General features: G+C 46.8%; 2 protein-coding genes across 6 annotated transcripts in view; one reads left to right on the forward strand and one right to left on the reverse strand.

Moving 5' to 3' along the window:
* LOC139064476 (uncharacterized) overlaps positions 1-2053 on the reverse strand; it is a 2652-nt gene extending 599 nt beyond the window's left edge. Inside the window, exon 1 of the mRNA XM_070547794.1 lies at positions 762-2053. Coding sequence (XP_070403895.1) covers positions 762-2050 — 1289 coding nt within the window. The 5' untranslated portion in view covers positions 2051-2053. The remainder of the gene's footprint in view (positions 1-761) is intronic.
* A 17709-nt stretch (positions 2054-19762) lies between these two features.
* On the forward strand, positions 19763-69545 carry LOC139064478 (E3 SUMO-protein ligase ZBED1-like). 5 transcript variants are annotated; one of them, XM_070547797.1, is made up of 4 exons: positions 19763-20112; positions 23320-23409; positions 28951-29026; positions 63075-69545. In XM_070547797.1, exon 4 carries the CDS (start codon positions 65176-65178, stop codon positions 66307-66309), a length of 1134 nt encoding a protein of 377 aa, XP_070403898.1. In that variant the 5' UTR covers positions 19763-20112; positions 23320-23409; positions 28951-29026; positions 63075-65175; the 3' UTR covers positions 66310-69545. The 5 variants fall into 5 exon arrangements, with proteins under 5 accessions (XP_070403898.1, XP_070403902.1, XP_070403901.1 ...); XM_070547801.1 differs by having other exon boundaries at positions 63075-65662; XM_070547800.1 differs by having other exon boundaries at positions 23320-29026; positions 63075-65662.
* Positions 69546-144179: the final 74634 nt, after the last annotated feature.

Here is a 144179-nt window from a genome sequence, read left to right on the forward strand (position 1 = left end):
GAGCTCTTGCTGCGAATCGGGCTGATGTTTTTTGACACTGAGGGCAACTCCTGCAAAAACTGGCAACATCTCTGTACAATCCCGGCCAGTAGAAATACTGTTGGATACGGGCTAAGGTCTTATTTTTCCCTAGGTGGCCAGCCCAAGGAATTGAATGGCCCAAAGATAAAACAGTTTCTCTGGCTGCTCTAGGTACCACAAGCTGTTTCAGTTCTCCATGTTGTCTATAAAGGATGCCATTTTGCAAACAGAATTCCTTTGCAGTCCCACCTTCTTCAGCTCCCTTAATAAGGTCAGCCAAGCCTGCATCCTGATGCTGCAGCTCAAGAATGTTGTCAGGAATTTCAAATCTTAGCTGTACCTCAGGTTCAGGTAACAGAGTGGACACTGTTGTGTTTTTAAATTTGTCCCGTTTGCGCTGCCTACGAGACTTTTGTTCTCTAGTTGGGCCAGCTTCAATCTCAGCCCCAAAAAATGGTAAAGCTCTTAAACTGCGATCATCTTCCCTTGGAGCTTTCAACTGAGACCGTGTTATTGCCACATTGCACATTTTAGGATCGTTAATCAAGTCAGTGAGAACTGGTAAATCATTCCCCAAGACAACAGGAAATGGTAATCTGTCCATGACACCCACATTTAATAGGTACACATGTCCTTGCACTTTCATATAGACGTCCGCTGTTGGATATTGTTTTTCATCACCATGCACACAGCAGATTGGTATTGTTTCAGAAGTGCAGATGTGAGCTGGTGAGACGTACCTGCGATGAACCAGTGACTGGGTGCTTCCTGTGTCAATCAGAGCCTTAACTTTCTGTCCATCTATCTCCACTGTGGTCTCCACCAACAGCTGGTTCATTGGGTTTGGGGCATGGTTCCCTCTGGGCACAAAATACATCTGGGAGAGTTTAGCTGGATTTTGTGGACACACCGGTTTTGTGTGGCCTTCTTTCCCACACAAATAACAGACAGGTTTCCGCCCCAGATTTTTTGTTTGACTGGGAAAATATTTCTCCCTTCCACATGGCTTACCAACATTCTCTGTCGGACTGGTGTTACCTGGCGCAGGGGTATAATCCTTTTTCATAGCCTTATAAGCCCATGATTGGTTCCTTCGACGGGCTGCCACAAACGCATCTGCCAAAGAAACTGCCTCTGCTGCGTCCCTTGGATTACGCTCCTTGATCCAAACTTGGAGTTCTGGCGATAGCATTCGGAAATACTGTTCAAGGATTATTGTTTCATTAATTTCATCAATGGTCTTACCTCTGGGTCTGACCCATCTCCCATAGAGCTCCTTTAGTCTCACAAAGAGTTCTCTGGGGGACTCATTTGGTTCAACTTGAAGAGAACGGAACCTCAGACGATAAGTCTCACTGCTTATTTCATATTTCTGCAAAATAGCAGCTTTAACATGATCATAGTCCATTGATGCATCCACATCCATATGTACATAAGCACTTCTGGCTTTACCCGTCAATAGTGGAATCAAATGGAATGCCCAGTCAGATCTCGGCCATCTACATGCACATGCTATTCTTTCAAAAGTTATAAGAAAATGCTCAATGTCATCCTCTTCACTTAGCTTTTGCAATCTTGGTTCTTTATCGGAAGGATGAACAGAAACTGAGTCACCTGATTTTGAACAGCGTGGTGCAGGCTCCGGTTCCACCTCATCCCAATCAGCATACTCATGAGGCCTCTCATGGTCTGCAGGCCCCAAACCTGCAGAGAAGCGGGCGTGGTCTTGCTCTCCAGGTAGCAAGCCAGCAGAGGTCTGGGCCTGAAACTCTTGCTGAAACAGACTGAACTGGTGTTGAAGATCTTTAAATCTTTGATCCTGGCGTACAATCACCTTCTCCCACTGTACCTCATGGGCTTCCTGTCGTCCAATGTGAGCTTGAAGGATGCCAGCCAGGTCTGATATTTTTGGCTCTCTGCCATGAACTTCCTCTTCAGCAGAAGCTCCACAGCCCTCACTCCCATCCTCTGTCTGTGCTTCTCTCTCTAAAGGGGCTGACTTGATTTTACCAGATTTGGTTCCCTTCATTGTAGATTCGTCAGGATAAAAGAAGAGAAAAAAAAATTGGGAGAATCTATTTACCAATGTCCTTTAACTGGAAGATCCCACCTCTGCCACCAACTGTCAGGGACCGAGCAGTAAAACTCCTCCATAGCTCTGGTTTCAGAGGGAGAGAGAGAGAAAAGGTGCCCACGGGGAGGACTGGTACCTGGTTGTAGCCTGATCTCCATGTCATATGGGCGGTGAGGCAGCAGTGTGGTGGCGCGTCGCTTATCGAAGACTGCAGCCAGGTCTCAATAGGGTAGTGGCGGATTGGGCGGTAGAGGACCAAGACCACCAGCCGGGCGGTCTGCCATGGACGGAGGAGGAGAGAGGTGGGCCTGGCACTGGGTCCCCCAGCCTAAAAGGCGGTTCTGGGACCAGGGAATCTGGGGGTCGTGGAGACGGAGCCAGGGGAACCCCAAGATTAGAGGAGAGGAGGGAGCAGAGATGATGAGAAAGTGGAGGGTTTCCCAGTGGCCTTGGAGGACCATCTGGAGAGACTGGGTTCGGTCTTGGACAGGATAGGGCTGGGGAGGTCTGCCGTCCACCGAGGTCACCGGAACAACTCATTCCAGGGGAGTCAGGGGGATCCGTAGGCGTTTAGCCAGATCCACATCCATGAAGTTGTCGGCGGCCCCCGAGTCCACCAGAGCATGTACCTGATGTGAGGTCTCATCGTGTAGGAGGGTGACAGGAAGGAGGAGTCAGTGGGAAGAGGTAGAGGCAGAGGGTGACCCGGGCTGAGCTACCCCGATACTCAGTGGGTTCCTCCGTTTCCCGGCCGTAATGGGCAGTCCAGGCGCCGGTGGTCGGGAGAGCCACAATAGGCACAGAGACCCTCGCACCACCGTCGCTGTCTCTCCTCCGGGGGAAGGTGGCCTAGCTGCATAGACTCCTCAGTAGAAGTGGGTCTGGAAGCTGGAGTTGGTGAACGAGGAAGAGGTCCGTGCACTCTGAGTGGGCGAGTGGATGATCTGGCTCGAACCAGAACCTGCTGGTCGATGCACAAAGCCAGGTCGGCAACCTCATCCAGGGTCTGGGGTAGTTCTCTTCCCACCATCTCGTCTCGGATGTAGGGCGCCAACCCCTCCAAAAAAACAGCTCGAAGGGCAGAGTCATCCCACTGTAGTTTGGCCGCGATGGTGCAAAACTCTGACGCATAGGCGCACACAGAGCGTTCACGTTGGCGGAGCTTTAAGAGACGTGCTTCAGCCCCCACTTCGCTACTGGGTGGAACGAAGGTCTTCCTGAGGGCGGCCACAAAAGCAGCATAGTCATTGCAGGTAGGGGATTTAGAATTATAAAGAGCAGCGGCCCACTCCTGAGCGCGTCCAGAAAGCAGGGAGGTGAGGTGCGCAACCCGAGAGCGGGCAGTGGGGAAGCGTCCCGGTTGGCACTCGAATTGCATATCGAGGGAGGTGAGCAGACCATCTGGGCTCCCAACCTCTCCATTCCACCTCTCCGGTAGGCTGAACTGCGGCTCCTCCTTAGGTGGAGCGAGGGCTTGCTGCCGGAGAGCATTGAGGGATGTAGTCAACTGAAGGGTGAGGTCGGTCAGGGAGTTCACCTTGGTGTTGAGCCGATCGACCAAGGCGTGGAGCTGAACTATCTCCTTCTTCATTTGCTCAAACTCCGCTGGGTTAACGGACTCAGTCATCCTGTCAGACTGGTCGGCTGGATACGGGAGTTGAGCTTGTAGAGAGCGTTGTCTCACAGACGCGGAAGTGATAGCGTTGGTGAAACGCCGGCTCTCGGTTTAATCTAGGAATCCCCGAGCGTTCGAGCGTCAATGAAGTGACACGGAACCACACACACACTTACAACCACAATCCCTACGCACACGCACATCAAAAGTGAATGATTCTACATTTTATATATCCATAAGGGTTGTAACTCTAATACACAGTGTTAATTGTACAATTGTTTGTGTCCTGAGCAGTTTATAAATTTAATTTTGAAAAATATCATCTTTAGAACCTCACAACTTCATCACAGACACAAGTGTGTGGACCCCCTGCAATCTTGTGGAGAACCCATTAGGGTGCCAGGTACCCAGGGTTGGGAAACACTGCTATATATGGTTTAATGGAAATAGAAGCCGTTTACTGTTTGCCCCTCTACTCATTTATTTGGTAGTACCTATGTAAAAAAAGATCCATTCCATCGGTATGTGACATGAGAAGATCTAAACACGTGTACTGATAATACCAATGATGTAAATTTTAACTGATCATTTGTAGTAAAGATTAACAGTTATGGCATGAAATTGATCACAAATATTGTAATGAAGTGCTCTGTAACAAAGGATATGTGGATGCATTTCTTTGTCCTTGTTAGATTCAACGTGGAAGTTGTTCAACATGGTTTCACACGCTCTGCCTTGGAATGACTGCCTTCCAGATGCCAAGCAAAAAGACACCTTGGTGTTGTGACATGTGCAAACAGCAGCATGTAAACAACATGTAGGTGTTTGGTTGGAAGTGTGAACATGGAGTTGTACTGGACAAGACAGCACAGCTTCAAATTTATGAGCCGAGGACTTGATTGTCCTTTGTTTACATAAGAATGATGATGCACATTAAGGAAAGCAGCGCAAACGTTTCTTTCATATGCAAAGTACTTGTATTTTGGAATGGATAATTTATTATTTACAATTAGTGTCATTGTTCTCTATGTCACTTTTTTACTCATATCTGTCAAGTACTTGTATGTGTGTGAGGGAGGCCTATATGCGGGTCTTTGTTTTGTAAGTCTTAACACTGAGGTGTACTCTACACCACAGCATGACTGAAATGTTGTGAGACTATTACTTTACTCTGTCTACATCATCTGTTTACATAAGCGTGATGATGGATACACTGACTGTCCCACAAACTAGGTACAGGTCTAGAGGTGATCGGGCTTTCTCGGTCTTGGCTCCTTCTCTCTGGAATGAGCTTCCACTTGATATTAAACTGTCACCGTTGCTGCATGTTTTTAAGAGTCGTTCGAAAACTCATTTTTATCGTTTAGCTTTTATGTGACTTGTATGCTTTTATGCTCCCTGTTTACATTTTGTATGGTGCTTTTATGTCTGTATGTTGTTTTTATCTCTTTTTTATTCTATCTGTGTTTTTACTGTATTTTATGTTCAGCGCCTTGGGCTCCTGCAAAGGCAGTGGAAGGTGCTGTACAAATAAAGATTGATTGATGATGCACATTATGGAAAACAGTTTTCACTTTTGATTCATAAGCAACGTATTACTATTTTGGGAGAGTTGAGTTTGTATTTTAAATCTTTTTCATTGCTCAGTCAACTATTTGTGTGTGTGTGTGTGTGTGTGTGTGTGTGTGTGTGTGTGTGTGTGTGTGTGTGTGTGTGTGTGTGTGTGTGTGTGTGTGTGTGTGTGTGTGTGTGTGTGTGTGTGTGTGTGTGTGTGTGTGTGTGTGTGTGTGTAGTACATTTTAGTGTATGGTGCCTTTTCAGTTGACATATTTGATTTGTGATTTGTTTTTGGAGAAGCAGAGATGAGCAGGTGCATTGTTTTGATCAAATTATTTAACCTCGTAAAAACGTTCATATGCAAATGACCAAGTGTTAATGATCCAAAAATAAAAACTTTGACTGTTACATTTTGAAAGTATTGATAAAGAGTACTAGGAAATTGGTTATCAGCAGGGGCCATTTGTGTGTCACTACAGTTTACAGTAAAATAAATGAAAAATCAGAGATGTATTTTTTTCACAAACGTGCTTGTTGGAGTATGTAGAGCCGGTTACTGTTGACCAGCAGGCATGATTTTGTGACAACAACTTTTACAGTGTAGGAGCTACAAACATTTCAATGATTTAAAAATTCAACAAAAATCAGACAAGTATGTTTTCTAAAAAGTAAATGCTGTAAATGCACAGTTAGAGATTATTTTTTAAATATTCTGCAGAAAAAATACTGAGGTCCAGACCTCAATGTCCTCATTGGTAGATATGGCCATGGTGGTGTCTAGTAGTGGGTAAATGTTTTGTTTTTACTCACGCAGCTCTACACAGATTTCCATGGGATCAGAAATCAAAACCTGCAACACTCCTTTTCTTGACTGGACCTGTAGGGTACAGGGTCCTAACAGCCCGTACCCTCTGGGGGGTACTTCAGGAGTATGGGGTACCAGGCCCTCTGATACGGGCTGTTAGGACCCTGTACGACTGGTGTCAGAGCTCGGTCCGCATTGCCGGCAGTTAGTCGAGCTCATTTCTGGTGAGAGTTGGCTGCCCTGATGCAACTGGGTTTGTACTAGGGATGTGACAAAATATCGTTTGGCGAAAACTCGCGATACAAAATGTGACGAAATGCATCGAGGTAAAAAAATATGGACCACGAAATTAGGCTAGGCGGCACTGCTGCATGATTTGTGTAGTAGTAGGGCAGGCCTACAGTCTATGGTGACAGGCTGATAGCACCATCTCTGCTGATAAAGCAGGGTAAAACTAAACAAAATAAAATAAATAAAAAAAAAACATCCGGGGAACGGCGCAGTGCGTCGTGACGTTAAGTCACAGCGCATGTTGTAACAACAACACTGCAGGCTACAGCGAGCGAACAAATATTAGCATTAGCACCAAGTTGGTGCCACCAACTGCCTTGCCCCGAAAAACCACAACAATGGAGTCAAATGAGGTCAAAATTGAGGATGCTCCTCCTGGATACAGGTCATCTGTCTGGCAGTATTTTGGCTTTCCGGTTAAAAAAGACAATAACGGCAACAGAGTGACGGAAAAGACCAAGACTGTGTGTAAGCTATGCTATGCTGTCATTCCGTACACCACCTCCAACACAACAAACATGAACCACCACCTTCAACGTTACCATAAAAATGTGAAGACGGCCTTGGCGAAAACAAGCCTACCGAAAGGACAGCTGACCATGAAACAAGCACTGACACCAACTCTACCTCCGTCAAGTCCACGTGCAAAGCAGATAACCCGGCTCATTGGTGAGTTCATAGCGGACTACATGGCTCCATTTAACATAGAAGCGAACAGAAAATTCATCCAAATGTTCAAGGTGCTGGAGCCCAAGTTTAAGATGCCATGCCGGGGACATTTTTCAGAGAAGGTAATCCCGGGAATTTACAATGAAACGAAACAAAGCGTGAAAGAGTGTCTAAAAAATGCCGACCGCGTCGCTCTGACCACCGACAGCTGGACCTCGCGTGCAACACAGAGTTATGTCACCATTACGGCACAAGTCATCATTGAAAAATGGGAGAGTAAAAGCTTTGTGTTGCAAACTCGTGAGCTAAGTGAAAGTCATACTGGTGTTAACATAGCTCAAGTGTTGAGAAATTCACTGAGTGAGTGGGAGCTAACAAGGCCACACACAACCATTGCTTGTGTCACAGACAACGCGAGCAACATGGACATTGCTGTGAGAGAGAGCGGTCTCCACCCTCACATCAAGTGCTTGGCGCATGTTGTGAATCTGGCCAGTAAGAGAGGCTTGGCTGTATCCCGCGTTGCGCGCCTTCTTGGTCGTGTGCGAAGAATAACTACATTTTTTCACAAGAGCACCACGGCCACCGCAGTCCTGACCAACAAGCAAACCCAGTTGGAACTGCCTCGGCATAAACTCATCACCGATGTCCAGACCAGGTGGAACAGCACGTAGGAAATGCTGGCGCGCTACCTGGAGCAGCAAGCAGCTGTCTCAGCAGCGTTGAGCTGCCCAGAAATCCGAAGGAATGCGAGAGAAATCGACACTCTGGATCACACTGATATATCAGATGTAGAAGACATAGTGAAACTGCTGAAGCCACTGAAGACAGCAGCAACTGTTGTCTGTGATGAAAAAGAGCCCACTGTTTCACTGATAATGCCACTGAAGTACATGATCGAGCAAAGCATGTCACCAAACGAAAATGACACACAGACCATCGCCAACATGAAATCTTACTCGACATCTCGGACCGATGCACCGGGGACTGTAATGATGTGCTGCAGGAGTGCACAGCGCTTGACCCACGATTCAGAAGCCTGTCCCATCTGAATGATGAACAACGTGAGTGCATCTATGCCCGAATATGTGAAAAAGCTTCAGCACTTCATGAGCAGCGCAACCAGGTAGGCTAACTTTTATTGGGGAAAAAGAGGTTTCCTGCTGCATGTGTGTAACTGTATGTATGTGCAGGCCAGAGTCTGAAAACTTATTTCTCATGTTTTTTTATTAGTCCATCAGAGAGAGAGTGAATGAGAGTGAAGGACAGAAATGTTTAACTAGTTTTTCTATTTTATTTATTTTCAGACCAGTTACACTGATGAAAGAACCACTAGGGCCAGTGCTTCAACATCAGAGGCAGCAGCAGAGCAGGCCAGGGTCATGGTTGAGGCAGCACAGGGAGCAGAGCAGAGCCAGGAAGAGCCAGTAGAAGGAGAAAGGCAGATGCAGGATGCAACACAGCCTCCCCCACCAAAGAAGACAGCGTTGGAAGATCTCCTTGGGAGCTCCTACACTACTGTTGAGACAGTGCAGACCAGCAGAGGGATTGAAATGGAGATACTCTCCTACAGGAGTGGGATTCCCATCCCACTCAACAGAAGTCCACTTGAGTGGTGGAAAGTTAATGCTTATGCTTACCCCATATTTGCCTCCCTTGCCAAAGCCTACCTTTGCATTCCTGCTACATCAGTGCCCAGTGAGCGTCTTTTCCACAGCAGGAGACATTGTGTCTGCTCAGAGATCACTGATTACACCAGAACATGTTGATATGTTAGTTTTTTTGAAGAAGAACCAGTCCTGAGATAAGATAACCAAGGCCTACAGCAGCACTAAGGGTGTTCCTGTTTGTGTTTGGCCTGTTAGGCCTTGTGTTTCCCTGTGTGCAACTGGAAAATAAATAAACAAGTTGTTATTATACAGTAATATTTTTTTCCTTTTTTTTCTTATCTGATATCGTATCGTGACGTATCGTTTCGTGCCTCAGACATATCGAGGTGCATCGTATCGTGAGTTTAGGTAGATCGTCCCATTCCTAGTTTGTACTGTATTGTATAATAAATAATTTTATATTTGACGTGTTTGATTAGAAACTATAAATGTTTACTAAATATATTTGTATATGTCATAACCTGCCTTCATTTTATTTCTTAAGAGTAAAATCCCTCTACTGTGGATTTAGTTCTGTGTTATAATCCAACCCCTCCTCTTTAATCCGGGCTTGGGACCGGCAGAAGTGACCCAAAAGGGAAACTCTGGCAGAGTTAGTTGGAATTTTTTTTTTTTTTTTTTTTTTTGGTGCTGGACGAGAAGCTCGTCCATTTGCCCTTTTCTGTCTGCTGTTATCTTTTTAACGCGTAACACATTCAGGTGTTACACCTCTGAGCCAGAATCTTCTCCAGAACAGAGTGAATGCTGCCCAGAAACAAGCTGTTTCCTCTCTTACTGAAATGCACTCTGTCTGGGAGAAAAAGGGTGTTGTTGAAGAACCTGAGCTCAGGATGCTCGATGACCAGGCCCCCAAAGCTCCTAACGGCCTTCCTCAGTAAAGAATTAACCTGTTTTCTGTTGCTGTTAATTCTTCCTGGTCGCCCGTATCGCCACGACTGCCGTTCGTTGATGGCGGAAAAGGCTATTCTCATTTCCGGAAAGTCCTTATGGAGGTGGGACAAATCCTTTTGGATCTGAGAAGCCAGTTCCACCGGGGAAACGAGACCCAGATCGTTTCCTCCGGCGTGGACGACCAGAATATCTGGAGGACCGTGTGTGGGAGCCTCGGAGTAAAACCTGGGAAGGACACCGCCCCAGTGCATGCCTCCTTTGCCAAACCATTGGACCTTAGCTCTGAGTCCAAAGTTTGTCCCAAACTGCCGCTGAGCCGCCTCTTCACCCCGTCTGATGTAACTGGATCCAATAATCCAGATTACTGGAGTTCGAGGCTGCTCAGACTTGATGGTAGATGCAGTTTTTGGGGGTTCGGAGACACTTTTGGGTCCTGAATCCGTCCCTTTCCTACGACCTTTGAGGCGGATCATAGTGGGACGTTTCTGCTGAGGTGTGCCTTCTGACAGCCGCAGCCTTTTAGCAGCGCTGGGGAAGTCAGAGTTCTCGTGATCTACGTCACTCAAACGCTTTCTTTTCCCCAACAGCTGAATGCGAGGAGTATCCTGGAGTTGGACAGAGGACGTCTGTCTTTTCTCCACTAAGGAAATTCCTCGGTACCTTGCCAGCGTTTTATATCTTTGGTCTTGTCGATTAGCCTGTAAAACAGAGGAGTTTTTGCTGGAGATGGATGTTAAACCTCCACTGGTGTCCACAGACACGGCTGTCTTGAAAAGGACACTTGGTTCCTCAAAGGGCTGAATCTGACGAGACTTGTCAGGTTTTGATGCAGACAGACACAGGTTTTGTGTTTCTGCGAAGCTAGTTCCTCTGTAGCTAGCCAGAAGTTCATATCTGCGTCGTTTGTGAAGCGACTGTAGCTCAGAGGACCTTAGCCCTGACTGGAAAGCTGGTTGGCTGTTTGACAGAACAAAGACCATTTTGCACTCTAGGATTTCCGAGCAGTGAATAATTTAGCTATAAATATTCACCAAATGCACCAGATTTCTCTGAAGGAAGCTGTTAAAAGATGTTGTTTACACAAAACCAACAAGTTTTCTGAGAGCAACAATCCGTCCAACCACCTTCTTCAAAGCAAGTCTGATACTGACTGACCACTGACTGCAGACCTTTATGTATATGTCCATGCTGCCAGCGTCAGTCATAAAGGCTTTGTGACGTCATCACGCCACCTGCGCTTCCGTGCGTGCAGACCATTACAATTGTACTGCTGCGCATGCGTGAACGCTGTGGCCGTCTTGTGTGTCGGGTTTCTGTCTCCAGAGGGTCCGGTCCGGTCCAGTTGGGACAGAAAGAACGTTTAGCTGCTTCTGCAGGTTCTAATGAAACACTTTTAAACACTAAAGACTAGAAATGTCAGTCCTACCTGTAAATACGAGCTCAATGAAGCACGTAAAAGTAAATACGTGAACTTTGCGCACATGCAGCAAAAACAGTAGAGGGAGAACAGCAGTTAACGTAGCACACGGCAGGTCTCCATGGCAACAAGGGCTTGCTTCCACGTTACGTAAAAGGGGTGGACAATGGTTTCTGGCGCTGAATCCAGGAAGTAGAGAAAACAAGACTGACCAAACAGAAAAACTGTGATTAGAAAATATCAGGAACATGAAATCAGGCAGATGAAGTCAGTTGTCTTAACCACGGTGTTTCAGGTAAATGTAAACCGTCTGTTGGACCAATGTCGCCCTCCTGTGCCTGTTTGCTGGTACTGCACCTAAAATATTGACATTATTCTAATGGTTCTGAAAGAAAATGAAACAACTGTAATAAAACCAGAAAATACACCCATGCACCTAACATCTTCATCACGCTGTTGTAAAAACCATCTCTGACATTTCCTCTCCCTGGCTCGCACTGGTCAGCGAGGCGCTGTCTGCATTTTCACTGCTCATTAATGGCGCCCAGTCAGACGCAAGCACGTGCAGCATGGAACAAGACATGTGTGTTAAAATGTATTTGTACAGGATTTAAAAAGCTGACATTGCTTCACAATAAATCTTAAGGCGCCATATATTAAATTGAGGACATAAAAGCAAAAATAAAATAGATAAAACAAAAAGTCATACAGCCAAAATCTAGTTAAAACCATGATACATAAATCAGCTGCTGTTAAAAACAACATAGAGATGATTTTATTACCGGATGTAGTATGTTTGTGTCCCTGCTGCATAGTTCTGGATACCCAGTTTTGTTATTGGTTGTTTTTAGTGGTTGAAGGTTACTATAATAGCTTACTGCCTTTGTGTGTTTACCTCTAATCTTATTAATTTTCCTTTTTCTTTTCTGTAAGTGTTTGTGCTGCTCTAGCAAATGGATTTCCCCACTGACATTACTGTTCTATTCTATTCATCCACCTGGGACCAGTGCTCTAAAACATCTCCTGTTGTGTGAAAAACGGGTGTGGGAGTTTCTACACCAGCCCACGACTAGAAGATCTTAGACTGTCCCCGTGTCCCCGTGATGGACTGACTGATGGAGTTCTGTAGCAGCTCCCTGAGACCACACTGAGAAATAAGCATGGGAGAGAGATAGTGGGTGGGTGGGGCTTATTTTGATTGAATTTATTATTTATTCATTTTATTTATTTATTTACTTACTTTTTAATCTTCTGAGTCTTCTGAGTGACGTCAGCGTGACGCGTAACTTCATGTTTTGCTGCACATCTCGACATGTCATGGCAACATAATTGGGGTGGCTCGCTCTTGGTCTCTCAGTCTAAGTTGAATTACTGAAAAAGGTGGACTTTTACACAATATTTACATTTTTCCAGTTTCACTTGCATGTCCTCCATCAGATTTCTAGATGACCTGGTGTGACTTTTCCAAAGTGATGATTTGTGCTGGTTATTGTTATAAAATTTAACCTCACGGTTATTGTGACCAAAATTATCACGGTTTTCGGTATTATCGCGGTATTTTTTTAAACGTGTTACATTTTCAGACAACTAAATAATACCTGTATACCAGGAATTTATTGTCCTCAGTTTGTGTCTAAGTTTTGCCTAAAGTTTGTCATTTTGTAATTATGTTGTTTATTCCTTTACATTTTCCCCCTTTAGACTTTAAAATACCAATATTTGCCCATAACTTCTTAATGTTTGTCTGTTTGATGTCATCATTTTAAAAATATTAGATCAGATGATACTCAGGCCCTGTCCACACGTAGCCGGGGATCTGCCAAAACGTAGATATTTTTCTACGTTTTGGCCTGTCATCCACACGAAAACGGATCTTTTTAAAAACTCCGGCCAAAGTGAAGATCTGCGTTTTCTCCGTTTTGGGTGTCTGCGTGTGGACAGACAAAACCGGAGTTTTAAGGTCCGCAACGTCACTTTCCATGACAAAAAAATGCTGACATCACGTGTGCGACCTGTGTTTACACTAGCCGACAGCATGGATGCCCTCAGAGCTGCGCTCGCTTTCTCAATCGTCCAAGCGCTTTTTGCTTGTTTGTTTTTGCAAGCGGAATTACTGCTGCTTGCGGAAGACCACAGACGAAGGACGAGGTTAAGAACGGGGGAAGTACTGCCGCCTACAGGTCTGGCATGTCCTTAACAACGTATTTATCCGGGTACGTGTGGACAGAGTTTTTTTAAAACGAGGTGGTGTGGACGCAAGTTTTTGGAGGGGCGGATATTCGTTTTAAAAAGACCCGGCTACGTGTGGACTAGGCCTCAGTACGCCTTCTAATCAGATACCTTTTTACCCTTACTGTCATGAGCTGGGGTGAGTACTCTCTTCCTCTTAACCATCTGTGAGTCTCTTGCCAGGAGAGGGAGTGGCCCAGCTGTTCCTGATCAGCGGGGTGTTTTCCTATTTAAGGTGGATGGAGGACACAATTCGACGCCGGAAGATTGCCTCAGCGTGGTAGTAGCCAGCCACTCGAGTTATCTCTAGTATTTCTTGGATTAATGTTATTCGTAGTGTTTAGCTCTAGTATTTTTGGATGTTGACCTTTCTTGCTTCGCCTGGAACTGATTTGGATTTTTACCCTTCGTCAGGATTTCTGTCGGGCTCTTTAGATACTTACCTCTACTCCAGGATTTGGATTTTCAGCACGCGGACCATATCACCAACCTCCATAACCCACCTCTCATCTCAACCCAGTGCCCCATCCACCAGGACGCCCCGCTTCTCTCCACCTATGCTCCCTCTCCTGCGCTTCCCCCCGGCTCTCTACCTCTCCCTCCTCCAGCCAACATCTACACGCCCCACAGGATGTTCTGCTGAACACCTCTGCCTAGACCCCTGCACGGACCTAAAATCTGAGCCCCAGCCCGACCCGGCCCGAAAAGGTTTTCAGGATTCTCTGGCCCGACCCGAGCCTGACTTTTTTTAACCAACTAAATGAAAACAAAGTGCGTCAATCCTGACCAATGTGTTAAAAGACGAGCAGGATCCGATCAATTTGTTTTTCCCTCGTTTACCGTCACGGAGATAACGGCGCACTGGCTCTGGTGGTAATCAAGTTAAATTTGATCTCTTTCCAACAATTTTCACAAGCAAACAAAACAGTCTAAAGCAGGGCTTGTGTCGACCGGATAGTTACCGTGTTTGGCCGTTTATTTTGACAGAGAAAGAATAGAAAGAATTATCCCGACGCATGCAGACAAACTGACATTTTATTCGTTACACACATCGCAGATGTAGCTAAATCACCCAAGAAAAGATTCCCATCTGAACATCTGAGCTGCTCAGCGCATATGTGCACAGCGAGCTGAAGTTGTGGAGAGGGGCTTGGAGCGCATCGCAGAACCAGAGCGCATGCGGGAAGGTTCCTCCCACTGAAGCGAGTGTTTTCCAAACCCTGTCTCTCAGAGAGACTTGTCCCTTAGAAAATGTTCCCTGATTATGAAACTTTGGCTGAATAGTGCTTGTTCCTGTCTCCAATGTGCGACACATCCAGGAGGAGAATCCCAGAATCTCTTCAGCCCAGGAAGCGCCTATGATTACGCACAAGGGTGACCCGTCAACCCGGTCTCACAGTAAGACCGGGTTGGACCTGTTCAGGTTTACGCAGACAATCTTTACATAGAATTGACTTACAGATATAAAATTAATTCAGTAAAATATAAAACATTTTATTTAAATATCCATTCATTATTTTACAAGCACAGAGAGCCGCATCAGAAGGATGGGAGAGCCGCGGGTTGTGACATGTTTTCTCCAGGACCAGAGAGGACGCAAACTCAATACATCTCTTTTATTGTGAGGTAATAGGAGCGATTTGTGGCAGCGGCAGCACGAGTGGCACTTGCAGTGGCAGCTCTGACTCTTCCGGGTGGTGCCACGGCTTTTAGTGGCACATGCCACTGCTGCCATGGCCGCTGCCACTGCTGCCACAGCTGCCACGGCCCATGCCACTGCTGCCAAGACACTTCCAGGTGGTGCCACGACTTTTAGTGGCACCTGCCACTGCTGCCACGGTACCTGCGGCTGCCACAGGCTGTAGTGACCTCAGTAATTGCAGCACTTATTGCATCATCGGCCTCATCATGCCAACGTTTTTATTTTTTACTTTATTAACAAAATCAAAACAAACAAGGCTGTCACCGAAAATATTTATCATGCCAACGTTTTTATTTTTTACTTTATTAACAAAATCAAAACAAACAAGGCTGTCACCGAAAATATTTGAAATATTTCAAGCGGTTTACAAATGCATTTCCCAGTCACTCCAGGCATATACAGTGTAATGCAATCAGAAGCGTTAATGCATTTATTTTTTCCATCATTTTTATTGCTCCCCCAGACAAATCTGTGACAGCTCTAGTGGAAGATCCACAGACACTTCCGGGTTGAGGACCGGCGGGTCACCGGCCTCCGGTACGGAGTCAGGAAGCAGGGGATTACCAGAGGCAGATGAAGAGCGCCAGAGCAGTTCTCAATTTCTGAAATAATTTATGACAACTGCTACCAATGTGGATTGTGGAATAAAAAGAGATAAACTGTTAGTTTTCTCAATATTGTCATTGCAATCGCAGCAGATAACGCCATCTGCCGGCTTAAAATGGTTATTGCAGTACATTTTAAACAACTTTTTTGTAACTATTTCAATCTTCGTTTTCACATACATTCAGTTTAAAATGTAACCTACATTCAACGTACTGAAGAATAAAGCAAATACAAATGACCTCAGATGAGGAACATGAAAATTACATTTAGAACTTGCAACAATTACCACATGACACTACACCATAAAATAAATTATGATGCAAAATAATAATAAAATAAAAATAAAATATCATCAACAAACAAAAAATGTTCAGAGGTTGATATTTCAGCATTATATTTCAAACATGTTTGATTCATTGGACTGTAATTTAAAGAACAAGAAACTCAGACATTGTTTCGTACAACTCAGTTATAGATTGGTTATTTTCTGATACTACTTTTAGAGATGTTGTAAATTGTTTTATTTCATTTTTAAAATGGTTAATGTTAGGCTTGCTGTTTTTCCATTTAGTTTTATGTATATGGTATTTTCCCATGATGAAAATAATATTCACCATTTTGGATATCTTTTTTGGCAGAGCATCCATGTAGATCAACACTTTAGATTTGTTAAGCCATACATGTTTCTCTCAATATTTAATAATCGATAAACATCCTCCCAAAAACCAGTTGTTACTGAACACGAGAAGAAAAGGTGCTCAATAGTTTCACATTCTGTCATACAAAAGACACACCGGTTCACTTCAAAATTAAATCTTTTTCTTAATGTTTCGGCAGCTGGATTGATATTATGTATTATTTTGAATTGAATTTCTTTCAACTTGGGTGCAATTGGCCATTTAAGATAGCTGCATGGCTGTAGTTTCCTTTCCTGTGATTTTTATTTTCTTTGATTTGTCAATATCATAGAATAACTATTTTTAACATACTTCCAAGTACTTTGTTTTTACATTTTTGTTCACCTTATTTAAATTTGCCAATTTTCAACTCAGGAAGTTTAATCACCACATTTGAATTAAGCAAGGTATTTTTAATCATGAATTTAAGGGAAGTGGAATAGCTCTACTGATTTGATTAAACTCTCTAACAGAGCATTTAAAATTAAATTTTTCGACAAAACATTCAAATTGTAACAAATTGCCATTTTTATCCATCAAATCTGTCACATATAAAATCTGTTTGTCATACCATTCTTCTTTGAATTTAGTCTTCCTATTAATTACAATGGCTCTATTATTCCACAAGGTGGAGCTATGCGGTGTAAAGTTGTGGCTGAATATCATTTTCCAGTAGAGCAGAATTTGTTTATGGAAGTCAGATAGTTTGATTGGTAATTTATATATTTCAAAGTCACATTTTAACAGGAATTCTAATCCTCCAACCTTTTGGAAAATATATTTTGGTTTGTGGAACCATATAGAATACCATATAGAATGTGTCTGTGAAGGTTCTCAGTCATCCAGGTCATTGTAGTCTAAGGAGCTTTGAAAGAAAAGCGTCTGGACTTAAAGCACCGTCCCTGTTACTCTCTAAATATGTACAGTAAATACAAATACAAATTTATACAATATTACTAAAAGAAGAATTACTAAACAGAGATTTATTCTACAGGATAAGGTGTAAATTGGCCATGGTAAAATTTATAAATAATGTGTTATTGACAAGAACGTACATTGGAAGTTATACAGAACTAAAGAATTTAATGACTTTCTCTCCAACCTCCCAATTAATTGTATAATTTTATTGTTCATTTATTATATTTATTACTTCCTGTTCCAGACTGAAACAATCATCCAGCGTTTGGAAAGAGTCCTGTCACTTTCAGGAACTACATCTGTGGATCCTCATTTCATAACAGATGTTATTCTGCCCGAGGTATGTTTATATGACACTTATAAATATAAAAAAACACAACTTACTAGTATTTGTAATGTTTTGTAACACAAGCAGGAAGAAGTTGGATGCTAAAATTACATTTTCACCAACAGAAAATAGTGCCTTCACAATAATAATGTGGTCAAAGATCTGCATAATGTAGATTCTAACTTTTTCCAAATTAATTTGATGTAAAATTGTTTTATAGGCTCTGATTCAGTGGGTGCAGACTACAAATGTCATCTGCCGTTTTCAAGCAGAAGACTTGCTTATGAAGACCAAGCCATTCATTGACAATGAAGGGTATAGTAACATTTGGGTGCTGACTCCTGTTAGGAGCATGTATAATAAGCTGAAATTTTGAAACGCCATGATTTCTCTGACCTCACAGAAAAGCAGAACTGGCCATTAATGATGACACTCCAAAGGTAAAGCACACATAACAAGCATAGTATATAGTACATATGTATATATTTACAGTGAGGGCGGAGGGTGTTTGATGTCCCGGGAATTTTGCAACTTCTACTTCGAAATCAAAGAGGGGTTTTCAGCATACATGCATAAACATTGCATGTATATATATAAATGTGTGTGTGTGTGTGTGTGTGTGTGTGTGTGTGTGTGTGTGTGTGTGTCTGTCATTTTCACAGGAAAGCAGTATTTTGGCAGACACGCTGGCAGCAGCCGAGTGGGTAAAGGGAACACTGTTCGAGGGAATGGTTAAAGTGCCATCCGTTCTGTCCATGGATGAGGAAGAACAGCAGGAAGTCCTTGAGGCAGTTCAAAGCTGGAACGAGGACCATGATTATGACTCTCCAGCAGAACATTTGACTTTTGCTTTTGAAAATAAAAATGACTATGACAAGTTCTGTTCCTTTATCATAGATGAGAAGAACCTCAAAGTTTTCTCCAGATTTGAGGTACAAGACTAAACAGCATAGGTCTTGGTTTTAATAAAGTTTTATTGTGTTCTAAGTCTTCTGGAGTCCCTTCACATTACAGAGAGTGATAAATCTATATAGAAAATACAAAACTTTATTGTTGTAAAATCACAATATCTATTAACAATAAACTACATTCCCAAATCTGTTGTAGTGACAAACAGCCTTTTCACTTCCAAGTTGTTTAAAATGTACTGCAATAACCATTTTAAGCCGGCAGATGGCGTTATCTGCTGCGATTGCAATGACAATATTGAGAAAACTAACAGTTTATCTCTTTTTATTCCACAATCCACATTGGTAGCAGTTGTCATAAATTATTTCAGAAATTGAGAACTGCTCTGGCGCTCTTCATCTGCCTCTGGTGTTCCCCTGCTTCCTGACTCCGCACCGGAGGCCAATGACCTGCCGGTCTTCAACCCGGAAGTGTCTGTGGATCTTCCACTAGAGCTGTCACGGATTCGTCTGTGGGAGCAATAAAAATGATGGAAAAAATAAATGCATTAACGCTTCTGATTGCATTACACTGTATATGCATGGAGTGACTGGGAAATGCATTTGTAAACCGCTTGAAATATTTCAAATATTTTTGGTGACAGCCTTGTTTGTTTTGATTTTGTTAATAAAGTAAAAAATAAAAACGTTGGCATGATGAGGCCGATGATGCAATAAGTGCTGCAATTACTGAAGTCACTACAGCCTGTGGCAGCTGCAGGTACCGTGGCAGCAGTGGCAGGTGCCACTAAAAGTCGTGGCACCACCACTTCCGGGTGGTGCCACGACTTTTAGAGGCAGGGGGCGTGGCTAGTGCCACTAAAAGCCGTGGCACCACCCGGAAGTGTCTTGGCAGCAGTGGCATGGGCCGTGGCAGCTGTGGCAGCAGTGACAGCGGCCATGGCAGCAGTGGCAGGTGCCACTAAAAGCCGTGGCACCACCCGGAAGAGTCAGAGCTGCCAACGCAAGTGCCACTCGCGCTGCCGCTGCCACAAATTGCGCTCGGTCCAGCTGCGTAATTTCTCCGAGTTTTGCAGTTGCGGGCGGGAGTAGATATGCACACTACGGGTGCGGGCGGGAGTAGATATGCACACTACGGGTGCGGGCGGGAGTAGATATGCACACTACGGGTGCGGGCGGGAGTAGATATGCACACTACGGGTGCGGGCGGGAGTAGATATGCACACTACGGGTGCGGGCGGGAGTAGATATGCACACTACGGGTGCGGGCGGGAGTAGATATGCACACCACGGGTGCGGGCGGGAGTAGATATGCACACCACGGGTGCGGGCGGGAGCAGATATGCACACCACGGGTGCGGGCGGGAGTAGATATGCACACCACGGGTGCGGGCGGGAGCAGATATGCACACTACGGGTGCGGGCGGGAGTTTAACGCAGGGGCGGCGTTAGGCCTGGCTACTTGGGCTGAAGCCCCGGATGCTTGATGGAAAGCCCCGGATCTAAATCGCGGAAGTAACATGCAGTACCAAAGTCCAACAGAGAGGGAGCAGCTGGCAGTAGTTTGTATACAGCCTGCCTGAGCCTCCACCACTGAAGAAGAAGCCCTTCAGCAGCCGGCTTCTTCTGCTCTCTCTGCCTGAAACGCATGAGTGAAGATGGACATAAGGACGTTTTTTAGACCAAAAGTACGGCGACAGAACCCCAGCTTTGATGAGACTGGTGTTGACTCAGGTTTGTGAGTCTTATTTGAAAATATTTGTTGTGCTGCTGGTTTGCCTAAAGCTAGCTTACTATCAGGTAAATTTGTTGGAGAAAGAAAGGGAATATTTACTATCATCTCACACTAAACACTAACAGGAACAATACTCTGACCTGAAAATGCTTAATATGTAGCTTCAGATTAAAAATTATGTGGTACAAGACAAATATGATGTTGACCAGTGCGTGTCACGTGTGTGTGTGTGTGTGTGTGTGTGTGTGTGAGCGTGTGTGTGTGCGTGTGTTAAGCCCCGGATGTTCTTCAGTCCTTAATCCGCCCCTGGTTTAACGCTGCAGTTGCAGGTGTTAATGGTCAGAAATTCAGCAGGAGCGGGATGAAGAAAACAGTCCCGCGCAGGGCTCTACTATGTTGCGTTTGTGTTTCGTTTTTTTAATGAATTCGATTAAAAATAAAGGCGCCCGGCCCGACGGCCCTCGGGCCGGGCCGACACGAGGGCCTAGGGCTTCAGTGCAGGGCTCTACCTCTGCCTACATTGGACTTCTGAATCAGAACCTATGCTCACCTGTGTTCTCCCTCCTCCAGACGCTGAGCTGTCGTAGCAGTTCCAATCACAGACTTATCTGTGCATCCTAAGTTCCTCCTTTATAAATAAATCATTTTACCATCCGTTTTTGGTCTATGTTGCATTCTGCATGTCTTGGGTTAGGTACCTTCCTCCAAACATGACACTTACTTGAGTAATAAACCCTATATCAGGAAAATATTGTCCTCGGTTTGTGTCCTTCCAGTGAGCTTTGCAGATGTGGGAAAATGTCATCAGGCAGTAATCATTGTTAAATTCATAATTATTCTCGGAGAGAGACCAACTCTTATCTGCCCCTGGGAGCCCCGTAATGCATAGCGTCATTTCAACATGGGGGTGTCTGCGACACGGTTTATATGCAGGTAGCGGCGCTGCGGCTGCTTTATATAGCGACTCGTTGCTTTCTCCCTCAACCCAAATCCTCGGATCACGCATTTTAGCTAAAACGCTAACGTTAGCTTGCCTTGCGTTGACTGTAGAGTTGTGGGTGATGGTCACGCAGATGTGTCATGAGATTTGAAGCGTTGCTGCCTTTCACAGACACTTTTTCTGCACGTGCTGCAAACAGGATAGCCGTCTTCTATCAACTGTCCCTCGGCATTCTTCAAATATCAAAAAAAAATGCCCGTACTTCCCACTTTGTCTTCTTTGAGGGATAATAAATGTCCTGAGCGCTGCTGTCTCCTCCTTTGGTCATTATTTCAGCTTTAGCCTCAAGAAAGTTTTGGTCGTAAACAAAGCGCACATGTGCCGCCGGCAACTTCAGCAGATGATACGGTGGCTGGTAAGGGTCACCGCGCCTACACCGCAGCCACGGTAACCCACCAAGATAATATATATATTTTAAAACAAGACGGTTATTATTTTTGTCAACTTTTGTACCGGGGTTTACCGCTACACCGGTTACCGTGACAACCCTAATCAGAACCCAAATCTACATTTCATCAAGACTGATCTTTTGCTTTCTGATAATTTGCTGCTCATGTTCACACACACACACACACACACACACACACACACACACACACACACACACACACACACACACCTGCAGTATCTATCACTTACAGTTCAAGCACTTTGTTTAAATTTCAAACACTTGAAACCTTGAAAACATGAAGAATAAAGATATTCATCAACATGAATTGGAATATATTGCTGTAAACAGTAGCAGTTTTAGACCTGGACAATGGGGGCGGCAAAATGGGTATTAGGTATTGAAAAATCCTTTTTATTTTCGGTAGTGCTGTGTGACTTTTGGAGAACATATGTTACAGCGGCGACGGCTACTTGGTTTTTTGCTCTTGCCTTCTTTATGCCTTGGGGTATAAATGCATCACATATTGTAATAAGTTGGTCAAGTAAATCACGCATAAGGAAGTGTGATCGCCCAGGGCACCAAACGAGCTAGGACTGCCCCTGGTTGTAGATCTTAGCTCATGTATTGTTTTCTTTTGACATTTATATACTTTTAACATCTTAATACTTATAATTATTTTACAGTGTCTGTTTCGTACCTTGCTTCTAACCTTTTTTTCCGTTGGTTTGGCATGGACCTTGTTCATTTCGTTCAGAATTGCCATCAGCACCATGAGCGTTTTTAGCCTATGTTGGGGAGTGCTGAAGCACCCCTAAATCATCTCCCAGCACCCCTAAAATGTGAGAATTTAAACGGTTTATTTTTACTAAATGTTTTAATCACACTTGTAAAATGTAAAAAGCATACAGTGCTTGGTTGAAACGTCTTATTTCAGTAGCAAAAATGCAGCAAAGCTCTCCCTCCTCAAAAGTAGTTTGATCCTGTTCACCTTTGCCAGAGTCCAGCTCCGAGCCTCCGTAGGCCAGCAGCCTCCATAGCTGAGTGGCTGCTGTAGTAAAGGGAGACCAGAATTACCCGCAAATTGAAACACTGTCCCACGTTGCTGAAGGGTTTCCGTTTCATGTTTAAATCTTAAATTAAACTGTTTGTGAAGAGAAAGCAGTGGCTGTTAATCCAGCAAGGACGCGGGATTTTATGCAGGAGCGCGCTCCGCGCATGAACCACACCAACAAAAGGAAAGACAGAGCGTGTGGAGGAAGGACTGTCATGACCCTGCCATGCCCTGACCTGCATACACCATAATTCATCTCATCAGCCTTCATTCATCACACCTGGTCCCCTCATCAAGTGCTGTAAGCAGACTCCAGGGGCAGCATGTTGATATGTGACATTACCAGGGGGGCTGCCAGAGATTTTGGGCCCCATGAAAAAATATCAAGTTGGGCCTCCTGGGGGCTTGTCCATAGCTGGAGCTGGGGTTCCAACCTCCCAGATTAGAAGGGAGAAAAAAACATAATATATATACTTCATATTAGTGTTTCAGTTTTGCTTAATTATGTAGGTCTACATGCATTCTTACTTATTTACATATCATTTTCACCAGCTGTCTCTCATTAAACAGTGAATTTCCTTCAACAGAATTAGCAATATCACTGCTGGAAAAAGCAGGAAATGCTGAAAGGTGTTAATCTCCTTTTCCCTATTACTCCCTTAAAATGTGTTTATTCTAAAATGTTATTTGATGATCAAATTCAAATTTGGATATCTAATTAAATGTCCATGTTGTGTCAAAGCTTTACATAACTACATTTTCAGCTGTCTTCTATCACGACGTGCTGGTGAGTGGAGCGGATGTAAGGATCCAAACGCTGGGAAGCAATCAGGCAGAAAGACAACCTGGGACAGGTAAAGTCTTTTAATGATAAACACGCGCAGGACATGGGAACAACGAGCCAACCAGAGACACAGAACTGGAGGGGTTTAAATACAAGCGGGGTGGGAGCTTGGGTGATTGGAAAACGAGAGGCAGGTGGGAGCAATTAACAGAGACGCAGGTTGAACACAATGGGGAGACAGGACAGGATGTGACATCTTTCCTCTTGAAATCAAGTATTTCTGTATGACTGACAAAAATTAAGGATTCACTGCTCACAAGGTGACTTCTTTATTAAGTCTCCATGCCTTCATCACAGACACAAAATGAATAAGCACACAGTTCAAGCCGAAGTCAGTTAGGGTTACATAAAATTTTAAAGTTGGATAACTTTGCATGAATTTGTTTATAAGTCTCTAGAAACCCCATTTTTCTCAACAACAAAAAAACAGCTAAAAATATATTCAGCCTGATTGTACACAGCAAGATTTATTATTTACAGTGATATAATTAATAATGCTCCTGAGAGACATACTTAGTGACGGACTAAATAACAATGCTTCAACCTGCCAGTGTTGCCAACTGTTTTTGACTGAAAGTAGCTGAAGTTCCCCCCAAAAGTCACTAGATGTCGCCAGATGATGTCACGTGCTAATTTACATATTGATGACATCATCACGCCACATTAGCGTTCGTTTTCCCCATAGCATCTAATATATATATATAGGACTAAAAGGGAGGAAAATAAAAACTATGTTATATGTTAAAGTTATTAATTAGTATGATTAAAATGGGCCCAAATTGCTTTGAAATGTACAATAAATTCCAAAACTACCAATAAAGGGGCATTAAGACAGATATGGTGTGGTGATCCAAACAGTTCTGTTGTAGGATATAACTCAGACCTCCTGCTCTCCTCATTCTCACAGACATTTTCCTAAAAAGCTGTTTTTTACACCTCATAGGTTCTCAACTTCTCTGTTGTGCATTCTCTCCATCGTGATAATAACGGTGCACCGAGCAAAAGGGAGCGGGTGTCTCATAGTATAACCATCCCTGTGTCACTGAAGGAAATTCAGATGAGCCACAGAGCTGCGTGTTTAAATGGGACGGTAGTTGAAACTCCCGATGACTTCATTTGCCAAATGCAGGAAAAGCCAAAGTGTCTGACGGCTGCAGAACCAGAGATGGCCCCCGCGCCGTCTCTAGTAGAAGCGTGAGCCTGCAGTAATATGAAAGCAGCAGACGTAAATCGGCGGTCTCCAGCTCTGCAGCTGTGCTCTGTCTTCAGCGAATCAGACCGGCCGAAAACGGTTTATGATTGGTCAGTCCTCGTGCACATGTGCAGAGTATCGTTCTCTTTCCTTACTCCCGGAAGAACGGTTCAGAGTGCAAATGGTTTCTTTGTTGCTAATCTGTGGGGAATATCTACATGAAAGTTCTACAGAAAGTAGCAACGGGTCCTGAGAAATGTCGCTAACTTTGTCGCTAGGCGCTTTTTGGAAAAAAAGTCGTTGAGGGGGGTCAAAAAGTTGTTAGGAACAGTGACAAAGTCGCTGAGTTGGCAACACTGCAACCTGCCCAGCATCCAAAACAATCTATACATTTTTACTGATTTTTATATATAATTATCATTATGTGGAAAAACAATGTGTTTATCACCAAAAATAGCCTTTTTATATTCCTTTGTAATATAACTGATAGAGAAGAGAGCCTTAAGTGATTCCCAGAGAACCCCTTAAATGAGGCTGCTAGCTAACATGCAACATTGCTCACCTTCTTGAGGTTCATTGGGTTGTGAGGGGACACCTGCTGACATATCATCAGCTGCTGATTCTGGTAGGGACTAGGACAACAACCCATTTACCATAATTAGATGAAACACAGTTCTATTTCATCTAGTCTTAGCCCTTAAGCTAGCTGCTATTGGAAGGATGATCTCAGTATCAGCCAATCATAAAGAGCTTAAATGTATGCCCACCAATGGTGGGCACCCCTTGTGGGTATATAAGTGGAGCAACTCCACTGTTCGCCTCCGTTATCTCTTCAAGCCAAGCTTAAGAGCTTTCTTTAAAGAGCAAATTATCTAGAAACAACATTCAACTCACCAGTCATGTCCAGCAACGCAAGGACCTGCCCGGCCTGCCAGACGGGCTCCATCTCCAGTGGCGACCTGCACATCAAATGTGAGGTCTGTCTCGGGGCTCATCACGTTGGCCTGGCCTTGACCCCCCAGGCCTCGTGCCCATTTTGTGCTGCTCTGCCCGTGGCTGAAAAGATCGCTGCCCTTCTCGAGGGCCGTCATGTCGAAGTTCACACAGACAACCAGGTGGCGGCAGCCTACATAAATCGCCATGGGGGAGTTCAATCGGTAGCCACAGATTTACTGTGTTGGGCACATGTCCACCTGCTGTCCATCAAAGCCACCTACATTCCTGGGTTCCTGAATGTGGCAGCAGACATCCTGTCGAGAGGGGGACCCCGCGACTCCGACTGGCGTCTGCATCCCGCACTGATATCACAGATCTGGATCAAGTTCGGGGAACCCTCTGTGGATCTGTTCGCAGCTCGCGAAAACGCTCAGTGTCGCCTGTGGTTTTCCCTGAGTCCCCGGGACCACCCCCCGCTTGGAGCGGACACCTTCTCACGCCAGCCCTGGCCTCAGACGCTCCTGTATGCGTTTCCGCCGGTCCCACTGATTCCCCGTCTCCTGGACCGAGTTCGGTCTGAACAGCTCTCGGTAATTCTGGTAGCTCCCAGACGCTTGTCCGCGTCATGGTTTCCGGACCTGCAAGCGCTAGTGTCCGACTCCCCGTGGAGGCTCCCGTGGAGGGCGGACGCCCTTCTCCAGGCGGATGGGATAATCAAACATCCTCCAGAAATAGGCCAATGGCTGTGGGTCTGGCCGCTGAGCGGTCACGCTTAGAGGCTTCTGGGCTGCCGCATGATGTGGTCGCCACGATTCGGAGTGCGCAGGCGCCTTCTACCGTCGCATCCTATGCTGCTAAATGGGCAGCTTTCCAAAAATGGTGCACAGAGCGGAATGTTAAAGCGCTCTCCTGCCAGCTGGCGGATGTCCTATCATTTCTGCAGATACTGGTGGACAGGGGCCTCGCATTCAGCACTATTAAAACATATGCTGCAGCTATCTCATCCTGTCACCAAGGTTTTGGAGATAGATCTGTTTTCAATCATCCCCTGACAAAACGTTTTCTAAAAGAAGAAGAAGAAGAAAATATAATTTCTATAGCGCCCCTCAAGATAAAAATTATGAGGCGTTTCACAAAAACAAAGAATATAAAAATTGTAAAAATAGAAAAAAGCATTTTGAAAATGTTTAAAAATATATTTAAAATGAGCAATAAGCAATTGCGATTTAAAAGAAAAAATGTTAAGGAAGAGAGAGAGTGAATAGGAAAGAGGGAAATCAGTGGATCCTGAGGAAGGTGGAATAGGTGGGGAGAGTCGAATAAAGAGAGAGTGGTGAAGAAGGTCATACAAAAGCCAGCTTGAACAAGTGAGTCTTCAGCTGCTTTTTGAAGGAGACCACTGAGTCCACTGATCTCAGGCTCAGGGGGAGAGAGGTCCAGAGTCTGGGAGCCACAGCAGCAAATGATCTGTCACCTTTGGTCTTTAGCCTGGTGCGCTGCACAACCAGTAGGCTTTGATCACTGGACCTCAGGGACCTGCTGGGGGTGTAGGGACTAAGAAGATCACCAATGTAAGATGGTGCTTGTCCATGTAAGGCCCTATAGACCAGAACCAGGATCTTGAAATGAACCCTGAAGTTCACTGGCAGCCAGTGAAGCTGGAGGAGAAGCGGGGTGATGTGGGTGTGTTAGGAGGACTTGGTCAGAAGCCGAGCACAGGCGTTCTGAACCACCTGTAGACGGTTCAGGGAGGTTCTGCTCAGACACGTGAAAAGAGAGTTACAGTAGTCTAAGCGTGAGGAGATGAAGGTGCAGAGAACAGTCTCAAGTTCAGAGCGAGACAGAATGGGACTCAGCTTAGCAATGTTCCTGAGATGGAAGAAGGAAGAGCCAACAAGAGAACTGACATGAGAATCCAGGGTGAGAGCTGGGTCAAAGGTCACGCCAGGATTCCTGACGGAAGGTTTGGTGTGAGAAGCAAGCTAACCAAGAGAGTCTCTAAAAGGTGTCAGAAGGTACAGACTTGTGTCCCGCCCGCTATTTCCAATGTGGGACCTAACGGTGGTTCTGCGCGGCTTATCTGAAGCCTCATTTGAACCCTTGGACCAGGCCTCACTCAAGTTTCTGTCACTCAAAACTGCCTTGCTGCTGGCGCTGGCATCAGTCAAGAGAGTGAACGACCTAACTGCCCTCTCAGTGGCTCCCGCATGCCTCAGGATCCGGGAAGATGGCGGGTCTGCTGTTTTCTGCCCCAACCCAGCCTTTGTGCCCAAAAACATTAATACTTCCTTCAAATCCAGGTCAATTTCATTGGCTGGACTTTTTCCTCCTCCCCATAATTCTGATGAGGAGGCGGCTTCCCATCTTCTCTGCCCGGTGCACGCGCTCACACGATATGTGTCACGCACTTCAGGGATTTGCCGCTCACAAAGCCTGTTTGTGCACTACAGAGACTCTTCCCTTGGACAAGCGCTGTCAACCCAGCATCTTTCACACTGGCTGTGTGACGCCATTTCACTCGCTTACACATCATCAGGGCGGGATCCTCCTGAGACACTCCGGGCTCACTCAGCCAGAGGGATTTCCTCTTCTATGGCGCTCCACAGTGGTGTGTCGATCGATGGAAGACATTTTTCAGGCTGCTTCATGGGCTTCCCCATGTCCCTTTACTCGTTATTATTTATGAGATGTCTTCAGGTTCCATCAATCGTTCAGTGCTTGGACCTCAGGCAGGCTGAGTGAAAGCATTATGGCACCACATCAGCCCTACTTGAATGAATTTCATCCTCTTGTGGATGATGATTTTAGTGGGGGCCCCACTCTTATCTCTGGCTGCCTCATCCTTTTAAGCCCTCGGCTGAGGCTGAGCGGCCCTCTCTAAAATGAGACATGTTGGGTGTGTCCATTTGGTTGACCTAACCAGTGTGGCGTAAACCCATCCAGCTGCGCATTATTCCAATAGCAGTTAGCTTAAGGGCTAAGACTATACGACATAGAACGTTGGTTACGTATTGTAACCCCAGATTCTATGAGTCTAATCGCAGCCCTTAAGCAAATGGCCCCACTGGTTCTGTTAGGACCAAGAGCCATTGGAGGCAAACAGTGGAGTCGCTCTACTTATATACCCACAAGGGGTGCCCACCATTGGTGGGCGTACATTTAAGCTCTTCATGATTGGCTGATGCTGAGATCATCCTTCCAATAGCAGCTAGCTTAAGGGTTGCGACTAGACTCATAAAATCTGGGGTTACAATACGTAACCAACATTCCTCTCACTATGGAAATCAAAGCCAACAAACAGGTTGAATTTAACCACTCACTAACTAAACCCACTTTTCTTTGAGAAAAACTGTGTGACATACTGACGCCCTCTCTTCTGCCTGTCCTCTTTCTCCTTTCTTTCTTTCCTTTTCCGTGACTCAGACATATTTTTACTGCAGCCTCTGCTGTCTGACTGCTGCGTGAAGCTGGCCTCGCCTGCTACGCGACCCTCGGCCAGGTGAACTGTACCATTTTATGCCGTTGGGGGGGGGGGGGGGGGTCAAATTAATTAGTCAAAATAAAGTAGGGACCTCTGAACAAATTTACATTTCATAAAGACTAAAAGATTGTTTGTTTAATGTCTTAAATGAGCAAAAATACTGCAAAGTAAAGTACTTGTGATTTTTAAATTGTATTTATTTTTTATTCAACTTTGAAACTTTTTTTGGCCCCTGATGTCAGACTGGTCGGCTGGATACGGGAGTTGAGCTTGTGGAGAGCATTGTCTCACAGACGCGGAAGTGATAGCGTCCGTGAAATGCCGGCTCTCGGTTTCATCTAAGAATCTCAGAGCGTTCGAGCGTCAATGAAGTGATGCGGAAATGCTGGGTTTTCCCGAAGTAAGTAAGAACACTTACTGTGAGCTGAGAGTTCGTACGATGGATCGGTTGCTTGGAAACTCTGATCATAGATCCGAAGAAACGATGACTGTGGTGAGCTGGGGAGGCGACTTCCGTATATAGTCACAGTTCGTGACGTAGGTGCGACGTGGAGGGAATCCCCGCGAGGGGCATGCTGGGAGTTGTGGTCCATGGTGGAGGCCGGCTAGCTGGGAGAGGCTGGTTTGGGGACTTGGGTTCTGACAGGACCCCCCCCACCCCCCACCCACCCCGTCGAGGGACTGCTCCTGAAGTCCCAGGGTGGCCCCGGCGGTTCTAGAAGTCAGAGATCAGGTCAGGGTCCAGGATGGAGTGGGCCGGTTCCCAGGAGCGTTCCTCTGGGCCGTAGTCCGCCCAGTCCACGAGGTACTGACATCCCTGACCCCTGCGACGGGCGTCCAGGATGCATCGGATGGTGTAGATGGGCTCACCGTCGAGGAAGCGGGCAGGCGGAGGCGCCGGAGCCAGAAGCAGGGAGGATTCCACATGGGGCTTGAGTCGGGAGATGTGGAAGGTGGGATGAATGCGGAGAGTCGCCGGTAACCGCAGCCGGTACGAGACTGGGTTGATGACCTTCTGTATTGTGTAAGGCCTGAGGAACCAGGGAGCAAGCTTTTTGGACCCTGCACGGAAGCGGAGGTCCGCAGTGGACACCCAGACCTTATCCCCAGGGACATAAGAGGGACAAGGACAAGACGGCGGAGATGTTGGCGAGCGTAATGGCCATTGGCTCGGGTGATGGAAGCTCGTGCTTTGATCCAGGCATTCTTGCAGCACCTCACTAGGGATTGTGCGGCAGGTACAGCAACTTTGGGCTGCTGGTGGGCGAAGACCGGGGGTTGGTAGCCATAGCAGACCTCGAAAGGGGACAAATGAGTCGTTGAAGAGGTGTGAAGGTTGTGGGACAGCTCTGCCCAGAGGAGGTATTTAGGCCATTGCGAGGGTTGGGCCGAGACAAAGCACCGGAGGTACCGACCCAGCTGTTGGTTAGCCCGCTCCGTCTGACCATTGGTCTGCGGGTGATAGCCTGAGGATAGGCTGACTGATGCTCCCATTAGGTGGCAAAAGGCTTTCCAGAATTGGGCCGTAAACTGGGGACCCCGGCCGGAGACCACATCAACAGGGAAGCCGTGCAGGCGCACCACGTTCTCCAGGAATATTTCCGCCGTGCGTCGGGCCAAAGGGAAACCCGGAAGGGCGATGAAGTGGACCGCCTTAGAAAACCAGTCAGTGACTGTGAGGACCGTGTTGAGGTTGTTGACCGGGGGGAGTCCTGTCACGAAATCCAGACCCACGTGGGACCACGGACGGCAGGGCACTGGAAGAGGTCTGAGGACACCAACAGGGGCCTGGCTGGGTGCTTTGGAGCAGGCGCAGATGTCACAGGCGGTAGTGTATTCCTTAACATCTCTTGCCATGCAAGGCCACCAGAGTGCTCGCTGGAGGAACCTCAGAGTTCGAGAGAACCCCGCGTGGCCAGACAGGCGTGAGGAGTGGGTCCAGGAGAGCGCCTCACTGCGACATGATGTAGGCGCATAGAGACGAACCGCGGGGGTCTCTGGAGGTGCGGGGTCGTTCCGGAGGGCGTTCTGGATAGCCTCCTCCAACGGCCACCTTAGGTGGGCCAGGAAACGGTGCTCTGGGAGAATTGGTGCAGGCTCGGACGTGGGCGTGGAGTGTGTGAACTGGCGGGAGAGGGCATCAGCCTTCTGGTTCTTAGTTCCAGGGCGGTAGGAAAGATGGAACCCATAGGGCTTGAAGAAGAGGGCCCAGCGGACCTGGCGAGGATTGAGCTGCTTGGCGGATCGGATGTGAGTCAGGTTCTGGTGGTCCGTCCGGATAGTGAAAGGCTGGATGGTGCCTAGAAGCCACTGTCTCCACTCCTCCAGCGCCCATTTTATGGCCAGCAGTTCCCGATCACCCATGCCATACTTCTGCTGGGTGGCGGAAAACTTCCTAGAGAAGTAGGCGCAGGGATGGAGTCTGTCGTCGGGCCCACCTTGGGACAGGGTGGCACCGGCACCGAAGTCCGAGGCATCGACTTCGACCACGAAGGGCTCCGTAGTCTCTGGATGGTGGAGGATAGGGGCCGACGTGAACTGGGTGACCAGGTGGCGGAAGGCCCGAATGGCGTCTGGTGTCAGACGGAATGGTTGGCTGGGAGGGCTTGGTCAGGTGAGGAAGGTGAGCGGTGCCACAATGGTGCTGAAGTTCTTAATAAAACGGCGATAAAAATTGCAGAAGCCCAGAAAACTCTGTAGCTGTTTTAGGCTCATAGGAAGGGGCCAGTCAGCGACCGCCTGGACCTTGTGAGGGTCCATGGTTATGCCCTGATCCGAGATTGTGAAGCCCAGGAATGAGATGGTCCGCTGGTGGAAAGAGCATTTCTCGGGCTTGCAGTATAGGTTGTTGCTCAGGAGCCGGGTCAGGACGGCACGAACATGGTGAAGGTGTTCGGCCTCGGACTTGGAGTAAATCGAGATGTCATCCAGGTAGGCAAACACCCACCGCCCCAGCATGTCGCGGAGGACATCGTTAATGAGGCGTTGGAATACGGCGGGGCTATTGCACAACCCGAAGGGCATGACCTGGTACTCCCAATGACTGATGAGGTTGATGAATGTGGTCTTCCACTCATCCCCAGCTTTGATGCGGACCAGATTGTAGGCGCTCTGGAGGTCCAATTTTGTGAACATCCGCGCCTAGGAGATGGAGTCCAGAGCAGTCGTGAGGAGTGGCAGGGCATGGCGGTCCCTGATAGTGATTTTGTTTAGACCCCGGTAGTCTATACAGGGACGAAGGTCACCTTCCTTTTTCTTCACAAAGAAGAAGCCTGCAGCACCCGGGGAAGATGAGTGAAACCCTGCTGGAGGGCCTGGTTGATATACTCCTCCATAGCTCTGGTTTCGGAGGGAGAGAGAGAGAAAAGGCACCCACGGGGAGGACTGGTACCTTGTTGTAGCCTGATCTCCATGTCATATGGGCAGTGAGGCGGCAGCAGGGCCGGATTTAGGAGGTTGTGGGCCCATGGGCTTCAGTCAATTTAGGTGGCCCCCTTTTTCAAAATTGTTGCATAGACGCACGCCCGCGCGCACACACACGCGCACACACACACACACACACACACACATATAATTTTACTATATTATTTTAAGGACTACAAATTGAAACCTTTTTTTTAGATCACACATCTTTAATAAACCAATTCACACACAATACAATAATCCTTGAATGAATAGATTTGCATTTTATGGAAAGAAAACGTTATTTCAACGTTGGCTTCTAAAAGCTGTGTGAATCAATAACCTAACATTAGGTCATCATTTACACACTGAACATTTTAATACAATTCAAATTCTGCTTTTGCTGTCAAATTACTTAAACAAAAATAAACAAAAGGCAAAAGCGCACTCATCTGCCACTAAGACAGAAGACTGTGCTCAAAGCAAAAGATGGATCAGGCAACCAAGCTCTTTCACTCATTTGTCAAAGTTTTTAAAACCCATCAGCATTTTGAGAACATGCTTACTTTTCTGGATTTTTTGGCAGCAAAGTCCTTGACAAGATCACTGAAGTCCAGCCTTCTCACTATATCACTCTCAATGGACATGAGAGCCAAACTGTTCAGTCTTTCTTGTCCCATTGTTGATCTTAGTCTGTTCTTCACTATTTTAAGCTTAGAGAATGATCTCTCACCACTTGCATTTGTGACAGGGAATGTCAGGTAAAGCCTAAATGCAATATCCACATTCGGAAAGATGCTCTGTAGGTTTTTTTCTCTGATTAACTGTAAAAGTAATGGAGCAGAAGTGAAGCTTCTACTCTGAATAAAATCTTTGAACTGGACAATCTCCTCTACAAAGTCCATCTCCAGATCGGCTGAATATTTTCTTTGGAGATTAGAGGCTTTGTTTCGTAGTTCTTGGGCAGTGACATTAGAAAGGTTGTTCAGGAAGCCAAAAGTGTTGTTGAGGTTATCATATGCAGCATACCTGCGATCAGAGGTGGAAAGCAACGGATTACATTTACTCACTATAATGTAATTGAGTAGCTTTTTTGTATATTTATACTTTTTAAGCAGTTTTTAAAAGCTGTAGTTTTACTTTTACTTTTACTCGAGTATGTTTTTGAAAAAGAATTGTAATTCGCTACATTTTAAATCATATCCGTTACTGATTAAAAGTACATTATAGGCTTAATTCAGTAAAAATATTACGTGTAGCAGCGTCGGAACAGAAAGAGACACCTGCATGAGCGCCGCGTCTGAACCGTGGGGGGTGGGGGGGTGTACACTTCTGCTCCAAAACATCAGATCAGTCCCTGTGATCCACTCGCTGTTTACCTCCTCTCTCCCTCCTCTCCTGTGGGTTGGAATCCGCACCTTCGCGCACCGGTGTGACGTCATCACAATTCCACTCGGTTCGGTAGCCGGACTCGGTTCCGTGTTTGAAACGTGTTTCCCTACCGCTCCGCACGGCAGTGGCAAAATAATGTTTAGCGCTCAGAACAAGCGGATTCTCAGCGCTTAGCTCATAAAACAGAAGACCTGCAGGCCTCTGTGAGTTAAAACATCCTGATACTGTTCAGGTGTAAACATTGTGCTCCATCCCTGTGTTTGAACTCAGAAGTTGCTCCTTGATGCCACACATATGTGATGATTTAGCTTGTTTCTTTATTTTACTCCAGAATAAGAGATTAAATTATTACAAAAGAAGAAGAAGAAGAAAATATCATTTCTATAGCGCCTCTCAAGATAAAAATCACGAGGCGCTTCACAAAAGCAAAAAATGTCAAATTATAAAAAAAAACATTTGGAAAATGTTTAAAAATATATTTAAAATGAGCAAAAAATAGGCAATTGTGATTAAATAAATGTTAGAAAGAGAGAGAGTGAACAGTAAAGAGGGAAATCAGTGGATCCTGAGGAAGGTGGGATAGGTGGGGAGAGCAGAATAAAGAGAGAGAGGTGAAGAAGGTCATACAAAAGCCAGCTTGAACAAGTGAGTCTTCAGCTGCTTTTTAAAGGAGACCACTGAGTCCACTGATCTCAGGCTCAGGGGGAGAGAGTTCCAGAGTCTGGGGGCCACAGCAGCAGATGATCTGTCACCTTTGACCTTTAGCCTGGTGCTGCACAACCAGTAGGCTTTGATTACTGGACCTCAGGGTCCTGCTGGGGGCGTAGGGACTAAGAAGATCACCAATGTAAGATGGTGCTTGTCCATGTAAGGCCCTATAGACCAGAACCAGGATCTTGAAATGAACCCTGAAGTTGACAAAAAAGCAGTTCAGTGTAGTTAAATTAGTCATGGTGTGTGTGTGTGTGTGTGTGTGTGTGTGTGTGTGTGTGTGTGTGTGTGTGTGTGTGTGTGTGTGTGTGTGTGTGTGTGTGTGTGTGTGTGTGTGTGTGTGTGTGTGTGTGCGTGCGCGCACACATGAGCGTGTTGTGAACTGGTGTTGTGGTTTTGCACTGATGTAGCCATCTTTATGCTGACCAGGGGCGGCGTTAGGCCTGGCTACTTGGGCTGAAGCCCCGGATCTAAATCGCAGAAGTAACATGCAGTACCAAAGTCCAACAGAGAGGGAGCAGCTGGCAGTAGTTTGTATACAGCCTGCCTGAGCCTCCACCACTGAAGAAGAAGCCCTTCAGCAGCCGGCTTCTTCTGCAGTCTCTGCCTGAAACGCATGAGTGAAGATGGACATAAGGACGTTTTTTAGACCAAAAGTACGGCGACAGAACCCCAGCTTTGATGAGACTGGTGCTGACTCAGGTTTGTGAGTCTTATTTGAAAATATTTGTTGTGCTGCTGGTTTGCCTAAAGCTAGCTTACTATCAGGTAAATTTGTTGGAGAAAGAAAGGGAATATTTACTATCATCTCACACTAAACACTAACAGGAACAATACTCTGACCTGAAAATGCTTAATATGTAGCTTCAGATTAAAAATTATGTGGTACAAGACAAATATGATGTTGACCAGTGCGTGTCACGTTTGTGTGCGCGCGCGCGCGTGTGTCTTAAGCCCCGGATCTTCTTCAGTCCTAAATCCGCCCCTGATGCTGACAAAAATGTAACTAAGTAACTTTTACTTTGAGTACATTTTATTTACAATACTTTTTACTTTTACTTGAGTAAAGATTTAGGCAAGTACTTTTACTTGTCCTTGAGTAAAAAATTATCAAAGTATTGGTACTCGTAATTAAGTAGGAAATTTTAGTACTCTTTCCACCTCTGCCTGCGATCCATTTCAGCAAGTAGTCTATCAACAACCACCAAAAAAACACTTGTGGAGAATTTGTGTCTCGCTGACTGCTCCACCTCTGAAGTGGTGGCACTTTCTCCTTTTGTATTTGTGTTACACCACTCCAGGACAACTTGGTGTAGAAAAACCGAGTTTTATTGGGGACCTCAGAACCATGGCATCATCATACAGAACCAAGCATGTTAGAGACCTCTTTTTCTTCTTTTTTCCCCATTCCTTTCTGCACTGTAACTGCCCTCTACTGGTGAAAATGTGTAACAGCTTAACCAGAAACAAACGTAGCTGACTTACTTTTCAACTCTCAACAGGTTTATGCAATGTTTCAGACATTTTATCTGTACACTTTACCAAGTGCTACATTCCTCCCCTGCTAAATAAATGTTGTCTCAACATTGACAAAACATGACAATACTGAACAAGAATAAACAAATGTACTATTGTTTTTTTAGTGACAATATCAAGATGGTATGGATTAGGGTAGGGTTTAGCAGTGGTTTAAGATCACTTTCACACTGAACTATTGAACCACAAGTGACTGAATCACATGTTACTCATTTACCAGATAAGCATAGGCTTATAACAATGCTGAGTTTTTTCCTAAATGGTCCATGTAGAAATATTTCCCTCTTAGACACATTACTATCACTTCATCACACACTCCGGAGTCTAGCAACTTAGATAGCAATCATCATTGTACAATTAACCTTGTCATCTATCAGTCCCATTTATCCTGCTACCATCCCAAAAGCATCAGATACTTGTGTCACCATACTGGTAAAACCTTGAAAGTACTCATACATTTGTGCAAAAAAAAATTATATAAGTTTAAATTTGGGAATGTACTTCACAGTTCAACAGTAACTGACTGGCACATAGGCTGGATTGTAAAACCCATGTAGAGCTGTCCAAGGTACTCCAAACTGTTCACACAATGGAGAGGCGGGTACACTGGCATACAATGGGTTAACACTATGACCAATTACTCCCTGAACTGGTTGCCCAAACGCATCATAGGTCAGTATTTTCTGGGGGCATCTCTCTCTTTGAGACCTTCTCAGCTGTGGTTCCGACTGTTCTGAGTTCATCTCACTGGGCTGATCTGGAGAAGCAGCAGTTTTTGCTGATGCCAAGATGTCTTGTTCGGTGTTATCCTGCCCATTCCCCATGCCTGGTTGGAACTCTTCAGCATCCACTCTGAGCTCCAAATTCATTTGCTGAGAGTCCTGGGCAATTTCCGCAGCAGGGGCTGACACCATCAAATCCTCTTGAGGCTGGCAGCGGTGGTGCCTCGCTCCCTGAGACCAATACAGTTCCTCCTCATCTGAACTCTCTGTATAGTCCAATGCATCTGGGAGATCTCTTGGTTTTTGTGTCTGCGTAGTGCGGCGTGGTTCAGCCCTTGTTGTTTTTGGGAGAGGTAATGCGTTACAGGGCATTAGCATGTTGCGGTGGAGAATACGACCACGTCCTGTACCACGCTCCGGCTTAACCTCATAAACAGGGCTATTTCCCCCCTCTGAGAGATCACTAAGTGAACCTGATCCTCCCAATAAGAGTGCAGCTTCCCAGGCCCTCCCCTCTCTGACATGTTCCTGACGAGTACCCTGTCCCCAGGTGAGAGTACCGCACTTTGTCTCTTTTGGTCATAATGTGATTTTCCTCTTGCCAGGTTCTTTTTAATGTTTCTAGATGCAATGTCATATGCTTCTTTCATCTGCTGTTTCCATTTGTGAGCATAATCTTCATGTGATTTGCACTGGTTAGTCTCACTCAGTCCAACAATTACATCTATAGGGAGACGTGGATGTCTACTGAAGAGTAAATAAAAGGGCGAGTATCCTGTTGAGTCACTGGTTGTACAATTATAGGCACGCACAACTTTGTTTACATAGTCACTCCAGTGTTCCTTCTTTTCCTCATCTAGGGTCCGCAGCATCGACAGCAAGGTACGATTAAACCTTTCAACTGAGTTCCCCTGTGGATGGTAGGGTGTAGTCTTCGAATTGGCCATTCCTGTGTACGTCTGCAGCTGTTTGAATAAATGGTTTTCAAATTCCCTGCCTTGATCATGGTGTAATTTACCAGGAAAACCAAATTTCAAGGAAAAGTCATTAAAAATGTTATCTGCTGCTGTTTTGCCAGACTTGTTGCGTGTAGGGTACGCTTGAGCAAACTTAGTGAAGTTGTCCTGTAACACTAAAATATACTCATACCCTCCCCTGCTTTTTTCGAGATGAACATAGTCTATTGAAACCATTTCAAAGGGTGCAGTAGCAGGCACGTGACTCATGGGGGCCCTCAACTGAACTGTAGGCTTTTTCTGTGTGTTACATTTACACACCAGTGTGATGAAAAACTCAATATCTTTGTACATATTCGGCCAGTAAAATCTACTTCTTGCCAAATTCATCACACGCTCCACCCCCAGGTGACCCATTTCACAGTGAAGGTATTTATAGACTAGTTCTTTGTATGATTCTGGAATCACAATCTGAGTGTAAGTCACAGTTTTTCTTATCAACAACCCGTCATTAGAAATCAAAAGCTTTTTCCACTCATGGAGCAGCTGTTTTACTTTGGGATCTTTGGTCACTAATGTTTTGTCAAAGTTTGTGCCCCTACCCTTTAAGTTTAGAACATAAGCTATGGTAGAGTCCTGCTTTAGAGCTTGTAGTAGCTCCTGCTTTGTGATCCTCACATCTGGCTGGGTTTCTGTAAGTATTTGATTTACTTCTGGACTGCACGTTACAGCTGATATCCAATCCAGCTGCTGGTCTTCCTGTGTTTCAATAGCATTTAGTAATGCACTTAACACTTCGGGTGAGCACAGCTCAGTGCATTCTGGCATGTAAGAGTCCATATTAGAAGGTGTTCTGGACAAAAAGTCTGCATCAGTGTTACTTTACCCGGGGCGGTATTTCAGTGTTATGTTCAAATCTGCCAACTCGGAAACCCATCTGTGTCCTGTCGCATTAAGTCTAGCTGTGCCTAAAACATAGGTTAAAGGGTTGTTGTCACTATAAACTGTCACTGAGGGAGCATAGAACAAATAGTCTCTAAAGCGCTCAGTAATGGCCCACTTTAGTGCTAAAAACTCAAGTTTCCCTGAGTGCAACCTGTAGTTTTTCTCAGCCTGTGTTAGTGTTCTCGATCCATATCCGATTACTCTTAACTTACTGTCCTGCCTCTGGTACAAAACTGCCCCAAGTCCTTCCTCCGATGCATCTATGTGCAGGATGAAAGGGTCCTCAAACCTGGGATAAGCCATGACAGGTGGGTTAGTCAGAACATCTACCAGATAGTCTAGTGCTTTTTGGTGACTGTCACTCCATATGATTTTTTTGGTGGGCGCAGCATGTCCCGCCTTAGCTGACTGCGTTGGTGTTTGGTTGATGTCCTCTGAGAGTAAATCGTACAAGCACTTTGCATGTCTTGAAAAATCTTGCACATAACTTCGATAACACCCCAAAAATCCCAAAAGCTTTCTCAGCTCTTTGATGTTTTTTGGAGGGTTGTTTTTTAAAGCTTGTACTGCTTGCACCTCTTTTTCATCCATTTTGTGTCCATCTGCTGAAATGATTTTGCCCACATAGCGGACTTCATTTTTGAACAAGTCACATTCATCAGGTCTTAGTTTTATCCCCCAAGCCTGCTGGCGTTTGAGAACTGTTCTCAAATCTTCAATATGCTGTTCAAATGTTTGACTGTACACCAAAACATCATCTAAATATGGAGTACATATTTTGTCCCTCAAGCCTTCTAGACTTTCCTCCATACTACGCTGGAATGCTGAAGGTGCATTGGTAAGCCCAAATGGAATTCTATTCCATTCATACAGCCCCCAAGGTGTTGTAAAGGCTGTGTATTTTTTTGAATCCTCGTTGATTTCACCTTGATGGTACGCTTTACCTTGGTCGAGCACACTGAACCACATATTGCTGCCAAGTCCATCAATTATCTCCTGTATTTGCGGTATAGGGTGCCTGTCTGGAATGGTCTATTTATTGAGACCCCTATAATCGATACACAGCCTCAGGCTTCCATCCCGTTTCCTCACACACACACACTACTGGTGAAGCGTAAGATGAGGTTGATTTGCGAATAAAGTCTTTCTTGAACAAGTCCTGAATGTGATTTTTGACTTCATCATAGAGAGCACGAGGGACCGCGTTGTAGGATTTGGCCACAGGAAACTGGTCAGTCAGTTTAATATCCATTTTCAAATTTTTTATGTGGCCAATTTCCTCTTTGTGTTTAGCAAATGCCCCTGACTCCTCCTTCAACATTTCCATGACAGCTGCCTGCTGCTCTGTGTTAAGGTGGCTCAGACTGACAGGTGGGTTCCAAGGCTCTTCAGGTAAGCTAGGTGAGTTGTCTTTTTCTCCAACTGAACCTAGCTGAGCTTTTTTAGGTTCATGGGAAAGGTGTGTGTTACTCTCTCTGTTACCTATAAGGGTTTTAGCTGGCAAAACAATGTCATGTTTGGTAACATTAGTAAAATAGATCTTAGCTTTTCGGGTCTTGCCTGATACAAGCAGCAGCTGGCTGTTAAATTTCAGGCCTTCATCTAATGACAGGTTTCCATCAGGCTCAAAAAGCATTTCACGTTGTACTTTTGAGCCTGTTTTAACGGAACAACTAATGCCATGCATCTGTCCACTGGGTACGACAATAGCTGTCCGTCCTGATCTAATCGGGTAGGTAACTGTCTCACTACTTGAGGTGTGGATAAGGTTCAAAAGTGCTCCCGCTTTGCCTGATCCCACTCTTAGTGAATTTCAGAGTAAAGACACACTTTCACTGGACTGAGTAGTGTCCCTTTTTATCAGTTCCTCAGTAGCATTAAAACCTATTATTGGTTTCTGCATCACATCACGAATTATTAGAATTGGAACCAGAACTTCATCCTGAGCAGAAGTTTTCCCTTTTGGGTCACAAAGGCTAAGGCTAACTTCTACCCAACCCTGGAAAGGAACTTCTGATCCATTCACAGCTCTCAGGTCTAAAAGCTCATTCCCACTTAGAAGATCACTGATTGGGTGGACTTCTAAATCAGGTAAGTTATCTGACTTCCAGCGTGCACTCATGATTGAAACTTGGGCCCCCGTGTCCCACAGGGCCTGTGTTTTACAGTTGTTCATTTTACACCATACTAGACACTTTTTACCCACTAGCTGCGCTACTTTTCTTTTTTTGGTACTCAGATTAAACATGTTTTGTGGTTGGTTCCTAATTTTGGGATTTCTTGAGCTTGTTGGTGATACATGAAGTAACCTTTGGGCTTTGGGAATGTTGTCACATTGGGACATTGGTGCTGAAGCTGTGGCTTGTCCCGCAGTCACAGCCCCTTCCAGTTTCCCTGCTTCTGGGCTCCCCTTACTTTACATCCTTTTGCCCAGTGAGAGTTACTGCCACACTTAAAGCAATGGTCACAGTCCCTGTTTTCTTGTTGACATGCAGCGCACCGCCTTTTTGGTCTCTGGGCTGACTTTCTGTATGTCTTAGTTTGCCCATCAGAGTCACTCGACCTATCCTGTTGAACCGTTTGTACAAGTGAAGCTACCTGTCCTGTAAGTTCCCTGATTGCTAAATTACTTAGCTGGCTTTGTGTCGGGTTGGCTTGTACACGGATCAGAATGGGCAACATTCTGCTCAACTACATTTAGTCCTGTTCTAAATGATGACCTGTGGGCTTTTGCCTTCAAAGCCCTTTCGCTTTCATTGTACTGTGCTGTTTGCATTTTCATTAACAAGAGTTCATCACTGCTGTTTTCATCCTGTAAATACAATCTCATTTCTGCTCTGACATTATCATTTAGTAGTCCCGTTCTAATAGACTGAAAACATTGACTCTGAACAAGTTCTTTGTTGTACCTTAGGCTGGACTGGGCACGCTCAGATGCAAAAAGGATAAGTCCAGGACTCTAATCAGGAACTCAAGTGGTGTTTCATTCGCCCCCTGGGTAGCCTTGGTTAACTGCTGATACAGTACTGTGGCATCCGTTTCTGCATAATGGGCTTTTAGAACTTGTCTCAAACTGGTCAGTGTGAGGTTTTCCTTCCCCTCTGTTGAGGGTCTGACCTCATGAGGAAATTACTATGCAGTGATTTTCTCCAAAATGACTGTGCTTAAATTGCTCTGAAAAGCAAATAATCACATCAGCGCCAAGAAACTTCATTTCCCATGATGCTTTGCACACGGAAGCATTGTGATGACGTCACCGCCTAATACCAGAAACACGTTCTGCGCATGTGCGGGAGGCCGTGGAGCTTTTCCCGCGAACTAAGACCATAAATCTTCAGCAGAGACAAAGAAACCTCGTTCTTTTGCCCAGGATACCTGGCGGTAAGGACACGCTTGTCGAACGCTCCGACAACTTGAGCACGCGGAAGCTCTAAGTGCCCAAGATTGAGCCACGCAACCGCTGGAAACCACTCCAACTCCATCGGGACCTGACTGGGAACGAGCGGAGCTCCATCCAGCTCTCAGAGACGCTGAGACGTGGAGGTAAACAACGGAGAAAGCATCAAACCGACGGATGACGCCAAACTGCGGAGAAACACGGAGAACCGTCAAATCAAAACAGTGAGGGACGCTTCACTGTTCTGGTGATCAGAAAACTCATTTCTCTCTCTCCTTTTCTTCTCCCGTTTCCTCTATAGTCCAGAATAAGCAATAAAACCGCGCTATTGCTTAAAAAGTAGCTTCGTGTCTTCCTCTTTCGCTCCCAAAACACGTCCGCCGGGTCATTTTGAATAAATAAACTGCTTATTGATCATTGTTTGGTATCTTTAAATGTTTTCGGCCATGGCCAGGCTGATAAACTAAAAGATATTAACTTGTGATTAATCTTTTGTGTTGTTTCATGATCCTTTGAAATGTTTTGAGTGATTTAAGGTTAAGTTACTACTGATTCTAAGTGCTTTGGAAGTTAAAGTGCATGTTGCCACCCACACTTTAGCCAGACAAAGGGGTCAGCCATCTTGCATACAGACTCCATTTTAGAAACACACACATACATACACACAAAACACCTTGAACATTATTTTGAATATACATCCTTTTATTATATCACATGGTTATTATTCATTTATGCCACTGTTTATTCATTTGACAAATTGTTAATTAAACGTTATAAAATTCAGATTTTCGTCTCCAGTAGATTTGTTGTGTCGAAGAGAAGTCTCTGCTCCGAGGATTCTACGAACTTCAAGAAAGACTGATAAGAGTTTTGGATTCAATTTTCCCCGGTTAAAGGGGAATGGTGCCCCGTATATTTAAGAATATCTTAATTAATTAATAAATCAGTAAATATTCCCATATTTACAGAATTTATTGAAGAATCCAAAAGTAAGTTAAAGCTTACGAATTGTTCGCTCCTAATAACCCCAACATTAATTGGTGCAGCCCGTGTGAGGCTTGGATACACAGAGATTTTCTATCCGGCACAAACAAACAAATAAATCTTAGCTTGAATTAAAATAATCAGTTGTTCAGCCTTGAACCAGCAACAGAGTGGTGCTGATTTCGCTGAGCAGGAAGCTGCATCGAACTCTCACCAGTAACTCAGTGCTTCTTTAAAGGTGCAACGTGTAAATTAATTCTGGTTGTCCTTTTACGTTAAAACTCAGTTTTTCCTTAAAGGTGCAACGTGTAATTAATTCTGGCTAACCTTTTAGGTTAAAATTCAGTTTTTCCTTAAAGGTGCAACGTGTAATTAATTCTGGCTAACCTTTTAGGTTAAAATTCAGTTACTCATTAAAGGTGCAGCGTGTAAGTAATTCTGACTAACCCTTTTAGGCTAAAATTAACTGCTAATTTAGCGACTTTAACTCACAGTGGCTATTATAACTAACTGAAACCTTCACTCAAAGACTGATAACACCCTGTTTGCTAATATTCTGAAGGAATAACTAGCATATTTAACACTGCAAGTGTTGTAAGACGTTGCTACGGCAGCGCACCAGCTTTTGCTAAAATACTGAAAGGAATAGTATTTTAGGCGTTAGTCACGGCATTCCGTGCAATCTTAAAACGCTAAAACCTGTGCGCACAAAGGTTAATTTAGTGTTTTTCTGCTACAAAGCTAGTAGTTTGCTGCCAAAAGGTGCAGTTTTGAGCTATCTGCAGAAGCTCTACTAGGCTATTTTTGGTTCGGTTGTTAAAATGGAGGGACAGAGTAGTGAACTGACCAACTCCCAGCAACCAGGTGGCGCTGCGGCCCACGACTATGAACCTGGCCTACTTTCTGGACAAATATTGTCCAAACTGGTCGCGGTTGCTCGAGAACCCGACTACCCTTCTAGGGATCTCACTGATGAACAGCGTAGCGACGAGCTAGAAGCTGTAATTGATCAAATAGAAAACCCGGATGGTACAAAACCAATCCAGGTTCACTTAGCTAAGTTAGCCTTGATCCTCTATCAGAGAGAACTCCAACATGATCGAGAGATCATGAAGCTCCAGAGCATGCTAGCTGAAAGGCAGCAAAATGGAAGGCAGAAGGATGACGAGGAGGAAGACCGCACCGATTCTGGGGAAGATGGGGAGGAGACCCCGTCCCCCTCTGCTGATGACAACAGACAGTGGGAAGGGGGGAAACACCATGACTCTCTGGACGGACGCACGCCGCAGGGGAGAGATGAAGCTCATCTGTCCCAACCTTCGGCCCCGTTCCCTACACACACTCTAGGGCATTCAGGACCACCTAGGGGCCGAAGGCAGTTCGCCCTCGAACCCCAGGTTGGACCACCACCCTCATCTTCACGGCCTTCTCAATCAGTGAGAAGTCGACCAGCTGAGCGGCACCTCTACTTAGACCGCTCCCCCAGTCCACGAAGGGTGCAAGGTGCCGATTGGGGTTATGCACCCCAACCTGCACCTCAACCATCCACCCATCCTAGCTACTCCGGTTTTCGGCATGCCGATAACCAGCTGCAGGACAAAGCATCCTACGCCAGTCCGTACCCGGACAGAGCGTATTACGCAGAAGCCCCAGTTGAAAGACGCAGGCTGCACTACGCAGACGTGCTCCGGGAGGAGGACCTCCCAAGACACCCACGTGACGTGCCAGCAGCCCGCCACAGCATGCCGAACCCCGATTTGGGCCCCAGGAGTCAACATTGGGAGCCCAGAGCACACCAGCGATATCCAGCTCCCTCTGAGACAGACCGTGGGTCAGAGTCAGAGGATGACGTGCCGTACCGTGAGTCAGGGCTCCGTGTACGTCAAATTGAATTGCTAGCTAAAGACATAGAACGCTTTGATCCTAACACCAATGAATCCAATGTCGACGATTATCTCAGGGAGATAGAACGTTGTCTGCTTGATCTTCCAGCACCCTCTTCAAGGGAAAAGCTCAAGCTAATTTGGAAAACCACATCTAGAACGGTGCACGGTTTCATGGAAACTCTACCACCTGACATTCGAGATCGGTACTCCTCGCTCTGCCGAGCGTTGAGGGATGAATACGCCACGTATGCAGACTCCGCGTCAGCTACAATGTGGACCTTCTCCATCAAACACGGGAGAAACGAACCCCCCAGAGAGTATTATCGCCGACTCAAAAGTGCTTATTTCCAAGGTCGAAATGGCCCTGGGCTCGAGGAAGACCCTGCCTTCAGATCCCTGTTCATTCACAACCTGCACGAGTGTGTTCGATCCGAAGTCTCAATGTATTGTCGGATGAAAAAACTGACAACTCAGGAGATTAGGAGATACGCTCAACAGGCTTGGGAAGCCGGCGGAAAGCCCCAAAAGCCTGACGCACATCACCGCGTCATGCACCTAGCTCCCGACGCCGAGCCGCGTTTGGAGCTCGAAGGCACAGAAGCTCCACCCACTAAGCCAAAATCTGCTAAACCTAGACCTGTTAAACCGCGAAAGCAGTCCCAATCTCCTCAACAGGGGAAGGGGGGTGCTGATTGGCCGCCTAGGTCTGGACAATCAGACAGGAAGTGGCCCAACCAAAACCAACGGCAGGCAGGTCGGAACAGTGGAAGGTTTAAGGAGCGCCGCCAACAGGTAAGTCCTGAACGCAAGTCCGCAGGTGAGTACTTGACCAAAGCCAACCTCCAGGAGATGTTTCAGCAGTTCCTAGCTAAACAGAAGGAACAGCTGAGATCTGCAGAAGAAACCCCTGCACCAAAGTCTTCTTCTAAGAAGCCAGACCCAGAGCCAACGTCCGCATGACTAGGCGTGGCTCAACCCCCCAGCGTGGCCAGGACCTACCTAATCAGCTGGGGGAACAGTACTGGTAGATCACAGGAATCTCCTGAAATCTACCCCCCAGAGAAACCTGATACTAAATTTCTGAAGTTCCTTGGTGACTTAACAAACCATGATCATGCTCGCCGTTTGTACTGTAGCACCAACGTAGGTGGATGCATACAGGTTGATGCTCTGCTGGATACCGGCTCAGAAATCACCCTGATGTGCTCCACACTGTTCCATCGCGTGTCCGACACCATGCGGTCGCTCAGGAAACCAGTCCAGGTAGAACCCTGTGACCTGAAAATCACCAGCTACACCCAGACCCGGGAGTGTATCACTCACCGGGCGTGGCTGGACATCACCTTCCAAGACATGACTCTGGTTCACCCGTTTTATGTCTGCCAGCTAGACACTGAACCACTTCTCACTGGTCAGGACCTGCTTGAACGTCTAGCTCCCCTCATCGACTGCCAGAAGGGTCAACTGTGGGCCCAGGTGGACACACCTAAGCCCTGGAACCCAGATAGCAGCCGACCATCCTCCATTCTTGAAGTCAGCCTAAGTGAGCCGCAAAACCCTTGTTCCAAGGTCATGCCCCTCCCTACGGCTCCCACAGACGATGTCCGCCTGCAAAGGCAGGAAACCGCTCCTGGAACTTCTCTCCGCACACATTCATCGTTTCTCTGCTCGCTGAAGAACGTCAGCCTGCAGCCATATGCACCACACATAGTTGGTGGTCTTACCATCAACTGCACCCACATCTCAGAGGCTCGCCTTGCTCTTTGGTCGGAAAAGTCAGCCATCAGCCAGCAGACGTTTGAACACCTGCGTCAGAAGGACCCCCTTCTGGTCAGTGTGACACGTAGCCATCGGCTCTTGTCACCTACTTGGCCGCAGAGGCTCCTGAAAGCGCCAGAGGTCTGCTCTCTGACTATCCAGCTTGGAGCAAGACAGCTCACACATACATTCAGCATCATACCACAGCTTGATCCACCTGCACTCATTGGAGCAGATCTGCTGGTTCGACTCGGTGCCCAGCTGGACACTTGCAATCAAGTCCTTTGGGCCCGGGCCACACCATCCTCTGAGCCTTGCTCAGGAGGCCGTGAACACTTGCTGTCCGGTCAGACCATTCCACAGGCCTGCCGTGCAGTGGTTGAGGCCAGCACGGTTCTGCCCCCACTGGTCAAAGGAGTGCCTGTTCGTCTGACTCTGATGAAGCATAAGAAGCTGCCAGGCACACAGGCCTTCTTCCAGCCATCACCACACTTCTTGGAGCTCAACTTAGCCGTCTGTGGCACGCCACTCTTGGAGCTGAACAATCGTTCTGCCTACTTGTTGGTCGAAAATCCGACCCGGAGTCCTATCCACGTGCCGGCAGGAAAGCCCTTGGGCATGCTGATAGATAGCTCATTCCATGACTTCGAACTTTCCGTCCCCGTGATCGGACAACTTCCGTTGTTCTTGAACGACAGACAGGTTGGTGCAGACACATTCAGTACTTTCCCCTCACAAATGATTACCATCAAGCGGCATGAAGCCCTTCCTGAGGAACCCATTTGCAGTGCAACCTTAGATACTGACGGCGGTCAGTGTCTAACGGTTTTTGCAATAAATACTCAACCCTCTGAGTCACCGGTTGAAAGCCCAGAACACCAGAGACCCTCCTCCTCTGAACCTTATGACGGCTTCGAGGCCGAAGTCAGCCAGCAGCTTGACAAAGCGGATGCGCTGGAGTCAGAGGAGCAGAGAGCAGAGCTTAGAAGCCTGTTCTATGAGTTTCAGTCCGTCTTATCCAGGGACTCCCTGGACTGTGGACTCACAAACCTGCATACGGTTCGCATTCCAACGAACCCGAATGCCCCTCCTACTTTTGTACGTCAGTACAAGATTCCCCTCGCTGCTTATGAGTCGATCCAGGAGATCCTCGATCAGCTGAAGGAGAAAAACATCATCAGAGAGTGTAACTCCACTTACAACTCTCCCATCTGGCCGGTTCTGAAACCGACTGGGAAATGGCGTCTCACCATAGACTATCGTGCACTGAACAAACAAGTACCTCTCTCCAGGTGGCCTATGATCCATTTAGATCAGGAGCTAGCCAGAGTCAGAGATGCTCGTTTCTTCTCTACGGTTGACGTAGCCAACGGCTTCTGGACCATGAAGGTTGAGCCGGCGGACCAGTATAAACTGGCTTTCTCCTTTGGAAATCGCCAATATACTTGGAACCGCTGCCCCTTTGGCTACTCTAACTCACCTGCAGAGTTCAACATCTTCCTCCACAAAGCCATGTCAGATGCTGCTTCCAGAGGGAACCTCATATATGTCGATGACATCTTGATGAGGAGTCGAACCTTCGAGGAGCACCTGGCCGAACTCCGTCACGTGCTTCAAAAGCTCGCTGACGCCGGAGCTAAATTGGCGATTCTCAAAGGACAGTGGTGTAGAACCAAAGTGGAGTATGTTGGACTGCTGGTTGGCCCTGTTGGAGTCGAGCCCCAAGCGGGACGCATTAGAGCCATTCAGGACATCAAAGCCCCAGCTAATCTGACTGAACTCAGGAGCTTCCTCGGAGTCTGCAACTACTCCAGGCAGTTCATTGAGGAGTACGCTGAAATAGCAAGGCCCCTCACTGAGCTGCTTCGGAACGACACACCTTTCGTGTGGGACAGACCCCAGGAACTCTCCTTCCAGTTCCTAAAACAGAAGTTGGCGTCCGCACCCTGTCTGGCTTACCCAGACAAGGATAAAGAGTTCTACATAGAGGCGACTTTCTCCTCTCACTGCCTGAGCGCTGCTTTGAAGCAGAAACACGACCAGGACATGAGAGTTGTGGCATACGCCAGCAAGCCTCTGAGCAAGGTGGAACTCCAGTTCTCAGACTGTGAGAGAGCCCTCCTCTCTACAGTCTGGGCTGTCGAACACTTTCGTAGTTACATCGGTGGACAGAAAGTGATCATTGAAACATGTCATCAGCCTGTCACCTTCCTAAACAGCCAGTGTATGCGCGAAGGAAGAGTGTCAAACAGCCGCATTGCGACGTGGATGATGGTGCTCCAAGGATACAACATTGAGGTCAAGTATGGTCAGAACACCAAGCTAGCGCTAGGACAAGGGCTAGCAGGCTGCCAGCACTGTGACTCTGACTCCGTCATGGGCCCCCTGGACACACCTGCCGCAGTCTACCCAACCGCATCCTATCATCGCTACTTTGATGAGAATGTTTGCCAAGGGCTTCCGAAAGTTTACACTGACGGATGCGCCTACCTTCACGAAGGCCAGCTCCGTGCTGGGGTTGGAGTCGTTTGGGTGGACTGTGACACTAAGCAACCAAATCACTACCGGTTGGGCCAAAAGTCTAGTCAGTACGCCGAAATTGCTGCAGTGTTGATAACCCTCCAGCAGGCGGCAGCCTTGGACATCACTCAAATCGTCCTTTGCTCAGATTCAAACTACGCTAGACACAGCTTCATTTCTCACTTCCCCATGTGGAAGGAGAACCACATGAAAAACGCCAGGAACAGAGACGTGAAACACTCGGAGTTATTACTAGCGTGTGATCTGCTCACCACCGAGAAAGGCATAATGGTCTACTGGAAAAAGGTCAAAGATCACTCCAGGACCCTAGGTCCAGAGAAAGATGGTAATGATGAAGCTGACCGCCTTGCTAAGCTCGGTGCTGACCAGGGAACCTGCTGGGAATTCAAAGACGAGTGGCTTCCACCCAAGGCCGTTCACAAGGTCTGCGCGATTACTCGTCGCCATGCTAAACAGGCGGACGAACCTCGGACCGTTGAGGTACCCGTGTGTCTAGGCAGACAACCACATGACGCGGACCTAGTCACCATGCAGGAACAAGATCCTGACCTGAAGCTCATCCGCAAGCTTCTCCAAAAGGGCCCGATGCCTGAACAACCATCACTACCTATGGGCGCAAGCAGAGATTTGGTAAACCTGCATCGTCAACTCGCGCATCTGAAACTACAAAACGATTTGTTAGTTTACATGCGTGACGACCACAGCCCGCCGCGCTGGGTTGTTCCACTCGACCACAGAGGAGTGATGCTTGCCTACGCCCACGACACTCCGGTTGGAGGTCACCGCGGAGCAAAAGCTACCCTCGCGTCACTGACAGAAGTAGCATATTGGCCATCGATGTCCAAGGATGTACACAGCTATGTCCAAGGCTGCCTCATCTGTGCCCAGTTTCAACCCTCCCAGCCGCTTGCTAGAGCACCACTGCAACGCAGGGGAATAACCTTCCCTTGGTCCCACCTGCAGATCGACTGGGTTGGACCGGTTCCCAAATCGGCAAGAGGAAACAAATATATGCTAACTGTAACTTGCAGTTTCACGAAGTGGGTGGAGTGCCTTCCAGCGCCAAACGATACAGCCGTCACAACCGCTGTACTGCTGATTAACCACGTTTTCAGTCGATGGGGACTTCCACTCTGCATTGACTCTAACCGAGGAACTCATTTCACATCCAGTGTAATGACGTCCCTGTTTGAACTTCTGGGAGTGGAAGTGAGATTCCACCTCCCCTATCACCCACAGTCATCCGGACAGGTCGAACGGATGAACCGCACGGTCGTCTCCATGCTCAAAAAGTACGTCTGCTCCACTGGGAAGGACTGGGACGTCAAGCTCCCTCTGGTCCTGATGGCCATACGGTCCACTCCACAGCGATCCACGGGGGTTACGCCCTTTGAGATGATGACCGGCAGACTGATGACTCTACCACTGCACCTCCTGTATCACCCAGAGGATGTCAGTGTTGCCACTGCCTATACCGCTCATCAGTATGTGGCAGACTTGAAAACACACCTCAGAGCTACGTTCGCGCACGCTCAGAAGAAACTGGAGACCAACGTAGAAGGCGCTAAAGCCTACTACGACCAAAAGACAACCAGCCGCGAATACGAGGTGGGTGACAAAGTATTCTACTTTCGGTTCGCCCAACCGGCACGCAAAGCTAAGAAGTTCCTGCCCTGCTGGTCAGGACCATTTGAGATCGTGGCAAAACTCTCTCCAGTTGCATACAGGTTACGCATCACCAAAGCGAGACAGGAGCCTGTCTACAAATGGGTGCATGCAAACCAAATCAAACCCTACGTCAAACCATCCCCGCGGGTACAGAGACCAGACTCCCCGCAGGAGGTAGACGTAGTCTCTACATAGTTCTATGCATGGAAATGGAAAGGGGGGGAAGTGCACGTTTAACCCACTAACATGTACTAACCAACAAAGAACCAGGCCCCCCCCCACCACCCCCCCCCACCCCCACCCCCACCCCCCCCCCCCCGCCGTCACTTTCACTAACCAAGAGAAACTCCTCCTAGAACGCTAACAGGAAGTACTTACTAAAACCTTACAGGGTACTCTGGTACCTACACTAGGCTCTGATTAATGAATCTCTACGTGCAATCAAGACTTTGTCTGAAACCATACCTCAGGATATTGTGTACACACGAGTGGTGACAGATTTGATGTAGGACCTGCTCAGGGAAGTAAGTTCCACGCTGGACAGCTTGGTTGAAAGTCGTATTTCCCCGTACTTGGTACCACTGGACCTGCTCAAAGTTAGCTTGACAGCTGCTACCCCTCTACTGTGCACCTTTCACAAATCCACCTAGCGTACAGCCTAAGTAGTGCAATGCCCATTCACGTTGATGCAGAAAATTAGAACTCGGTTTCCTGTTACATGTTCCCATAATTGTGACACCTCACATCTATAGGTTTAAGTCGATGCTGAACTTTGGTATTTGAAAGGACGGTAGGCATTTCCACTTTGAACTAGAAACCTGGCACTCCATCACCTCAACCTCGAACAGCATGATTCGGAGATTGAGATCATGGACGCTTTCCAGGGTTATAACTTTGCCTTCGATTTAGAAATTGACCAACAATTACTGATTGAAGGAACCAAATTTGTTAAGTTCACACAAACCCCGCGTGAACTTACTTTGACGCCCAAGACGCTACATTGACACAGATTATACCACCTTAATCTGCACATTGGTCGCCCTGGGGATGGGATGGCTCATCACGGCCGTGATTGCTTATTCCGCCTACAGGCGTGTTAAGAAACTCCAAGATAAGATGCACTTGCTCACCTACGGTGTGCCTCGTAACTGCGTTCGGGGAGACTCCAAGCGCGAATGTACCACACCTGTCTAAAGGGGGTGAGCAACATTTTCTTTGTTATTCTGTAACCCTAACAGTAGTTCTCATTTTAGTCTACCTCACATATTTATCTGAGTGTTGCAGTATGTCACATTCTTTATAAGCTACACACTGAATGTATGACCTAAGAATGTATTGTATGAGACCTCAAGGTTGCTATGAATTTTCTTGGATGTTATATGTTTTTTTTTTGGGTTTTCTGTATTTTTGTTTCGTACTTGGTCACATATTAACTAGTGGTTATGTGCCGGCCCAGCTCAGTCTGTCAATGACTCTGTCTGACGCACCAGCACATTGTAGTACCTCTTAGTTTTATGGTCCTTGTTTTAGCCCAAAGACTGTCCTGATCCACCCTTTGGACCAAAAAGGGGGGAATCTTGGAACCACATAGGTCAATGCGCGTTTGCGAACTATGGACCTCGTACATCACCGCGTGCTCCATAAACTGAACTGTATGGCCGGCGGTGAGATGCCTTTGTGTCCCCTCGTGGAGTTAACCGCCCACCGACCTTCCTCCTTCTACACTACTACCTCTCGCATGGACGACATCATCATTGCGTACCACCTGCGTGAGTGGCTTCTTCTCGTTATGCGCGTTGGGGACTATCCCATTTCCTATCCTCTTTTGTTTTGTGCCTGACCAGGATCCAAGACAAAGACAAAGACCAAAGGCGCCAGGATCCAAGACAAAGAACAAAGACAAAGGCGTCCAAGGAGACCAACGTCCTAAGGGACAAACCCACCTGTGCTTCCGACAATCAAGTCGACCTACGTTCATGAGGAACAAACCCATCTGTGCTTCCGACGATCGAGCTTTGGGCGCGATCCCCGAAACCAAAAGGGGGAATGTTGAGGGTCTGACCTCATGAGGAAATTACTATGCAGTGATTTTCTCCAAAATGACTGTGCTTAAATTGCTATGAAAAGCAAATAATCACATCAGCGCCAAGAAACTTCATTTCCCATGATGCTTTGCACACGGAAGCATTGTGATGACGTCACCGCCTAATACCAGAAACACGTTCTGCGCATGTGCGGGAGGCCGTGGAGCTTTTCCCGCGAACTAAGACCATAAATCTTCAGCAGAGACAAAGAAACCTCGTTCTTTTGCCCAGGATACCTGGCGGTAAGGACACGCTTGTCGAACGCTCCGACAACTTGAGCACGCGGAAGCTCTAAGTGCCCAAGATTGAGCCACGCAACCGCTGGAAACCACTCCAACTCCATCGGGACCTGACTGGGAACGAGCGGAGCTCCATCCAGCTCTCAGAGACGCTGTAAGTTGTCAAACTCAGCACAAAAGAAACTTCGTTCTCTTTGTGTCCAGCCCGTGGAGAAACACTCGTGGAGGTAAACAACGGAGAAAGCATCAAACCGACGGATGACGCCAAACTGCGGAGAAACACGGAGAACCGTCAAATCAAAACAGTGAGGGACGCTTCACTGTTCTGGTGATCAGAAAACTCATTTCTCTCTCTCCTTTTCTTCTCCCGTTTCCTCTATAGTCCAGAATAAGCAATAAAACCGCGCTATTGCTTAAAAAGTAGCTTCGTGTCTTCCTCTTTCGCTCCCAAAACACGTCCGCCGGGTCATTTTGAATAAATAAACTGCTTATTGATCATTGTTTGGTATCTTTAAATGTTTTCGGCCATGGCCAGGCTGATAAACTAAAAGATATTAACTTGTGATTAATCTTTTGTGTTGTTTCATGATCCTTTGAAATGTTTTGAGTGATTTAAGGTTAAGTTACTACTGATTCTAAGTGCTTTGGAAGTTAAAGTGCATGTTGCCACCCACACTTTAGCCAGACAAAGGGGTCAGCCATCTTGCATACAGACTCCATTTTAGAAACACACACACATACATACACACAAAACACCTTGAACATTATTTTGAATATACATCCTTTTATTATATCACATGGTTATTATTCATTTATGCCACTGTTTATTCATTTGACAAATTGTTAATTAAACGTTATAAAATTCCGATTTTCGTCTCCAGTAGCTTTGTTGTGTCGAAGAGAAGTCTCTGCTCCAAGGATTCTACGAACTTCAAGAAAGACTGATAAGAGTTTTGGATTCAATTTTCCCCGGTTAAAGGGGAATGGTGCCCCGTATATCTAAGAATATCTTAATTAATTAATAAATCAGTAAATATTCCCATATTTACAGAATTTATTGAAGAATCCAAAAGTAAGTTAAAGCTTACGAACTGTTCGCTCCTAATAACCCCAACACCTCCAAGTAGCTCCTTAGCTTTAACCCAGGACTGATGGCACGCACTACAGCCTCCACGATCTCAGCTTCAGAGTAGCCCTTCTTCAATCCGCTTTCCATCTGGTGCTCCAAGCTGCTGAAGCTCAGTGTGTCTTTAGCTGCTGACTCACCCACATGGCCACTTATCCTGAAGCATTTTCTGAATCCCACTGATGAAACGTTGCAGCCGCTGTTGCCCATGGAGTCTCTCCTTCGGCGCTGCATTTCGCTGTCTCGCGAGGTCATCATGGCCGCCTGGTGCTCCGCTGATGTCCCTTGAGCTGGCTGATGCTCCAGCGTTGTCATCAGAACCTGGCCGCCGCTCCAACAGCGCCCCCTCTGCTGCGAGTCGCCCCTTGTACACAGCCTCCGCCGTCCTTCCCGCTCCGTCTGAACATAGGCATCAATTTAACCGGGGACGCCGGGGACATGTCCCCGGCAAAATTTGTGATTGGCAGCTGTGTCCCCCCCACTTTCAAAAAAGCCTGCTGATGAGGATTTTTGTTTTACCAGCTCAGATCTTATACCAGGGGTCTGCAACCTGTTCCCATCAAAGAGCCATTATTACCCATTTCCCACGGTAATTCTGTACGAACCTTAATAAGCAGTGACTTAAGTGAAGCAGGCAGGTCGCGCTAGAAAATTTCGTTTAAAAAGACGTCATAAATGTGTTCCCCCGTCATATTTATTTCTAAAATATGAAGTAAAAACTCACAATTTAATTTTCATTCATTTGTCATTAATATGTAGTCTACACCCGTGCGTTAAGTGGACCATCTTCCAGTAAAAGCAAAGCTTCCAGCCCACCTCTCCAAATGCATAAAATGTGCATCAGCCACTAGTTAGGCGCGCCGCGCGCACCATCAGCTACGTCAGCCCAGACAAGAGCAGAGCAAATAGATAAAGAATAGAGGAGAATTGTGTCTGGATGTGGATGGAGATTACATTTTACATCAGCCTGATCATCATTTAAATACGTAAACCATCACCTGGCTTCTAGTCCACGCTGTCAGCATTATTTAACTGGTGTGTGTGTGTGTGTGTGTGTGTGTGTGTGTGTGTGTGTGTGTGTGTGTGTGTGTGTGTGTGTGTGTGTGTGTGTGTGTGTGTGTTCCACTTCAAACACTGGTCTAAGCAACCAGACCAGTGTGTCCAGTAACATATTAATGTTACAATTAAACAGTTTCACTTCATGTAGGCTAGGAACGTTTCACCTGCCGTGGCCCGACCGCTCCTGCTCCACATAAACTTTGTGCGTGATCAAACGTCTCTACGCGTCATGCGTCTCCATATTAGAGACGGGAACAAGCGCTGTTCAGCCAAAGTTTCATAATTTCATAAAAAGAACATTTTTCCAAGTGACACATCCCTCAGAGAGACCGGGTTTCCAGACTGTTTCAGTGGGAGGAAATCTTATCGCATGCGCCAGTTCTGTGCTGCGCTGCGAACCCCAGATCTTCAGCTCACTGTCCACCGTGGGCGCTCCGAGCCGCGCTGAACACAGTGTCTAGTATAAAGCTCTGATGTTCTGATGGGAATATTTTACCTCCGCGATGTGCGTTAACGATTAAAATGTCAGCTCATCCATGCGCATCAGTGTGCGTCTGGGTAATTCTTTCAAACCAGCCAACATCCTTGAGTTCATCTGTCAAAATAAACAGTCAAATGGAAATATATGTAACCTGCCGTTTAACTGTTTTGCATTCCTGTGAAGATTGTTGCAAAGAGAAACAATTAAACTTGATTAACCCCAGAGCCACCCAGAGCCATGCGGGAAGATTCCTCCCACTGAAGCGAGTGTTTTCCAAACCCTGTCTCTCAGAGAGACTTGTCGGTTAGAAAATGTTCCCTGATGATGAAACTTTGGCTGAATAGTGCTTGTTCCTGTCTCCAATGTGGCGACACATCCAGGAGCCGTCTGAGGAGAATCCCAGAATCTCACATTGTCTTCAGCTCAGGAAGCGCCTATGATTACGCACAAGCGTGACCCGTCAACCCGGTCTCACAGTAAGACCGGGTTGGACCTGTTCAGGTTTACGCAGACAGTCTTTACATTTAGAATTGGCATACAGATGTAAAATTAATGCAGTAAAATATAAAGCATTTTATTTAAATATCCATTCATTATTTTACAAGCACAGAGAGCCGCATCAGATGGATGGAAGAGCCGCATGCGGCTCCAGAGCCGCCGACCCCTGTGCTAGCCTACTTTATTGTCCCCAGCAATTTTTAAACCCCACTCAAGTGTATGGTTATTGTCCCCAGCAATTCTGAAAACAAACTGACGCCCTTGCGTCTGAAGATAACGACTGGGCCACCGCTCCCGCGCTGATAGCCGCTGACCGCGCCTCCACCAGCGAAACCAGCTCATCATTTAGCTCCAGAAGCACCGACATGCCTTCATCCTCCTGCTGCAATAAATCTTCTCGTTCACAGAATTGGATAATAAGCTTAACGAGAGCTCTGCGGGTTTTACTCTTAATTTCTTCATCTTTTTTTTCTGTAATATCACACAGTTCACATACTCTGAGCAGCTCTTCCACGGATAGTCCACATAACTTCTGCCCTACCTCCAACAAAAAATCTTCACGGTCCTCAGACATGCTTGAACGACAAATAAGACGAAAAAAATACTCTTACAGAGTATCCGACCGGAGAAGCACACCTTGCGTTGTGCTAGCTAGACTGTTGCTCTTCGTTAGCATTAGCCTCCTTTTTCTGGCACGCTCCGTCACCGTGTCTCTCTGCAGTCTTCCAATCCACTATATGAGGTAGTCCCTAAACGTGATCTCGGTGGGACCTCCAAAATGTTACACCACTCCAGGACAACTTGGTGTAGAAAAACCGAGTTTTATTGGGGACCTCAGAACCATGTCATCATCATACAGATCCAAGCATGTTAGAGACCTCTTTTTCTTCTTTTTTTCCCATTCCTTTCTGCACTGTAACTGCCCTCTACTGGTGAAAATGTGTAACAGCTTAACCAGAAACAAATGTAGCTGACTTACTTTTCAACTCTCAACAGGTTTATGCAATGTTTCAGACATTTTATCTGTACACTTTACCAAGTGCTACATTCGCTTTCTTTTGTCTCTGAGTGCTTCCTTTGTAAACATGTGAAACTGATGGAGACAACTCCTTTGCTTGCGACTCAAACCTGTCAAACTGATCTCTCAAACCTCCAATGTAGTCCCTCAAGGATCTTACCAAATCCACAGCTTTGCACAAGTCTAGCTCCACAGCCTGCAACGCTACACTTGTCTTTTCAAAGCGCTGGAGGATGAAATGCCACACAGGACACATGAAGGCAGTTTCAAGTTTGTCCAGTTTTTTATCAAGTGACCTGGCTTCATTTCTAGTTGCTGCATTGTGGTAAGTGTCATGTACAATATTCTTTAAAGATTTCTGAATGTTTGCATAGTTTATACATATTGCTTGTGTGGCATCTGCATGCGCAGCCCAACTTGTGTTAGAAAGTGACTTCAATGTTTCAATGCGCTTATTAGCATTGGGCTTGAGTCCAGCTGTCACTATGTTCCACCGTGCTGTTGACTTGGAGCAGAAGTTAAAAAGGTTTTGCACAAACTGGAAAAAATCAGCTGTCTCAAAACAACAGTTAACACTGTTGACCCCAACCAAATTCAGGGTGTGTGCTGCACATGGAACCCATTCAACAAGGGCATTGACTTCTTTTATACGTGCCTGCAGTCCTTTATATACTCCTGACATGTTGGCAGCATTATCATAACACTGCCCCCTACAGTTTGCAATGTAAATGTTCATTTCTCCCAAAACCTTGAGTACAAGCTCACGTAAAGCTTCCCCAGTATGGCTCTCTATGGGAAGAAATTTAAGAAAGCGTTCCTGGGAGTGCCCTTCAGGTGACACATATCTCAGAATAAATGTTAACTGATCAAGGTGGGAAACATCTGGTGTGGAGTCAACAGAGATCGAATAGTATTTGGCCATGTTTACTTCACCGACTATTTCAGACAGAACACGATCACCCATCAGTTGAATAAACTCTTCACATATTTTAGAAGACAGATATGAAGGTGTCCCTGCGCCTGCATTTCCATATTTCTCTATGTGAGACTTCAAAAAGGGATCAAACTCGCTGATTAACTCCAGAAGGCCCAGGTAATTACCATTATCAGTCCTGCCAAAAACATGACTAGATCCTCTAAGAGCAAGTCCTCTCTCTGCCAAAAACTTCACAACAGACACAAGTCTTCTCAAAACTTCAGTCCAATATGCACTCTCAGATTCAAATTGTTTTTCCAGCTCTGTATCTATCCTTCCAGCAGCTGACCCATATGTTAGCATAGCTTTTCTGTGATGTTCACTGTTTTCATGCTCTTTCATCCGGTTTGTGGCATGTTTCCAGTCACTGAAACCAGTTTCAAAGCACTATTTGCTTTTAGCATCACTGAAAATGCAGCATGCAAAACAAAACACAGCTCCGGTAGATGGAGAGAAAAGCAGCCACTGTCTTTGGACATACTCACCATTGGCGAGTCTGCGTTTAAAGTGCGATCTGGAGAAGAACCGCTTCTGCTGTTTGTACACTCGTTCGGACGCTTTAAAATTTACGTCCATGTGTTGGCAGCTCTGCGGTCCTCGCTCAGCCCAGTAGGCACGCACAGATGCATCACATTTTCCCCAGCAAGCTGGATTAGTACTGTAACAAGGTTCATCCAAAGTTTCAATCCGTGGCCCAGACGCACTTTCGGTCGCCAATTTTCCACAATCACTCTCCGATGGGAAAAGATAATCCATGGAGGACGTGGTGGTCTCCGATGCCTCCAGGTCGAGCGTCTCTGCTGCCGGAACATCAGCCGCGGATTCAGCCGCCAACTTTCCACAATCACTCACTGACAGGAAAAGATCATTTGTGTTGTTGGTGGTCTCAGCAGGTGCTGTCGGGTCCGGCATCTTTTTTTTCCTCTGCCGCTGCAGATTCAACCGCCAAGCTTCCATATTCTCTCTCTGGCAGGAAAAGATAATCCATGGTGGACGTGGTCTCAGTAGGTCCCCCCGGGTTCGTCGTCTTAGCCTTCTCTGCAGCCCCGGATTCTGCCGCCAATCTTCCACAATCATTCTCCAGCGGGAAAAGATAATCCATGGTGGACATGGTCTCAGCAGGTTCCCCCAAGTCTGGCGTCTTTGTTTCCTCTGCAACTGCTAGAACATCAGCTGGCCGAACTGAAATGCTGCTAGCAAAGCTAATGTTTACAGAACGCAAGGAAGATCCTGCAGCTCCATCTTCGCTCAGTGGTTTAAAAAAACCTGTTAGCTTGGGTATTTTCTTAAGCACCTCTTTGTCGCGTTCCCCCTTTTCCTTCTTCTTCTTTCTTTTTAGCGCTCCACTATTGTATTTTCTGGGTTTGTCCGCCATTACGAAGCACTCACTGTTCAAGCCGCCGCACACTGGGGTGTGTCAGGCTGCAAACGCCCACCGTGAAGTAAAGAGTGAAAAAACTTGGACCAATTATAAGCAGTCATGACTCATGATAGATGTTTGCCAAAACAAATCCCAGTGCTTCTCAGCTAAATGGTACTATCTTGTTAGAGAATTACATACAAAAATAAAAATGCATTTTGGACCGAGGGCGGGGCCTCCAGCACGCAGGGGCCCAGGGCTGTAGCCCAGGTGAGCCCATGCGAAGGTCCGGGGGTGGGCGGCAGTGTGGTGGTGCGTCGCTTATTGAAGACTGCAGCCAGGTCTCGATAGGGTAGTGGCGGATTGGGCGGTAGAGGACCAAGACCACCAGCTGGGGGGCCTGCCATGGACGGAGGAGGAGAGAGGTGGACCTGGCACTGGGTCCCCCAGCCTAAAAGGCGGTTCTGGGACAAGGACATCTGGGGGTCGTGGAGACGGAGCCAGGGGAACCCCAAGATTAGAGGAGAGGAGGGAGCGGAGATGATGAGAAAGTGGAGGGTTTCCCAAAGGCCTTGGAGGACCATCTGGAGTGACTGGGTTCGGTCTTGGACAGGATAGGGCTGGAGAGGTCTGCCGTCCACCGAGGTCACCGGAACAACTCATTCCAGGTGAGTCAGGGGGATCCGTAGGCGTTTAGCCAGATCCACATCCATGAAGTTGTCGGCGGCCCTCTAGTCCACCAGAGCATGTACCTGATGTGAGGTCTCGTCGTGTAGGAGGGTGACAGGAAGGAGGAGTCGGTAGGAAGAGGTAGAGGCAGAGGGTGAACCCGGGATGAGCTACCCCGATACTCAGTGGGTTCCTCCGTTTCCCGGCCGTAATGGGCAGTCCAGGTGCCGGTGGTGGGGAGAGCCACAATAGGCACAGAGACCCTCGCGCCACCGTCGCTCTCTCCTCCGGGGGAAGGTGGCCAAGCTGCCTAGGCTCCTCAGTAGAAATGGGTCTGGAAGCTGGAGTTGGTGAACGAGGAAGAGGTCCGTGCGTTCTGAGTGGGCGAGTGGATGACCTGGGTCGAACCAGAACCCGTTGGTCAATGCACAACGCCAGGTCGGCAACCTCATCCAGGGTCTCGGGCAGTTCTCTTCCCGCCATCTCGTTTCGGATGTAGGGCGCCAACCCCTCCAAAAAAACAGCTCGAAAGGCAGAGTCATCCCACTGTAGTTTGGCCGCGATGGTGCAAAACTCTGACGCATAGGCGCACACAGTGCATTCACGTTGGCGGAGCTTTAAGAGACGTGCTTCAGCCCCCACTTCACTACTGGGTGGAACGAAGGTCTTCCTGAGGGTGGCCACAAAAGCAGCATAGTCATTGCAGGTAGGGGATTTAGAATTATAAAGAGCAGCGGCCCACTCCTGAGCGAGTCCAGAAAGCAGGGAGGTGAGGTGCGCAACCCGAGAGCGGGCAGTGGGGAAGCGTCCCGGTTGGCACTCGAATTGCATATCGAGGGAGGCGAGCAGACCATCTGGGCTCCCAACCTCTCCATTCCACCTCTCCGGTAGGCTGAACTGCGGCTCCTCCTTAGGTGGAGCGAGGGCTTGCTGCCGGAGAGCATTGAGGGATGTTGTCAACTGAAGGGTGAGGTCGGTCAGGGAGTTCACCTTGGTGTTGAGCCGATCGACCAAGGCGTGGAGCTGAACTATCTCCTTCTTCATTTGCTCAAACTCCGCTGGGTTAACGGACTCAGTCATCCTGTCAGACTGGTCGGCTGGATACGGGAGTTGAGCTTGTGGAGAGCGTTGTCTCACAGACGCGGAAGCGATAGCGTCGGTGAAACGCCGGCTCTCTGTTTAATCTAGGAATCCCCGAGCGTTCGAGCGTCAATGAAGTGACACCGAAATGTTGGGTTTTCCCGAAGTAAGTAAGAACACTTACTGTGAGCTGAGAGTTCGTACGATGGATCGGTTGCTTGGAAACTCTGATCATAGATCCGAAGAAACGATGACTGAGTGGTGAGCTGGGGAGGCGACTTCCGTATATAGTCGCGGTTCGTGACGTAGGTGCGACGTGGAGGGAATCCCCGCGAGGGGCATGCTGGGAGTTGTGGTCCATGGTGGAGGCCGGCTAGCTGGGAGAGGCTGGTTTGGGGACTTGGGTTCTGACACCTGACAGCTGTGGGCCCTTAGAATCTTCCTAATCTTTCACTGCTTTACGGCGCCCCTGGACGTTACTATTGTCTAACATCATTTTTTTGAAAAATAACCGTGTGACCAACACAGAAGGAAGACACTGAGAGAAAAGCTGTGTTGTGACCACAGGTAAACATCTGTTGAATGTCAGCAAAAACAAGCCCTGAAGTACTATGAATCCATGATAACAGACATGCACGTTACTCAAACTTTGTTGTGGCCTTATATGATGCTTGGAAGTGTTCTTTTTGTTTTTAAGGGATAGTGAAAATGATGTTGAAAAAATCAAAAAGTTAATTATTGTGCATTTAATGGAGGTGTAAGAAACCCTAGTCCTGGAGAGCTGCTACCCAGCATGTTTAGAGGCTACACAGCACTAACACACCTGATGATAATCAGCAGGTGATTAACATGCCTCTGTAGAGCCTCATGAGCTGCTGAAAATGGAATCAAATGTGTTGAATTAAGGAAACCTCTAAAATGAGCTAGATAGTGGCTCTCCAGGACCAGGGTTCCCTACCCCTGCTTTTATGTGTGAGTGACTGGATGAATGACCAGCGGTTCACAACTTTTTCCCACAAGCACCCTCTTGTTTGTGTCCAACATGAGCCAAGCACCTTACAACCACAATCCCTACGCACCCACGCACATCAAAAGTGAATGATTCTACATTTTATAAATCCATAAGGGTTGTAACTCTAATACACAGTGTTAATTGTACAATTGTTTGTGTCCTGAGCAGTTTATAAATTTAATTTTTAAAAATATCATCTTTAGAACCTCACAACTTCATCACAGACACAAGTGTGTGGACCCCCTGCAATCTTGTGGAGAACCCATTAGGGTGCCAGGTACCCAGGGTTGGGAAACACTGCTATATATGGTTTAATGAAAATAGAAGCCGTTTACTGTTTGCCCCTCTACTCATTTATTTGGTAGTACCTATGTAAAAAAAGATCCATTCCATCGGTATGTGACATGAGAAGATCTAAACACGTGTACTGATAATACCAATGATGTAGATTTTAACTGATCATTTGTAGTAAAGATTAACAGTTATGGCATGAAATTGATCACAAATATTGTAATGAAGTGCTCTGTAACAAAGGTTATGTGGATGCATTTCTTTGTCCTTGTTAGATTCAACGTGGAAGTTGTTCAACATGGTTTCACACGCTCTGCCTTGGAATGACTGCCTTCCAGATGCCAAGCAAAAAGACACCTTGGTGTTGTGACATGTGCAAACAGCAGCATGTAAACAACATGTAGGTGTTTGGTTGGAAGTGTGAACATGGAGTTGTACTGGACAAGACAGCACAGCTTCAAATTTATGAGCCGAGGACTTGATTGTCCTTTGTTTACATAAGAATGATGATGCACATTAAGGAAAGCAGCGCAAACGTTTCTTTCATATGCAAAGTACTTGTATTTTGGAATGGATAATTTATTATTTACAATTAGTGTCATTGTTCTCTATGTCACTTTTTTACTCATATCTGTCAAGTACTTGTATGTGTGTGAGGGAGGCCTATATGCGGGTCTTTGTTTTGTAAGTCTTAACACTGAGGTGTACTCTACACCACAGCATGACTGAAATGTTGTGAGACTATTACTTTACTCTGTCTACATCATCTGTTTACATAAGCATGATGATGGATACACTGACTGTCCCACAAACTAGGTACAGGTCTAGAGGTGACCGGGCTTTCTCGGTCTTGGCTCCTTCTCTCTGGAATGAGCTTCCACTTGATATTAAACTGTCACCGTCGCTGCATGTTTTTAAGAGTCGTTCGAAAACTCATTTTTATCGTTTAGCTTTTATGTGACTTGTATGCTTTTATGCTCCCTGTTTACATTTTGTATGGTGCTTTTATGTCTGTATGTTGTTTTTATCTCTTTTTTATTCTATCTGTGTTTTTACTGTATTTTATGTTCAGCGCCTTGGGCTCCTGCAAAGGCAGTGGAAGGTGCTGTACAAATAAAGATTGATTGATGATGCACATTATGGAAAACAGTTTTCACTTTTGATTCATAAGCAACGTATTACTATTTTGGGAGAGTTGAGTTTGTATTTTAAATCTTTTTCATTGTTCAGTCAACTATTTGTGTGTGTGTGTGTGTGTGTGTGTGTGTGTGTGTGTGTGTGTGTGTAGTACATTTTAGTGTATGGTGCCTTTTCAGTTGACATATTTGATTTGTGATTTGTTTTTGGAGAAGCAGAGATGAGCAGGTGCATTGTTTTGATCAAATTATTTAACCTCGTAAAAACGTTCATATGCAAATGACCAAGTGTTAATGATCCAAAAATAAAAACTTTGACTGTTAAATTTTGAAAGTATTGATAAAGAGTACTAGGAAATTGGTTATCAGCAGGGGCCATTTGTGTGTCACTACAGTTTACAGTAAAATAAATGAAAAATCAGAGATGTATTTTTTTCACAAACGTGCTTGTTGGAGTATGTAGAGCCGGTTACTGTTGACCAGCAGGCATGATTTTGTGACAACAACTTTTACAGTGTAGGAGCTACAAACATTTCAATGATTTAAAAATTCAACAAAAATCAGACAAGTATGTTTTCTAAAAAGTAAATGCTGTAAATGCACAGTTAGAGATTATTTTTTAAATATTCTGCAGAAAAAATACCGAGGTCCAGACCTCAAGGTCCTCAATGGTAGATACGGCCATGGTGGTGTCTAGTAGTGGGTAAATGTTTTGTTTTTACTCACGCAGCTCTACACAGATTTCCATGGGATCAGAAATCAAAACCTGCAACACTCCTTTTCTTGACTGGACCTGTAGGGTACAGGGTAGGGTACAGGGTCCTAACAGCCCGTACCCTCTGGGGGGTACTTCAGGATTATGGGGTACCAGGCCCTCTGATACGGGCTGTTAGGACCCTGTACGACTGGTGTCAGAGCTCGGTCCGCATTGCCGGCAGTTAGTCGAGCTCATTTCTGGTGAGAGTTGGCTGCCCTGATGCCACTGGGTTTGTACTAGGGATGTGACAAAATATCGTTTGGCCAAAACTCGCAATACAAAATGTGACGAAATGCATCGAGGTAAAAAAATATGGACCACGAAATTAGGCTAGTCGGCACTGCTGCATGATTTGTGTAGTAGTAGGGCAGGCCCACAGTCTATGGTGGCAGGCTGATAGCACCATCTCTGCTGATAAAGCAGGGTAAAACTAAACAAAATAAAATAAATTAAAAAAACATCCGGGGAACGGTGCAGTGCGTCATGACGTTAAGTCACAGCGCATGTTGTAACAACAACACTGCAGGCTACAGCGAGCAAACAAATATTAGCATTAGCACCAAGTTGGTGCCACCAACTGCCTTGCCCCGAAAGAGCAGAACAATGGAGTCAAATGAGGTCAAAATTGAGGATGCTCCTCCTGGATACAGGTCATCTGTCTGGCAGTATTTTGGCTTTCCGGTTAAAAAAGACAATAACGGCAACAGAGTAACGGAAAAGACCAAGACTGTGTGTAAGCTATGCTATGCTGTCATTCCGTACACCACCTCCAACACAACAAACATGAACCACCACCTTCAACGTTACCATAAAAATGTGAAGACGGCCTTGGCGAAAACAAGCCTACCGAAAGGACAGCTGACCATGAAACAAGCACTGACACCAACTCTACCTCCATCAAGTCCACGTGCAAAACAGATAACCCGGCTCATTGGTGAGTTCATAGCGGACTACATGGCTCCATTTAACATAGTAGCGAACAGAAAATTCATCCAAATGTTCAAGGTGCTGGAGCCCAAGTTTAAGATGCCATGCCGGGGACATTTTTCAGAGAAGGTAATCCCGGGAATTTACAATGAAACGAAACAAAGCGTGAAAGAGTGTCTAAAACATGCCGACCGCGTCGCTCTGACCACCGACAGCTGGACCTCGCGTGCAACACAGAGTTATGTCACCATTACGGCACAAGTCATCATCGAAAAATGGGAGAGTAAAAGCTTTGTGTTGCAAACTCGTGAGCTAAGTGAAAGTCATACTGGTGTTAACATAGCTCAAGTGTTGAGAAATTCACTGAGTGAGTGGGAGCTAACAAGGCCACACACAACCATTGCTTGTGTCACAGACAACGCGAGCAACATGGACATTGCTGTGAGAGAGAGCGGTCTCCACCCTCACATCAAGTGCTTGGCGCATGTTGTGAATCTGGCCAGTAAGAGAGGCTTGGCTGTATCCCGCGTTGCGCGCCTTCTTGGTCGTGTGCGAAGAATAACTACATTTTTTCACAAGAGCACCACGGCCACCGCAGTCCTGTGTCATGTTCTGCGGGTGGAGGTGGCAGACCATATGTGGTGGTGGGTTCCGGAGGCAGATGAGCAGGCAGACGGATGTAAAAAATAAAAAGATGTTTATTGTAGGACAGGAGCACAGGACGAACGAACATGGACAACGACAATGAACCGACAAAGACAACAACCAGGAGGGAGGTATAAATACACAAGGGAATCAGGAACACATGGGCAGAGTAATCAGGGGCAGGAGAGAACAATTAGGCTAATCAGGGCAGGAGAGACACATTCAGGGAGGCTGGGGCAGATCATGACAGTACCGCCCCCCTCAAGGGGCGGATACCAGACGCCCACAAGCCACAAAACACAGGAGACACGAACGAAGACCAGACCAGGGCACACATGACAAGGGAACACAGAAGACGAGACCAGGGAACAAGGAACACCATCCAGGCTGCGGAGCAGAGGCCTCTTGGTTCAGGCGGCACTCCGTCTTACGACCACTCAGACATGTCCAAGAACTCAGTCCAGGGAAACTCGGACTCGTAGACTTGGGCACAGGGGACTCGTAGACTTGGGCACAGGGGACACGTAGACTTGACTAGACTGGACACGTAGACTTGACTAGACTGGACACGTAGACTTGACTAGACTGGACACGTAGACTTGACTAGACTGGACACGATGGCTTGACTAGACTGGACACGATGACTTGACTAGACTGGACACGATGACTTGACTAGACTGGACACGATGACTTGACTAGACTGGACACGATGACTTGACTAGACTGGACACGATGACTTGACTAGACTGGACACGATGACTTGACTTGACACGATGACTTGACTGGAACACTTGACTCCAGGAACACAGGACACCAGGAACACAGAGACGAACTGCAGCAGCAGGCATGGGACCCAGCAGGAACTGCAGCAGCAGGCATAGGCCCCAGCAGGAACTGCTGCGTGGAGAACCTGCAGGCGTGGACCAGGAAGTGGTTGAGTAGCGGGAGCGACGCGTGGAAGCCCAGCTCGGCGGCAGGTACTCGACATCCCAATCAGAGCAGGTGCACATCCGATCTGCTGGGTCCATCAGCGGAGGCTCGGGTGAAGGGAAGCCGGAGAAGAGCGGGGAGACCAGCCCTACCACACCGGAGAATAATGGCGTGCGTAGGCGGTGTAGCTCCCTTGAGGCTCCAGGATCCGCGGCTTCAGGAGACGAATGGGACGGGGCTAAAACAGCTGGAGGAGAACGACCCTGGCCACCCCGAAGATAAATAGGATGCGCCAGGATCTCCCAGAGGAACTTCGACCACCCCGAGAACAGGTAGGATGCGCCGAACACAAACTCCAGGCCAGAAATCTCCCACAACTGAAAGGGACAAAAAGAAAAAATAATCCTCCAGGAACAGGTGTGTTAGCTCACCACAGGTCCAGGTTTGGTCGGTTCATTCTGTCATGTTCTGCGGGTGGAGGTGGCAGACCATGTGTGGTGGTGGGTTCCAGAGGCAGATGAGCAGGCAGACGGATGTAAAAAATAAAAAGATGTTTATTGTAGGACAGGAGCACAGGACGAACGAACATGGACAACGACAATGAACCGACAAAGACAACAACCAGGAGGGAGGTATAAATACACAAGGGAATCAGGAACACATGGGCAGAGTAATCAGGGGCAGGAGAGAACAATTTGGCTAATCAGGGCAGGAGTGACACATTCAGGGAGGCTGGGGCAGATCATGACATCCTGACCAACAAGCAAACCCAGTTGTAACTGCCTCGGCATAAACTCATCACCGATGTCCAGACCAGGTGGAACAGCACGTAGGAAATGCTGGCGCGCTACCTGGAGCAGCAAGCAGCTGTCTCAGCAGCGTTGAGCTGCCCAGAAATCCGAAGGAATGCGAGAGAAATCGACACTCTGGATCACACTGATATATCAGATGTAGAAGACATAGTGAAACTGCTTAAGCCACTGAAGACAGCCACAACTGTTGTCTGTGATGAAAAAGAGCCCACTGTTTCACTGATAATGCCACTGAAGTACATGATCGAGCAAAGCATGTCACCAAACGGAAATGACACACAGACCATCGCCAACATGAAATCTTACTCGACATCTCGGACCGATGCACCGGGGACTGTAATGACGTGCTGCAGGAGTGCACAGCGCTTGACCCACGATTCAGAAGCCTGTCCCATCTGAATGATGAACAACGTGAGTCCATCTATGCCCGAATATGTGAAAAAGCTTCAGCACTTCATGAGCAGCGCAACCAGGTAGGCTAACTTTTATTGGGGGAAAAGAGGTTTCCTGCTGCATGTGTGTAACTGTATGTATGTGCAGGCCAGAGTCTGCAAACTTATTTCTCATGTTTTTTTATTAGTACATCAGAGAGAGAGTGAATGAGAGTGAAGGACAGAAATGTTTAACTAGTTTTTCTATTTTATTTATTTTCAGACCAGTTACACTGATGAAAGAACCACTAGGGCCAGTGCTTCAACATCAGAGGCAGCAGCAGAGCAGGCCAGGGTCATGGTTGAGGCAGCACAGGGAGCAGAGCAGAGCCAGGAAGAGCCAGTAGAAGGAGAAAGGCAGATGCAGGATGCAACACAGCCTCCCCCACCAAAGAAGACAGCGTTGGAAGATCTCCTTGGGAGCTCCTACACTACTGTTGAGACAGTGCAGACCAGCAGAGGGATTGAAATGGAGATACTCTCCTACAGGAGTGGGATTCCCGTCCCACTCAACAGAAGTCCACTTGAGTGGTGGAAAGTTAATGCTTATGCTTACCCCATACTTGCCTCCCTTGCCAAAGCCTACCTTTGCATTCCTGCTACATCAGTGCCCAGTGAGCGTCTTTTCCACAGCAGGAGACATTGTGTCTGCTCAGAGATCACTGATTACACCAGAACATGCTGATATGTTAGTTTTTTTTGAAGAAGAACCAGTCCTGAGATAAGATAACCAAGGCCTATAGCAGCACTAAGGGTGTTCCTGTTTGTGTTTGGCCTGTTAGGCCTTGTGTTTCCCTGTGTGCAACTGGAAAAAAAATAAACAAGTTGTTATTATACAGTAATATTTTTTTTCTTTTTTTTCTTATCTGATATCGTATCGTGACGTATCGTTTCGTGCCTCAGACATATCGAGGTGCATCGTATCGTGAGTTTAGGTAGATCATCCCATTCCTAGTTTGTACTGTATTGTATAATAAATAGTTTTATATTTGACGTGTTTGATTAGAAACTATAAATGTTTACTAAATATATTTGTATATGTCATAACCTGCCTTCATTTTATTTCTTAAGAGTAAAATCCCTCTACTGTGGATTTAGTTCTGTGTTATAATCCAACCCCTCCTCTTTAATCCGGGCTTGGGACCGGCAGAAGTGACCCAAAAGGGAAACTCTGGCAGAGTTAGTTGGATTTTTTTTTTTTTTTTTTTTTTTTTTGGTGCTGGACGAGAAGCTCGTCCATTTGCCCTTTTCTGTCAGCTGTTATCTTTTTAAGGCGTAACACATTCAGGTGTTACACCTCTGAGCCAGAATCTTCTCCAGAACAGAGTGAATGCTGCCCAGAAACAAGCTGTTTCCTCTCTTACTGAAATGCACTCTGTCTGGGAGAAAAAGGGTGTTGTTGAAGAACCTGAGCTCAGGATGCTCGATGACCAGGCCCCCAAAGCTCCTAACGGCCGTCCTCAGTAAAGAATTAACCTGTTTTCTGTTGCTGTTAATTCTTCCTGGTCGCCCGTATCGCCACGACTGCCGTTCGTTGATGGCGGAAAAGGCTATTCTCATTTCCGGAAAGTCCTTATGGAGGTGGGACAAATCCTTTTGGATCTGAGAAGCCAGTTCCACCGGGGAAACGAGACCCAGATCGTTTCCTCCGGCGTGGACGACCAGAATATCTGGAGGACCGTGTGTGGGAGCCTCGGAGTAAAACCTGGGAAGGACACCGCCCCAGCGCATGCCTCCTTTGCCAAACCATTGGACCTTAGCTCTGAGTCCAAAGTTTGTCCCAAACTGCCGCTGAGCCGCCTCTTCACCCCGTCTGATGTAACTGGATCCAATAATCCAGATTACTGGAGTTCGAGGCTGCTCAGACTTGATGGTAGATGCAGTTTTTGGGGGTTCGGAGACACTTTTGGGTCCTGAATCCGTCCCTTTCCTACGACCTTTGAGACGGATCATAGTGGGACGTTTCTGCTGAGGTGTGCCTTCTGACAGCCGCAGCCTTTTAGCAGCGCTGGGGAAGTCAGAGTTCTCGTGACCTCCGTCACTCAAACGCTTTCTTTTCCCCAACAGCTGAATGCGAGGAGTATCCTGGAGTTGGACAGAGGACGTCTGTCTTTTCTCCACTAAGGAAATTCCTCGGTACCTTGCCAGCGTTTTATATCTTTGGTCTTGTCGATTAGCCCGTAAAACAGAGGAGTTTTTGCTGGAGATGGATGTTAAACCTCCACTGGTGTCCACAGACACGGCTGTCTTGAAAAAGACACTTGGTTCCTCAAAGGGCTGAATCTGACGAGCCTTGTCAGGTTTTGATGCAGACAGACACAGGTTTTGTGTTTCTGCAAAGCTAGTTCCTCTGTAGCTAGCCAGAAGCTCATATCTGCGTCGTTTGTGAAGCGACTGTAGCTCAGAGGACCTTAGCCCTGACTGGAAAGCTGGTTGGCTGTTTGACAGAACAAAGACCATTTTGCACTCTAGGATTTCCGAGCAGTGAATAATTTAGCTATAAATATTCACCAAATGCACCAGATTTCTCTGAAGGAAGCTGTTAAAAGATGTTGTTTACACAAAACCAACAAGTTTTCTGAGAGCAACAATCCGTCCAACCTCCTTCTTCAAAGCAAGTCTGATACTGACTGACCACTGACTGCAGACCTTTATGTATATGTCCATGCTGCCAGCGTCAGTCATAAAGGCTTTGTGACGTCATCACGCCACCTGCGCTTCTGTGCGTGCAGACGATTACAATTGTACTGCTGCGCATGCGTGAACGCTGTGGCCGTCTTGTGTGTCGGGTTTCTGTCTCCAGAGGGTCCGGTCCGGTCCAGTTGGGACAGAAAGAACGTTTAGCTGCTTCTGCAGGTTCTAATGAAACACTTTTAAACACTAAAGACTAGAAATGTCAGTTCTACCTGTAAATACGAGCTCAATGAAGCACGTAAAAGTAAATACGTGAACTTTGCGCACATGCAGCAAAAACAGTAGAGGGAGAACAGCAGTTAACGTAGCACACGGCAGGTCTCCATGGCAACAAGGGCTTGCTTCCACGTTACGTAAAAGGGGTGGACAATGGTTTCTGGCGCTGAATCCAGGAAGTAGAGAAAACAAGACTGACCAAACAGAAAAACTGTCATTAGAAAATATCAGGAACATGAAATCAGGCAGATGAAGTCAGTTGTCTTAACCACGGTGTTTCAGGTAAATGTAAACCGTCTGTTGGACCAATGTCGCCCTCCTGTGCCTGTTTGCTGGTACTGCACCTAAAATATTGACATTATTCTAATGGTTCTGAAAGAAAATGAAACAACTGTAATAAAACCAGAAAATACACCCATGCACCTAACATCTTCATCACGCTGTTGTAAAAACCATCTCTGACATTTCCTCTCCCTGGCTCGCACTGGTCAGCGAGGCGCTGTCTGTATTTTCACTGCTCATTAATGGCGCCCAGTCAGACGCAAGCACGTGCAGCATGGAACAAGACATGTGTGTTAAAATGTATTTGTACAGGATTTAAAAAGCTGACATTGCTTCACAATAAATCTTAAGGCGCCATATATTAAATTGAGGACATAAAAGCAAAAATAAAATAGATAAAACAAAAAGTCATACAGCCAAAATCTAGTTAAAACCATGATACATAAATCAGCTGCTGTTAAAAACAACATAGAGATTATTTCATTACCGTATGTAGTATGTTTGTGTCCCTGCTGCATAGTTCTGGATACCCAGTTTTGTTATTGGTTGTTTTTAGTGGCTGAAGGTTACTATAATAGCTTACTGCCTTTGTGTGTTTACCTCTAATCTTATTAATTTTCCTTTTTCTTTTCTGTAAGTGTTTGTGCTGCTCTAGCAAATGAATTTCCCCACTGACATTACTGTTCTATTCTATTCATCCACCTGGGACCAGTGCTCTAAAACATCTCCTGTTGTGTGAAAAACGGGTGTGGGAGTTTCTACACCAGCCCACGACTAGAAGATCTTAGACTGTCCCCGTGATGGACTGACTGATGGAGTTCTGTAGCAGCTGGCAGGAAAGCGCTTGAACATTCCGCTCTGTACACCATTTTTGGAAAGCTGCCCATTTAGCAGCATAGGATGCGATGGTAGAGGGCGCCCGCGCACTCTGAATCGTGGCGACCACATCATGCGGCAGCCCAGAAGCCTCTAAGAGTGACCGCTCAGCGGCCAGACCCACAGCCGTTGGCCTATTTCTGGAGGATGTTTGATTATCCCATCCGCCTGGAGAAGGGTGTCCGCCCTCCATGGGGGCCTCCACGGGGAGCCGGACACTAGCGCTTGCAGGTCCGGAAACCATGACGCGGACAAGCGTCTGGGAGCTACCAGAATTACCGAGAGCTGTTCCGACCGAACTCGGTCAAGGAGACGGGGAATCAGTGGGACCGGAGGAAACGCATACAGGAGCGTCTGAGGCCAGGGCTGGCGTGAGAAGGCGTCCGATCTAAGCAGGGGCTGGTCCCGGGGACTCAGGGAAAACTACAGGCGACACTGAGCGTTTTCGCGAGCCGCGAACAGATCCACAGAGGGTTCCCCGAACTTGATCCAAATCTGTGATATCAGTGCGGGATTAAGACGCCAGTCGGAGTCGCGGGGTCCCCCTCTCGACAGGATATCTCCTGCCACATTCAGGACCCCTGGAATGTAGGTGGCTTTGATGGACAACAGGTGGACATGTGTCCAACACAGTAAATCTGTGGCTACGAGCAATAGTGGGAGGGATCGAATTCCCCCTTGGAGATTTATGTAGGCTGCCGCCACCCGGTTGTCTGTGTGAACTTCGACATGACGGCCCTCGAGAAGGGCAGCGAAGTGTCTGATCACATTTCTCACTGTCATAAGCTCCAACACATTTATGTGTTCGTGCATGTGGGAGGGCCAGCGATCTGCCACCATATGGGACAAGCACGTGCCCCCCCCCCCCCCCCCCCCCATCCCAACAGTGACGCATCCGTAAAAACAGATACGTGTGACGTAGGACGTCCGATGGGGACCCCGTGTGAGAGGATGCAGGGATTCCCTCAGTGAGCGAGGTCTCTGCCCACTGAAGGGGGGAACCCTCATACGTCTCTTCCAGGGCCGTGCAGAGACCTTTGACGGGGCGGGTGCTCAAAGTAAAAAAAGGGGCACTTATAGAGCAATCCAATAAGTTAGAAAATTCAGATAATGAGACCCTTGGGTTCAAACAACATAATAAAAATATATAAATTAGTGTCATTAGTGTTAATGTTAGTTCATAAATAATAGTTTTAGTTTATAAAGCTGACTTATATCTAGAGATGTTACAACCACATTTTTGCCCCTGATCCGAGTCCAAGTTGTTTGATTTTTGATTATCTTCCAATACTGAGTCCTGTTCTGATACCAGGTGGTGATGCAACGCATTATAAAAGGAATAAGTCATCCTTCTGTCTGTATTTGTCATTTTGTTGTTTTAGCCTGAAAAGGTCACTCATTCAGGAAGTACATTTAACAGAAATCAAGATACTTTATTGCTATCGCACAGGTGTACAACCAAAGATATTTTGCACCTACTAAAGACAGCTCTAGTAAGAGGTAGTAAAATAAATGTAAAATAAATGCAACCACAGAGACTTATCCAGTGTGATCTACGGCTACGTTAGCTGAGATCTTTTTCCTGTCAGTAGAAAATTCTTGATCCCATTCCATGATCTCACTGAACTTAACACTAAACATGAGAGCTCTGCTGCCAACCTAACAACAACATCCTTTGGGCAAATGGCACCATCATCCCATACGTGGCAGGAGTCTCAGAGAAACTTAGAAGAATCTTCTCCAAACACAACATCCCGGTAAACTTTAAACCCAACAACACCCTCAGACAGAACCTGGTCCATCCAGAAGACAAAACACCCAAACAGAAGCTCAGTGGGGTCGTTTATGCAGTCCAGTGTAGGAGCACTGTCCAGATGTTTACATTAGAGAAACTAAACAACAATTACACAAGAACATAACACAACACAGGAGAGCCGCCTCTTCAGGTCAAAATTCTGCAGTCCACCTGTACCTGAAGGACAAGGGACACACCTTTGAAGATGACAAAGTCTACATTCTGGACAGAGAAGATAGATGATTTGAGAGAGGAGTAAAAGAAGCTATCTATGTCAAAACGTGAAAACCCCACTTTAAATAGGGGCGGGGCTTAGATTTCACCTTTCCAGAACCAATAATGCAGCTTTGGTCAAGGTCAAGGTCAATTTTACTTACAGAGCGCATTTACAGCAGCACAGCTACACCAAAGCGCTGTACAAGGTAAAACAAGTCAAGATACAACAAATCAACAATAAAAACCTAAAATAAGATGAGCACACAACAGTCACAATCTATGATAAAAACTGTTAAAAACTATTAACATGCTCAAGTCAGCCTGCATTAAAAGCCAAATCAAAAAATTGCGTCTTAAGAAGGGATTTAAAATGCTCTAGACTCTGTGTGGTCCTGATGTTGAGAGGTAGCTTGTTCCACAGTTTGGGCCCAACCACAGAGAACGCTCTGTCGCCGCGAGTCTTGTGGCGGGTTTTTGGAACTGTTAAAAGAGCTCGAGAGCTGGACCTCATGGTTCTGGCAGGGACGTAAGCGGACAGCAGCTCAGAGATGTAAACTGGGGCCAGGCCATGAAGGGATTTAAAAACAAAAAGTACAAATTTGAAATGGATCCTGTAAGAGACAGGAAGCCAATGGAGAGAGGCCAGAACCGGGGTTATGTGATCCCACTTACTGGTTCCAGTCAGCAAGCAAGCCGCTGCATTTTGGACCAGCTGAAGTCGGTGTGGGGAGGACTGGTCCAGGCCAGAATACAGGGAGTTGCAGTGGTCCAATCGGCAAGACACGAACAGGTGGATGACATGTTCGAGGACATTAGCAGGAAGGTATGGCTTCACCTTTGCTATCTGCCTTAAATGATAAAAACCTTATTGGACCACTGCACTCACCTGTCTGTAAAGATTACAAGAACCATCTAAAAACACACCAAGGTTTTTAACACAGGGTTTTAGAAAACCGGAACAAGGACCAAGAGGACCAACAGCGTTGTTAAAAGATTAGAACTTTTTTTTGAATCTCATTCAGTTTCAGTCTAGATCACACCTTCCTGCATCTAATCAACATGATGATTCACCATCAATAGAGGCTAACGACTCATCAGGAGATGGAGAGGTGGGGTACTCAGAGTAGTTTCTGCTCTTTAAATAACAACAGACTGCTACAGCTTATGAGCTTGACTCTCCCATATTCCAGTTAGAACTGACAAAGCTCCTCAGAGGAGAAGTGAAATGTTTGAAAGAAACTAAAGAAGTCCAGTTGCCTTCATCTGAACTCTTTGGATTAATAGTCAATAATAAAAAATACATAATAAAGTAATAAAACGTACATAATTATGCTCACATTCAATTTTACCATCTCTTTGTGGGAGGCGGAAAATTTATCACATTTAACCCTCTTATGACCATAAATATAACAAGTATTTTTTTTGTTTTATGGCTTTAAAATTGTAATAAAAGTGTAAAATGTTTGTAACTCTGCTCCTTTTTTCAGAACAACCTCAGCTTTCAGTGTCTGGTTTGTATTTGTGTTTATGTTTATTAAAGTCTGTAAAACTGCAGCTTAAATGAAAAAAAAACAGATTTGAATTTTCTTTACATTTATTACTAAACAGGAACTTCAAAATGACTTGAGCTAACTATCTCAGAAGAACTATTTAAACTCAGAACTGTGTTGCAAACACTCAGAAAACAGTTTGACCCCTGACCTCATGTTAACCAGTTTAATGACTGCAGCCTGTCTGTGACCACAGGTCTACGCTCTGGTCCAGAGAACGGGATACAGTAAAATAAATACTAGGTATCATAAAATAACACTCATAGGCTACTTCACAGCTGTAGCTACATTTCTACCAGCATTATGAAGATCAATAAGCAGATAAAAGGTTACATCTAAATATTTCATTACAAAAAGTCAACTAATAAAATTCTGCACTGATAAAATGATATTTTCAGCTAAATAAATATTTATTGTAAGTATAAATAATGCTGGAATGAAGCTGAATCATTTAGTAAACAGTTGAGTGTTCAAATAAAAACCAGTGTGACTTTAATCTGTCCCTCCTCATGTCACCATCTACAGAAACAGCCTTCTGGGACACCTGACCAACCAGGTGGATTTTATTCATGACGTTTCCATAACTTTATAAAAGCTGATGATGAAGATGATCAGATCATCTCCTCCTTTCGGTTCTGTGCTCTCCCGTCGCGGTTCGCCCCGTTTCTTTCTGACGCTGCAAAGCTGGTTTCCTTCTAATAGCGATTTTTGGAGTAACATGAATTACATTATGTAATACCTCGTTGGAAAGCTCGTTTTATGTACTTTTAGAAACCGTTTGAAGTATTTTTATTCAATTAGTAATTCAGAAGTTATGACCTGGAGAATCTAGAGTGAGACACACCCGTGATTCTTTGAGAGTTTCTGCAACACTTCAGGAGAAGTCTCTGTCTCATTTAGTGTCTCATGCAGCTACCTGACTCTGCTCCACACACACTAACCACGGACTCAAACGCACGTAAACAAAAGCTCTGATATTAAAATCTATCCAGCTGACGTGAAGCAGGCAGAAAAAAAAACTTACAGGTACTGTAGATGAACCGCAGACTCCTGTCCGCAGGGAAAACACCGGTCTGTCGTCTCCATGGCTACAAGGTAGAGCGACAGCAAGGACAACCAATCACACGTTAGTAGGATGCGGCAGAGCCAATCAGTGAGCTTGTAGGCGGGTCTAAGGGAAAATAGCCTTCAGCTTGAGGCGGCTGCCTCCGCATGGTCCTAGTGCCCGATTTGTATCACAGTATAACAGATTTGTATGGTAAAATCTGACGAACGACCGGAAAAAGGGCACTTTGGGCACTTCGGACAAAAGGGGCAGGGTCTCAAGCACCCTCCGCACCCCCCTCTGCACGTGCCTGGTCTCTTCTGACGTATCGGGTGTACCCGGAGGCAGATGAACCAACGCTGTAGGTGTCTCGTGTGCAGTAAACCTAATGGCACCACAGCATGGGCTGCAGCCATCATGCCCAGAAGTTTCATGACTAACAGGGCTTTCCCGATCTTGCGGGGTTGCAAGCGGGAGATCACCGTGGTGAGATCTGCTGCTCTTGCCGGAGACAAACGTGCTCTCATTAGGGAGGCGTTCAGCTCCACCCCAAGAAACACAATTGACTGGGATGGAAGGATGGAGCTATTTTCCCAGTTTATGGAAAACCCCAGGGTTGACAGATGCTCTGTTAACTTCCTGGTTTGCTCTGACACCTCGTCCTTGGACCGGGCGCATAGGAGCAGATCGTCTAGGTAAAATAAAACCCTCATTCCCGCCGTGTGCAATGGCTGCAGAGCGGTCTCCAGACATTTGGAGAAGGTGCGCGGGGCTAGTGAGTAGCCGAAAGGGAGACGATTGAACTGGTATTGAACTCCCTTGAATGAAAAGCGCAGGAACTTCCGGTGTTTGGGAATTACTGGGGTGTGAATGTATGCATCTTTCAGGTCTATTGACGTGAACCAGTCCCTGGAGCGCACGTATTCTAGAACTTGCCTCATTGTTAACATACGGAAATGCATCACTGCTATGGAGCAGTTGAACAGGGAAAGGTCGATGTTACGATCCCTGAGTTCCCCAGCGCCCGGCTTCTACTCCGCTCTGTTGCAGCACCATGGTCAGCACCCTGGAGAGCGCCCAGCCACACTCACGCAGCTGATGCGCATCAGGAAATCCCCGGCTGGAGCAGCTAAAATCAGCGCTGCACTGAAGGACTGAAGGAGAGAACAGAGAGAGGACTGAGAGAGAGAGACAGATTGAGACAGGGAGAGATTGAGACACGGAGAGGACGGAGAAGGACAGTTTGAGAGGAAAGGGGGGGAGAGAACTGAAAGAGGAGAGAGAGAGAGAGAGAGAGAGAGAGAGAGAGAGAGAGAGAGAGAGAGAGAGAGAGAGAGAGAGAGAGAGAGAGAGAGAGAGAGAGAGAGAGAGAGAGAGAGAGAGAGAGAGAGAGAGAGAGAGAGAGAGAGAGACAGAGTGACAGACAGACAGACAGACAGACAGACAGACAGACAGACAGACAGACAGACAGACAGAGTGGCAGTTTGAGACAGGGAGAGGAAGGAGAAGGACAGTTTGAGACAGGGAGAGGAAGGAGAAGGACAGTTTGAGAGGACTGGAGAGGAGAGGATTAAAGAGACTTGTGTTTGAGAACTTGTAGAAGTCATAGTTGCCCCCGGATGGTTAATTTCCACCTGCTTGGGAAAACATTCTGGCTGATATTCGTTTTCCTTTTGCTCTTAACAGAGCTGTCGGTTGTGTGGGTGAGTTAGTCACCAGTGGACTTTTTGGTAAGGCCGCCGGGCAAGCTTCTGTTGTTCCTGGTTTCACTTATGGAACCAGTGAGTTTTAGTTCTCATTTTAGTGCTCTTTAAGTTTCTTAAATCCTCAGTTTTAAGTCTCTGCAGCATACGTTAAACTCCCCTTCGTTTATTAACCAGGGCTTCTCCCTTAGGGACGCGTTTTGTTAATAAAACTTCTTCTTTGGTTGTGACTTGGTGTCAGATCATTTTCTTTTTATTCTCACGTTTCTGTGTTAGACCTCCCTGGATCCTAGACCAGGTTGGGGTCGTAACATATTGGGGGCTCGTCCAGGTTAATTTTGTTTAGTGGTGTTACTTTGAGAACCCGTGTTTTGTTTCTGGTTTTGTGGGTTAACGTGAGAATGTTTAATTTGAAGGAGTTTCTGGCTGCCCCTTCTCGGGACTTTACTCACGGAGTGGACTTTTTACTGCATCATGTGAAGTAGCAGTCTGCCCTTCCTTGCCTGTGGAAGGTGTAGCTCTTCTTTTAGGGAATGACTTGGCTGGAGGTGCGGTCATTCCTCCCCCAGTGGTGAACAATGAGGGCATCTCATCTGGAGAATGTGAGGAGGCTCCCGCAGGAGTGCTCCCCACTTGTGTGTGTACACGATCTCAAGCTAAGAGAACACATGAGGTTTTGGATATCTCCAGTTTATTTGGTTCTCAGAGTGACATTTCTAGTCCCGTTAAATCACCCTCTTCTACTCTTCCGGAAACGAATTAAGATGATAAAGATGTGTCGTCAAACATTTTCCCCTTAAGTCCTGCTTCTTTGCTGTATAGTCACTGACACCAGTCAGTGACTTGATGCAATTTGCTGGGTTCCTTATATAGGAAACATTATTTCTGATTGGCTTAATGAACTTTCCTGTATTGGAATGTTTATTATGTGAAGTGCCTTGAGACGACTCTTGTCGTGATTTGGCGCTTTATAAATAAACTTGAATTGAATATAAGTGAATTTTTGTTAATAAAACTTCTTCTTTGGTTGTGACTTGGTGTCAGATCATTTTCTTTTTATTCTCACATTTCTGTGTTAGACCTCCCTGGATTCTAGAACAGGTTGGGGTCGTAACAGTCGAGAATTGGTCTCATTCCTCCTGACTTCTTTGGTACTACAAAGTAGTGGGAGTAGAAGCCTGAGAGCTCTTGTCCGCGAGGGACTTGGGAAATGGCGTCCATGGACAGAAGTTCCTGTAGCTCCAGCTCCAGGGCCTGAGACTGTTCCTGTGACGTGAACGTTGTCTCCACGATCCCGTTGAAGGGAGGAGGAGCGGACTGAAAATGGAGTGTGTGACCGCATTGAATGGTGTCCGATATCCATTTGCTCATGAGACAAAAGCGGCACCATTCTTGCGCGCGTTCCGACAGCGGACGCGTGTTCGAGGTCACGTGAACAACGTCTGAGGACTGGGTTCGCGCCATTACCGCCGTCGCTCGCACCAGAGAACTGGGAGCGACCCACGGAGGGCTGCGGTCGAAAGGGCGAGTGTGAAACAGCTGGAAGAGGCTGATCCGCACCGCAGAGCGTGGAGTCCAAAGATAAAGGATGAGTGGGAGCCAGACCCGCGCATGGGAACGACAAAGTGCCAGCAGATGGAGCCGCTCACTGTGTCGCCGCGTGTGGTCGTGATAGCGCCATGACATCCCGTCCCACCCTACGTTGTGGGGGGAGCGGGATGTGTTGGGCCTGGCTGGAAGCTAAGGCCGGTGCGCAAATGGAGCGCACCCTTACAGCTGCTCGTGTAATATGACTGACTGTGTGAACATGCAGGTGTGTCGCAGTGCTTGGTGTGGGGAACATGTGTGAGGATTCGGCAGAGGATTCTGCAGAGGACTGTAGGATTGTGCTCTCAATGTGATGTTTTTTGGGTTTTATTTCAAAACCAAAATCATTCACAGAGTTAACATTACAGTCAGAAGCACACACATTCCCCCCAACGAGTCATTTTCGTGGTTGCTTTCGGCGAGGTTCTTGCGACTGTGACGGCCAAGACGGTGTCTGCTTCGGTTCCACCTCAGAGGGAGGCCGGCTCTGTGGGGCGGGCGGAGAAGCTGGGCGTCTGAAGTTTCAACACCGTTCGTCCCATCCTCTGGAGGAATGGCCAGAGTGAGAGGCGGATCGAGGGTGGCCCAGGTCTCGCACCGTGGCTGACAGTTCAGCTGTCTTCTGAGCCCTCTCGATGACGCTCCTAAGATGGGGTCAAACAGAACGTCAGAGGTGATGGGGCCTTCCTGCATCTCTCCATGCAGGTGTTCAGGAATGGAGGGCAGGGCCTTGAGCCACAAGGCCCGCTGGATAAGGGTCTGCCAGGCAGCAATGTGAGCAGAATCGGTGAGCACAGCAGCGCACAGATTGAGAATGGCATCAGCAGTTTTAGTAATGATGGTTTTCGACTCGTCAGGAACGTCAAGCTCTTCCACCATTTTGGAAATGCCAAAGGCAAGAAGGGCTCCAGTGGAGGAATGGATGGCCAGCCCTGGTCGGAGAAGCACTTGACCTTGGTAATGGGCGCATATGTGGAAATTGGCGCTTTGACCTTAGCAGGTTCGGAGAAGGCGGCGGACCAGCAGCTCATGGCAGCGGGGAAGCGGGGCCAGATGTGGTCTGGACAGCGCATTTGTGTTGCCCCGAAAATTCCCGCCAAATCATCTGCTTCAGGCATAGACGGTTCTGCCACGGCTAGCCCCTTGCGGACTGCAGCCGCAAAAATGATGGCAGGTAGCTCCTGGAGCAGTGCTCTAACTGCTGGCAGGGAGGAGCGAGAAGGAACTGGAGCAGAGGAGCCCGCTGAGGGAAGCTCATCAACCTCTGTGTTGTCCAGGAGGGAAGAGGGGCTATGGCAGCCAACCTCGCCGTACTCCTCACTGTCGATGACATCGTTTTGTCGGCAGGAGCCAGCCGGCTCCTGGCCGACATTGAAGAACTGTAAGGCCTTATCCAGCGAGTATGTGTTAGCCACCATAAATTCCTCGTCAGCGGCGGGGGTGAAGTACTCGACCCGGCGGATCTTTTCAGCCATGGGCAGAGCAGCACAAAACGGGCACGAGGCCTGGGGGGTCAAGGCCAGGCCAGCGTGATGAGCCCGAGACAGACCTCACATTTGACGTGCAGGTCGCCGCTGGAGATGGAGCCCGTCTGGCAGGCCGGGCAGGTCCTTGCATTGCTGGACATGGCTGGTGAGTTGAATGTTGTTTCTAGATAATTTGCTCTTTAAAGAAAGCTCTTAAGCTTGGCTTGAAGAGATAACGGAGGCTACCAGTGGAGTTGCTCCACTTATATACCCACAAGGGGTGCCCACCATTGGTGGGCGTACATTTAAGCTCTTCATGATTGGCTGATGCTGAGATCATCCTTCCAATAGCAGCTAGCTTAAGGGCCAAGACTAGACAGCCTCTTGGCTAACGGGGTCATTCGACCCTGCAACAGCACCTACTCGGCTCCGTTGTGGCCGGTACTGAAGCCTAATGGTAAGTGGCGACTTACCATTGACTACCGGCAACTCAACAAACAGGTCCCCTTGTCTAGGTGGCCTATGGCACGCCTGGAGCAGGAGCTTCCAAAAGTGAAAGATGTTAAGTACTTTTCCACCCTTGACATTGCGTCTGGATTCTGGACGATTCCCCTCCACGAATCGGACCAACACAAACTTGCTTTCTCCTTCGCCAACCGGCAGTACACCTTCACCCGGTGTCCTTTTGGTCATTCCAACTCGCCAGCTGAGTTCAACATCTTCTTGAACAAGGCCTGCCCCGATGCTCGAGAGCGTGGGACACTCATCTATGTCGACGACATTCTTATTCGTCGGCGTAAGTTGGATGACCACCTGGCCGAACTGGACCATGTCATGGGTCAGCTCGCGGCGGCGGGTGCTAAGATCTCTCTCGCCAAGGGACAGTGGTGCAGGTCACAAGTTCAGTACGTTGGCCTCCTTGTGGGACCACAGGGAGTGCAGCCTCAGCTTGGCAGGATTCAGGGTGTTGCCACCATCACACCTCCGACAAACGTCTCCGAACTTCGCAGCTTCTTGGGGGTCTGTAACTACTCGCATCAGTTCGTGGAACATTACGCTGAGTTGGCACGACCTCTGACTAATCTGTTGAAGAAGGATGTGGCGTTCGAGTGGGCGGAGCAGCACCAGCAGGCCATGGATGACCTGAAGGCCGCCATGTGCTCGGCTCCGTGCTTGGCGCTCCCCGACTGTGACAAGGAGTTCCATCTTGAGGTTGGTTTCTCAGCTCACTGTTTGAGTGCTGGTCTCTACCAGATTCATGACTGCGACAGGCGTGTCGTGGCCTATGCTAGTAAGCTCTTGCCTGGACCTGAGTTGAAATACTCGGACTGTGAAAAGGCTTTGCTTTCCACCATGTGGGCCGTTAAGTACTTTGCGAACTACATTGGCGGACAGAAAATCATCATTGAGACACAGCACCAGCCGGTGACCTTCCTTAACAGTCAGCGCATCAGAGATGGTGTGGTGACCAATTCGCGAATTGCTTCGTGGCTGCTGGCTCTTCAAAGCTTCGATATCGAGGTGCGCTACGCCCAGAACCGACGTAGCCCTCTTGGCATGGGTTTGGCTTCGTGCCAACATTGCTCGGACGACGCCATCGCGTCAGTCCCGCCAGCCAGGCCCCCTCAGACTCTTCTAAACCATCACTTCTACGACCAGAACCTGCAAACTCCCCTGCTTGCAGCATTCTCGTTCGCACAGGCATCTCTGGAAAAGTCATCTGTAGGCAGAAAAACTTATTACGATAAGAAAGCCTCACATTCCGAACTCGATGTAGGTGACCAGGCCTGGTACTACATTTTCGCTCCCAAAACGGGTAACAACAATGCGACCTCGGGGAAGCTGGCTAAGAAACTTTTGCCCAGATGGTCGGGTCCATACCTGATTACAGATAAGATCTCTCCGGTCGTGTATCAGATCAAGATCGCCGACAAAAACAAGGCGCCCGTCTACAAATGGGTACACAGGGACCATATCAAACTGCACAAGGGTCCCACAGATTTGGCCGATACCAACAACAACAATCCACCGACTTCAAAAGGGGGGTGATAAATACGTCCCGTTGGTTCCACAGATTTCTATCTCTGGTTACACAAATTTGTTTGTTTGTGAGTGTACATGGTTGTCTTTCCTGTTATACGTCACGTGCAGACTTAAGGTGTGTTGAGACGGACGTGCTGTGGGCTCCTGGAGTCAGGTAGAAGGCCAGGTAACAGTGAGTGGGTTAGGTCACATAGTACTGTTGTCCAAAATTTTTTTTTTTTTTAATCTTTACTAATCACAATTCCTTAAGGGTACATTAACATGAACATGATTACTAACCACTGATTTACATTTTAGTACTGATTTACATTTCTGTTTTTTTATAGTACCTTTGACCAGTTGATTTTTACAGTGAAAATTATGTTTGTGATTATCAATTCTTTGATTTATCCTACGGGGCTATAACCAATTTTGCCCCTGTCCTGACACAAGTATTTACAGTGAGGATTCACTGATACCAGTTAGGGTTTCTTTCATTTTTCTGCTTCTCGCATCATTCCTTTTTGCATCATACACAGTCAGGGCTGCATCCATTTCTTCACTTCATGGGTAATTACACATAAAACTAACACATAGTACAAAAGGCACTCATAGAGTTAGGTTTTTATTATTTTTTATTTCTTTGATGACATGAAATGCACTTTTGTCGTGTCTACATTGAAGTGCCTACACTGTGCTCTCTCTCCTCTGCTGAGCTTGTGTGGATCCTGCTTCCTGGGGGTGGATCCGTGACTCGTCATCTGCATCGACTACTCCTGGGTGGTGCTCCGGCTCGTTGGCCTTGGACGACTGTGGTTCCGGCATGGCTGCTGGGACACCTCATTCGTTGGGATTACAGGCTGCACCTGGCGGTAAGGCGTTTCCTGTTTCCTGTTTTCAGTGTTGCACTCCGTGTAGCTGTTTGGTGTTTGGGGCTCGCTAAAGCTGATTTAATTTCTCTGTACTTGGATATCTCTGAGTTATTGTAGCACAAAAGCACGCTAAAACGCACATTTTCTGTTGTTCCACCTAGCTTTTAGGGAACCATTTGAGTCTGCACACAGTTTATTTGGTACTGAACAGTTTGCTGCTCGTCCAGTTAGCTTAGCCTCAGCACGGCTATGGCTACTTCTGTCTCTGCTTCTCCGTCTCCTATCTCTTGCTCTCTGTGTCAGATGTTTAGTTACTCCTCTGCCTCCTTTAGTGATAATGGTACGTGTAATAAATGTAGCATTTTTGTAGCTTTGGAGGCGAGGGTGTCAGAATTGGAGTCCCGGCTCCGCGCTGTTGAAAAACCTGTAAACAGCCGTAGTTACTTAGCTAGCGCGGGGCTAACTAGCTCAGAACAACCCCGTAGCGACCCTCCAGTGGAACCCGAGCAGCCGGGACCTCAGGCCGGCTGGGTGACGGTACGCAGGAAGCATAGAACCCAGCCCGTGGGCCACCACCAACCCGTCCACGTTTCTAATAGATTTTCCCCGCTCAGTGACGCACCCACTGACAAGCCGACTCTGATCATTGGCAGCTCCATAGTCAGAAACGTGGCATTAGAGACTCCAGCAACCATAGTTAAATGTTTACCTGGGGCCAGAGCGGGCGACATTAAATCTTATCTGAAACTGCTGGCTAAGCATAAGCGTAAATACAGTAAGATTGTTATTCACGCTGGCGGTAACGACACCCGGTTACGCCAATCGGAGGTCACTAAAATTAAATTTGCTTCGGTGTGTAAGTTTGCCAAAACAATGTCAGACTCCATAATTTTCTCTGGCCCCCTGCCTGATCGGACCAGTGACGACATGTTTAGCCGCATGCTGTCCTTCAACCGCTGGTTGTCTAGGTGGTGTCCTGAAAACAACGTGGGCTATATTGATAATTGGAAAACTTTTTGGGGAAAACCTGGTCTGATGCGGAGAGACGGCATCCATCCCTCTTTGGATGGTGCAGCTCTTCTTTCTAGGAATATAGCCAGTTTTATCAGATCTCCATGACAACCCAGGGTCCAGACCAGGAAGCAGAGTCGTAGTTTAACCCACCCCTCTGCAGCTTCTGTACTGTTACCCACCCACTACCCCATAGAGACAGTGTCCTGCCCACGGCCAAAATCACACAGATTAAATATCAGGCTTAATAAAGCAAATCATGGAAATCTCATAAATATTAGAACAAATTCAACTGAGCAGAAAACTAGAAAAATTAAATGTGGGTTGTTGAACATTAGATCCATTTTTTCTAAGACTTTGTTAGTTAATGAGTTGATTTATGATAATCAGATCTCTTTGCTCTCTCTCACAGAATCCTGGCTGCAGCAAGAGGACTATGTTAGCTTAAAGGAGTCGACTCCTTCAAATTATTTAAATCATCACATTGCTCGAAGTACAGGGCGAGGAGGAGGAGTGGCAACCATTTTTCATTCGGACTTATTAATCAGTCCCTTACAGATTAATAGCTACAGTTCGTTTGAACATCTTATTCTTAGTTTTCCTAATCCAGATTGCAAAACTGTAAAACCACTCTTGTTTGTAGTTTTATATCGTCCACCAGGCCCTTACTCTTGAGTTTTTGGATCAGATCTCTGATTTTTTTATCTGATTTGGTGCTAAATACTGATAAAGTCATTGTAGTGGGGGATTTCAACATTCATGTGGACATCGAAAATGATTGCCTCAATGTAGCCTTTAGTAATATCTTAGACTCAATTGGTTTTACTCAAAGAATACATAGCTCCACCCACTCCTGCCATCATACATTGGATCTTGTTCTGACTTATGGCATTGAGTGTGAGGAAATAACAATCTTTCCACATAATCCAGTCCTCTCGGACCACTTTCTGATAACCTTTGAGTTTTTTATAACTGAGTTCTCGAGACATGAAAGTAAATTTCATTATAGTCGGTCTCTATCTGACAACGCAGTTGCGTCTTTTAAATCAACTGTTCCATCTTTACTGTCCTCAGCATCTCAGAGGCATGTAGCAGAGGGCAATATTTTCAGTTCTAGCCCCTCACAAATTGATGCCTTAGTTCATCATGTGAATTCCTCTTTACGTGTGGCATTAGATGATGTTGCCCCTTTAAAAAAGAAGGTAATTAGGGACAGGAAGTTGGGGAACCCTCAACATCTGTGTCTTCTGACGTATCGGGTGTACCCGGAGGCAGATGAACCAACGCTGTAGGTGTCTCGTGTGTAGTAAACCTAACGGCACCACAGCGTGGGCTGCAGCCATCATGCCCAGAAGTTTCATGACTAACAGGGCTCTCCCAATCTTGCAGGGTTGCACGCGGGAGATCACCGTGGTGAGATCTGCTGCTCTCGTCGGAGACAAACGTGCTCTCATTAGGGAGGCTCCACCCCAAGAAACACAATCGACTGGGATGGAAGGATGGAGCTCTTTTCCCAGTTTATGGAAAACCCCAGGGTTGACAGATGCTCTATTAACTTCCTGGTTTGCTCTGACGCCTTGTCCTTGGACCGGGCGCATAGGAGCAGATCGTCCAGGTAAAATAAAACCCTCATTCCCGCCGTGCGCAATGGCTGCAGAGCGGTCTCCAGACATTTGGAGAAGGTGCGCGGGGCTAGCGAGTAGCCGAAAGGGAGACGATTGAACTGGTATTGAACTCCCTTGATTGAAAAGCACTGGAACTTCCGGTGTTTGGGTATTACTGGGACGTGAAAGTATGGGTCTTTCAGGTCAATCGACTTGAACCAGTCCCCGGAGCGCACGTATTCTAGGACTTGCCTCATTGTTAACATGCGGAAATGCATCACTGCTATGAAACAGGGAAAGGTCGAGAATTGGTCTCATTCCTCCTGACTTCTTCGGTACTACAAAGTAGCGGGAGTAGAAGCCTGAGAGCTCTTGTCCGCGAGGGACTTGGGAAATGGCGTTCATGGACAGAAGTTCCTGTAGCTCCAGCTCCAGGGCCTGAGATTGTTCCTGTGATGTGAACGTCGTCTCCACGATCCCGTTGAAGGGAGGAGGAGCGGACTGAAAATGGAGTGTGTGACTGCATTGAATGGTGTCCGATATCCATTTGCTCATGAGACAAAAGCGGCGCCATTCTTGCGCGCGTTCCGACAGCGGACGCGTGTTCGAAATCACGTGAACAACGTCTGAGGACTGGGTTCGCGCCCTTATCGCCGTCGCTCGCACCAGAGAACTGGGAGCGACCCACAAAGGGCTGCGCTCGAAAGGGCGAGTGTGAAACAGCTGGAAGAGGCTAAACCGCACCGTAGAGCGTGGATTCCAAAGATAAAGGACGAGTGGGAGCCAGACCCATGCATGGGGACGACAAAGTGCCAGCAGATGGAGCCGCTCACTGTGTCGCTGCGTGTGGTCATGATAGCGCCATGACATCCCGTCCCACCCTACGTTGTGGGGGGAGCGGTATGTGTTGGGCCTGGCTGGAAGCTAAGGCCAGTGCGCAAATGGAGCGCACCCTTACAGCTGCTCGTGTAATATGACTGACTGCGTGAACATGCAGGTGTGTCGCAGTGCTTGGTGTGGGGAACATGTGTGAGGATTCGGCAGAGGACTGTAGGATTGTGCTCTCAATGTGAAGTTTTTTGGGTTTTTTTTCAAAACCAAAATCATTCACAGAGTTAACATTACAGTCAGAAGCACACACATTCCCCCCCCAACGAGTCATTTTCGTGGTTGCTTTCAGCGAGGTTCTTGCGACTGTGACGGCCAAGATGGTATCTGCTGGCTCTTTCGAAACTGTTGGCTGCCAACTCTCTGGTCCCGCTGAGATGGAACCTAAGCAGGAGGCCGGCTCGGTGGGGTGGGCGGAGCAGCTGGGTGTCTGAAGTTTCCGCGCCATTCGTCCAATCCTCTGGAGGAACGGCCGGAGTGAGAGGCGGACCGAGGGTGGACCAGGTCTCACACCGTGGCTGACAGTTCAGCTGTCTTCTGAGCCCTCTCGATGACACTCCTAAGATGGGGACCAAACAGAACATCAGAGCTGATGGGGCCTTCCAGCATCTCTCTGTGCAGGTGTTCAGGAATGGAGGGCAGGGCCATGAGACACAAGGCCCACTGGATAAGGGTCTGCCAGGCAGCAATGTGAGCAGAACCGCTGAGTACAGCAGCACACAGATTGAGAATGGAATCAGCAGTTTTAGTAATGATGGTTTTCGACTCGTCAGGAACGTCAAGCTCTTCCACCATTTTGGAAATGACAAAGGCAAGAAGGGCAATGTTATTTCCTGCAGCGCCGGTCTGGAAGGCACACTGGTGTGCGCGATCAGTGAGCTGCGTCAGCAGCTGGTCATGCTTAGAAGCGGGAACTGCTCGCGGGCCAGTGAGGTAGTTCTTGGCACCAAACAGCGAGGCCAAGTCCGGCTCCAGTGGAGGAACGGATGGCCAGCCCTGGTCGGAGAAGCACTTGACCTTGGTAATGGGCGCATATGTGGAAATTGGCACTTTGACCTTAGCAGGTTCGGAGAATGCGGCGGACCAGCAGCTCATGGCAGCGGGGAAGCGCGGCCAGATGGGGTCTGGACAGCGCGTTTGTGTTGCCCCGAAAATTCCCGCCAAATCATCTGCTTCAGGCGGAGCCGGTTCTGGCACGGCTAGCCCCTTGCGGACTGCAGCCGCGGAGATGATGGCAGGTAGCTCCTGGAGCAAAATCGATTATCAATATCTAATCCGATCGATTCCGATCCGATATTGATTCAATTCAGGTCATCAATTTAAAAACATTTTTGCAGTTACCATAATTCCATGACTGCATAGTTGTGCAGTATATTGATAATATTGACATTCAATGATACATTAACTGCATTTGAATGTTTCTGGATACTTGAAGTGTGTAAGTTTTTGCACAAGACTGTGAAACAGTTGTTTAAGGTTCTGTACCTTTTAATTTCTATTTGCATAAAGTAAAACGAAAGCCGTTAATTTTAAGCTTTCTGCTTCTGTTTACATTTGCACTGGCAAATAATATCTTTTTTCATATGGTTAAACTTATCTGAATAAAAATGGCATTTGCTTTCAACAGCAATAGCTTTTGGCTGAATTCCTAACATCTGAATTTAATGATGTCCTAGAAAACACTGGAAACACTTAACATTCTTGGAGAGGAACTGGTCCTTACAACTGTTTTTAATGGCCAATATTTCATTAATGTATCATTGAATGTATCATTGAAAACTTCCAATGTACGTTCTTGTCAATAACACATTATTTATAAATTTTACCATGGCCAATTTACACCTTATCCTGTAGAATAAATCTCTGTTTAGTAATTCTTCTTTTAGTAATATTGTATAAATTTGTATTTGTATTTACTGTACATATTTAGAGAGTAACAGGGACGGTGCTTTAAGTCCAGACGCTTTTCTTTCAAAGCTCCTTAGACTACAATGACCTGGATGACTGAGAACCTTCACAGACACATTCTATATGGTATTCTATATGGTTCCACAAACCAAAATATATTTTCCAAAAGGTTGGAGGATTAGAATTCCTGTTAAAATGTGACTTTGAAATATATAAATTACCAATCAAACTATCTGACTTCCATAAACAAATTCTGCTCTACTGGAAAATGATATTCAGCCACAACTTTACACCGCATAGCTCCACCTTGTGGAATAATAGAGCCATTGTAATTAATAGGAAGACTAAATTCAAAGAAGAATGGTATGACAAACAGATTTTATATGTGACAGATTTGATGGATAAAAATGGCAATTTGTTACAATTTGAATGTTTTGTCGAAAAATTTAATTTTAAATGCTCTGTTAGAGAGTTTAATCAAATCAGTAGAGCTATTCCACTTCCCTTAAATTCATGATTAAAAATACCTTGCTTAATTCAAATGTGGTGATTAAACTTCCTGAGTTGAAAATTGGCAAATTTAAATAAGGTGAACAAAAATGTAAAAACAAAGTACTTGGAAGTATGTTAAAAATAGTTATTCTATGATATTGACAAATCAAAGAAAATAAAAATCACAGGAAAGGAAACTACAGCCATGCAGCTATCTTAAATGGCCAATTGCACCCAAGTTGAAAGAAATTCAATTCAAAATAATACATAATATCAATCCAGCTGCCGAAACATTAAGAAAAAGATTTAATTTTGAAGTGAACCGGTGTGTCTTTTGTATGACAGAATGTGAAACCATTGAGCACCTTTTCTTCTCGTGTTCAGTAACAACTGGTTTTTGGGAGGATGTTTATCGATTATTAAATATTGAGAGAAATGATGTATGGCTTAACAAATCTAAAGTGTTGATCTACATGGATGCTCTGCCAAAAAAGATATCCAAAATGGTGAATATTATTTTCATCATTGGAAAATACCATATACATAAAACTAAATGGAAAAACAGCAAGCCTAACATTAACCATTTTAAAAATGAAATAAAACAATTTACAACATCTCTAAAAGTAGTATCAGAAAATAACCAATCTATAACTGAGTTGTACGAAACAATGTCTGAGTTTCTTGTTCTTTAAATTACAGTCCAATGAATCAAACATGTTTGAAATATAATGCTGAAATATCAACCACTGAACATTTTTTGTTTGTTGATGATATTTTATTTTTATTTTATTATTATTTTGCATCATAATTTATTTTATGGTGTAGTGTCATGTGGTAATTGTTGCAAGTTCTAAATGTAATTTTCATGTTCCTCATCTGAGGTCATTTGTATTTGCTTTATTCTTCAGTACGTTGAATGTAGGTTACATTTTAAACTGAATGTATGTGAAAACGAAGATTGAAATAGTTACAAAAAAGTTGTTTAAAATGTACTGCAATAACCATTTTAAGCCGGCAGATGGCGTTATCTGCTGCGATTGCAATGACAATATTGAGAAAACTAACAGTTTATCTCTTTTTATTCCACAATCCACATTGGTAGCAGTTGTCATAAATTATTTCAGAAATTGAGAACTGCTCTGGCGCTCTCCATCTGCCTCTGGTAATCCCCTGCTTCCTGACTCCGTACCGGAGGCCGGTGACTCGCCGGTCCTCAACCCGGAAGTGTCTGTGGATCTTCCACTAGAGCTGTCACAGATTTGTCTGTGGGAGCAATAAAAATGATGGAAAAAATAAATGCATTAACGCTTCTGATTGCATTACACTGTATATGCCTGGAGTGACTGGGAAATGCATTTGTAAACCGCTTGAAATATTTCAAATATTTTCGGTGACAGCCTTGTTTGTTTTGATTTTGTTAATAAAGTAAAAAAATAAAAACGTTGGCATGATGAGGCCGATGATGCAATAAGTGCTGCAATTACTGAGGTCACTACAGCCTATGGCAGCCGCAGGTACCGTGGCAGCAGTGGCAGGTGCCACTAAAAGTCGTGGCACCACCAGTTCCGGGTGGTGCCACGACTTTTAGAGGCAGGGGACGTGGCTAGTGCCACTAAAAGCCGTGGCACCACCTGGAAGTGTCTTGGCAGCAGTGGCATGGGCCGTGGCAGCTGTGGCAGCAGCCATGGCAGCAGTGGCAGGTGCCACTAAAAGCCGTGGCACCACCCGGAAGAGTCAGAGCTGCCACTGCAAGTGCCACTCGTGCTGCCGCTGCCACAAATCGCTCCTATTACCTCACAATAAAAGAGATGTATTGAGTTTGCGTCCTCTCTGGTCCTGGAGAAAACATGTCACAACCCGCGGCTCTCCCATCCTTCTGATGCGGCTCTCTGTGCTTGTAAAATAATGAATGGATATTTAAATAAAATGTTTTATATTTTACTGAATTAATTTTATATCTGTAAGTCAATTCTATGTAAAGATTGTCTGCGTAAACCTGAACAGGTCCAACCCGGTCTTACTGTGAGACCGGGTTGACGGGTCACGCTTGTGCGTAATCATAGGCGCTTCCTGGGCTGAAGAGATTCTGGGATTCTCCTCCTGGATGTGTCGCACATTGGAGACAGGAACAAGCACTATTCAGCCAAAGTTTCATAATCAGGGAACATTTTCTAAGGGACAAGTCTCTCTGAGAGACAGGGTTTGGAAAACACTCGCTTCAGTGGGAGGAACCTTCCCGCATGCGCTCTGGTTCTGCGATGCGCTCCAAGCCCCTCTCCACAACTTCAGCTCGCTGTGCACATATGCGCTGAGCAGCTCAGATGTTCAGATGGGAATCTTTTCTTGGGTGATTTAGCTACATCTGCGATGTGTGTAACGAATAAAATGTCAGTTTGTCTGCATGCGTCGGGATAATTCTTTCTATTCTTTCTCTGTCAAAATAAACAGCCAAACACGGTAACTATCCGGTCAACACAAGCCCTGCTTTAGACTGTTTTGTTTGCTTGTGAAAATTGTTGGAAAGAGATCAAATTTAACTTGATTACCACCAGAGCCAGTGCGCCGTTATCTCCGTGACGGTAAACAAGGGAAAAACAAATTGATCGGATCCTGCTCGTCTTTTAACACATTGGTCAGGATTGACGCACTTTGTTTTCATTTAGTTGGTTAAAAAAAGTCAGGCTCGGGTCGGGCCAGAGAATCCTGAAAACCTTTTCGGGCCGGGTCGGGCTGGGGCTCAGATTTTAGGTCCGTGCAGGGGTCTAGGCAGAGGTGTTCAGCAGAACATCCTGTGGGGCGTGTAGATGTTGGCTGGAGGAGGGAGAGGTAGAGAGCCGGGGGGAAGCGCAGGAGAGGGAGCATAGGTGGAGAGAAGCGGGGCGTCCTGGTGGATGGGGCACTGGGTTGAGATGAGAGGTGGGTTATGGAGGTTGGTGATATGGTCCGCGTGCTGAAAATCCAAATCCTGGAGTAGAGGTAAGTATCTAAAGAGCCCGACAGAAATCCTGACGAAGGGTAAAAATCCAAATCAGTTCCAGACGAAGCAAGAAAGGTCAACATCCAAAAATACTAGAGCTAAACACTACGAATAACATTAATCCAAGAAATACTAGAGATAACTCGAGTGGCTGGCTACTACCACGCTGAGGCAATCTTCCGGCGTCGAATTGTGTCCTCCATCCACCTTAAATAGGAAAACACCCCGCTGATCAGGAACAGCTGGGCCACTCCCTCTCCTGGCAAGAGACTCACAGATGGTTAAGAGGAAGAGAGTACTCACCCCAGCTCATGACAGTAAGGGTAAAAAGGTATCTGATTAGAAGGCGTACTGAGGCCTAGTCCACACGTAGCCGGGTCTTTTTAAAACGAATATCCGCCCCTCCAAAAACTTGCGTCCACACCACCTCGTTTTAAAAATAACTCTGTCCACACGTACCCGGATAAATACGTTGTTAAGGACATGCCAGACCTGTAGGCGGCAGTACTTCCCCCGTTCTTAACCTCGTCCTTCGTCTGTGGTCTTCCGCAAGCAGCAGTAATTCCGCTTGCAAAAACAAACAAGCAAAAAGCGCTTGGACGATTGAGAAAGCGAGCGCAGCTCTGAGGGCATCCATGCTGTCGGCTAGTGTAAACACAGGTCGCACACGTGATGTCAGCATTTTTTTGTCATGGAAAGTGACGTTGCGGACCTTAAAACTCCGGTTTTGTCTGTCCACACGCAGACACCCAAAACGGAGAAAACGCAGATCTTCACTTTGGCCGGAGTTTTTAAAAAGATCCGTTTTCGTGTGGATGACAGGCCAAAACGTAGAAAAATATCTACGTTTTGGCAGATCCCCGGCTACGTGTGGACAGGGCCTGAGTATCATCTGATCTAATATTTTTAAAATGATGACATCAAACAGACAAACATTAAGAAGTTATGGGCAAATATTGGTATTTTAAAGTCTAAAGGGGGGAAATGTAAAGGAATAAACAACATAATTACAAAATGACAAACTTTAGGCAAAACTTAGACACAAACTGAGGACAATAAATTCCTGGTATACAGGGATTATTTAGTTGTCTGAAAATGTAACACGTTTAAAAAAATACCGCGATAATACCGAAAACCGTGATAATTTTGGTCACAATAACCGTGAGGTTAAATTTTATAACAATAACCAGCACAAATCATCACTTTGGAAAAGTCACACCAGGTCATCTAGAAATCTGATGGAGGACATGCAAGTGAAACTGGAAAAATGTAAATATTGTGTAAAAGTCCATCTTTTTCAGTAATTCAACTTAGACTGAGAGACCAAGAGCGAGCCACCCCAATTATGTTGCCATGACATGTCGAGATGTGCAGCAAAACATGAAGTTACGCGTCACGCTGACGTCACTCAGAAGACTCAGAAGATTAAAAAGTAAGTAAATAAATAAATAAAATGAATAAATAATAAATTCAATCAAAATAAGCCCCACCCACCCACTATCTCTCTCCCATGCTTATTTCTCAGTGTGGTCTCAGGGAGCTGCTACAGAACTCCATCAGTCAGTCCATCACGGGGACACGGGGACAGTCTAAGATCTTCTAGTCGTGGGCTGGTGTAGAAACTCCCACACCCGTTTTTCACACAACAGGAGATGTTTTAGAGCACTGGTCCCAGGTGGATGAATAGAATAGAACAGTAATGTCAGTGGGGAAATTCATTTGCTAGAGCAGCACAAACACTTACAGAAAAGAAAAAGGAAAATTAATAAGATTAGAGGTAAACACACAAAGGCAGTAAGCTATTATAGTAACCTTCAACCACTAAAAACAACCAATAACAAAACTGGGTATCCAGAACTATGCAGCAGGGACACAAACATACTACATCCGGTAATAAAATCATCTCTATGTTGTTTTTAACAGCAGCTGATTTATGTATCATGGTTTTAACTAGATTTTGGCTGTATGACTTTTTGTTTTATCTATTTTATTTTTGCTTTTATGTCCTCAATTTAATATATGGCGCCTTAAGATTTATTGTGAAGCAATGTCAGCTTTTTAAATCCTGTACAAATACATTTTAACACACATGTCTTGTTCCATGCTGCACGTGCTTGCGTCTGACTGGGCGCCATTAATGAGCAGTGAAAATGCAGACAGCGCCTCGCTGACCAGTGCGAGCCAGGGAGAGGAAATGTCAGAGATGGTTTTTACAACAGCGTGATGAAGATGTTAGGTGCATGGGTGTATTTTCTGGTTTTATTACAGTTGTTTCATTTTCTTTCAGAACCATTAGAATAATGTCAATATTTTAGGTGCAGTACCAGCAAACAGGCACAGGAGGGCGACATTGGTCCAACAGACGGTTTACATTTACCTGAAACACCGTGGTTAAGACAACTGACTTCATCTGCCTGATTTCATGTTCCTGATATTTTCTAATGACAGTTTTTCTGTTTGGTCAGTCTTGTTTTCTCTACTTCCTGGATTCAGCGCCAGAAACCATTGTCCACCCCTTTTACGTAACGTGGAAGCAAGCCCTTGTTGCCATGGAGACCTGCCGTGTGCTACGTTAACTGCTGTTCTCCCTCAACTGTTTTTGCTGCATGTGCGCAAAGTTCACGTATTTACTTTTACGTGCTTCATTGAGCTCGTATTTACAGGTAGGACTGACATTTCTAGTCTTTAGTGTTTAAAAGTGTTTCATTAGAACCTGCAGAAGCAGCTAAACGTTCTTTCTGTCCCAACTGGACCGGACCGGACCCTCTGGAGACAGAAACCCGACACACAAGACGGCCACAGCGTTCACGCATGCGCAGCAGTACAATTGTAATGGTCTGCACGCACGGAAGCGCAGGTGGCGTGATGACGTCACAAAGCCTTTATGACTGACGCTGGCAGCATGGACATATACATAAAGGTCTGCAGTCAGTGGTCAGTCAGTATCAGACTTGCTTTGAAGAAGGTGGTTGGACGGATTGTTGCTCTCAGAAAACTTGTTGGTTTTGTGTAAACAACATCTTTTAACAGCTTCCTTCAGAGAAATCTGGTGCATTTGGTGAATATTTATAGCTAAATTATTCACTGCTCGGAAATCCTAGAGTGCAAAATGGTCTTTGTTCTGTCAAACAGCCAACCAGCTTTCCAGTCAGGGCTAAGGTCCTCTGAGCTACAGTCGCTTCACAAACGACGCAGATATGAACTTCTGGCTAGCTACAGAGGAACTAGCTTCGCAGAAACACAAAACCTGTGTCTGTCTGCATCAAAACCTGACAAGTCTCGTCAGATTCAGCCCTTTGAGGAACCAAGTGTCCTTTTCAAGACAGCCGTGTCTGTGGACACCAGTGGAGGTTTAACATCCATCTCCAGCAAAAACTCCTCTGTTTTACAGGCTAATCGACAAGACCAAAGATATAAAACGCTGGCAAGGTACCGAGGAATTTCCTTAGTGGAGAAAAGACAGACGTCCTCTGTCCAACTCCAGGATACTCCTCGCATTCAGCTGTTGGGGAAAAGAAAGCGTTTGAGTGACGTAGATCACGAGAACTCTGACTTCCCAAGCGCTGCTAAAAGGCTGCGGCTGTCAGAAGGCACACCTCAGCAGAAACGTCCCACTATGATCCGCCTCAAAGGTCGTAGGAAAGGGACGGATTCAGGACCCAAAAGTGTCTCCGAACCCCCAAAAACTGCATCTACCATCAAGTCTGAGCAGCCTCGAACTCCAGTAATCTGGATTATTGGATCCAGTTACATCAGACGGGGTGAAGAGGCGGCTCAGCGGCAGTTTGGGACAAACTTTGGACTCAGAGCTAAGGTCCAATGGTTTGGCAAAGGAGGCATGCGCTGGGGCGGTGTCCTTCCCAGGTTTTACTCCGAGGCTCCCACACACGGTCCTCCAGATATTCTGGTCGTCCACGCCGGAGGAAACGATCTGGGTCTCGTTTCCCCGGTGGAACTGGCTTCTCAGATCCAAAAGGATTTGTCCCACCTCCATAAGGACTTTCCGGAAATGAGAATAGCCTTTTCCGCCATCAACGAACGGCAGTCGTGGCGATACGGGCGACCAGGAAGAATTAACAGCAACAGAAAACAGGTTAATTCTTTACTGAGGAGGGCCGTTAGGAGCTTTGGGGGCCTGGTCATCGAGCATCCTGAGCTCAGGTTCTTCAACAACACCCTTTTTCTCCCAGACAGAGTGCATTTCAGTAAGAGAGGAAACAGCTTGTTTCTGGGCAGCATTCACTCTGTTCTGGAGAAGATTCTGGCTCAGAGGTGTAACACCTGAATGTGTTACGCCTTAAAAAGATAACAGCAGACAGAAAAGGGCAAATGGACGAGCTTCTCGTCCAGCACCAAAAAAAAAAAAAAAAAAAAAAAAAAAATCCAACTAACTCTGCCAGAGTTTCCCTTTTGAGTCACTTCTGCCGGTCCCAAGCCCGGATTAAAGAGGAGGGGTTGGATTATAACACAGAACTAAATCCACAGTAGAGGGATTTTACTCTTAAGAAATAAAATGAAGGCAGGTTATGACATATACAAATATATTTAGTAAACATTTATAGTTTCTAATCAAACACGTCAAATATAAAACTATTTATTATACAATACAGTACAAACTAGGAATGGGACGATCTACCTAAACTCACGATACGATGCACCTCGATATGTCTGAGGCACGAAACGATACGTCACGATACGATATCAGATAAGAAAAAAAAAGGAAAAAATATTACTGTATAATAACAACTTGTTTATTTTTTTTCCAGTTGCACACAGGGAAACACAAGGCCTAACAGGCCAAACACAAACAGGAACACCCTTAGTGCTGCTATAGGCCTTGGTTATCTTATCTCAGGACTGGTTCTTCTTCAAAAAAACTAACATATCAACATGTTCTGGTGTAATCAGTGATCTCTGAGCAGACACAATGTCTCCTGCTGTGGAAAAGACGCTCACTGGGCACTGATGTAGCAGGAATGCAAAGGTAGGCTTTGGCAAGGGAGGCAAGTATGGGGTAAGCATAAGCATTAACTTTCCACCACTCAAGTGGACTTCTGTTGAGTGGGATGGGAATCCCACTCCTGTAGGAGAGTATCTCCATTTCAATCCCTCTGCTGGTCTGCACTGTCTCAACAGTAGTGTAGGAGCTCCCAAGGAGATCTTCCAACGCTGTCTTCTTTGGTGGGGGAGGCTGTGTTGCATCCTGCATCTGCCTTTCTCCTTCTACTGGCTCTTCCTGGCTCTGCTCTGCTCCCTGTGCTGCCTCAACCATGACCCTGGCCTGCTCTGCTGCTGCCTCTGATGTTGAAGCACTGGCCCTAGTGGTTCTTTCATCAGTGTAACTGGTCTGAAAATAAATAAAATAGAAAAACTAGTTAAACATTTCTGTCCTTCACTCTCATTCACTCTCTCTCTGATGGACTAATAAAAAAACATGAGAAATAAGTTTTCAGACTCTGGCCTGCACATACATACAGTTACACACATGCAGCAGGAAACCTCTTTTTCCCCAATAAAAGTTAGCCTACCTGGTTGCGCTGCTCATGAAGTGCTGAAGCTTTTTCACATATTCGGGCATAGATGGACTCACGTTGTTCATCATTCAGATGGGACAGGCTTCTGAATCGTGGGTCAAGCGCTGTGCACTCCTGCAGCACGTCATTACAGTCCCCGGTGCATCGGTCCGAGATGTCGAGTAAGATTTCATGTTGGCGATGGTCTGTGTGTCATTTCCGTTTGGTGACATGCTTTGCTCGATCATGTACTTCAGTGGCATTATCAGTGAAACAGTGGGCTCTTTTTCATCACAGACAACAGTTGTGGCTGTCTTCAGTGGCTTAAGCAGTTTCACTATGTCTTCTACATCTGATATATCAGTGTGATCCAGAGTGTCGATTTCTCTCGCATTCCTTCGGATTTCTGGGCAGCTCAACGCTGCTGAGACAGCTGCTTGCTGCTCAAGGTAGCGCGCCAGCATTTCCTACGTGCTGTTCCACCTGGTCTGGACATCGGTGATGAGTTTATGCCGAGGCAGTTCCAACTGGGTTTGCTTGTTGGTCAGGACTGCGGTGGCCGTGGTGCTCTTGTGAAAAAATGTAGTTATTCTTCACACACGACCAAGAAGGCGCGCAACGCGGGATACAGCCAAGCCTCTCTTACTGGCCAGATTCACAACATGCGCCAAGCACTTGATGTGAGGGTGGAGACCGCTCTCTCTCACAGCAATGTCCATGTTGCTCGCGTTGTCTGTGACACAAGCAATGGTTGTGTGTGGCCTTGTTAGCTCCCACTCACTCAGTGAATTTCTCAACACTTGAGCTATGTTAACACCAGTATGACTTTCACTTAGCTCACGAGTTTGCAACACAAAGCTTTTACTCTCCCATTTTTCGATGATGACTTGTGCCGTAATGGTGACATAACTCTGTGTTGCACGCGAGGTCCAGCTGTCGGTGGTCAGAGTGACGCGGTCGGCATTTTTTAGACACTCTTTCACGCTTTGTTTCGTTTCATTGTAAATTTCCGGGATTACCTTCTCTGAAAAATGTCCCCGGCATGGCATCTTAAACTTGGGCTCCAGCACCTTGAACATTTGGATGAATTTTCTGTTCGCTTCTATGTTAAATGGAGCCATGTAGTCCGCTATGAACTCACCAATGAGCCGGGTTATCTGTTTTGCACGTGGACTTGACGGAGGTAGAGTTGGTGTCAGTGCTTGTTTCATGGTCAGCTGTCCTTTCGGTAGGCTTGTTTTCGCCAAGGCTGTCTTCACATTTTTATGGTGTTGAGGGTCTGACCTCATGAGGAAATTACTATGCAGTGATTTTCTCCAAAATGACTGTGCTTAAATTGCTCTGAAAAGCAAATAATCACATCAGCGCCAAGAAACTTCATTTCCCATGATGCTTTGCACACGGAAGCATTGGGTGATGTCACTGCCTAGTACCAGAAACACGTTCTGCGCATGTGCGGGAAGCCGTGGAGCTTTTCCCGCGAACTAAGACCATAAATCTTCAGCAGAGACAAAGAAACCTCGTTCTTTTGCCCAGGATACCTGGCGGTAAGGACACGCTTGTCGAACGCTCCGACAACTTGAGCACGCGGAAGCTCTAAGTGCCCAAGTTGAGCCACGCAACCGCTGGAAACCACTCCACCATCATCGGGACCTGACTGGGAACGAGCGGAGCTCCATTCAGCTCTCAGAGACGCTGTAAGTTGTCAAACTCAGCACAAAAGAAACTTCGTTCTCTTTGTGTCCAGCCCGTGGAGAAACACTCGTGGAGCCAAACAACGGAGAAAGCATCAAACCGACGGATGACGCTGAAAACTGTGGAGAAAAACGGAGAACCGTCAAATCATAACAGCGGGGGACGCCTTGCTGCTCTTCTGGTGATCAGAAAACTCATTTTTTCTCTCTCCTTTTCTTCTCCCGTTTCCTCTATAGTCCAGAATAAGCAATAAAACCGCGCTATTGCTTAAAAAGTAGCTTCGTGTTTTCCTCTTTCGCTCCCAATTCGTCCTTCGGGTCATTTTGAATAAATAAACTGCTTATTGATCATTGTTTGGTATCTTTAAATGTTTTCTGCTTGGCCACGTGGTTAAACTAAAAGATATTATTCGTGATTAATCCTTTGTGTTGTTTCATGATCCTTTGAAATGTTTTGAGTGAATTTAAGGTTAAGTTACTGATGATTCTAAGTGCCTTGGAAGTTAAAGTGCAAGTTGCCACTCACACTTTAGCCAGACAAAGGGGTCAGCCATCTTGCATACAGACTCCATTTTAGAAACACACACACACATACATACACACAAAACACCTTGAACATTATTTTGAATATACATCCTTTTATTATATCACATGGTTATTATTCATTTATGCCACTGTCTATTCATTTGACAAATTGTTAATTAAACGTTATAAAATTCAGATTTTCGTCTCCAGTAGCTTTGTTGTGTCGAAGAGAAGTCTCTGCTCCAAGGATTCTACGAACTTCAAGAAAGACTGATAAGAGTTTTGGATTCAATTTTTCCCCGGTTAAAGGGGAATGGTGCCCCGTATATCTAAGAATATCTTAATTAATTAATAAATCAGTAAATATTTACATATTTACAGAATTTATTGAAGAATCCAAAAGTAAGTTGAAGCTTACTAATTGTTCGCTCCTAATAACCCCAACATTAATTGGTGCAGCCCGCGTGAGGCTTGGATACACAGAGATTTCTATCCGGCACAAACAAACAAATAAATCCAAAGAGCTTGAATTAAAAATAATCAGTTGTTCAGCCTTGAACCAGCAACAGAGTGGTGCTGATTTCGCTGAGCAGGAAGCTGCATCGAACTCTCACCAGTAACTCAGTGCTTCTTTAAAGGTGCAACGTGTAAATTAATTCTGGTTGACTTTTAGGTTAAAATTCAGTTTTTCCTTAAAGGTGCAACGTGTAATTAATTCTGGTTAACCTTTTAGGTTAAAATTCAGTTCTTCATTAAAGGTGCAGTGTGTAAGTAATTCTGACTAACCCTTTTAGGCTAAAATTAACTGCTAATTTAGCGACTTTAACTCACAGTGGCTATTATAACTAACTGAAACCTTCACTCAAAGACTGATAACACCCTGTTTGCTAATATTCTGAAGGAATAACTAGCATATTTAACACTGCAAGTGTTGTAAGACGTTGCTACGGCAACGCACCAGCTTTTGCTAAAATACTGAAAGGAATAGTATTTTAAGCGTCAGTCACGGCATTCCGTGCAATCTTAAAACGCTAAAACCTGTGCGCACAAAGGTTAATTTAGTGTTTTTCTGCTACAAAGCTAGCAGTTTGCTGCCAAAAGGTGCAGTTTGAGCTATCTGCAGAAGCTCTACTAGGCTATTTTGGTTCGGTTGTTAAAATGGAGGGACAGAGTAGTGAACTGACCAACTCCCAGCAACCAGGTGGCGCTGCGGCCCACAAATGTGAACCTGGCCTACTTTCTGGACAAATATTGTCCAAACTGGTCGCGGTTGCTCGAGAACCCGACTACCCTTCTAGGGATTTCACTGAAGAACAGCGTAGCGACGAGCTAGAAGCTGTAATTGACCAAATAGAAAACCTGGATGGTACAAAACCAATCCAGGTTCACTTAGCTAAGTTAGCCCTGATCCTCTATCAGAGAGGACTCCAACGTGGTCAGAAGATCATGAACCTCCAGAGTATGCTAGCTGAAAAACAGCGAAATGGAAGGCCGATCGAGGAAGACAACACCAGCACCGATTCTGGGGAAGATGGGGAGAAGACCCCGCCCCCCTCTGCTGATGACAACAGACAGTGGGAAGGGGGGAAACACCATGACTCTCTGGACGGACGCACGCCGCAGGGGAGAGATGAAGCTCATCTGTCCCAACCTGCGGCCCCGTTCCCTACACACACTATAGGGCATTCAGGACCACCTAGGGGCCGAGGGCAGTTCGCCCTCGAACCCCAGGTTGGACCACCACCCTCATCTTCACGGCCTTCTCAATTAGTGAGAAGCCGACCAGCCGAGCGGCACCTCTATTTAGACCGCTCCCCCAGTCCACGAAGGGTGCAAGGTGCCGATTGGGGTTATGCACCCCAAGCTGCACCTCAACCATCCACCCATCCTAGCTACTCCGGTATTTGGCATGCTGATAACCAGCTGCAGGACAAAGCATCATACGCCAGTCCGTACCCGGACAGAGCGTATTACGCAGATGCCCCAGTTGAAAGACGCAGGCTGCACTACGCAGACGTGCCCCGGGAGGAGGACCTCCCAAGACACCCACGTGACGTACCAGCAGCCCGCCACAGCATGCCGGACCCCAATTTGGGCCCCAGGAGTCAACATTGGGAGCCCAGAGCACACCAGCGATATCCAGCGCCCTCTGAGACAGACGGTGGGTCAGAGTCAGAGGATGACGCGCCGTACCGTGAGTCAGGGCTCCGTGTACGTCAAATTGAATCGCTAGCTAAAGACATAGAACGCTTTGATCCTAACACCAATGAATCCAATGTCGACGATTATCTCAGGGAGATAGAACGTTGTCTGCTTGATCTTCCAGCACCCTCTTCAAGGGAAAAGCTCAAGCTAATTTGGAAAACCACATCTAGAACGGTGCACGGTTTCATGGAAACTCTACCACCTGACATTCGAGATCGGTACTCCTCGCTCTGCCGAGCGTTGAGGGATGAATACGCCACGTATGCAGACTCTGCGTCAGCTACAATGGGGGCCTTCTCCATCAAACACTGGAGAAACGAACCCCCCAGAGAGTATTATCGCCGACTAAAAAGTGCTTATTTCCAAGGTCGAAACGGTCCTGGGCTCAAGGAAGACCCTGCCTTCAGATCCCTGTTCATTCACAACCTGCACGAGTGTGTTCGCTCCGAAGTCTCAATGTATTGTCGGATGAAAAAACTGACAACTCAGGAGGTTAGGAGATACGCCCAACAGGCTTGGGAAGCTGGCGGAAAGCCCCAAAAGCCTGACGCACATCACCGCGTCATGCACCTAGCTCCCGACACCGAGCCGCGTTTGGAGCTTGAAGGCACAGAAGCTCCACCCACTAAGCCAAAATCTGCTAAACCTAGACCTGCTAAACCGCGAGAGCAGTCCCAATCTCCTCAACAGGGGAAGGGGGGTGCTAATCGGCCGCCTAGGTCTGGACAATCAGACAGGAAGTGGCCCAACCAAAACCAACGGCAGGTAGGTTGGAACAGTGGAAGGTTTAAGGAGCGCCGCCAACAGGTAAGTCCCGAACGCAAGTCCGCAGAGGAGTACTTGACCAAAGCCGACCTCCAGGAGATGTTTCAGCAGTTCCTAGCTAAACAGAAGGAACAGCTGAGATCTGCAGAAGAGACCCCTGCACCAAAGTCTTCTTCTAAGAAGCCAGACCCAGAGCCAACGTCCGCATGACTAGGTGTGTCTCAAACCCCCAGCGTGGCCAGGACCTACCTGATCAGCTGGGGGAACACTACTGGTAGATCACAGGAGTCTCCTGAAATCTACCCCCCAGAGAAACCTGATACTAAATTTCTGAAGTTCCTTGGTGACTTAACAAACCATGATCATGCTCACCGTTTGTACTGTAGCACCAACGTAGGTGGATGCATACAGGTTGATGCTCTGCTGGATACCGGCTCAGAAATCACCCTGATGTGCTCCACACTGTTCCATCGCGTGTCTGACACCATGCGGTCGCTCGGGAAACCAGTCCAGGTAGAACCCTGTGACCTGAAAATCACCAGCTACACCCAGACCCGGGAGTGTATCACTCACCGGGCGTGGCTGGATATCACCTTCCAAGACATGACTCTGGTTCACCCGTTTTATGTCTGCCAGCTAGACACTGAACCACTTCTCATTGGTCAGGACCTGCTTGAACGTCTAGCTCCCCTCATCGACTGCCAGAAGGGTCAACTGTGGGCCCAGGTGGACACACCTAAGCCCTGGAACCCGGATAGCAGCCGACCATCCTCCATTCTTGAAGTCAGCATAAGTGAGCAGCAAAACCCTTGTTCCAAGGTCATACCCCTCCCTACAGCTCCCACAGACGATGTCCGCCTGCAAAGGCATGAAACCGCTCCTGGAACTCCGTTCCGCACACATTCATCTTTTCTCTGCTCGCTGAAGAACGTCAGCCTGCAGCCATATGCACCACACATAGTTGGTGGTCTTACCATCAACTGCACCCACATCTCAGATGCTCGCCTTGCTCTTTGGTCTGAAAAGTCAGCCATCAGCCAGCAGACGTTTGAACACCTGCGTCAGAAGGACCCCCTTCTGGTCAGTGTGACACGTAGCCATCGGCTCTTGTCACCTACTTGGCCGCAGAGGCTCCTGAAAGCGCCAGAGGTCTGCTCTCTGACTATCCAACTTGGAGCAAGACAGCTCACACATACATTCAGCATCATACCACAGCTTGATCCACCTGCACTCATTGGAGCAGATCTGCTGGTTCGACTCGGTGCCCAGCTGGACACTTGCAATCAAGTCCTTTGGGCCCGGACCACACCATCCTCTGAGCCTGGCTCAGAAGGCCCTGAACACTTGCTGTCCGGTCAGACCATTCCACAGGCCTGCCGTGCAGTGGTTGAGGCCAGCACGGTTCTGCCCCCACTGGTCAAAGGAGTGCCTGTTCGTCTGACTCTGATGAAGCATCAGAAGCTGACAGGCACACAGGCCTTCTTCCAGCCATCACCACACTTCTTGGAGCTCAACTTAGCCGTCTGTGGCACGCCACTCTTGGAGCTGAACAATCGTTCTACCTACTTGTTGGTCGAAAATCCGACCCGGAGTCCTATCCACATGCCGGAAGAAAAGCCCTTGGGCATGCTGATAGATAGCTCATTCCATGACTTCGAACTTTCAGTCCCCGTGATCGGACAACTTCCGTTGTTCTTGAATGACAGACAGGTTGGTGCAGACACATTCAGTACGTTCCCCTCACAAATGATTACCATCAAGCGGCATGAAGCCCTTCCTGAGGAACCCATTTGCAGTGCAACCTTAGATACTGACGGCGGTCAGTGTCTAACGGTTTTTGCAATAAATACTCAACCCTCTGAGTCACCGGTTGAAAGCCCGGAACACCAGAGACCCTCCTCCTCTGAACCTTATGACGGCTTTGAAGCCGAAGTCAGCCAGCAGCTTGACAAAGCGGATGCGCTGGAATCAGAGGAGCAGAGAGCACAGCTTAGAAGCCTGTTCTATGAGTTTCAGTCCGTTTTATCCAGGGACTCCCTGGACTGTGGACTCACAAACCTGCATACGGTTCGCATTCCGACGAACCCAAATGCCCCTCCTACTTTTGTACGTCAGTACAAGATTCCCCTCGCTGCTTATGAGTCGATCCAGGAGATCCTCGATCAGCTGAAGGAGAAAAACATCATCAGAGAGTGTAACTCCACTTACAACTCTCCCATCTGGCCGGTTCTGAAACATACTGGGAAAAGGCGTCTCACCATAGACTATCGTGCACTGAACAAACAAGTACCTCTCTCCAGGTGGCCTATGATCCATTTAGATCAGGAGCTAGCCAGAGTCAGAGATGCTCGTTTCTTCTCTACGGTTGACGTAGCCAACGGCTTCTGGACCATGAAGGTTGAGCCGGCGGACCAGTATAAACTGGCTTTCTCCTTTGGAAATCGCCAATATACTTGGAACCGCTGCCCCTTTGGCTACTCTAACTCACCTGCAGAGTTCAACATCTTCCTCCACAAAGCCATGTCAGATGCTGCTTCTAGAGGGAACCTCATATATGTCGATGACATCTTGATGAGGAGTCGAACCTTCGAGGAGCACCTGGCCGAACTCCGTCACGTGCTGCAACAGCTCGCTGACGCCGGAGCTAAATTGGCGATTCTCAAGGGACAGTGGTGTCGAACCAAAGTGGAGTATGTTGGACTGCTGGTTGGCCCTAATGGAGTCGAGCCCCAAGCGGGACGCATTAGAGCCATTCAGGACATCAAAGCCCCAGCTAATCTGACTGAACTCAGGAGCTTCCTCGGAGTCTGCAACTACTCCAGGCAGTTCATTGAGGAGTACGCTGAAACAGCGAGGCCCCTCACTGAGCTGCTTCGGAACGACACACCTTTCGTGTGGGACAGACCCCAAGAACTCTCCTTCCAGTTCCTAAAACAGAAGTTGGCGTCCGCACCCTGTCTGGCTTACCCAGACAAGGATAAAGAGTTCTACATAGAGGCTACTTTCTCCTCTCACTGCCTGAGCGCTGCTTTGAAGCAGAAACACGATCAGGACATGAGAGTTGTGGCATACGCCAGCAAGCCTCTGAGCAAGGTGGAACTCCAGTTCTCAGACTGCGAGAGAGCTCTCCTCTCTACAGTCTGGGCCGTCGAACACTTTCGTAGTTACATCGGTGGACAGAAAGTGATCATTGAAACGTGTCATCAGCCTGTCACCTTCCTAAACAGCCAGCGTCTGCGCGAAGGAAGAGTGTCAAACAGCCGCATTGCGACGTGGATGATGGTGCTCCAAGGATACAACATTGAGGTCAAGTATGGTCAGAACACCAAGCTAGCGCTAGGACAAGGGCTAGCAGGCTGCCAGCACTGTGACTCTGACTCCGTCATGGGCCCCCTGGACACACCTGCCGCAGTCTACCCAACCGCATCCAATCATCGCTACTTTGATGAGAATGTTTGCCAAGGGCTTCCGAAAGTTTACACTGACGGATGCGCCTACCTTCACGAAGGCCAGCTCCGTGCCGGGGTTGGAGTCGTTTGGGTGGACTGTGACACTAAGCAACCAAATCACTACCGGTTGGGCCAAAAGTCTAGTCAGTACGCCGAAATTTCTGCAGTGTTGATAACCCTCCAGCAGGCGGCAGCCTTGGACATCACTCAAATCGTCCTTTGCTCTGATTCAAACTAGGCTAGACACAGCTTCATCTCTCACTTCCCCATGTGGAAGGAGAATCACATGAAAAACGCCAGGAACAGAGACGTGAAACACTCTGAGTTATTCCTAGCGTGTGATCTGCTCACCACTGAGAAAGGCATAATGGTCTACTGGAAAAAGGTCAAAGGTCACTCCAGGACCATAGGTCCGGAGAAAGATGGTAATGACGAAGCTGACCGCCTTGCTAAGCTCGGTGCTGACCAGGGAACCTGCTGGGAATTCAAAGACGAGTGGCTTCCTCCCAAGGCCGTTCACGAGGTCTGTGCGATTACTCGTCGCCATGCTAAACAGGCAGACGAACCTCAGAACATTGGGGTACCCGTGTTTCTAGGCAGACAACCACATGACGCGGACCTAGTCACCATGCAGGAACAAGATCCTGACCTGAAGCTCATCCGCGAGCTTCTCCAAAAGGGCCCGATGTCTAAACAACCATCACCACCTATTGGTGCAAGCCAAGATTTGGTAAACCTGCATCGTCAACTCACGCACCTGAAACTACAAAACGATTTGTTAGTTTACATGCGTGATGATCACCGCCCGCCTCGCTGGGTTGTTCCACTCGACCACAGAGGAGTGATGCTTGCCTACGCCCACGACACTCCGGTTGGAGGTCACCGCGGAGCAAAAGCTACCCTCGCGTCACTGACAGAAGTAGCATATTGGCCGTCGATGTCCAAGGACGTACACAGCTATGTCCAAGGCTGCCTCATCTGTGCCCAGTTTCAACCCTCCCAGCCGCTTGCTAGAGCACCACTGCAACGCAGGGGAATAACCTTCCCTTGGTCCCACCTGCAGATCGACTGGGTTGGACCGGTTCCCAAATCGGCAAGAGGAAACAAATATATGCTAACTGTAACTTGCAGTTTCACAAAGTGGGTTGAGTGCCTTCCAGCGCCAAACGATACAGCCGTCACAACCGCTGTACTGCTGATTAACCACGTTTTCAGTCGATGGGGACTTCCACTCTGCATTGACTCTGACCGAGGAACTCATTTCACATCCAGTGTAATGACGTCCCTGTTTGAACTTCTGGGAGTGGAAGTGAGATTCCACCTCCCCTCTCACCCACAGTCATCCGGACAGGTCGAACGGATGAACCGCACGGTCGTCTCTATGCTCAAAAAGTACGTCTGCTCCACTGGGAAGCACTGGGACGTCAAGCTCCCTCTGGTCCTGATGGCCATACGGTCCACTCCACAGCGATCCACGGGGGTTACGCCCTTTGAGATGATGACCGGCAGACTGATGACTCTACCACTGCACCTCCTGTATCACCCAGAGGATGTCAGTGTTGCCACTGCTTATACCGCTCATCAGTATGTGGCAGACTTGAAAACACACCTCAGAGCTACGTTCGCGCACGCTCAGAAGAAACTGGAGACCAACGTAGAAGGCGCTAAAGCCTACTACGACCAAAAGACAACCAGCCGCGAATACGAGGTGGGTGACAAAGTATTCTACTTTCGGTTCGCCCAACCGGCACGCAAAGCTAAGAAGTTCCTGCCCTGCTGGTCAGGACCATTTGAGATCGTGGCAAAACTCTCTCCAGTTGCATACAGGTTACGCATCACCAAAGCGAGACAGGAGCCTGTCTACAAATGGGTGCATGCAAACCAAATCAAACCCTACGTCAAACCATCCCCGCGGGTACAGAGACCAGACTCCCCGCAGGAGGTAGACGTAGTCTCCACATAGTTCTCGTCGTCGTCGTCGTCTTCCTCCGCTTATCCGGGTCCGGGTCGCGGGGGCAGCATCCCAACTAGGGAGCTCCAGGCCGTCCTCTCCCCGGCCTTGTCCACCAGCTCCTCCGGCAGGACCCCAAGGCGTTCCCGGACCAGATTGGAGATGTAACTTCTCCAACGTGTCCTGGGTCGACCCGGGGGCCTTCTGCCGGCAGGACATGCCCGAAACACCTCCCCGGGGAGGCGTCCAGGAGGCATCCTGACCAGATGCCCAAACCACCTCAACTGGCTCCTTTCGATCCGGAGGAGCAGCGGTTCTACTCCGAGTCCCTCCCGAATGTCCGAGCTCCTCACCCTATCTCTAAGGCTGAGCCCGGCCACCCTACGGAGGAAACTCATTTCGGCCGCTTGTATCCGCGATCTCGTTCTTTCGGTCATTACCCAAAGCTCATGACCATAGGTGAGGATTGGGACGTAGATCGACCGGTAAATCGAGAGCCTGGCTTTCTGGCTCAGCTCCCTCTTCCCCACGACAGATCGGCTCAGCGTCCGCATCACTGCAGACGCCGAACCAATCCGCCTGTCGATCTCCCGATCCCTCCTACCCTCACTCGTGAACAAGACCCCGAGATACTTAAACTCCTCCACTTGAGGTAGGACCTCTCCCCCGACCCGGAGGTGGCAAGCCACCCTTTTCCGGTCGAGAACCATGGTCTCAGATTTGGAGGTGCTGATCCTCATCCCAGCCGCTTCACATTCGGCCGCGAACCTACCCAGCAAGAGCTGAAGGTCAGAGCTGGATGAAGCTAGGAGGACCACATCATCCGCAAAAAGCAGAGTCGAGATTCTCCTGCCACCAAACTCGACACACTCCACACCACGGCTGCGTCTAGAAATTCTGTCCATAAAAGTGATGAACAGAACCGGTGACAAAGGGCAGCCCTGGCGGAGTCCAACCCTCACTGGGAACAGGTCCGACTTACTACCGGCTATGCGGACCAAACTCACGCTCCTCTGGTAAAGGGACTGAATGGCCCTTAACAGAAAGCCACCCACCCCATACTCCTGGAGCGTCCCCCACAGGGTGCCCCTGGGGACACGGTCATAAGCCTTCTCCAAATCCACAAAGCACATGTGGATTGGTTGGGCAAACTCCCATGCCCCCTCCATCACCCTTGCAAGGGTATAGAGCTGGTCCACAGTTCCACGGCCAGGACGAAAACCACATTGCTCCTCCTCTATCTGAGATTCAACTATCGATCGGACCCTCCTCTCCAGTACCTTGGCGTAGACCTTTCCAGGGAGGCTGAGGAGTGTGATCCCCCTATAGTTGGAACACACCCTCAGGTCACCCTTCTTAAAGATGGGGACCACCACCCCGGTCTGCCACTCCCTAGGAACTGCCCCCGATGACCACGCAATGTTGTAGAGACGTGTCAACCATGACAGCCCTACAACATCCATAGCCTTGAGATACCCAGGACGAACCTCATCCGCCCCCGGGGCTCCGCCGCTGTGTAGTTGTTTGACTACCTCAGCAACTTCTGCCCCCGAGATCGGACAGTCCATCCCCAGGCCTCCCAGCTCTGGTTCCTCCTCGGAATGCGCATTGGTGGGATTGAGGAGCTCCTCAAAGTATTCCTTCCACCGTCCGACTATAGCCTCAGTTGACGTCAGCAGCTCCCCATCCCCACTGTAGACAGTGTGAGCGAGTTGCTGCCTTCCTCTCCTGAGGCGCCGGACAGTTTGCCAGAACCTCTTTGGAGCCGATCGATAGTCTTTCTCCATGGCCTCACCAAACTCCTCCCACGCCCGAGATTTTGCCTCGGCAACTGCCACTGCTGCACCCCGCTTGGCTATCCGGTACCTGTCTGCTGCCTCCGGAGACCCACAGACCAGCCACGCCCTGTAGGCCTCCTTCTTCAGCCTGACGGCTCCCCGAACCTCTGGTGTCCACCAGCGGGTACGGGGGTTGCCACCACGACTGGCACCGGCCACCTTACGACCACAGCTAGCAACAGCCGCCTCGACAATCGCAGAGTGGAACAAGGCCCACTCGGACTCAATGTCCCCCACTGCTCTCGGGACGTGGTCAAAGCTCTGCCGGAGGTGGGAGTTGAAGACCGTCTTGACAGGTTCTTCTGCCAGGCGTTCCCAGCAGACCCTCACTATGCGTTTGGCAGACCCACATAGTTCTATGCATGGAAATGGAAAGGGGGGGAAAGTGCACGTTTAACCCACTAACATGTACTAACCGACAAAGAACCAGCCCCCCCCCCCCCCCCCCCCCCCCCCCCCCCGCCGTCACTTTCACTAACCAAGAGAAACTCCTTCCTAGACCGCTAACAGGATGTACCTACTAAAACCTTACAGAGTACTCTGGTACCTACACTAGGCTCTGATTAATGAATCTCTACGTGCAATCAAGACTTTGTCTGAAACCATACCTCAGGATATTGTGTACACACGAGTGGTGAGAGATTTGATGTAGGACCTGCTCAGGAAAGTAAGTTCCACGCTGGACAGCTTGGTTGAAAGTCGTATTTCCCCGTACTTGGTACCACTGGACCTGCTCAAAGTTGGCTTGACAGCTGCTACCCCTCTACTGTGCACCTTTCACAAATCCACCTAGCGTACAGCCTAAGTAGTGCAATGCCCATTCACGATGAAAAAAAATTAGAACTCGGTTTCCTGTTAAACGTTCCCATAATTGTGACACCTCACATCTATAGGTTTAGGTCGATGCTGAACATTGGTATTTGAAAGGACGGTAGGCATTTCCACTTTGAACTAGAAACCTGACACTCCATCACCTCAACCTCGAACAGCATGACTCAGAGATTGAGATCATGGACGCTTTCCAGGGTTATAACTTTGCCTTCGATTTAGAAATTGACCAACAATTACTGATTGAAGGAACCAAATTTGTTAAGTTCACACAAAACCCACGTGAACTTACTTTGACGCCCAAGACGCTACATTGACACAGATTATACGACTTTAATCTGCACATTGGTCGCCCTGGGGATGGGATGGCTCATCACGGCCGTGATAGCTTATTCCGCCTACAGGCGTGTTAATAAACTCCAAGATAAGATGCACTTGCTCACCTACGGTGTGCCTCGTGACCGCGTTCGGGTAGACTCCAAGCGCGAATGTACCACACCTGTCTAAAGGGGGTGAGCAACATTTTCTTTGTTATTCTGTAACCCTAAGAGTAGTTCTCACTTTAGTCTACCTCACATTTTTTATCTGAGTGTTGCATTATGTCACATTCTTTATAAGCTACACACTGAATGTATGACCTAAGAATGTATTTTATGAGACTCAAGGTTGCTATGAATTTTCTTGGATGTTATATGTTTTTTTTGGGGGTTTTCTGTATTTTTGTTTCGTACTTGGTCACATAATAACTAGTGGTTATGTGCCGGCCCAGCTCAGTCTGTCAATGACTCTGTCTGACGCACCAGCACATTGTAGTACCTCTTAGTTTTATGGTCCTTGTTTTAGCCCAAAGACTGTCCTGATCCACCCTTTGGACCAAAAAAGGGGGGAATCTTGGGACCACATAGGTCAATGCGCGTTTGCGAACTATGGACCTCGTACATCACCGCGTGATCCATAAACTGAACTGTATGGCCGGCGGTGAGATGCCTTTGTGTCCCCTCGTGGAGTTAACCGCCCACCGACCTTCCTCCTTCTACACTACTACCTCTCGCATGGATGACATCATCATTGCGTACCACCTGCGTGAGTGGCTTCTTCTCGTTATGCGCGTTGGGGACTATCCCGTTTCCTATCCTCTTTGTGCCTGACCAGGATCAAAGACCAAAGGCGCCAGGATCCAAGACAAAGACCAAAGACAAAGGCGTCCAAGGAGACCAACGTCCTAAGGGACAAACCCACCTGTGCTTCCGACGATCAAGTCGACCTACGTTCATGAGGAACAAACCCATCTGTGCTTCCGACGATCGAGCTTTGGGCGCGATCCCCGAAACCAAAAGGGGGAATGTTGAGGGTCTGACCTCATGAGGAAATTACTATGCAGTGATTTTCTCCAAAATGACTGTGCTTAAATTGCTCTGAAAAGCAAATAATCACATCAGCGCCAAGAAACTTCATTTCCCATGATGCTTTGCACACGGAAGCATTGGGTGATGTCACTGCCTAGTACCAGAAACACGTTCTGCGCATGTGCGGGAAGCCGTGGAGCTTTTCCCGCGAACTAAGACCATAAATCTTCAGCAGAGACAAAGAAACCTCGTTCTTTTGCCCAGGATACCTGGCGGTAAGGACACGCTTGTCGAACGCTCCGACAACTTGAGCACGCGGAAGCTCTAAGTGCCCAAGTTGAGCCACGCAACCGCTGGAAACCACTCCACCATCATCGGGACCTGACTGGGAACGAGCGGAGCTCCATCCAGCTCTCAGAGACGCTGTAAGTTGTCAAACTCAGCACAAAAGAAACTTCGTTCTCTTTGTGTCCAGCCCGTGGAGAAACACTCGTGGAGCCAAACAACGGAGAAAGCATCAAACCGACGGATGACGCTGAAAACTGTGGAGAAAAACGGAGAACCGTCAAATCATAACAGCGGGGGACGCCTTGCTGCTCTTCTGGTGATCAGAAAACTCATTTTTTCTCTCTCCTTTTCTTCTCCCGTTTCCTCTATAGTCCAGAATAAGCAATAAAACCGCGCTATTGCTTAAAAAGTAGCTTCGTGTTTTCCTCTTTCGCTCCCAATTCGTCCTTCGGGTCATTTTGAATAAATAAACTGCTTATTGATCATTGTTTGGTATCTTTAAATGTTTTCTGCTTGGCCACGTGGTTAAACTAAAAGATATTATTCGTGATTAATCCTTTGTGTTGTTTCATGATCCTTTGAAATGTTTTGAGTGAATTTAAGGTTAAGTTACTGATGATTCTAAGTGCCTTGGAAGTTAAAGTGCAAGTTGCCACTCACACTTTAGCCAGACAAAGGGGTCAGCCATCTTGCATACAGACTCCATTTTAGAAACACACACACACATACATACACACAAAACACCTTGAACATTATTTTGAATATACATCCTTTTATTATATCACATGGTTATTATTCATTTATGCCACTGTCTATTCATTTGACAAATTGTTAATTAAACGTTATAAAATTCAGATTTTCGTCTCCAGTAGCTTTGTTGTGTCGAAGAGAAGTCTCTGCTCCAAGGATTCTACGAACTTCAAGAAAGACTGATAAGAGTTTTGGATTCAATTTTTCCCCGGTTAAAGGGGAATGGTGCCCCGTATATCTAAGAATATCTTAATTAATTAATAAATCAGTAAATATTTACATATTTACAGAATTTATTGAAGAATCCAAAAGTAAGTTGAAGCTTACTAATTGTTCGCTCCTAATAACCCCAACAATGGTAACGTTGAAGGTGGTGGTTCATGTTTGTTGTGTTGGAGGTGGTGTACGGAATGACAGCATAGCATAGCTTACACACAGTCTTGGTCTTTTCCGTTACTCTGTTGCCGTTATTGTCTTTTTTAACCGGAAAGCCAAAATACTGCCAGACAGATGACCTGTATCCAGGAGGAGCATCCTCAGTTTTGACCTCATTTGACTCCATTGTTCTGCTCTTTCGGGGCAAGGCAGTTGGTGGCACCAACTTGGTGCTAATGCTAATATTTGTTCGATCGCTGTAGCCTGCAGTGTTGTTGTTACAACATGCGCTGTGACTTAACGTCACGACGCACTGCACCGTTTTTTTTTTTTTTTTTTTTTTTAGTTTTACCCTGCTTTATCAGCAGAGATGGTGCTATCAGCCTGTCACCATAGACTGTAGGCCTGCCCTACTACTACACAAATCATGCAGCAGTTCCGCCTAGCCTAATTTCGTGGTCCATATTTTTTACCTCGATGCATTTCGTCACATTTTGTATCGCGAGTTTTCGCCAAACGGTATTTTGTCACATCCCTAGTACAAACCCAGTTGCATCAGGGCAGCCAGCTCTCACCAGAAATGAGCTCGACTAACTGCCGGCAATGCGGACCGAGCTCTGACACCAGTCGTACAGGGTCCTAACAGCCCGTATCAGAGGGCCTGGTACCCCATACTCCTGAAGTACCCCCCAGAGGGTACGGGCTGTTAGGACCCTGTACCCTACCCTGTACCCTACAGGTCCAGTCAAGAAAAGGAGTGTTGCAGGTTTTGATTTCTGATCCCATGGAAATCTGTGTAGAGCTGCGTGAGTAAAAACAAAACATTTACCCACTACTAGACACCACCATGGCCGTATCTACCATTGAGGACATTGAGGTCTGGACCTCGGTATTTTTTCTGCAGAATATTTAAAAAATAATCTCTAACTGTGCATTTACAGCATTTACTTTTTAGAAACATACTTGTCTGATTTTTGTTGAATTTTTAAATCATTGAAATGTTTGTAGCTCCTACACTGTAAAAGTTGTTGTCACAAAATCATGCCTGCTGGTCAACAGTAACCGGCTCTACATACTCCAACAAGCACGTTTGTGAAAAAAATACATCTCTGATTTTTCATTTATTTTACTGTAAACTGTAGTGACACACAAATGGCCCCTGCTGATAACCAATTTCCTAGTACTCTTTATCAATACTTTCAAAATGTAACAGTCAAAGTTTTTATTTTTGGATCATTAACACTTGGTCATTTGCATATGAACGTTTTTACGAGGTTAAATAATTTGATCAAAACAATGCACCTGCTCATCTCTGCTTCTCCAAAAACAAATCACAAATCAAATATGTCAACTGAAAAGGCACCATACACTAAAATGTACTACACACACACACACACACACACACACACACACACACACACACACACAAATAGTTGACTGAACAATGAAAAAGATTTAAAATACAAACTCAACTCTCCCAAAATAGTAATACGTTGCTTATGAATCAAAAGTGAAAACTGTTTTCCATAATGTGCATCATCAATCAATCTTTATTTGTACAGCACCTTCCACTGCCTTTGCAGGAGCCCAAGGCGCTGAACATAAAATACAGTAAAAACACAGATAGAATAAAAAAGAGATAAAAACAACATACAGACATAAAAGCACCATACAAAATGTAAACAGGGAGCATAAAAGCATACAAGTCACATAAAAGCTAAACGATAAAAATGAGTTTTCGAACGACTCTTAAAAACATGCAGCGACGGTGACAGTTTAATATCAAGTGGAAGCTCATTCCAGAGAGAAGGAGCCAAGACCGAGAAAGCCCGATCACCTCTAGACCTGTACCTAGTTTGTGGGACAGTCAGTATATCCATCATCATGCTTATGTAAACAGATGATGTAGACAGAGTAAAGTAATAGTCTCACAACATTTCAGTCATGCTGTGGTGTAGAGTACACCTCAGTGTTAAGACTTACAAAACAAAGACCCGCATATAGGCCTCCCTCACACACATACAAGTACTTGACAGATATGAGTAAAAAAGTGACATAGAGAACAATGACACTAATTGTAAATAATAAATTATCCATTCCAAAATACAAGTACTTTGCATATGAAAGAAACGTTTGCGCTGCTTTCCTTAATGTGCATCATCATTCTTATGTAAACAAAGGACAATCAAGTCCTCGGCTCATAAATTTGAATCTGTGCTGTCTTGTCCAGTACAACTCCATGTTCACACTTCCAACCAAACACCTACAGTTGTGGTCAGAAGTTTACATACACTTGTAAAAAATATAATATAATGGCTCTACTGAGTGTCCCGTTATTTCTAAAACTCTGATTTTTCTCTGATAGAGTGATTGGAACAGATACTTCTTTGTCACAAAAAACATTCATGAAGTTTGGTTCTTTAATGTCTTTATTATGGGTTAACAGAGAAAAGTGATCACATTTGCTGGGTCACAAATATACATACAGCAACATGAACTAGCAATTTTGGTGACTTAGAAACGTGTCAGTGAACTGAGCTTCATAGCATGGCCTCTTAACTTCTTGTGAGTGATTATGAGTGACTACAGCTGGTGACTTCTCTTAGGCCAGGTAAATAGGGCTCATTGGATACAAACGCCCACAAACGCTACAATGGGAAAGTCAAAGGAGCTCATCATGGATCTGAAAAAGCGAATTATTGACTTGAACAAGTCAGGAAAGTCACTTGGGGCCATTTCAAAGCAGCTGCAGGTCCCAAGAGCAACAGTGCAAACAGTTGTTTGTAAGTATAAGGTGCATGGCACTGTTTCATCACTGCCAAGATCAGGAAGAAAACGCAAGCTATCACCTGCTGCTGAGAGAAAATTGGTCAGGAGGGTAAAGAGACAACCAAGAATCACCAAAAAGCAGATCTGCCAAGAATTAGAAGCTGCTGGAACACAGTGTGTGTGTGTGTGTGTGTGTGTGTGTGTGTGTGTGTGTGTGTGTGTGTGTGTGTGTGTGTGTGTGTGTGTGTGTGTGTGTGTGTGTGTGTGTGTGTGTTACTTTCACATTCGCTAATAAAAAGTTAGAACAAGCAGTTGTTTAATTTATCACGTTTTGGATTCAAAGATGCACACACCAGCCAGAACATCTGGAGCCATGTGGCTTTAAGCATTTTAATTTTTATTTTTTGAGAAAAATAAACTGAAAAAAATATTTATTTCATCATATTAATTTTATTCTAGACTAACAGAATGCAATAAAAATTACAACATTTCTCGAAGAGCTATTTTCAAAATCTATTTCTTAATCATTTTTATTTTTACAGTAATTAAAAAAATAAATCATTTTACCATCCGTTTTTGGTCTGTGTTGCATTCTGCATGTCTTGGGTTAGGTACCTTCCTCCAAACATGACACTTACTTGAGTAATAAACCCTATATCAGGAAAATATCGTCCTCGGTTTGTGTCCTTCCAGTGAGCTTTGCAGATGTGGGAAAATGTCATCAGGCAGGTTGTAACTGCAAGTTTTTTTAATTACTGTAAAAATAAAAATGATTAAGAAATAGATTTTGAAAATAGCTCTTCGAGAAATGTTGTAATTTTTTATTGCATTCTGTTAGTCTAGAATAAAATTAATATGATGAAATATATATTTTTTTCAGTTTATTTTTCTCAAAAAATAAAAATTAAAATGCTTAAAGCCACATGGCTCCAGATGTTCTGGCTGGTGTGTGCATCTTTGAATCCAAAACGTGATAAATTAAACAACTGCTTGTTCTAACTTTTTATTAGCGAATGTGAAAGTAACACACACACACACACACACACACACACACACACACACACACACACACTGTGTTCCAGCAGCTTCTAATTCTTGGCAGATCTGCTTTTTGGTGATTCTTGGTTGTCTCTTTACCCTCCTGACCAATTTTCTCTCAGCAGCAGGTGATAGCTTGCGTTTTCTTCCTGATCTTGGCAGTGATGAAACAGTGCCATGCACCTTATACTTACAAACAACTGTTTGCACTGTTGCTCTTGGGACCTGCAGCTGCTTTGAAATGGCCCCAAGTGACTTTCCTGACTTGTTCAAGTCAATAATTCGCTTTTTCAGATCCATGATGAGCTCCTTTGACTTTCCCATTGTAGCGTTTGTGGGCGTTTGTATCCAATGAGCCCTATTTACCTGGCCTAAGAGAAGTCACCAGCTGTAGTCACTCATAATCACTCACAAGAAGTTAAGAGGCCATGCTATGAAGCTCAGTTCACTGACACGTTTCTAAGTCACCAAAATTGCTAGTTCATGTTGCTGTATGTATATTTGTGACCCAGCAAATGTGATCACTTTTCTCTGTTAACCCATAATAAAGACATTAAAGAACCAAACTTCATGAATGTTTTTTGTGACAAAGAAGTATCTGTTCCAATCACTCTATCAGAGAAAAATCAGAGTTTTAGAAATAACGGGACACTCAGTAGAGCCATTATATTATATTTTTTACAAGTGTATGTAAACTTCTGACCACAACATGTAGGTGTTTGGTTGGAAGTGTGAACATGGAGTTGTACTGGACAAGACAGCACAGCTTCAAATTTATGAGCCGAGGACTTGATTGTCCTTTGTTTACATAAGAATGATGATGCACATTAAGGAAAGCAGCGCAAACTTTTCTTTCATATGCAAAGTACTTGTATTTTGGAATGGATAATTTATTATTTACAATTAGTGTCATTGTTCTCTATGTCACTTTTTTACTCATATCTGTCAAGTACTTGTATGTGTGTGAGGGAGGCCTATATGCGGGTCTTTGTTTTGTAAGTCTTAACACTGAGGTGTACTCTACACCACAGCATGACTGAAATGTTGTGAGACTATTACTTTACTCTGTCTACATCATCTGTTTACATAAGCATGATGATGGATATACTGACTGTCCCACAAACTAGGTACAGGTCTAGAGGTGATCGGGCTTTCTCGGTCTTGGCTCCTTCTCTCTGGAATGAGCTTCCACTTGATATTAAACTGTCACCGTCGCTGCATGTTTTTAAGAGTCGTTCGAAAACTCATTTTTATCGTTTAGCTTTTATGTGACTTGTATGCTTTTATGCTCCCTGTTTACATTTTGTATGGTGCTTTTATGTCTGTATGTTGTTTTTATCTCTTTTTTATTCTATCTGTGTTTTTACTGTATTTTATGTTCAGCGCCTTGGGCTCCTGCAAAGGCAGTGGAAGGTGCTGTACAAATAAAGATTGATTGATGATGCACATTATGGAAAACAGTTTTCACTTTTGATTCATAAGCAACGTATTACTATTTTGGGAGAGTTGAGTTTGTATTTTAAATCTTTTTCATTGTTCAGTCAACTATTTGTGTGTGTGTGTGTGTGTGTGTGTGTGTGTGTAGTACATTTTAGTGTATGGTGCCTTTTCAGTTGACATATTTGATTTGTGATTTGTTTTTGGAGAAGCAGAGATGAGCAGGTGCATTGTTTTGATCAAATTATTTAACCTCGTAAAAACGTTCATATGCAAATGACCAAGTGTTAATGATCCAAAAATAAAAACTTTGACTGCTACATTTTGAAAGTATTGATAAAGAGTACTAGGAAATTGGTTATCAGCAGGGGCCATTTGTGTGTCACTACAGTTTACAGTAAAATAAATGAAAAATCAGAGATGTATTTTTTTCACAAACGTGCTTGTTGGAGTATGTAGAGCCGGTTACTGTTGACCAGCAGGCATGATTTTGTGACAACAACTTTTACAGTGTAGGAGCTACAAACATTTCAATGATTTAAAAATTCAACAAAAATCAGACAAGTATGTTTTCTAAAAAGTAAATGCTGTAAATGCACAGTTAGAGATTATTTTTTAAATATTCTGCAGAAAAAATACCGAGGTCCAGACCTCAATGTCCTCAATGGTAGATACAGCCATGGTGGTGTCTAGTAGTGGGTAAATGTTTTGTTTTTACTCACGCAGCTCTACACAGATTTCCATGGGATCAGAAATCAAAACCTGCAACACTCCTTTTCTTGACTGGACCTGTAGGGTACAGGGTAGGGTACAGGGTCCTAACAGCCCGTACCCTCTGGGGGGTACTTCAGGAGTATGGGGTACCAGGCCCTCTGATACGGGCTGTTAGGACCCTGTACGACTGGTGTCAGAGCTCGGTCCGCATTGCCGGCAGTTAGTCGAGCTCATTTCTGGTGAGAGCTGGCTGCCCTGATGCAACTGGGTTTGTACTAGGGATGTGACAAAATACCGTTTGGCGAAAACTCGCGATACAAAATGTGACGAAATGCATCGAGGTAAAAAATATGGACCACGAAATTAGGCTAGGCGGAACTGCTGCATGATTTGTGTAGTAGTAGGGCAGGCCTACAGTCTATGGTGACAGGCTGATAGCACCATCTCTGCTGATAAAGCAGGGTAAAACTAAAAAAAAAAAAAAAAAAAAAAACGGTGCAGTGCGTCGTGACGTTAAGTCACAGCGCATGTTGTAACAACAACACTGCAGGCTACAGCGATCGAACAAATATTAGCATTAGCACCAAGTTGGTGCCACCAACTGCCTTGCCCCGAAAGAGCAGAACAATGGAGTCAAATGAGGTCAAAACTGAGGATGCTCCTCCTGGATACAGGTCATCTGTCTGGCAGTATTTTGGCTTTCCGGTTAAAAAAGACAATAACGGCAACAGAGTAACGGAAAAGACCAAGACTGTGTGTAAGCTATGCTATGCTGTCATTCCGTACACCACCTCCAACACAACAAACATGAACCACCACCTTCAACGTTACCATTGTTGGGGTTATTAGGAGCGAACAATTAGTAAGCTTCAACTTACTTTTGGATTCTTCAATAAATTCTGTAAATATGTAAATATTTACTGATTTATTAATTAATTAAGATATTCTTAGATATACGGGGCACCATTCCCCTTTAACCGGGGAAAAATTGAATCCAAAACTCTTATCAGTCTTTCTTGAAGTTCGTAGAATCCTTGGAGCAGAGACTTCTCTTCGACACAACAAAGCTACTGGAGACGAAAATCTGAATTTTATAACGTTTAATTAACAATTTGTCAAATGAATAGACAGTGGCATAAATGAATAATAACCATGTGATATAATAAAAGGATGTATATTCAAAATAATGTTCAAGGTGTTTTGTGTGTATGTATGTGTGTGTGTGTTTCTAAAATGGAGTCTGTATGCAAGATGGCTGACCCCTTTGTCTGGCTAAAGTGTGAGTGGCAACTTGCACTTTAACTTCCAAGGCACTTAGAATCATCAGTAACTTAACCTTAAATTCACTCAAAACATTTCAAAGGATCATGAAACAACACAAAGGATTAATCACGAATAATATCTTTTAGTTTAACCACGTGGCCAAGCAGAAAACATTTAAAGATACCAAACAATGATCAATAAGCAGTTTATTTATTCAAAATGACCCGAAGGACGAATTGGGAGCGAAAGAGGAAAACACGAAGCTACTTTTTAAGCAATAGCGCGGTTTTATTGCTTATTCTGGACTATAGAGGAAACGGGAGAAGAAAAGGAGAGAGAAAAAATGAGTTTTCTGATCACCAGAAGAGCAGCAAGGCGTCCCCCGCTGTTATGATTTGACGGTTCTCCGTTTTTCTCCACAGTTTTCAGCGTCATCCGTCGGTTTGATGCTTTCTCCGTTGTTTGGCTCCACGAGTGTTTCTCCACGGGCTGGACACAAAGAGAACGAAGTTTCTTTTGTGCTGAGTTTGACAACTTACAGCGTCTCTGAGAGCTGGATGGAGCTCCGCTCGTTCCCAGTCAGGTCCCGATGATGGTGGAGTGGTTTCCAGCGGTTGCGTGGCTCAACTTGGGCACTTAGAGCTTCCGCGTGCTCAAGTTGTCGGAGCGTTCGACAAGCGTGTCCTTACCGCCAGGTATCCTGGGCAAAAGAACGAGGTTTCTTTGTCTCTGCTGAAGATTTATGGTCTTAGTTCGCGGGAAAAGCTCCACGGCTTCCCGCACATGCGCAGAACGTGTTTCTGGTACTAGGCAGTGACATCACCCAATGCTTCCGTGTGCAAAGCATCATGGGAAATGAAGTTTCTTGGCGCTGATGTGATTATTTGCTTTTCAGAGCAATTTAAGCACAGTCATTTTGGAGAAAATCACTGCATAGTAATTTCCTCATGAGGTCAGACCCTCAACATTCCCCCTTTTGGTTTCGGGGATCGCGCCCAAAGCTCGATCGTCGGAAGCACAGATGGGTTTCTTCCTCATGAACGTAGGTCGACTTGATCGTCGGAAGCACAGGTGGGTTTGTCCCTTAGGACGTTGGTCTCCTTGGACGCCTTTGTCTTTGGTCTTTGTCTTGGATCCTGGCGCCTTTAGTCTTTGATCCTGTTCAGGCACAAAGAGGATAGGAAACGGGATAGTCCCCAACGCGCATAACGAGAAGAAGCCACTCACGCAGGTGGTACGCAATGATGATGTCATCCATGCGAGAGGTAGTAGTGTAGAAGGAGGAAGGTCGGTGGGCGGTTAACTCCACGAGGGGACACAAAGGCATCTCACCGCCGGCCATACAGTTCAGTTTATGGATCACGCGGTGATGTACGAGGTCCATAGTTCGCAAACGCGCATTGACCTATGTGGTCCCAAGATTCCCCCCTTTTTTGGTCCAAAGGGTGGATCAGGACAGTCTTTGGGCTAAAACAAGGACCATAAAACTAAGAGGTACTACAATGTGCTGGTGCGTCAGACAGAGTCATTGACAGACTGAGCTGGGCCGGCACATAACCACTAGTTATTATGTGACCAAGTACGAAACAAAAATACAGAAAACCCCCCAAAAAAACATATAACATCCAAGAAAATTCATAGCAACCTTGAGTCTCATAAAATACATTCTTAGGTCATACATTCAGTGTGTAGCTTATAAAGAATGTGACATAATGCAACACTCAGATAAAAAATGTGAGGTAGACTAAAGTGAGAACTACTCTTAGGGTTACAGAATAACAAAGAAAATGTTGCTCACCCCCTTTAGACAGGTGTGGTACATTCGCGCTTGGAGTCTACCCGAACGCGGTCACGAGGCACACCGTAGGTGAGCAAGTGCATCTTATCTTGGAGTTTATTAACACGCCTGTAGGCGGAATAAGCTATCACGGCCGTGATGAGCCATCCCATCCCCAGGGCGACCAATGTGCAGATTAAAGTCGTATAATCTGTGTCAATGTAGCGTCTTGGGCGTCAAAGTAAGTTCACGTGGGTTTTGTGTGAACTTAACAAATTTGGTTCCTTCAATCAGTAATTGTTGGTCAATTTCTAAATCGAAGGCAAAGTTATAACCCTGGAAAGCATCCATGATCTCAATCTCTGAGTCATGCTGTTCGAGGTTGAGGTGATGGAGTGTCAGGTTTCTAGTTCAAAGTGGAAATGCCTACCGTCCTTTCAAATACCAATGTTCAGCATCGACCTAAACCTATAGATGTGAGGTGTCACAATTATGGGAACGTTTAACAGGAAACCGAGTTCTAATTTTTTTTCATCGTGAATGGGCATTGCACTACTTAGGCTGTACGCTAGGTGGATTTGTGAAAGGTGCACAGTAGAGGGGTAGCAGCTGTCAAGCCAACTTTGAGCAGGTCCAGTGGTACCAAGTACGGGGAAATACGACTTTCAACCAAGCTGTCCAGCGTGGAACTTACTTTCCTGAGCAGGTCCTACATCAAATCTCTCACCACTCGTGTGTACACAATATCCTGAGGTATGGTTTCAGACAAAGTCTTGATTGCACGTAGAGATTCATTAATCAGAGCCTAGTGTAGGTACCAGAGTACTCTGTAAGGTTTTAGTAGGTACATCCTGTTAGCGGTCTAGGAAGGAGTTTCTCTTGGTTAGTGAAAGTGACGGCGGGGGGGGGGGGGGGGGGGGGCTGGTTCTTTGTCGGTTAGTACATGTTAGTGGGTTAAACGTGCACTTTCCCCCCCTTTCCATTTCCATGCATAGAACTATGTGGAGACTACGTCTACCTCCTGCGGGGAGTCTGGTCTCCGTACCCGCGGGGATGGTTTGACGTAGGGTTTGATTTGGTTTGCATGCACCCATTTGTAGACAGGCTCCTGTCTCGCTTTGGTGATGCGTAACCTGTATGCAACTGGAGAGAGTTTTGCCACGATCTCAAATGGTCCTGACCAGCAGGGCAGGAACTTCTTAGCTTTGCGTGCCGGTTGGGCGAACCGAAAGTAGAATACTTTGTCACCCACCTCGTATTCGCGGCTGGTTGTCTTTTGGTCGTAGTAGGCTTTAGCGCCTTCTACGTTGGTCTCCAGTTTCTTCTGAGCGTGCGCGAACGTAGCTCTGAGGTGTGTTTTCAAGTCTGCCACATACTGATGAGCGGTATAAGCAGTGGCAACACTGACATCCTCTGGGTGATACAGGAGGTGCAGTGGTAGAGTCATCAGTCTGCCGGTCATCATCTCAAAGGGCGTAACCCCCGTGGATCGCTGTGGAGTGGACCGTATGGCCATCAGGACCAGAGGGAGCTTGACGTCCCAGTGCTTCCCAGTGGAGCAGACGTACTTTTTGAGCATAGAGACGACCGTGCGGTTCATCCGTTCGACCTGTCCGGATGACTGTGGGTGATAGGGGAGGTGGAATCTCACTTCCACTCCCAGAAGTTCAAACAGGGACGTCATTACACTGGATGTGAAATGAGTTCCTCGGTCAGAGTCAATGCAGAGTGGAAGTCCCCATCGACTGAAAACGTGGTTAATCAGCAGTACAGCGGTTGTGACGGCTGTATCGTTTGGCGCTGGAAGGCACTCAACCCACTTTGTGAAACTGCAAGTTACAGTTAGCATATATTTGTTTCCTCTTGCCGATTTGGGAACCGGTCCAACCCAGTCGATCTGCAGGTGGGACCAAGGGAAGGTTATTCCCCTGCGTTGCAGTGGTGCTCTAGCAAGCGGCTGGGAGGGTTGAAACTGGGCACAGATGAGGCAGCCTTGGACATAGCTGTGTACGTCCTTGGACATCGACGGCCAATATGCTACTTCTGTCAGTGACGCGAGGGTAGCTTTTGCTCCGCGGTGACCTCCAACCGGAGTGTCGTGGGCGTAGGCAAGCATCACTCCTCTGTGGTCGAGTGGAACAACCCAGCGAGGCGGGCGGTGATCATCACGCATGTAAACTAACAAATCGTTTTGTAGTTTCAGGTGCGTGAGTTGACGATGCAGGTTTACCAAATCTTGGCTTGCACCAATAGGTGGTGATGGTTGTTTAGACATCGGGCCCTTTTGGAGAAGCTCGCGGATGAGCTTCAGGTCAGGATCTTGTTCCTGCATGGTGACTAGGTCCGCGTCATGTGGTTGTCTGCCTAGAAACACGGGTACCCCAATGTTCTGAGGTTCGTCTGCCTGTTTAGCATGGCGACGAGTAATCGCACAGACCTCGTGAACGGCCTTGGGAGGAAGCCACTCGTCTTTGAATTCCCAGCAGGTTCCCTGGTCAGCACCGAGCTTAGCAAGGTGGTCAGCTTCGTCATTACCATCTTTCTCCGGACCTATGGTCCTGGAGTGACCTTTGACCTTTTTCCAGTAGACCATTATGCCTTTCTCAGTGGTGAGCAGATCACACGCTAGGAATAACTCAGAGTGTTTCACGTCTCTGTTCCTGGCGTTTTTCATGTGATTCTCCTTCCACATGGGGAAGTGAGAGATGAAGCTGTGTCTAGCGTAGTTTGAATCAGAGCAAAGGACGATTTGAGTGATGTCCAAGGCTGCCGCCTGCTGGAGGGTTATCAACACTGCAGCAATTTCGGCGTACTGACTAGACTTTTGGCCCAACCGGTAGTGATTTGGTTGCTTAGTGTCACAGTCCACCCAAACGACTCCAACCCCGGCACGGAGCTGGCCTTCGTGAAGGTAGGCGCATCCGTCAGTGTAAACTTTCGGAAGCCCTTGGCAAACATTCTCATCAAAGTAGCGATGATTGGATGCGGTTGGGTAGACTGCGGCAGGTGTGTCCAGGGGGCCCATGACGGAGTCAGAGTCACAGTGCTGGCAGCCTGCTAGCCCTTGTCCTAGCGCTAGCTTGGTGTTCTGACCATACTTGACCTCAATGTTGTATCCTTGGAGCACCATCATCCACGTCGCAATGCGGCTGTTTAACACTCTTCCTTCGCGCAGACGCTGGCTGTTTAGGAAGGTGACAGGCTGATGACACGTTTCAATGATCACTTTCTGTCCACCAATGTAACTACGAAAGTGTTCGACGGCCCAGACTGTAGAGAGGAGAGCTCTCTCGCAGTCTGAGAACTGGAGTTCCACCTTGCTCAGAGGCTTGCTGGCGTATGCCACAACTCTCATGTCCTGATCGTGTTTCTGCTTCAAAGCAGCGCTCAGGCAGTGAGAGGAGAAAGTAGCCTCTATGTAGAACTCTTTATCCTTGTCTGGGTAAGCCAGACAGGGTGCGGACGCCAACTTCTGTTTTAGGAACTGGAAGGAGAGTTCTTGGGGTCTGTCCCACACGAAAGGTGTGTCGTTCCGAAGCAGCTCAGTGAGGGGCCTCGCTGTTTCAGCGTACTCCTCAATGAACTGCCTGGAGTAGTTGCAGACTCCGAGGAAGCTCCTGAGTTCAGTCAGATTAGCTGGGGCTTTGATGTCCTGAATGGCTCTAATGCGTCCCGCTTGGGGCTCGACTCCATTAGGGCCAACCAGCAGTCCAACATACTCCACTTTGGTTCGACACCACTGTCCCTTGAGAATCGCCAATTTAGCTCCGGCGTCAGCGAGCTGTTGCAGCACGTGACGGAGTTCGGCCAGGTGCTCCTCGAAGGTTCGACTCCTCATCAAGATGTCATCGACATATATGAGGTTCCCTCTAGAAGCAGCATCTGACATGGCTTTGTGGAGGAAGATGTTGAACTCTGCAGGTGAGTTAGAGTAGCCAAAGGGGCAGCGGTTCCAAGTATATTGGCGATTTCCAAAGGAGAAAGCCAGTTTATACTGGTCCGCCGGCTCAACCTTCATGGTCCAGAAGCCGTTGGCTACGTCAACCGTAGAGAAGAAACGAGCATCTCTGACTCTGGCTAGCTCCTGATCTAAATGGATCATAGGCCACCTGGAGAGAGGTACTTGTTTGTTCAGTGCACGATAGTCTATGGTGAGACGCCATTTCCCAGTCGGTTTCAGAACCGGCCAGATGGGAGAGTTGTGTTGAGGGTCTGACCTCATGAGGAAATTACTATGCAGTGATTTTCTCCAAAATGACTGTGCTTAAATTGCTCTGAAAAGCAAATAATCACATCAGCGCCAAGAAACTTCATTTCCCATGATGCTTTGCACACGGAAGCATTGTGATGACGTCACCGCCTAATACCAGAAACACGATCTGCGGGAGGCGGGAGCTTGGAGCTTTCCCGCGACTTCAAAGACTATAAATCATGAATGAGACAAAGAAACCTCGTTCTTTTGCCCAGGATACCTGGCGGTGAGGACACGCTTGTCGAACGCTCCGACTTCTTTGAGCACGCGGAAGCTCTAAGTGCCAAGTTGAGCCCACGGAACTGCTGGAAACTAAACTGCAAGCCCATCAGATCTGCTCGTTTCTGCTCCCCTCCAGCTGATGTTTGAGGACACAGAACTGCGGAGCCCGTGGAGAAACACTCGTGAACGCCAAACAACGGAGAAAGCATCAAACCGACGGATGACGCTGGAAACTGCGGAGAAAAACGGAGAACCGTCAAGTCATAACAGCGGGGGACGCCTTGCTGCTTTGGTGATCAGAAAACTCATTTTTTTCTCTCCTTTTCTTCTCCCGTTTCCTCTATAGTCTCGAATAAGCAATAAACCGCGTCTATTGCTTAAAAAGTAGCTTCGTGCTTTCCTCTTTCGTCCCAAACACGTCAGTCGGGTCATTTTGAAGAATAAACTGCTTATTGATCATTGTTTGGTATCTTAAAATGGTTTCTGTCATGGCCAGGCTGAAACTAAAAGATATTAATTTGTGATTAATCTTTTGTGTTGTTTCATGATCTTTTGAAATGTTTTGAGTGATTTAAGGTTAAGTTACTACTGATTCTAAGTGCTTTGGAAGTTAAAGTGCAAGTTGCCACCCACACTTTAGCCAGACAAAGGGGTCAGCCATCTTGTATTCAAGACTCCATTTTGAATCCATACACACGCACACACACACACACACACACACACACATACACACTACTCCTTTGTGAGAACAAAGGACCCCATTCATACATCCTCCATCACATGCAAACACATCCATCTTCAATCATATCACACGGTTATTATTCATCTATTCCACTGTTTATTCATTTGACAAATTGTTAATTAAATGTTATAAAATTCAGATTTTTGTGTCCAGTAGCTTTGTTGTGTCGAAGAGAAGTCTCTGCTCCAAGGATTCTACGAACTTCAAGAAAGACTGATAAGAGTTTTGGATTCAATTTTTCCCCGGAAAAAGGGGAATGGTGCCCCGTATATCTAAGAATATCTTAATTAATTAATAAATCAGTAAATATTCCCATATTTACAGAATTTATTGAAGAATCCAAAAGTAAGTTGAAGCTTACTAATTGTTCGCTCCTAATAACCCCAACATTTTATTGGTGCGGCCGTGTGAGGCTTGGATACACAGAGATTTCTATCCGGCACAAACAAACAAATAAATCCAAAGAGCTTGAATTAAAAATAATCAGTTGTTCAGCCTTGAACCAGCAACAGAGTGGTGCTGATTTCGCTGAGCAGGAAGCTGCATCGAACTCTCACCAGTAACTCAGTGCTTCTTTAAAGGTGCAACGTGTAAATTAATTCTGGTTGACCTTTTAGGTTAAAAATTAAGTTTTCCTTAAAGGTGCAACGTGTAATTAATTCTGGCTAACCTTTTAGGTTAAAATTCAGCTTTTCCTTAAAGGTGCAACGTGTAATTAATTCTGGCTAACCTTTTAGGTTAAAATTCAGTTTTCCTTAAAGGTGCAACGTGTAATTAATTCTGGCTAACCTTTTAGGTTAAAATTCAGTTCCTCATTAAAGGTGCAGCGTGTAAGTAATTCTGACTAACCCTTTTAGGCTAAAATTAACTGCTAATTTAGCGACTTTAACTCACAGTGGCTATTGTAACTAACTGAAACCTTCACTCAAAGACTGATAACACCTTGTTTGCTAATATTCTGAAGGAATAACTAGCATATTTAACACTGCAAGTGTTGTAAGACGTTGCTACGGCAACGCACCAGCTTTTGCTAAAATACTGAAAGGAATAGTATTTTAAGCGTCAGTCACGGCATTCCGTGCAATCTTAAAACGCTAAAACCTGTGCGCACAAAGGTTAATTTAGTGTTTTTCTGCTACAAAGCTAGCAGTTGCTGCCCAAAAGGTGCAGCTTGAGCTATCTGCAGAAGCTCTACTAGGCTATTTTGGTTCGGTTGTTAAAAATGGAGGGACAGAGTAGTGAACTGACCAACTCCCAGCAACCAGGTGGCGCTGCGGCCCACGACTATGAACCTGGCCTACTTTCTGGACAAATATTGTCCAAACTGGTCGCGGTTGCTCGAGAACCCGACTACCCTTCTAGGGATTTCACTGAAGAACAGCGTAGCGACGAGCTAGAAGCTGTAATCGATCAAATAGAAAACCCGGATGGTACAAAACCAATCCAGGTTCACTTAGCTAAGTTAGCCTTGATCCTCTATCAGAGAGAACTCCAACATGATCAAGAGATCATGAAGCTCCAGAGCATGCTAGCTGAAAGGCAGCAAAATGGAAGGCAGAAGGATGACGAGGAGGAAGACAACACCGATTCTGGGGAAGATGGGGAGGAGACCCCGCCCCCTTCTGCTGATGACAACAGACAGTGGGAAGGGGGGAAACACCAGGACTCTCTGGACGGACGCACGCCGCAGGGGAGAGATGAAGCTTATCTGTCCCAACCTTCGGCCCCGTTCCCTACACACACTATAGGGCATTCAGGACCACCTAGGGGCCGAGGGCAATTCGCCCTCGAACCCCAGGTTGGACCACCACCCTCATCTTCACGGCCTTCTCAATCTGTGAGAAGTCGACCAGCTGAGCGGCACCTCTATTTAGACCGCTCCCCCAGTCCACGAAGGGTGCAAGGTGCCGGCTGGGGTTATGCACAAGCCCAAGCTGCACCTCAACCATCCACCCATCCTAGCTACTCCGGTATTCGGCATGCCGATAACCAGCTGCATGACCAAGCATCATACGCCAGTCCGTACCCGGACAGAGCGTATTACGCAGAAGCCCCAGTTGAAAGACGCAGGCTGCACTACGCAGACGTGCTCCGGGAGGAGGACCTCCCAAGACACCCACGTGACGTGCCAGCAGCCTGCCACAACATGCCGAACCCCGATTTGGGCCCCAGGAGTCAACATTGGGAGCCCAGAGCACACCAGCGATATCCAGCGCACTCTGAGACAGACCGTGGGTCAGAGTCAGAGGATGACGCGCCGTACCGTGAGTCAGGGCTCCGTGTACGTCAAATTGAATCGCTAGCTAAAGACATAGAACGCTTTGATCCTAACACCAATGAATCCAACGTCGACGATTATCTCAGGGAGATAGAACGTTGTCTGCTTGATCTTCCAGCACCCTCTTCAAGGGAAAAGCTCAAGCTAATTTGGAAACCACATCTAGAACGGTGCACGGTTTCATGGAAACTCTACCACCTGACATTCGTGATCGGTACTCCTCGCTCTGCCGAGCGTTGAGAGATGAATACGCCACGTATGCAGACTCTGCGTCAGCTACAATGGGGGCCTTCTCCATCAAACACGGGAGGAACGAACCCCCCAGAGAGTATTATCGCCGACTCAAAAGTGCTTATTTCCAAGGTCGAAACGGCCCTGGGCTCGAGGAAGACCCTGCCTTCAGATCCCTGTTCATTCACAACCTGCACGAGTGTGTTCGCTCCGAAGTCTCAATGTATTGTCGGATGAAAAAACTGACAACTCAGGAGATTAGGAGATACGCTCAACAGGCTTGGGAAGCCGGCGGAAAGCCCCAAAAGCCTGACGCACATCACCGCGTCATGCACCTAGCTCCCAACGCCGAGCCGCGTTTGGAGCTTGAAGGCACAGAAGCTCCACCCACTAAGCCAAAATCTGCTAAACCTAGACCTGTTAAACCGCGAGAGCAGTCCCAATCTCCTCAACAGGGGAAGGGGGGTGCTGATTGGCCGCCTAGGTCTGGACAATCAGACAGGAAGTGGCCCAACCAAAACCAACGGCAGGCAGGTCGGAACAGTGGAAGGTTTAAGGAGCGCCGCCCACAGGTAAGTCCCGAACGCAAGTCTGCAGGTGAGTACTTGACCAAAGCCGACCTCCAGGAGATGTTTCAGCAGTTCCTAGCTAAACAGAAGGAACAGCTGAGATCTGCAGATGAGACCCCTGCACCAAAGTCTGCTTCTAAGAAGCCAGACCCAGAGCCAACGTCCGCATGACTAGGCGTGGCTCAACCTCCCAGCGTGGCCAGGACCTACCTGATCAGCTGGGGGAACACTACTGGTAGATCACAGGAGTCTCCTGAAATCTACCCCCCAGAGAAACCTGATACTAAATTTCTGAAGTTCCTTGGTGACTTAACAAACCATGATCATGCTCGCCGTTTGTACTGTAGCACCAACGTAGGTGGATGCATACAGGTTGATGCTCTGCTGGATACCGGCTCAGAAATCACCCTGATGTGCTCCACACTGTTCCATCGCGTGTCTGACACCATGCGGTCGCTCGGGAAACCAGTCCAGGTAGAACCCTGTGACCTGAAAATCACCAGCTACACCCAGACCCGGGAGTGTATCACTCACCGGGCGTGGCTGGACATCACCTTCCAAGACATGACTCTGGTTCACCCGTTTTATGTCTGCCAGCTAGACACTGAACCACTTCTCATTGGTCAGGACCTGCTTGAACGTCTAGCTCCCCTCATCGACTGCCAGAAGGGTCAACTGTGGGCCCAGGTGGAAACACCTAAGCCCTGGAACCCGGATAGCAGCCGACCATCCTCCATTCTTGAAGTCAGCATAAGTGAGCCGCAAAACCCTTGTTCCAAGGTCATGCCCCTCCCTACAGCTCCCACAGACGATGTCCGCCTGCAAAGGCATGAAACCGCTCCTGGAACTCCGTTCCGCACACATTCATCTTTTCTCTGCTCGCTGAAGAACGTCAGCCTGCAGCCATATGCACCACACATAGTTGGTGGTCTTACCATCAACTGCACCCACATCTCAGATGCTCGCCTTGCTCTTTGGTCTGAAAAGTCAGCCATCAGCCAGCAGACGTTTGAACACCTGCGTCAGAAGGACCCCCTTCTGGTCAGTGTGACACGTAGCCATCGGCTCTTGTCACCTACTTGGCCGCAGAGGCTCCTGAAAGCGCCAGAGGTCTGCTCTCTGACTATCCAACTTGGAGCAAGACAGCTCACACATACATTCAGCATCATACCACAGCTTGATCCACCTGCACTCATTGGAGCAGATCTGCTGGTTCGACTAGGTGCCCAGCTGGACACTTGCAATCAAGTCCTTTGGGCCCGGGCCACACCTTCCTCTGAGCCTCGCTCAGAAGGCCGTGAACACTTGCTGTCCGGACAGACCATTCCACAGGCCTGCCGTGCAGTGGTTGAGGCCAGCACGGTTCTGCCCCCACAGGTCAAAGGAGTGCCTGTTCGTCTGACTCTGATGAAGCATCAGAAGCTGCCAGGCACACAGGCCTTCTTCCAGCCATCACCACACTTCTTGGAGCTCAACTTAGCCGTCTGTGGCACGCCACTCTTGGAGCTGAACAATCGTTCTGCCTACTTGTTGGTCGAAAATCCGACCCGGAGTCCTATCCACATGCCGGCAGGAAAGCCCTTGGGCATGCTGATAGATAGCTCATTCCATGACTTCGAACTGTCAGTCCCCGTGATCGGACAACTTCCGTTGTTCTTGAACGACAGACAGGTTGGTGTAGACACATTCAGTACTTTCCCTTCACAAATGATTACCATCAAGCGACATGAAGCCCTTCCTGAGGAACCCATTTGCAGTGCAACCTTAGATACTGACAGCGGTCAGTGTCTAACGGTTTTTGCAATAAATACTCAACCCTCTGAGTCACCGGTTGAAAGCCCGGAACACCAGAGACCCTCCTCCTCTGAACCTTATGACGGCTTCGAGGCCGAAGTCAGCCAGCAGCTTGACAAAGCGGATGCGCTGGAGTCAGAGGAGCAGAGAGCAGAGCTTAGAAGCCTGTTCTATGAGTTTCAGTCCGTCTTATCCAGGGACTCCATGGACTGTGGACTCACAAACCTGCACACGGTTCGCATTCCAACGAACCCGAATGCCCCTCCTACTTTTGTACGTCAGTACAAGATTCCCCTCGCTGCTTATGAGTCGATCCAAGAGATCCTCGATCAGCTGAAGGAGAAAAACATCATCAGAGAGTGTAACTCCACTTACAACTCTCCCATCTGGCCGGTTCTGAAACCGACTGGGAAATGGCGTCTCACCATAGACTATCGTGCACTGAACAAACAAGTACCTCTCTCCAGGTGGCCTATGATCCATTTAGATCAGGAGCTAGCCAGAGTCAGAGATGCTCGTTTCTTCTCTACGGTTGACGTAGCCAACGGCTTCTGGACCATGAAGGTTGAGCCGGCGGACCAGTATAAACTGGCTTTCTCCTTTGGAAATCGCCAATATACTTGGATTCGCTGCCCCTTTGGCTACTCTAACTCACCTGCCGAGTTCAACATCTTCCTCCACAAAGCCATGTCAGATGCTGCTTCCAGAGGGAACCTCATATATGTCGATGACATCTTGATGAGGAGTCGAACCTTCGAGGAGCACCTGGCCGAACTCCGTCACGTGCTGCAACAGCTCGCTGACGCCGGAGCTAAATTGGCGATTCTCAAGGGACAGTGGTGTCGAACCAAAGTGGAGTATGTTGGACTGCTGGTTGGCCCTAATGGAGTCGAGCCCCAAGCGGGACGCATTAGAGCCATTCAGGACATCAAAGCCCCAGCTAATCTGACCGAACTCAGGAGCTTCCTCGGAGTCTGCAACTACTCCAGGCAGTTCATTGAGGAGTACGCTGAAACAGCGAGGCCCCTCACTGAGCTGCTTCGGAACGACACACCTTTCGTGTGGGACAGACCCCAAGAACTCTCCTTCCAGTTCCTAAAACAGAAGTTGGCGTCCGCACCCTGTCTGGCTTACCCAGACAAGGATAAAGAGTTCTACATAGAGGCGACTTTCTCCTCTCACTGCCTGAGCGCTGCTTTGAAGCAGAAACACGACCAGGACATGAGAGTTGTGGCATACGCCAGCAAGCCTCTGAGCAAGGTGGAACTCCAGTTCTCAGACTGTGAGAGAGCCCTCCTCTCTACAGTCTGGGCTGTCGAACACTTTCGTAGTTACATCGGTGGACAGAAAGTGATCATTGAAACGTGTCATCAGCCTGTCACCTTCCTAAACAGCCAGCGTCTGCGCGAAGGAAGAGTGTCAAACAGCCGCATTGCGACGTGGATGATGGTGCTCCAAGGATATAACATTGAGGTCAAGTATGGTCAGAACACCAAGCTAGCGCTAGGACAAGGGCTAGCAGGCTGCCAGCACTGTGACTCTGACTCCGTCATGGGCCCCCTGGACACACCTGCCGCAGTCTACCCAACCGCATCCAATCATCGCTACTTTGATGAGAATGTTTGCCAAGGGCTTCCGAAAGTTTACACTGATGGATGCTCCTACCTTCACGAAGGCCAGCTCCGTGCCGGGGTTGGAGTCGTTTGGGTGGACTGTGACACTAAGCAACCAAATCACTACCTGTTGGGCCAAAAGTCTAGTCAGTACGCCGAAATTGCTGCAGTGTTGATAACCCTCCAGCAGGCGGCAGCCTTGGACATCACTCAAATCGTCCTTTGCTCTGATTCAAACTACGCTAGACACAGCTTCATTTCTCACTTCCCCATGTGGAAGGAGAACCACATGAAAAACGCCAGGAACAGAGACGTGAAACACTCGGAGTTATTCCTAGCGTGTGATCTGCTCACCACTGAGAAAGGCATAATGGTCTACTGGAAAAAGGTCAAAGGTCACTCCAGGACCCTAGGTCCAGAGAAAGATGGTAATGACGAAGCGGACCGCCTTGCTAAGCTCGGTGCTGACCAGGGAACCTGCTGGGAATTCAAAGACGAGTGGCTTCCACCCAAGGCCGTTCACGAGGTCTGCGCGATTACTCGTCGCCATGCTAGCCAGGCAGACGAACCTCAGAACATTGGGGTACCCGTGTTTCTAGGCAGACGACCACATGACGCGGACCTAGTCACCATGCAGGAACAAGATCCTGACCTGAAGCTCATCCGCGAGCTTCTCCAAAAGGGCCCGATGTCCAAACAACCGTCACCACCTACTGGCGCAAGCCGAGATTTGGTAACCCTGCATCGTCAACTCGCGCATCTGGAACTACAAAACGATTTGTTAGTTTACATACGTGACGATCACAGCCCGCCGCGCTGGGTTGTTCCACTCGACCACAGAGGAGTGATGCTTGCCTACGCCCACGACACTCCGGTTGGAGGTCACCGCGGAGCAAAAGCTACCCTCGCGTCACTGACAGAAGTAGCATATTGGCCGTCGATGTCCAAGGACGTACACAGCTATGTCCAAGGCTGCCTCATCTGTGCCCAGTTTCAACCCTCCCAGCCGCTTGCTAGAGCACCACTGCAACGCAGGGGAATAACCTTCCCTTGGTCCCACCTGCAGATCGACTGGGTTGGACCGGTTCCCAAATCGGCAAGAGGAAACAAATATATGCTAACTGTAACTTGCAGTTTCACAAAGTGGGTTGAGTGCCTTCCAGCGCCAAACGATACAGCCGTCACAACCGCTGTACTGCTGATTAACCACGTTTTCAGTCGATGGGGACTTCCACTCTGCATTGACTCTGACCGAGGAACTCATTTCACATCCAGTGTAATGACGTCCCTGTTTGAACTTCTGGGAGTGGAAGTGAGATTCCACCTCCCCTATCACCCACAGTCATCCGGACAGGTCGAACGGATGAACCGCACGGTCGTCCCCATGCTCAAAAAGTACGTCTGCTCCACTGGGAAGGACTGGGACGTCAAGCTCCCTCTGGTCCTGATGGCCATACGGTCCACTCCACAGCGATCCACGGGGGTTACGCCCTTTGAGATGATGACCGGCAGACTGATGACTCTACCACTGCACCTCCTGTATCACCCAGAGGATGTCAGTGTTGCCACTGCCTATACCGCTCATCAGTATGTGGCAGACTTGAAAACACACCTCAGAGCTACGTTCGCGCACGCTCAGAAGAAACTGGAGACCAACGTAGAAGGCGCTAAGGCCTACTACGACCAAAAGACAACCAGCCGCGAATACGAGGTGGGTGACAAAGTATTCTACTTTCGGTTCGCCCAACCGGCACGCAAAGCTAAGAAGTTCCTGCCCTGCTGGTCAGGACCATTTGAGATCGTGGCAAAACTCTCTCCAGTTGCATACAGGTTACGCATCACCAAAGCGAGACAGGAGCCTGTCTACAAATGGGTGCATGCAAACCAAATCAAACCCTACGTCAAACCGTCCCCGCGGGTACAGAGACCAGACTCCCCGCAGGAGGTAGACGTAGTCGCTATATAGTTCTATGCATGGAAATGGAAAAGGGGGGGAAGTGCACGTTTAACCCACTAACATGTACTAACCGACAAAGAACCAAGCCCCCCCCCGCCGTTCTTTTCACTAACCACGAGTCTCTCCATTACAGGATGGAGTTCCTCTGGATCTTCTGCATCCTCTTTGGATCAACGGCAGCCACTCCATCAGCCATCATTAAACCGGGACCACCAACCGGGATGGTCCTCCAAGACAACCCCGGATTGTTGATCACACACTGCCGCATTCATACGCAACGTATCGTTGTCCGTTTGGACCCGTGGGACGTCTATCACAAACACGTGATACCGGCCCCTCCTCCTCACAAGTCCATTATTGGTACTGTTCAACATGCCAAGCGCACCACCGCTTACATGTTGGCACAACTTCAAAAATTTATAGTCACTGAAGATGACCTCGGAGAAAATAACCGCCCAAAAAGGTTTCTAGGTGGACTCATCGCTGCGGTGTCCGCGGTGGGTTCCCTCTTTTCAGTTGGACTTTCGGCGGCTAACACAATTAGTCTTAAGACTGTCCAACGACACATTGCCGAACTCCAGGATGAGATGCCAGAGATCCAGGGGAACCTCCTCCTCCTAGACCGCAAACAGGAAGCTCTTACTAAAACCTTACAGGGTACTCTTGTAACGGTCAACCTACATTCTGCTCTGATTAATGAATCTCTACGTGCAATCAAGACTTTGTCTGACACCATACATCAGGATATTGTGTACACACGAGTGGTGAGAGATTTGATGCAGGACCTGCTCAGGGAAATTGGTTCTACTCTGGACAGCCTGGTTGAAGGTCGCATTCCTGCGTATTTGGTACCAATGGATCTGCTCAAAGATGTTTTGACTGCTGCTACTCCCTCCACTGTACACACTTCACAAATCCACCTAGCGTACAGCCTAGGCAGTGCAATTCCCATTCACGTTGATGCAGAAAAATTAGAACTCGGTTTCCTGTTAAATGTTCCCATAATTGAGACACCTCACATCTATAGGCTTAAGTCCATGCTAAACGTTGGTTTTTGGAAAAACGGTAAACATTTCCACCTTAAAACTCCGAGCTTCCTTGCTTACCAAGATGCTGATAGCAAACTCTATCTAACTCCTAACTTAGATTTATGCACAAAAACCAAAGATATTCACTGGGTGTGTCTTGGTAACCCATTTGTCCGAGACGTTGCCAATTATCAATGCGGCCTCAGGAGCGATGCGCCCCTGCAGAATTGCCAAGCTACGGTCACGTTAAAAGATGTTGACATGGATACCAGAGTGGAACGTGCAGGCGACAGATGGCTTATCAGCACCCCAGTAGACTCGGCCCTTGTAACTTATGACCAGCATAACGTTGCCACTGAGTTACAACTGCCGAACCAAACCTTTTTCCTCTCAGTTCCGCCAGGTGCAATTGTACACCTGGAAAACCTGGCACTCCATCACCTCAACCTCGAACAGCATGATTCGGAGATTGAGATCATGGACGCTTTCCAGGGTTATAACTTTACCATCGATTTAGAAATTGACCAACAATTACTGATTGAAGGAACCAAACTTGTTAAGTTCACACAAACCCCGCGTGAACTTACTTTGACGCCCATGAATAGATACCCAAGACGCTACATTGACACAGATTATACCACCTTAATCTGCACATTGGTCGCCCTGGGGATGGGATGGCTCATCACGGCCGTGATAGCTTATTCCGCCTACAGGCGTGTTAAGAAACTCCAAGATAAGATGCACTTGCTCACCTACGGTGTGCCTCGTGACCGCGTTCGGGGAGAATCCAAGCGTGAATGTACCACACCTGTCTAAAGGGGGTGAGCAACATTTTCTTTATTATTTTGTAACCCTAAGAGTAGTTCTCATTTTAGTCTACCTCACATATTTATCTGAGTGTTGCAGTATGTCACATTCTTTATAAGCTACACACTGAATGTATGACCTAAGAATGTATTTTATGAGACCTCAAGGTTGCTATGAATTTTCTTGGATGTTATATGTTTTTTTTTTTTTTTTTTGGGTTTTCTGTATTTTTGTTTCTTACTTGGTCACATATTGACTAGTGGTTATGTGCCGGCCCAGCTCAGTCTGTCAATGACTCTGTCTGACACACCAGCACATTGTAGTACCTCTTAGTTTTATGGTCCTTGTTTTAGCCCAAAGACTGTCCTGATCCACCCTTTGGACCAAAAAGGGGGGAATCTTGGGACCACATAGGTCAATGCGCGTTTGCGAACTATGGACCTCGTACATCACCGCGTGCTCCATAAACTGAACTGTATGGCCGGCGGTGAGATGCCTTTGTGTCCACTCGTGGAGTTAACCGCCCACCGACCTTCCTCCTTCTACACTACTACCTCTCGCATGGACGACATCATCATTGCGTACCACTTGCGTGAGTGGCTTCTTCTCGTTATGCGCGTTGGGGACTATCCCGTTTCCTATCCTCTTTGTGCCTGACCAGGATCAAAGACCAAAGGCGCCAGGATCCAAGACAAAGACCAAAGACAAAGGCGTCCAAGGAGACCAACGTCCTAAGGGACAAACCCACCTGTGCTTCCGACAATCAAGTCGACCTACGTTCATGAGGAACAAACCCATCTGTGCTTCCGACGATCGAGCTTTGGGCGCGATTCCCGAAACCAAAAGGGGGAATGTTGAGGGTCTGACCTCATGAGGAAATTACTATGCAGTGATTTTCTCCAAAATGACTGTGCTTAAATTGCTCTGAAAAGCAAATAATCACATCAGCGCCAAGAAACTTCATTTCCCATGATGCTTTGCACACGGAAGCATTGTGATGACGTCACCGCCTAATACCAGAAACACGATCTGCGGGAGGCGGGAGCTTGGAGCTTTCCCGCGACTTCAAAGACTATAAATCATGAATGAGACAAAGAAACCTCGTTCTTTTGCCCAGGATACCTGGCGGTGAGGACACGCTTGTCGAACGCTCCGACTTCTTTGAGCACGCGGAAGCTCTAAGTGCCAAGTTGAGCCCACGGAACTGCTGGAAACTAAACTGCAAGCCCATCAGATCTGCTCGTTTCTGCTCCCCTCCAGCTGATGTTTGAGGACACAGAACTGCGGAGCCCGTGGAGAAACACTCGTGAACGCCAAACAACGGAGAAAGCATCAAACCGACGGATGACGCTGGAAACTGCGGAGAAAAACGGAGAACCGTCAAGTCATAACAGCGGGGGACGCCTTGCTGCTTTGGTGATCAGAAAACTCATTTTTTTCTCTCCTTTTCTTCTCCCGTTTCCTCTATAGTCTCGAATAAGCAATAAACCGCGTCTATTGCTTAAAAAGTAGCTTCGTGCTTTCCTCTTTCGTCCCAAACACGTCAGTCGGGTCATTTTGAAGAATAAACTGCTTATTGATCATTGTTTGGTATCTTAAAATGGTTTCTGTCATGGCCAGGCTGAAACTAAAAGATATTAATTTGTGATTAATCTTTTGTGTTGTTTCATGATCTTTTGAAATGTTTTGAGTGATTTAAGGTTAAGTTACTACTGATTCTAAGTGCTTTGGAAGTTAAAGTGCAAGTTGCCACCCACACTTTAGCCAGACAAAGGGGTCAGCCATCTTGTATTCAAGACTCCATTTTGAATCCATACACACGCACACACACACACACACACACACACACATACACACTACTCCTTTGTGAGAACAAAGGACCCCATTCATACATCCTCCATCACATGCAAACACATCCATCTTCAATCATATCACACGGTTATTATTCATCTATTCCACTGTTTATTCATTTGACAAATTGTTAATTAAATGTTATAAAATTCAGATTTTTGTGTCCAGTAGCTTTGTTGTGTCGAAGAGAAGTCTCTGCTCCAAGGATTCTACGAACTTCAAGAAAGACTGATAAGAGTTTTGGATTCAATTTTTCCCCGGAAAAAGGGGAATGGTGCCCCGTATATCTAAGAATATCTTAATTAATTAATAAATCAGTAAATATTCCCATATTTACAGAATTTATTGAAGAATCCAAAAGTAAGTTGAAGCTTACTAATTGTTCGCTCCTAATAACCCCAACAGTTGTAAGTGGAGTTACACTCTCTGATGATGTTTTTCTCCTTCAGCTGATCGAGGATCTCCTGGATCGACTCATACGCAGCGAGGGGAATCTTGTACTGACGTACAAAAGTAGGAGGGGCATTTGGGTTCGTCGGAATGCGAACCGTATGCAGGTTTGTGAGTCCACAGTCCAGGGAGTCCCTGGATAAAACGGACTGAAACTCATAGAACAGGCTTCTAAGCTGTGCTCTCTGCTCCTCTGATTCCAGCGCATCCGCTTTGTCAAGCTGCTGGCTGACTTCGGCTTCAAAGCCGTCATAAGGTTCAGAGGAGGAGGGTCTCTGGTGTTCCGGGCTTTCAACCGGTGACTCAGAGGGTTGAGTATTTATTGCAAAAACCGTTAGACACTGACCGCCGTCAGTATCTAAGGTTGCACTGCAAATGGGTTCCTCAGGAAGGGCTTCATGCCGCTTGATGGTAATCATTTGTGAGGGGAACGTACTGAATGTGTCTGCACCAACCTGTCTGTCATTCAAGAACAACGGAAGTTGTCCGATCACGGGGACTGAAAGTTCGAAGTCATGGAATGAGCTATCTATCAGCATGCCCAAGGGCTTTCCTTCCGGCATGTGGATAGGACTCCGGGTCGGATTTTCGACCAACAAGTAGGTAGAACGATTGTTCAGCTCCAAGAGTGGCGTGCCACAGACGGCTAAGTTGAGCTCCAAGAAGTGTGGTGATGGCTGGAAGAAGGCCTGTGTGCCTGTCAGCTTCTGATGCTTCATCAGAGTCAGACGAACAGGCACTCCTTTGACCAGTGGGGGCAGAACCGTGCTGGCCTCAACCACTGCACGGCAGGCCTGTGGAATGGTCTGACCGGACAGCAAGTGTTCAGGGCCTTCTGAGCCAGGCTCAGAGGATGGTGTGGTCCGGGCCCAAAGGACTTGATTGCAAGTGTCCAGCTGGGCACCGAGTCGAACCAGCAGATCTGCTCCAATGAGTGCAGGTGGATCAAGCTGTGGTATGATGCTGAATGTATGTGTGAGCTGTCTTGCTCCAAGTTGGATAGTCAGAGAGCAGACCTCTGGCGCTTTCAGGAGCCTCTGCGGCCAAGTAGGTGACAAGAGCCGATGGCTACGTGTCACACTGACCAGAAGGGGGTCCTTCTGACGCAGGTGTTCAAACGTCTGCTGGCTGATGGCTGACTTTTCAGACCAAAGAGCAAGGCGAGCATCTGAGATGTGGGTGCAGTTGATGGTAAGACCACCAACTATGTGTGGTGCATATGGCTGCAGGCTGACGTTCTTCAGCGAGCAGAGAAAAGATGAATGTGTGCGGAACGGAGTTCCAGGAGCGGTTTCATGCCTTTGCAGGCGGACATCGTCTGTGGGAGCTGTAGGGAGGGGCATGACCTTGGAACAAGGGTTTTGCTGCTCACTTATGCTGACTTCAAGAATGGAGGATGGTCGGCTGCTATCCGGGTTCCAGGGCTTAGGTGTGTCCACCTGGGCCCACAGTTGACCCTTCTGGCAGTCGATGAGGGGAGCTAGACGTTCAAGCAGGTCCTGACCAATGAGAAGTGGTTCAGTGTCTAGCTGGCAGACATAAAACGGGTGAACCAGAGTCATGTCTTGGAAGGTGATATCCAGCCACGCCCGGTGAGTGATACACTCCCGGGTCTGGGTGTAGCTGGTGATTTTCAGGTCACAGGGTTCTACCTGGACTGGTTTCCCGAGCGACCGCATGGTGTCAGACACGCGATGGAACAGTGTGGAGCACATCAGGGTGATTTCTGAGCCGGTATCCAGCAGAGCATCAACCTGTATGCATCCACCTACGTTGGTGCTACAGTACAAACGGTGAGCATTATCATGGTTTGTTAAGTCACCAAGGAACTTCAGAAATTTAGTATCAGGTTTCTCTGGGGGGTAGATTTCAGGAGACTCCTGTGATCTACCAGTAGTGTTCCCCCAGCTGATCAGGTAGGTCCTGGCCACGCTGGGGGTTTGAGACACACCTAGTCATGCGGACGTTGGCTCTGGGTCTGGCTTCTTAGAAGAAGACTTTGGTGCAGGGGTCTCTTCTGCAGATCTCAGCTGTTCCTTCTGTTTAGCTAGGAACTGCTGAAACATCTCCTGGAGGTCGGCTTTGGTCAAGTACTCCTCTGCGGACTTGCGTTCGGGACTTACCTGTTGGCGGCGCTCCTTAAACCTTCCACTGTTCCAACCTACCTGCCGTTGGTTTTGGTTGGGCCACTTCCTGTCTGATTGTCCAGACCTAGGCGG

This window comes from Nothobranchius furzeri, unplaced genomic scaffold, assembly GCF_043380555.1.
Source record: "Nothobranchius furzeri strain GRZ-AD unplaced genomic scaffold, NfurGRZ-RIMD1 Scf031, whole genome shotgun sequence".
In the NCBI taxonomy this organism is placed as follows: Eukaryota; Metazoa; Chordata; class Actinopteri; order Cyprinodontiformes; family Nothobranchiidae; genus Nothobranchius; species Nothobranchius furzeri.

Coding starts and splice junctions, on each gene's coding strand:
- LOC139064478 (XM_070547797.1), top strand. CDS start 65,176: ATGACGTTAAGTCACAGCGCATGTTGTAACAACAACACTGCAGGCTAC.